This window comes from Chanos chanos, chromosome 9 (assembly GCF_902362185.1).
Source record: "Chanos chanos chromosome 9, fChaCha1.1, whole genome shotgun sequence".
In the NCBI taxonomy this organism is placed as follows: Eukaryota; Metazoa; Chordata; class Actinopteri; order Gonorynchiformes; family Chanidae; genus Chanos; species Chanos chanos.
This window is the reverse complement of record NC_044503.1, coordinates 12,368,883-12,513,061: the sequence shown is the minus strand read 5'-3', so window position 1 is coordinate 12,513,061 and position 144,179 is coordinate 12,368,883. Positions and strand designations below refer to the sequence as shown.

The 144,179-nt window shown below is 40.6% G+C and overlaps 2 protein-coding genes across 2 annotated transcripts; one reads left to right on the top strand and one right to left on the bottom strand.

The window, feature by feature from the left end:
- The first annotated feature begins 42,029 nt into the window (after positions 1-42,029).
- Positions 42,030-125,190, top strand: kcnd3 (potassium voltage-gated channel, Shal-related subfamily, member 3). Its single transcript, XM_030784693.1, has 6 exons — positions 42,030-43,132; positions 111,343-111,505; positions 119,993-120,094; positions 122,952-123,044; positions 124,416-124,663; positions 124,995-125,190. Exons 1-6 carry the CDS (start codon positions 42,030-42,032, stop codon positions 125,188-125,190), a joined length of 1,905 nt encoding a protein of 634 aa, XP_030640553.1.
- Positions 125,191-133,110: 7,920 nt separating this feature from the next.
- On the bottom strand, positions 133,111-141,638 carry ddx20 (DEAD (Asp-Glu-Ala-Asp) box polypeptide 20). Its single transcript, XM_030784886.1, has 11 exons — positions 141,443-141,638; positions 140,459-140,553; positions 139,857-140,025; positions 139,549-139,663; positions 138,155-138,297; positions 137,681-137,819; positions 137,236-137,294; positions 136,866-136,948; positions 136,528-136,633; positions 134,601-134,702; positions 133,111-134,343 (listed from the first exon to the last, which is right to left on the bottom strand). The coding sequence occupies exons 1-11, from the start codon at positions 141,636-141,638 to the stop codon at positions 133,199-133,201; spliced, it is 2,352 nt and encodes a 783-aa protein (XP_030640746.1). The 3' UTR covers positions 133,111-133,198.
- Positions 141,639-144,179: the final 2,541 nt, after the last annotated feature.

The following is a 144,179-nucleotide window of genomic DNA, read 5'->3' as shown; positions in this document are numbered from 1 at the left end:
CTTTCTGAAACGCTTAACATGAAAAAGCTTAACATGGCTTAATGTTCCAAACATGCAATCAGTTATCATTAAATTTCTCTCAGACATCTCTTGTCAGAAACACCTCCTCCTGTCAAAAAATGAGAACCGAAATCCCAGGAGTATGGTCGTTATCTCATGTTAAGCGTTGTCCTCTCCATTGATGACTATTATAAGGAAAAAGCTTAACATGGCTAACCCCTAGCTTACTTCCTCCTGCATTAAACATATTTTCCTGATATTAGAGGATACAGGAAATCCTTATGCACTTAAATTTGAATTTCTAAAATGGGGGAGAGCTCATAACAAGAGATGTGTGAGAGCTATTTGGTGATCCTTGATTACAGGTTTGGTGTAATAAGCCACGTTAAGCTCTTTCCTTATAATGAGCGTCAATGGAGTGAAAACACTTAAATGTAGGCCTACGTTAACTTAGGCTAACTTAACCACCATATTCCTTGGATTTTTGTTTTGATTTTTTTTGAGAGGAGATTGTGTTTATGAAAAGAGACGTGTGAGAGAAATTTGGTCTTCTTTGATTGTACTTTTGGTTTATTAAGCCAGGTGGCCTTTTCCTTTTCCTATAATGGGCAGCAATGGAGAAGACAGCGCTTAATATTATGTCGGCCTAAGTACCACATTCCTTGGATTTTAGTTTTGCTTTTTTGACAGGAGAGGGTGTTCATGACATATGGTATGTCAGACAAATTTGGTGATCATTGCATGCCATTTTGGAACATTAAGCCACATTAAGCCTTTTCCTTACAATGGGTGTCAATGGAGAGGAAAACGCTTAATGTAAGATAATGTCCATACTCCTAGGATTTCGGTTTTGATTTTTTGACAGGTGGAGGTGTTTATGGCGATATGTCCGAGAGAAACTTGCTGATCATTGATCGCAGTTTTGCAACATTGAGTCACGTTAAGCCTTTTCACATTAAGCGTTTTAGAATGTCCATTTCCCCCGGCATCGAAATTAGGTACATGTAAATGTTAGGACACCCGATTCCTGGCCACACATCAATGTCCATGGACCACTGGCTCTTTGGTAAGTTGTAAGAATCACTGTCAAGTTCAAGTGCCTTTAATTTAAGCAGATAGTCATTTATTTGACTGGTTTCACAGTTTTCCTTACTAAAGGCAGCCATGTAGTAGCATCTTTTGCCACTCAGTTCGACTAAGGGGCCATGTCCCGGTGCGAAAGTGACATCAGTGCATACCCTCTATCATTAAAATCACCGGTTACACATCAAAACGCAGGGTTTTTTTTTAAATTACATATTTACTTTAATCCCATTCCTGTCAACTGTTTTCTGCACGAGAAGAATATATTAATATATATTAATTACAAATTGTTTCAAATAAATGTATTCATTTCCCTTCAATATCGGTGTTTCCATAATATTCATTAAAATGACACTACAAACAGCCTCACTACACTGTCAAGCATGAATATGAATATAACAAAACACAGCTTAGCTCTCTAAACATCTTTAAATTAAGACACAGTAGATAAAACTGATAATATATCATGAGAATCTTTTCAGTGGTCAGTGAAAAGATCACAGGAAACCAGAATGACACCAGAATGTCATTGACTGGTAGAGTCATTCTAAAGATGTTCTTGAGTTGCACTGTCCCAAAAATACCACAAAATGACAGACTGACTGAGTGACAACCCAGTGAGAAAGAGTCCAAAAGTCCCTTTGGCATAGCTGGGTCAGTTCCTCAATTACTGGCCGTTGCACATCATTGCACAACAAAATGATGAGGTGTCCTATTTTTGGAAAGAGAGGGGATGAGGGGGCACACACACACACACACACGCACGCACAAAATCAATGATCTGTTTTTCAAACTTCCCTGCCCATAATGGGTTCATGTTAACCTCTGTTATATCACTTCTCACCCTTCCTCTAAATCATTCTCCAAGCCCCTACTCTCTCGATACAAACTATCTGAGTGTCTGGGGGCAACTCTGTGATGAGGGTATCTCAAGGCTTTTTCCTCTCAATTTCTCCCACAAACTGTTCAATATATTTGTCTTACAGGAATGAATTGTCAATAAAAATGAACTGATGCATACCAATTCAAATCGCAGACTCTCGCACACCTGTTGCATGGTTTTGTGTGCATAGTGTAAGAGCTGTTTGAGAGCATTCTGGCGTCCTCATGAAAGAGGATGCATTCCATAAATCGAATGCCAAAACCTTCAAATAAGGCTAGAAATATGCAAATAATCTCTTCTTTGTGATATTTTTCCACCACAAGTAGTCTATATCTCTGAACAAATATCTGCAGATAGCAATTTCCCTGACATGTCTCTTCCCACACAAGAGCCTGTTAATGTGAGAAACAGTATGTTTGGTACATGCTGGATAGAACTGTTCTTAAATGGTTCTTGAATGCTCCCGGTAATCCACGCATGCAGAGTCACACTCCCACACATTCAGTCGCAGTATGGCAAGCAGGAGGCCACTCAAGCACATTGTTAAATGTTCCCTGACAAGCATTTGTGTGCAAACAGCGGCCACACTTCTCTCTGCTGCACCGCTGATAAGCTATGAACCAATGAGCTTTGAAGCAGCTTCTATGAACCCAGACGCACACTCTGATTGGCTAATCTGTGCCTGCTACTTTTGGTGTGTGGTATGCTAACTGGCACAAGCAGTCAGGTTTGAAATGAGATATTTGGGCAAAAAATTAGGTTGAAAAAAACAAAAACAGACTTCATAGTATACTCTTGCTGCTTCTATTCAGTTGCAACAGAAAAAAAGCCTATAGTGGAGTAATAAGTAATGGTTGTAAGAGACAAAGTTTATGTTTATGATCAGATTATTAGTTAGAACAGAATGTTGTAAAGCCTACGTTAGATTTATCCTGAATGAATACAAGTTTTGTAGCTTCATTACACCATATAACTATTGCCTTCAGGCAAGCTGGCATGAAACCAGCAATAAACATATATGCCAGAGAGTACATTGTAGACTTGTGTCTATTGGTGTATAGAGGTATATTTTCCCCTGAAAGGACAATCTCTTTTATGTTTGCCTTGAACAGCATTCCATTGGCAATTGCTTTTTAAGTGTACATTGTGTGTGTATTTGCTGTCAGTTTTGAAATATGTACTTATTCTGCTCAGGTATATTCCTTTGTGCCAAGCAGTATGAAAAGGTGAATGTCTCCTCTTAACACGTATGTTTTTTTTTTTTCTCTTTGCACATCGCAGAAAGAAAATGAAATCCACAATGGGCCCACACACTTGACTCTGTCAAGGTTTATTATGTGCGTTGTCTCGCTCTCTCTCTCTCTCTCTCTGTCTCACTGTATCAGGTCTGATCCTGTGAAAATACAGTTAGAACATTACATCAAAGTACAAACATAATTTTTTTCCTTGAAAAGACACTTCAAGAAAGTTTCTCAAACTAAACCATAATCAAAGCACTTCAAGTATTAAAGCTGAGACAAAGGTGACCAAAAAAGGTACAAACAAGTGTAAAAATACAGTACCCCCCCCCCCCCACACACACACACCACCAAAAAAAAATTAGTGAAGCTTTACTTCAAATGTACTATTTAAAAAAAAAATCCATGAAGTTCTTTTCCATAAGGAATTCATGCAGAGCCTCATTATGTAGGGAAAGTTGTACAGACATCAGCAAGTCCACTGTATGCAAATGTCTCCTGTATTCACTGTATTTTTTAAGCCTGGTGTGCTCAGCGATACAGTCTGTGTGGGTGTGTTTTGCCTCCTGAGGTTACAGTACATTCTGAGTACCTTCCCTATATGAGTGCAGGTCAGTCAGTCTCCAGCTTCAGTGAGGGCTCAGATGTAAAGAGACACTGAGGGGATGAGAGAGAGAGAGAGAGAGAGAGAGATTCCCAGTGTATCGCGTAGGACTCAAGTTGTTTGGTGACTTACGCTCCCAGCATCACGGTTACATTTCATCAGTGATGGCAGTCAGCCAGTTTTGATAAATGTCCCGAAAACCCTGAAGTGAGCAAGTGAAAGAGGCGAAAGCTTAAATATTGGAGATGGCGGAATACTGCATTATTCATGAGCTAGGAACCCCTGAAGACTGCAAGGGGTTGAGGAGAAAAGGGAAGGGGCGGAGGTTTCAGGGAAGGTTATTACTAATTCATGACTCCTCTGTAACAGTCTATTTTTCTTTCCTCAACATACTTTGTCAACGTACTTTCGGTGCTTCATGTGCTGTCATTCAAATACACAAAAGGTTTGCGTAGCAAAAGATTTGTTGCTGTATTTGTTGTGTTGACACGTGTGTGTGTGTACAGGTATGTGTGTTTGTATGTGTGTTTGTATGTGTGTTGTATTGTGTGTGTGTGTGTGTGTGTGTGTGTGTGTGTGTGTGTGTGTGTGTGTGTGTGTGCAGGTATGTGTGTGTGAGTGTGTGTGTGTGTATGTTGTGTATGCACTCATTTCATTTAAGTGAGCATGAAGTGAGTGGGGTGAAATTGAATTTCTCCTTCTTTCACTTGCTCATTCTGTTGCAGGCAACACACCACCGACAGTACCATCAACAGAACAAGTCCACATCACCCAGGCACCCTTAAAAACCTATGTAAATTGACTACAACTCCGCATGTGTGATGCTAGTCTAAGAAAAAAATTGTGCCTGTTTCTTTCTTTTTCTTTTTTTGTTCATTCAGAGCTGCAACGTAATCAAACTGTTTTTATTTTCAGCACGGTCAGATGTGATGAAACCCTGTGCTACACTCTGTTATACAGTCTTGTCTAATAATATTTGGACGGTCTCATCCAAAGTTAGACTTTATCAAGTCCTTCAACAGAGTGAACTGCGTTGGGAATTTGTACGTCGTCGTCGGCTTGTTGACGAAAGACAGACATTTCATCTCGGGCTAAATCTGTCACTCGCTCGTCATTGGTGATGCAAAAGTTGATGAGCAGTGTGTGTGAATACAGGGGGAAGTTGACAGCGGTGACTCTGTGCACGGCTGTCAAACGCTCTAGCTTAAAATAGCCCCACTGATTAGGCCCTGGAGATCTTTTGCATGTTCATGAATATTAATGAGACCCTCGTTCATGTCCCAGCATTCCAAACAGCGCCAGGCGGTAGACTGGCAAAGCCACGGCCTGAGCCGACTGAAAGAGACTGACAGCCGCTACTCACCCACAGATCCCCCAGCTGATGTTAGCTGTTAGCTTGCCTGTCAAAAACACCTCTCTCTCTCTCTCTCTCTCTGTCACTCTCTCTCACTCTCTCTTTCCCCCTCACTCTCTCCTTGTACCGCTTTTTCGTCTCACAGTCTGATTGGTGATAACGATTTCATTCCCTAAAGTACTCAACACATGTCACTCAAACTGAATATCAATGAGACTGTGTACAATCAAAATTTAGTTTCATTCCAAGCCTGCTTGCATGTGAGACTCTTCATTCACCAATTATGTTTGATGTGTTATGTTGGTTAGTCTGTTTGTTTTTTTTCAATAGGCCATGGACAGGTGGGAAATACTGATCTCAGTTTCCGTTATGAAATTGGACATTTGGATAAGGCTATTCAATGCCAATGGGATACTGTCCATCCTTACCCAATGACATAAGAACTTTGATAAGGGAGACTTAAAAGATTCATTAAGTGATTAAAAAAGAAATGTTTCTTAGGAAAGGTCAAGAACACAGAGGGGGGGAAAAAAACTACACTTTTGTAATCAGGACCTTGAAGTCCTCTACTGAAAGTGTAATTAGCATAGTTTGATTAATAGGTACACTACAGCAAGAGTGCATTGATTAACCACACCCCAGCAATACCAACAAAAGAAAGATCCAAGTCGTTTAGCTCTGTGAGCAAAAGCGTTTTGTGTGTGTGACAAATCTTCGTCTTGTTTTCTGGGTTCTCATGAGTGTCATGTCAATTCCTCTGCCCCATATGCTATCCCTCTTTTCCATTATTTTCCATGATATACTATCATTTTCCAGTTTAACGAACAGGAGTCATGCTGTTCCATATGTGCCTGGCCATTACTGTCTTTTTCATTCGCACCTATCATGACCAAATTAATTTAAAAAAAAAAAAAAAAGGAAAGAAAAGAAAAAAAGAAAACATGCATGCAGAAATGATTTCTTTACATCTGACCATAGACAAAAAATAAATAAAATAAAATAAACAAAAATCTCAATCTCTTCATTGTAGTCTCTGCTGTCTGACACAACACTGCCTTGCCTGTCTTTACAAGGAAGCTCTCCGTTATCATCAATGGCACGATAAGATCGAATGTACATCCTTAATTAAAGGAGATGCAAAGGAGAGAGCTCTATTGATGGCAGACGATGGGGGTTTTGAGAGAGAGCTCATTGTTTCTGCATGATAATGTCACTGAGAGACTGGGCTTGATGCCAAGCCAACTAGCAAGAGAGGGATCTCATTCATTTGTACCATTGACAGCTTCAGTTAGAGTCTCATCACGTCTCTGAAAAGAACATTAGCGAAGATGAAAGCATTGGTATTGACAGCTGTTTTCTATCTTCGATCTGAGCGGTCTAACAGAGATGCTTTAAGGTAACAGTACAAAAATAGTTTTTTATCATTATCATAAGACAATCCGAGTTGGGGAATATATGGCTGTAAGAATTGAACAGCATCTGTCAAAGTTAAAATAAATAAATAAAAATATATGGATTTCATCCACTAGCCTGCCAGTATTGTACAGAAATGCATGAGGATACCTAAGGTACATTAAAGATGTATGTGTTCTCTGGTACATTGGAACATTTGGAGATATAAAAAAAAAGAACGAATTTTACAAGTATCACATTCGAGCTTGCTCTCAGAGCAGGCGGCCTGTTGTTACTTTGCAGTGTTGTCAATCAAACGCTGTTGCCGTGCGACCTGAAGCGCTGTGCTTCATCTTGAGAGGCAATCAAAACTTAAACAGCAAATAATCAAAAAGCATCACCACCCCTGTGCCGAGTGGCTCGCAGCTGGCCTTGTCAGAGGTCTGCAGGACAGAAAGACTGTGTGGTGAACTCAGAGATAATCATCTTTCCTCTGCCCACTTGTAGGGTGAACAGAGAGCAATAGCAGAAAACACAGAAGCTCAGAAGATGCCTTGTACCAGTTCCATTGTAAACAACATCAGGAAGCATCTGCCTCTCACACAGAGAGGTTTCTCATTAATGTTTGATATGTTTTATCCCACAGGTAAAAAGTACATTTCTGTTTTCAGGTCTGGCCACAGGCACTGCCGTGCCATCGTTGGCTATATATATATATATATATATATATATATATATATATATATATATATATATATATATGTTTTTAAAAACAATGTACTTTACATTTCAAGTTACAGACTCAGGTGGTTTTTATATAACTTTTGTATAACTCCTTCCTTTCTTCCTTCCTTCCTTTCTTTCCTTCTCTGTTTCTTCTTTTTGGAATAAGTAATATATTTTTTTTTTATCTTTTCATACATAAACATACAGTCAGGATAGCTCTGTGTAGATCATTGTGAGCAAGACCAAAAACTGAGCTCCACAGACTGACGGGGCTTCAGCCTTTTTGATGAGCATAAAAAAGATGCATGAGATTGCACCGCAAAACTCTATGGCTAGAGGGTCGGGGTGGATAATGTCCCTCATATCCTCATTCTTTACTGAATGACTTTACAGCACTTTTCAGTGCAATCACAGGCGTTTTGCATTTTAAACGCGCGCCAAAGGTTTGCCCTTCCCATTTCGACCTGAATAAATGCCCTTTTGATAAAGTGCCCTATCTGAGTTTGCAACAGGCATGCTCTTTTCACATGGAAATGAGGGCGAGGAGAGATTTGTTCCTTCCCGGGCCTTGGAACGAAGAGGGTGAACTCAGCCAAACCTTTCAGAAAATCGTAGCCTTTTCCTATACACACACCCAAACCCACAGCCAGCTGCAGGCCCATAGACTCACCAAATAGCATTTAATTAATGTCAGCGGGTAATTAAAAAACAGCATATGGAGTGGGTCCCTTACCCTGACAGAGCTGTTTATACATGGAGGACTCTTGAAGAACAGTAATGCGTCTGATAAAAGGCTGAAAACAGTGAGGAAGCAAGCACATGACAATAGGCCATTATGACTATTAATGATGTAGTCTGTTCAACAGAGATGCTGTTCTCTGGGATCCGAGAGGCTTCATGATTGGCGTGTTGTCTGGAAGAAACTCTCCTTTCTCTTGTGATTGGCGTCGAGGGTGCTCTGATGTATATGCAACATTTGGCTGGATTTCTCGGGCAAACTTTTCCATAGTGGACAAAAACTGAACATGGGAAAGAAAGTAAAACTTGCTACACTGATGCATGCAAGCTAATACACGCAGACACCAGCACCCAGGAAGAGGCTTATTTTGAATCTCCTCTGGCTTCTGACATTTCATTTAGGAATAGGAAGAATAAGGACTGGCAGACAGAAGACTACATCTCTATCTGAAATCATGCCTAGGCAGTCAGACAGACTTATGGATACCAGGCACTGATGCATGTCATGTGTTCATGCCATTAGTGTCAATGGTGCATTTGCCTGGAAATTCAACCTTCATTTGAATTTAACTCATGAATATAATCCTACCTTAGAATATATTAACCAAGGTGAATGTAAATGAAGGAAATATGCATGAAAACCTTGCCTATGACCTGTAAAGACTTCATGAAATTAGTTGCCAAATATATATCGATTATCCAACCCCTAAGAGGACTGCTTATAAGATCATTATGTCAAACTTAATGTCTCTAAAGATGAAATAAATTAAAGTTACCACTGCAAAGTTCTTGAATTATACTGATTTATTCATGCATTTTTGTTTTTAAAAGCCTCATACAAGTAACTCATGTGACATGTTCAGTCTTGTAAGCGTTTAAACCTTACAGAAAAGTTTTTGCCCACCCTTCTTTGCACTAGAAATTTCTATAGTTTATTTTAGTTTCAATCATCTGATCCATAATATGCAAATTATGTTTCTTTCTTCTCAGGAAAAAAAAAAGCTACATTAATTAGTTTTAGATTCAGTGAAATCCAGTCTGTTAATAGGCAAGCTGAAAAGCATTTAGACCAAGACTGCCACAAAGAGGAATGACACAGGGCAACAGTTCCTTTAATTATTGCTCTTTCCCTAGCTGCACAGTCCAAGCAATGCCTGAGGGAACACTGACTTGTGAAGCTAACCAGTGATTTAGAGAAGCAGACGGGTTGGGGGGGGGGGGGGGGGGGGGGATTATAAAAATATGCAATGTGCTTTGGTCTCGATTATAGATACGGTTTTCATTCTCATTCACTTACACAGGGTATTCAAACTATAGAAACTGTGTGTATTTTTTCACAGAGTGCTAACAGAAAAGAGTGGCAGCCATATGTAACACATTCCACGCTACTGTTCTTATCGAATTGACTGAAAAATGTATCTCCTTCCTTGAATGAGCAGTACAATGCTTCACTCAAGATTGCGGTGGAGACAAATAACGTTGACTCCCAATGTACTCTGCCTGTTCTTGACCTGGAAACGAAATGAAAAAGGTCTGAATAACTTTGTGATGTATATGTATATCCCTTTTGAAATGCAGAGACGGAAGAATTAGATCATCAAGGATCACATATTTCTTGCTTGCCTTATTCTGGCATGAAAGCTCACTCTGGAGAATAAAGGAAAGAAAAAAAAAACTTGAAATACACTGAATATGTAAGGGACAAATGAGGGTAGGGTATGGTGAGTGACTTCATCTACACTCACCTGACTCTGATTTCCAGTCCTGTGTATTTCATTACCAGTGTAAAATTAGTACTAATACTAGCATGGTTGCTCTCTGTAACACCAATGGAAAGCCATGTATATATACACACACACATACACACCCACACACACACACACACACACACACACACACACGTACATTAATATATATATATATCTGTATGTGTGTGTGTGTGTGTGTGTGTGTGTGTGTGTGTATGTATGTATAGTACATATATAGTGAAGGGGAAGGAGATGCCATCAATGCCACCAATCACTTAAGATGGTTTGAGAATCCCAAAATATGTTAAGGGGTTATGCTGACCTTGTGTTAGTGTATTGCATCAAACCTTTTTCCCTTGACTCTTGAAAATCCACACAACTGAACGATATTTTCCAGGAATTGTCTCTCATCCACCTCTACCAGCCAAGGCAGAGAGAGAAAAAATGTAAAACGAATGATCAAGCGCAAAACTTTTTCAAAGCATTTTCAGTGAAATTTACCACCGTTTGGATCACCTCGAGTGCCTGCCACATATTCTCAGTTTGCTGTTTTTGCTTATATACCAATATGTACCGAATTCTTTGCAGTATCTTAGCAACTGTGTAAACTTTTGTTCAGCAGTTTTGGTTTGTGTGAGGGTGAATATGATATAAAATACATTTATACAAATTCATATCTTGTATTATCTTTATTTTATGAAGAACGCATCAAAGCATATTATAAAACATAAATATTTGCAAATATTTTGCCTTCTTTGACCTTACTGCATATATGGATGAATCTGGCAAGACCTGCAACATCAACCTTTTGTTGTATAAACCTAAATAATGCAGAACTTTAGACTGCGGGTTTAAATTTTTTGATTTTCTGAGGTTCTCATTATGCTACAATGGACCCCTGAAGGACAAACTTATATATGTCAGGTTGGAAAAATCTGTCAGCAAGGTTAAAAGATGCCAGGTCAAATAAATGTAAGTTCAAGCAGGTTATAGGTCATTGTTTTAACGTAGATTTCTTCACCAGTCTACAGTGTGAATAAGATTAAATGAACAAAGTGTCCATATGTCATGTGAGCTGATTGTTTCAGCTCAGATTAAAATGGCCATGATTTATACATTGGATGAATATGGGTCACTTACAACTATAGTCACTTACTATATTTTCCAAATAATCATGCTTCAGTCTTACACATTCACTCTACACATTTTTAAGATCTAAAGTATTTGTGTGTGTGTGTGTGTGTGTGTGTGTGTGTGTGTGTCTGTCTGTGGGCATGTGCACGTGAATCTGTGTGTGTGTGTGTGTGTGTGTGTTTTCATTTCAGTCTCTTCCTCTGGCAGTGTCTTCACAGCTCTTCAGTAAACACAAAACTGTCTTAGATCTCTTGTTTTTGGTTCTCTTCCAACACTTTTCAACTTTCACAAGAGCTTAGAAATAACATCTTAATCCATGCTGAAAAGGGTGTTGCAACAAAAAACTGTAATTTTCCATCTGCACCACACTTCCATCTTATCACAGTGTCATTTTAATTTATTTATTTTCTGTTTCATCAAACTAAAGATAGGTAAGCAGATTTATAGGTCAATGTGAAAACCCACCTGAAGAGATCCACATGTTGTCTTTTCGGAGTGGTTTCCCGCCCTTACCTGACGTTACGGGGCCAATAAAGTGCCTCTGAGATTGGCTTGTTGTGACAGATATGCCTCTCACTTTTCTGATGTTCCACCACAGGAAAGAATGAGAGACTGTAATGGAAAAGTCATGTTTTCTTCCTCTCCTTCTCGGCTGGTGTCTCAACAATCTCCATGGAGAGCACATTTTCAGAATGGAGAGAGAGCAAGAGACAGGGAGCGAGAGAGAGAAAGAGAGAGAGAGAGAGAAAGACAGGGAGAGGTGTGTGGAGGGGGGATGGAATCCGCCCACTCACTCTCTACATTAAGGTCTGTTTACATGTATCTTCAGGCTAAATGCATTTAAATATTGAAGTCTATTTGCAGCACAGGCTAATTGCTTTTAAATGCTGTAGTCAGCTCTGTCCCACATACAGTGTACAATGAGAAAACTGTTACATCTTTCGTAGAGTTGGACTGATGAATCTTTGATGATGTTTGTCTTTTATTTATGAGTAGCTGCAGAAGAGCAAAAGGCCAACTTTGGAGGAATAAGTATTAACAAAATTTAACAGACAGAGCATGATGCTGTCTAGTAACTTCCAACTTTAATTCTAAATTTGAATATGTTCCTTAGAGACTAATGGTGACAAACTTTTGAACATTAGGCACTGTCTTCCAAACAGATCTTAATCATGCAAGATTAAGACTACCATCAATAAAAACATTTGTATCACAACCGTTATCTCTGTTCTGAAATCCCATTTTAAAGTTAGAATGGGTGAATAGTTCGTTTTTTTCTTTCTTTCTTTCTTTCTTTTAAACTGCAGCTATTGCAAGATTGCTAAGGTTGTGTTTATCAGTTAGAAGGGGTGAAATCAAACTTTTCTTTAAAAGGAGAAATCTTAATTTCAAAGATGGCTTGGTCTGATTGGTCTGGCTTGGTTAATCAGATTGAATCACTGATTGAATTCTTAATAGGTAAAAGTGATTTGACCATTCTCATCTAATGGTCCATAACCAGACTACTGTTATTCTCAGCATCCTATTTCTAACCTCATACCCTGATATCAAGGCCTTATCTCAGTTATTTATTCACATTAGGCTGGATACCTTTTATCCGTGTTGCAGCATATGGTGGTATTTCAATTAGTTATTAAGTCCTGCTGGAGATGACCACTCCAGCACAGCCCTATTCTACTATTTTGGCTGTGAATACTGTGTTTAAAAAGGAGATGATCAACAAAGGGCAAGACTAAAACATGAGTCACCCATTTTATTCATTAGTTCATTACTCTGTTGTTATTATAGATGCAAAATTGTTTAATTATAAGGCGGTGTGAAATGTGATTGTTAATGGGCTTGGTTTCTGTGAAACAACAGTGTCATTTGCAATCTCTTATTCAAATGAAAATGATCGGTGTTGTGTTTGTGTGGCCAATTTGCTAGGACAGTGATGCCCTCATCCTCCACCAACAGTGGCAGAGGATCAGTCACTCAGCAGATGTAAAATATTGCGTAGATGAAAGCAGACAATGTAGCACTAATCATGACGAATCTCTGTAAATATTTAATGGTATTAATGGGGGATCATTTACAATCAGGAGAAAGTTATATTGAGTGCCTATAAAAGGCACATTTTTCAATAAAGAAAAATGTTAGCATTAATTCCAAGTCATTTGCCGAAATGCTGTTCTTATTTGTCAAAACGATAAAGGAAAATCTGAGGTCACAGCAATCAAATGGTAGCTAGACCTTTCATGTACCCACAGGAATTTTCTGGGGAAAAAAAAATTAAAAAAAAAAAAAAAAAAAGAATAGACACTGTTGTACTCCATCATTATGTAGCACCATGAGGCCAAAATAATATTGCGCTTTAGCCCTATAATGGTACTCTGCCACTGGAATATGGATTCAAAAATTGGAACTGTATTATTCTGTGTTGCCTTGGTGCCAGTACGATGGGTCCTTATGAACTGTCATGTTCTAAATGTTGCGTAGACTGACAAATCATGGGAATTAAATTATGCTCACTAAGAGGTTAGGATTCTATGGCAACGCTAACTCACTACCATTAATCAGTCCAGTGGTGTATGTGACAGTAGTGTGTCACCCAGTAAACCATAGTGCTCTCTCATCCCAAATTGCAATTCGTTTGGTCATTTTACCATCCAGGATCTTGCCTCTCCTTTCAGAATTCCATAGTATTCCAATCTGGTTGTTGTTAATAGTTCAAGTTCAAGGAAAAGCAAGGGCTATAGAAAGCCTCTGGATTTAAAGCTCTTACAGCTAATTCTACCCATGGCTGTAATTTGGTCTTTGAATTTCTGCATTACTTACTCCCTAACTTGTTTTTCCTAGGTGATATGTAGAGAAACCACAGCCATACAATGGTATTAGTTCTCAGAGTCCTGAAAGACCCGTCCGTGGCTACAGGTTCAAGTTGTTTTGGCTTTAGGTGAAAAATGTACCGTTCCTTTTTTTTATTTTTTATTTTTTTACAGAAAGTCACTGAAAGTGAAGGGGGATGATAATAAAAGAATTACATTAAAAAACAACAACAACAACCAAAAAAACATAAACAAACATGTACAGCCTCGCTATTCCTCCTGGGGTAAAAAAAAAATCATAATAATCAAGTTGAAAATACATCACATAGCAAGAAGCATCAAAGTCAAATGCAGAAAAAAAACAACTACAAGGACAGAAGATGAATACTTTAACGTAATCTTTCAACTACTCAGCTCCACTAGTCAGTAAGTTAATCTATAGAAAAAAGGGCGGTAGTGGCAGCCCTAGCAGCCGTTACGTAGTGACATTGAAGAAAAACATTTCTTATAATGAACTGAAGCATTTTAGAAGTCAAAAAGGTAAATTCATGAAAAAAAAAACAAAAAAACGATGCGTCAGTTCAAAATACTGCTGTCGACACATTTTCATTGTCGACGTCATCGATTACCTCGCAGCCCTATAAGGAACATAAACATGATTAGGATAAGCAACATAGATGAACATAAAGTAGACAGTAGAGCTTGAGATGTCTGTCAGGACAAATGCAGCCAATACTGAACTAGCTTGAACATTTCTAGAAACTCTGTGTGGGAGCTCATGCATTGCACGCTCTATGTCCTGCAGCCAGCTACAACTCGCAGGGTGCCAGATTCAACTTTCCAGAAAGATACTCAATAAAAAATTCAAATAACTTCCAATTTCAAAATAAACAAAAAAATATTAAAACATTGTAATTGAACAAAAATATGTTACAGGCCTTAGTTTTGGGACTTAAACATTATATAGACAAACTGTGAACAAAATCTGAGATGGTGCTGCAACCACCCTCCTGGATTCTGGCTGATTTGACATGGAATGACCCATGTATATTTTGCTTAGTATTATAGTTTGTGGTCTTATCTGGTTAAACATAAATGGTCTGTATTTGTGATGTCAGACTTCAGTCATCAAGCTTGCAGACAATGAGATCACAAGCACTGTCATGGGGATTTACACGATCCACGGAGATGAGAATTCTACAGAGCCTGACGATGTAGGGATTGTGATCGAGGGCATCAAGGTTACGAAAAACCTCGGCAGTGTCATCTTGGGCTTCATCATGCTCTTCGGGCTCATTTACGCCCTTGATCTAAGCTTTCCTGCCAACCTTATGTACACCCTTGAGTTAGTCCAGAAGATCATAACAGACTTGGATGGAAACAAGCTCAATGCAAAGATCCAGCAGCTGAAAATCAAGACGTTTGGATGACAGGTGCACAGAGACTCTTGGGATACTTGGACTGAGTAAAACACACACACACACACAACACAGCATCACTACATAACCATCAATCGCCAAAGGACAATTTCATCTGTACCCCAACTTTTTTCAGCATTTAGACCGATTTCCCTCACCGTACCTCACTAAAACACACATGCACCAGTTCATCACAACGATGTTAATGAGAAATCGTCGCTAAGCAGAGACATTTTTCGGCACTTAGAGTTCCCTCAGTGTACCTCAGTAAAACAAATCCACACACACTCACGCATACATCATCACCACATTGCTCAAGGACGATTTCACATGCATAGACATAGTACATGATGTTGAGGCCTCTTCTTTTGTGTTTGTAGCTTCTTTGCTCTGACATGTTAAAAATGTTACTGTTGAAGCTACAGTTATGAGGGGTTAGGAGTTATGTATCTTTGGAGTTCTGAGTTCCGTCTGGTTCTGACTTTTTCTAAGTGATAATTTCTTGCAGAGACTTTATGGGCACTTCCAGTAGAATGAGTTCCCTCAGTGTGCCCCAGTAAAACACACACATTGCATGGTAAAATCCTGACTGTTTAAACTGTGCTAACTGAACACTTTTGAATTTAAAATGGAAACCCCTAGTTTTAGCCTATAAAGTGTGCTCTTGTTTTGTTTTTTTTGTTTGTTTTTTTTTAATAAAGGTGTGATTCGGGAACAAGTTCATACTTTTATTTCGATTTATAGTACCATTTTATTTGTCTTTTATGGCTATTATTACCTAATATTGAGTAATTCATTATTTGAAGCTGTTGAAGCCCGGCCAGGTAATTAGCCTAAACAAGGTCTGCTTCAGATGCAATGCAGAAAATTAGGATTATGACAACCAGGATGCGACAATACAATAGCAAGAGTTTTCTCTAGTCATTACAATATTAATAATTTATTGATTATATTTTTCCTACACATGAAATACACATGTGCAGGGTGAGATATGGTGAAAAAGGGTTAATAACAGTATAACAATTAGGAATTACTTGTTCAAGACAGGTATAGCAGAGAACGGGAGAGTTCGCTCTGTAGGTTAGTTTTAATCCTCAGTTTGTGATACAAATAAAGACTCACCCCCTGATTTACTGAGGCAGACACAAACCACGTAGATTTAAAAATAATTTTTATATTTGCGCCTAAATTAAAACAAGCTGTGTGATTAAAAAAGCTGTTTTTTCTTTAATAAATCATGCACAAGGAGCTATTATAATATTTAGAATAAACCCATCCTTCATTCGCTCTCTGACTGACACTCCTTAAAATACATATTCATCAGTTCTACGGTTAAACTTGATCCCCAGGGAAATCCACGCAAATAAGTAATAAATAAGAACTAAGTAATAAATATATTTTTCTACATTATAGCAGAAACACTGGAATTATAATGTGTATGCGCGACAGGGTGTGCCCCTGCGGTTGTTGTTGACCGGGTGGCGGGGGGGGATCACGATGCTGGGCTCAACATCACGATAAGTGTCACCATTGGCCCAACCCTTTCATATATTACTTTGGACAAACACAAATCAATTGTAACCATGTTTAATCAAAATACTTTAGACAAACTAAATTACATTATTTTACATGGATATACTTTGTTTGACTTCGGGCTACGCATAGTTATTTGATGGAAATCCTCCCCTATGTTTAATTGTGTTCACCCAATGGATTTTGTTTTTTTTGTTTTTTTTGTTTACACTTCAATTGAGATACCATCAAGGCCAGGTGTTTTTCCCCGCCGAAAGGACATAATTGATTGGTAAAGCTCATTTTCTGTAATTAGGCCTTCATATAACTCTTTCTGTTCATCAGATATTTTAACATAATTTAACATAAAAAAATAATTTACAAGTGACTTCATTTAAGGTTACGGATGAGGACTTAAAAGACAACATCTCTGTAAAATATTTCTCTATTTCATTCAAAATATCAGCTGGTGCAGTGATAATTTTTGAATCGTTCTCATCTAACTTTTGTATATTTTTCTTTGCACTATTCCTCTGTTGAAGGTTTAAAAAGAATTTATTGCATTTTTCCCCTTTCTCAATCCATTTTGTTTTATTTTTATAATACATAATACTTGATCTGTCATATATTAGTTCAAATTCACTTTGTTTCTGATCCAGTTTGTCAAACACATCCTGAGTTGCCTCTGAGCTGTCCACAAGTGATGTAAGCATTTCAATCTCTTTTTTAATTTTGTAGTTTGTTTAACCTGAGATGTTTTTGTCTTTGTGAGGCAATCTGAATTGAATGTCCTCTAAAAGCGCACTTAAAAATGTCTCAAACAGTAAGAGGGTCTAATGATCCTATGTTATGTAAGAAAAAATCTGTGATAAATTCCACTGTTCTTCCCACAAATATCTGGTCTTCCAGTTATTTTTGGTTGAATTTCCAATACCCACGATCCCAGGGACATTCAGTCATTTCTACATGGAGTGATACAAGCTGATGATCAGATCTTATTTTGTCTTCAATTAAAAACATTTTATTACTTTGAATTTCAAAGAAAAATAAATAAGGAAATAATCTATACAACTTGCCTGGTTTTCTCCATGTATACCTGTGTGATTTTGGGGTTTTGTAACCCCCAAAAGTCAATCAGATCCATTGCCTCCATTATAGACGTAATAGCAGCATGCAGGTGGTAACTTACCAAGTTACTTCCTTTACAACCAGTTAAAGTATTCTGAATTATATTATAGTCTCCAACTATTATATAATAATTATGTGTAAATACTGCAGCCCTTATATTATTATAAATTAACTCAAAGAAGTTTGGATCATCATTATTTGGGCCATATAAGTTGATCAAACAGACTTGCTTGTCTTCAATAGTTGTATTTAAAATGATCTTCCTTGAGAATCTATTTCTGAAGTTTGTACAGTGATTTTGAAATTATTTTTAAACAAGATCTTGACTCCCCTTGAGTTTCTTAAACCATAGGAAAACAATATTGGACCACCCCATACCTCCTTCCAAACATCTGAAGGTGCTGAGTGTATTTCTTGCAAACAGATAACAGTGTAGTCTTTATTTTTTAACCAGGTAAATAGATGTTGTCTATTTTTTCTTAATCTGCTAGGCCATTACACGTATAGTTTGCAAAACGAACTTCCTCACTTCCCATTATTTAGAGGCCAAGTTTAAAATTTGTAATATATGTATTCACATCAAATCTAATGTATGTAAGTCAAATCTTACAATGTACACATTGGGAAGGAGATGGTAGAAATAAAATGCTGCCTTGAAATGCAAGCAGTTGTCCCCCACAGCCCTCCCATATCAGCCAGAAATACACATTGCTCCTCAAGCCAAGCCACCCATCCTTCCCACAACACTGGCCCCCAAGCCCAACCCCCCTTTTTCTTTGAAGAGAGATGAATGGAAAAATAAAACAAGAGACAAAACAACAAAAACATAACAAAGCAAAAACAGCAACAACCAAAGAACAGAAAGAGTCTGTCAACACTCCCCTGTAAATCCTCAACACTACTTTCTCCTCCCACTAATAAAACTAGACCCAAAAGTAATGGGCTTATCGGAAGTCTAGTGCATGAATTCAACCTATTAGGCTAGGGGGTATTCCAAGTGCATGGTTTAGTGATTAACCCGGAGTTAACTCAGAGTAAGTAGTAAAACTTCTAATAGAAGAGCCCGGTGGCTTTGTTTTGCTAGAACGAAGCCATAGGGCTCTTCTATTGGGAGGTTTACTACTAACACAGAGTTAACCTAGCCGGGTTAGTCAGTAAACCACGTACTTGGAATACCCCATACTATAATCTTAAGGCCTAAACCTATGCCACTTAAATGTTGAGCTTAGCCTAGTTATCTTCAAACCAGGAAAAAGAGTAATCAGGTTATTCCTCACATACCAGGCAGTCTATCACACCTCATCTCACTGAAGTTAAAAAAAGTAGGGGCTTCCATTCACAGCCATGACATCACTTTTGAGTCCCTGTATAGCGGATTGTTGATGTATAATTTGTCCACAATCAAACGCACTTTGTTGTTTTGCGCCCTGTTGTTCTTCATTATTGGGTAGAGAATTCGTCTTCTCTCCATGATTTCACAGGGGAATTGCTTGTACATCGAAAACCGTGTACCTTTTCGCTCTCTTCTGTGTTCCAATACGTCCGTCTTTGATTTGAAGTTGAGTAATCTCACATCAACAGGCCTGCCGGGTTTTTCAGGATCTTATGCAGCCCTGTGCTTGTTCAGTTATGCTTCAGCCGCTTGCTCCTCGGACATTTTTAGCTCTTTTTTCATAAATTGTTTCACATGGTTCTCAGTCACTGTGTAATTTCCTCCTTCCTCCATTATTCCCATGATTATGATGTTATTTCTCATACCTCGACATTTCAAATCAAATACTTCCGCTTTACCTCGTTTTGTAAGGTACTCATTGTTTTAAGGATTGCGTTTTCCTCCTTTAAGTCTTCCGTTAACTTGTGAAGTCGACAGCCGACTTAAGTTCCGCTATATCTTTTATCATGTCGCGCAAGAGATCTAGTTTCTTCAGCTATTATATTTGTTCGTGCGTGGCTTCTAGCATTGCGCGATCAGTTTTTGTTATCGCGGTGGTCATCTCAATTTCTGGTTCACTTGCACTTGGCAGCTGTTCTCTAGATCGCTCATGATCTGGTTTGGCAGACATATCGAAATAGTATTTGTCAATAAAGGACTTAAGGTTCTCTATTTCGTTAGCCAGGGTGCTTTTAAAATTCCGTATTGCAGGGGGTTTAATCTGTATTTAAATCAATTTCCATGGGAAGCGTTTGAGAGCTGCGCTGCGCTAGTCACTCCGCACATTCCGCCATGTTGTAGACGTTTTCCCCCTTTCCCCTTTCCCCTTTTCTACCATTTCTTTTCAACTTCCTGGGTTTTTAATGTGCTAAGCCCCCAGCTCCAAGCATATTCCTGATCCTACCTTGCTGTTAAGACAAAATGCAGAAACACCTTTTCATATGAAAGCCTATGAAGGCATGCTATAGGAAAGTCCATTTCTTGGTCAATGCAATCGTTGCAAAGAAGACACACATGACAGCTGAATATGACTCTTGTATGAAACTGAATGTTAAGTGGAATAATTTCCTTTGATGTCTTCTCTGTTCAGATAATCACATCATATTCAAGAAACTACTTTCATTCTCAAATATACCAGTGCCTTCAGAAACATTTATTCTAATATCTCCCTTTTTTCTATGATCTTTTGTACATGAAGATTTAATGTGTTTCAAAACACACTGTGTTCTGCTTGAATTTAAGTAAAACCTTCTGTAATTTTTAATTTGCATAAGTGGTGTTTGAGGATTGCTTTAGGATGTGGCTTCTCATTTGAATTCACATCTATCACAAATGCACACCAACAGTTTTTGTATACAGAGTCACCATGCCTTTGAAGAAATGAATGCTAGTCATCAAAGAGAAACATAAAACTATATCTAGCAAAGCTTAGCCTTCCATTCCTTAGAATAACAAAGTAAAAGGAACTCATTGAAAATGCCAATATTGACTGTAAGAAACATATTTAAACTATAAATGAAAACTGCATATACTTAAGCCAAACGTTACACAAGCATGTTGAAATTTTGTCGTATTTATGCAGGACAGGTAGTGTGCATACTGCGGTTCCATGTGTATTAGTGGAGTAATCTTTAAATATTTTATTTTGTTTGTGTTTTTAATTTATTTATCTTGTATTGCTCCTGAGGCTATGAGCCTTGGTTTTCAACCTGGACCTGACAGAATCCTTTGGTCTCTTGTTCTCTGCTGTGTGAGCAAAGGAAGATATGCAGTGAACTGGAAGCGCATTGACGTCCATGAGAATCGTCATACTGCCACACAGCAAATTCACTGGTGGTAGAACTAACTGTGAGAGTTTAGCCCCTGGGACAAAATAAACACTCTCAGAGTTAATTTAGCTCTATCAGCCGTGCTAAGCAGCACCGAAGTAGAAGTATTTTGTTTCTGGTGTTGCAGAAATTATCTTAATGGAAAAAAATATCAGTCTAAATCATGTTGCTGCTTTAAGCTCATCGATCATCAATGCTAATCTCCTTAGACTAACAGAAACACGCATTCCTGTTCTAATGACAGGCCATGTAAATCCAAGGTATTGGAATTAATTCCACAGAGGTTTCAGTGTATTCAACAGCCGTACATGGGAGCAGGGAGGTCAATACACATATGCATACCATATCTCCATGAGGAGAGTTCTCTGCATGTTAATGACTGTGGCCTTATGATTTAAGAAATCTGTCTCACCATATGGACCTCCTGCACACTTACACCCTCTAATTGAACACACAGCTGCCAGGACACAGATCACATTGATCATAAAACACAGGTAAACTATTCCTCTCTCTTTCTCTCCCTCTTTGTATGTGTGTGTGTGTGTGTGTGTGTGTGTAGAATACACAGCACACATTTTTCCCAAGTTAGTTTCTACCCCTTAGGGGCCTGCCACTTTGGTCTAATTCCTCTTCTTTAGGCATCTCACAGAGAGAATGCAGTTTGTGGAGCCACAGTGCTGAGCCTGGCAAGAGACCCCCCACTCGACATGTGCGTCCAAAACATGCCTGTGACGCAGAGCCTGTTCCCTCCTCTGGCCTACGGGAAATATACTGAAGTTCCATCTGAAAGGTCATGGCTTCCAGCAGCCCTGAGGGCTCCCAGCTAATTAACATAACCTCACTGGAGACAGTCCCGATTGGGTGAATGCAGTGTGTGTGTGTGTGTGTGTGTGTCTGTGTGTGTGTGTGTGTGCGTGTTTGCGGCAGGAGAGTTTTCAGATTCTATAAATGCATTTATTTGCCCTTTGAATAGTCAAATAGGCAAAAATTACACATATGCATAATTTATAATAATAGCAAGTGACAAAGAGTGAGAGGCTGCTGGGATAATTAGGATAATACAATTAAATTACCATTGTCCATCCCTGCAGGAATATTTTGAGACTCTGAGAGCAAAAGCATGAAAGACTCACAGTATATCCAATCAGAGGAGACAGATGTTCATTGTTAACCAATTTTGTTTTGCTTCCATTAAAAAAGAATGTTACCCAAAATTCATTTATTTTTTTCTACTGAATCCATTAAAAATGTACAGCCTCCAAACAAAACCTTATTCCTTGTCCAGAGTAGAGATGGTTTTTCTCTTTTCTCTAGAGCTGCTAGATGGACCTCAGAATTTTCAAAAAATTCCTTCTAAAGTGCTGAGTTTCGCTCGGGTCCCTGAAGAGATGTGCAACTCTGTTCTCTGGAAGACAAGGATATACCATCTGTGGCACAAGTGCTGAAATCCCTTACAACCTGTCCTCAAATCTCCAACAGTTTCTAATTTTCACACCAACCTATACACTTGGAAGAAAACACCACTAAAGTTTTCTTGTCATCACAGTTTCTTTCCAATAAAACAGCACGGCTCTGGGTCTTTGAACAGCAGCATTAAATCTTCTCCTTTTGTTCTCACAGACTCTGCTGAAAAGAAGCAGTGCTAATCAAAGACTTATAATAGAAGTAACCCATCAGAGAACAACTATGAGCTATGAACAACAAAACATAAAGTATCTTTATAGGACCATCAGCTCCTGCTAAAACACTTCTGGTTTCTGACAACCCCTCCTCCCACCCCCTACCCGCCCACCTTCAAGATATGAATTTTAATGCAAAAATGTTGCATTAATGATAAAAACAACTTTAATACAGAAACAATAATGAATGTCTTAAAAGGGTACCAAATATGAAAAGTAGTTCTCTGCAGGATGAAATATTTATGCAAAGAGCATGAATAGCCATGTATACCATTTCAAAATGTGTTTTAATAATAGCATAAGTTGATACTGAAGTTTGGGTGCGAACCAGCTATAACTGTAATAACTGTTATTAAAAACCAGATGTTTTGCTTCAGAATGACCAGGGGGCTTTTAATGGCAAATTTGTCTGTGTTTGCATTAAGAATGCAAACTATTCCACTGATTAGCTCTTTGGTCACAAACCCTACCTGAAATTATTTATAGCCTTAATATGATCCCTCTGCAATTAATCCAATTAATTATAAAATCATGCCTCTGGTTCGCCAAGTCAACAATGCCATTCTTGAAATAATTAACATGACAAGAAACCATGCACAGGGACAGCAAGGATGTTTCTGATGGGTTTCTCAAGAACGATCAACATTTAACATGAGCATCTAATTAAAACTTAAATTGAGCAGCTCCTTGGAGACATTTAAAATTGCTATACAGTTAAAAAAGATTATGAACCTGGAATGAGTTCTCAGGAGGAGTGGGCTATTCAAATTTGCTGAACAATTTGGTCAGCAAACAATGTATGGTTTCATTTTGTTGTTGCCATGGTGAAAACATGCCTCAGATGTTCAGTATCAATTTGCAATGAGAAACTAAAAACCTGTTTTCTTTTTAATTGTAATAATTTGACTACAATGAATGATGCTATGATGAATAAAGATGATATGGGGATACCTTGAGGCACACAGATATGCAGCATAATTCACAGGGAGTGTCTTTACAATAACGTCCATTCATTAAATATGGGTCCCCGTTTTGAATGTGACAGGATTTGAATAAATTATGAATCTTTCAGAATGAAGAAATGGGGGAGGACAGATGGAGATGGATGTGGCTGTACCTCACACAACATTTCAAAATTTGTCAGCTTCTGCATTTTTACAAACGAATCCACAGCTTTCCAAAGATTCTGCAGCTTTCCAAATCGGTCTGTCTCTCACTGATTATTTTTTACCACATATGGTCTCCCACTTGACAATGAATCATCTTTAGTGCCATTAAGACAAATCTACAGCTCCAATACCAAGAGCCTGTGTGTCATAGAGAAAAAGTGGTAGTTATACATTTCAAACCTGGCAAAAGAATTCAGCTCAAACACGTTTGCAATGCGAGTACATTGATCACATTAGAAGGAACACACTGTGAACTCAATTGAAAGTACGCACTGTCGAGTAAATGTGTTAGTTGTGCACATTAAAATTCATTAGACCACTGTGGTTGTGGTATGAAAATCAGTGGGTTGGTTTTCCAGACAGAGACAGAGGTTGGTTCAGCACTTTCGACGGAGAATGCTGATTACCAGTGAAATTTAGCCAGTAGATAGGCTTAATCTGTGATCAATAAACTGTCCGGAAGGGTTAATGCCAAATAAAAGCAGATTTCCAGATAGGACATACATATACAAAAAATTAGTTGTGAATGATTTAGCACTTTGGATAGCGTTTTAATGCATCTTCAGAACCAGAGATTTGTTTCTGGTTTATACATAAAACCAATGAAAAAAAAAAAATACCCACAGCAATATGATGAGTCCTGTCACTTTCTTGAACGTTCACATCTTTGTTCATCAGATATCTTCATCACAGTGCAAATGAAAAGATTTGAGAGATCAGTTTTGGCCGGTGCTTTAACCAAAAGCAAATGAGCGCTGAACATCCTCTGATGCCCAGTAACGTCTGCGTAAAGCTGAAATGTGAAATAGAGGGTCCAGTCTCTAAAACACTACTTCATTACCAAACCGGTGCCTACAGTGTCACACTCCTTCTCATTAATGATTTCATCAGTATGCTTACAAATGGTTTTGAAAATGGGTTTCACTCAAGGGTCAATAATTCATTTATACTGTGGTGGAGCATGCTCCGACTGTTGGATTAGACCTATGAACTACTGTGGGTGATTGCCTGAGCTGTGATCCTGAAAACGTTCTTTTCATTAGAAGCAATAGTGTGGGGAATTATGAGCCCACATTTGTCGACTCTCTGTTTATTGTTTCATTCGTATCCAAGAGAGTAAGATTCAGTTTTATTAAGGGGGTCGGGAAGCTCAACCTTAGAAGTGCCCAGTTAAGGCACTTCAGCTTTGGTCAGCGCTATAGTGATTGCTTAGAATCCTCAGAGTCTTTCTATCATCAACACAACAAACTCATACTTCATGGACTGCTTGACTGTTATGTTCAATGAAACCATCAAATGTGCTTAGGTGCTCAATAAAAAAGCAAAGAATTCAACCAACTCTTAAAGATGAGGCGTCTAAGTACATTTGATGCAGACTACCTGAGCAGAGGTATCTTTCCTGAGAATGGAACACACTATAAAAATGTGTAGCCTTTAATCTAACAAGATTTTTGAAGCTTTTAATGAAAAGACTTATTTTCAAGTCCCTGAACCAGAGGCAAGCATGTTTTTAATGTGAGCCACTGGCTTGATTTTTTTCTTGGTAGACTACGTGACATGATAAATGTGCTGTCAGAGATGCTGAAATGTGTGTAAGTGCTGCTCAACCATGGTGTTTCTCTCAGTTGGATGAACCCTTTCCTCCTCCAGCTTTGTTTCCTGAGGCAATTCTATTGAAGTTACAGCTCTCCATATTGTATCTTACCCCTCCCTCTCTCGGCATTCAGTGTGGGGAGTGAGGCACCTCAGCCCATGAATAAGCAATCACACTCCAGCCAACCAGCCAGTAGGCTCACACAGGTGGCCATCATCCCCCAGCAATCCAGGCCAGACCTCCAGAGGAGAGCCTTGCATCTATCATTCCTCATGACTTCACAGCAGAGAGAGACAGAGAGACAAAGAGACAGCAAAGGGAGAGAGAGAGAGAGAGAGAGAGAGAGAGAAGGGGGATTGGGAGACTATCAGAAAGCATTAAATCGTTGACAGGTGAGAACATTATGTATCTGGCCTAGTGTTGAGCCATAGAGACAGGGGGGGTGGGGAGGGGGGCATCAGCTTTAGAGCTTTAGAAGCAACCTGCGGGTCTGGCGTAGGGTGAAGAGATGTCCATTCCTTTGAAAAGTTATGGAAATGCTTTGATGCAAAGGTGCATTGGCATTCATTTGGAGGGATTCAGTTACAGAACCATGGAGCGTCTCTGTGGTGTCCCTAGGATGCAGTGGAGTTCCATGGGGACATTAATGCAAAGAATGCAGCTCTCCCTTCCCTACACTATTTCATTGGAGTTGTTTTCATATTCGTTGCCACTAACCAGGGACAGGTTGCCTCAGGCAAAATCAGTGCTCATTGACTAACTGTCGCCCAGTTGACAGACTGAAAGAAATTGTCCTGCCCCGCAAACTGCCAAAGGGTCTGTCATTTCTTCTTGCTTTGGGCCTAACCTATCCATTCTGGCACAAGTCTCCAAGACAATGTCTTAGAAGATTAGAAAGTGAGGGACATAAAGAAAAAAAGAGTTCTCTGTTAAAAAAAAAAAATGAGGGGAAAAAAGAAAGAAAAAATAGCATCCCTCTAAGATGATACAAAGGATAAAGGAGTGACTGTCTTAATATCATTTACTGCTGAAATATCTTTTTTTTTTTTTTTTTTTTAAACTAAGTTTAGAAAGTAAGACAAAATGGGAGGAAACCCGGCAGGTGATGTCACTGGGACTAATTTTACACCCTCAGTTTTTTTATAATTTCAGATGCAAGATGTTTTACGATTAATCGAATTGATTTTTTTTTATTTTTTTTATGCTCAATGAACAGTCTGTCTAATCAGATAACATGTTGACTATATCATTGACTGTTTTCATATTGACTTTATTGGATAAATTTGAAGACAAGCTTATGAGCAATACACCATTTCTGAAAGTTCAGATGACTTCTTTTATCTTCTTAAGTGTATCAGATGGACCTTCATTCTACAGTGACACCAACCAAACACTGCTGTCAAAGGCTACTTGGCTCCCATTTGGGAGCATATTTCTTGTAATCATTGAACTCTAAACCATGCCATGTGTAACCTCACACATAAGTGGCATTAACAAAGCTGTGTGCAGTATTCTGAGCCGTAATGAACGGTTGCCTGGTTACAGGAAAAGATCCACGCTCTCCTCCTGCCTTTCTTTACCCCAGTGCTGTCCTCCCAGAGTTTGGATATCTGAGGCATAAGCACAGATTGTGTCCCAGTAAAGTGGTAATCATTACCTCCCCGCATCTCCCTTATTCACGAGCATGTCCGACATGTCCAGGCCCATTGCCAGCATCAGGGGAGGCTGCCTAAGTGGGAGTCTGGAAGCCAGTGGAAGTTAGCCAAGGCTGCACTATGAAAGGCACCCTCACGGAGAGCCTTGAATTGAATTTTGTGTCCACAGTGTCATTTTTACATATTGAGCGCCAGTGTGATAGTGATGATGCACCTGAACAAAAAAAAGAAAAGAAAAGAAAAGAAAAAACCTCAGTTGAATGAAGAACAAGGACGCGCGGTGTTATGGCTGTGATGCACCATTCTCACATAGCACCCCTGAAGCTCTGCCAGTATTCATCTCCACTAGCCAGCTCAAGGACATAGATGTGGGTTGAAAAATCGGGGGGTTACTTTGGGTTACTTTTAAACAGAATTATGATTCAAAGACCTGGATATGACTGCAGATTCTCAGCTTCAAGGTAAACTTTGAACGAACTTCCTCTGTTTAGCGATTTCTTTGCTGTCTTTGTTTGAAGTTCATCTATGCATTTCCTCTGGAGTTAAGGTACCACTGGTGAATGGTGACAGGTTTTAGACTATCGATGTGAAAATAAAAGTGAATGTTCTGCAGAAACTGCCATTTCAGGAAAACTTTGGATAAAGTTGATAGATGCAGGCAATCCTTGCAAATGTTCAAGGAGGGCTAAACACGAGTGAGTGAGTGAGTGAGTGAGTTTACAGGTGATGTTCGCATTGCAAAAAACACATGAGGTCTAAAAGGTTAAGCCAAGTATACGCTACAAGAACACATGAATAGAGTCAACATCTCAGTTTCAGTGTTTCTGTAATTGTTTTAAAATCCTTCGATATGAAAGGCTAGTTTAAAGTCAGGCTCGCTCGGTTCTTCTTATTCTCCATGTTATTGATGCTATAACATGGGAATGCTGTGAGCATGCGTCCATTACTCCCTCCCTAAACCAGTATGCACAGATGCTGCAAACCTGTAGCCTCCCTATTACACAGCCAGTGGCCTATCATCCAGCACCATCTCTAGCTGTAACACAAATGTAGTGATTTAAAAAGGACGTAATCAGCCTAAATTTACACACATATGAGTCAGACCTGGGATCAGCTCTTCAGTCATTAGATCAGACTCGTTAGCTTGAAGCCAAAGCATTATTTCATAATCATAACTAACAAAACCCCAGGGTCATTAAAACGTCATTAATGTACAATAATTAATTCACAGCAACCTGTGAAGTGTGAGATGTGCAGGGATCTACAACGTGTTTCGTCTTTAAGACTGCAACACTAAAACAGTAATTCTCATGTGCAGGAGAAGCTTACTGTTGCCAAGCGTGCAGTATATAAGTAATAAATTGGGTACATTTTTAGTATTGCACATCACAAGCTGTGAAAGAACGACCCTGAAAAAAAAAAAAGCAAAATTGTAGAATTTCCATCAGAATCAGAGATGTTTACTGTTTATTCGAATGCAATATTGTATTGGTTTAAGTGTTGTGGTCAGTAAAAAAAAAAAAACCAAAAACATATGAAGGCACTTGCATAAAGTGTAAATGAACATGTTAATGTACAAACATAAAAAGAGGCAAAGACATAAGGACGTAAAGCAGCATGAAGCTGTGTGCCCACATTCGTGTTTGTGCAAAAGACTGTTAAAAAACGCAGTGTCCAGACACATAGTCCCCAAGAGCTCTCCCCTTTGGGCTGTCAGGACCTGGAGCCTCGTTTGGTTTGACATGAGCTGGGCTGGATTTTGCATTTCTCAGCAACATTCCTCTGTGCCCCCAAAGCTGCCAAGACTCGCAGAATGCCTCATCTTACAGCAAACATGCTCCTCCATGCCCAGTCTACACACCAAAACAGCCTCAGAGAAATCAATTACGGTGAAAACAAGGGGTAGCGATCCGGACATGAGCAGAATATCGATTTTGCAAAAAAAAAAAAAAAAAAAAAAAAAAAACAAAGAAAAAAAGAAATAAGGAGAATGGGATAAAATGGTTAAAACCTAATGAATGTATATTTTTGGCTCATGGAGACAAGTCTGAATGATTTGTTTATTATCTAGCTTTACTGGGGGTGTTAACAGTGGAGACCTCATTTTCCAATGTTTAACAAGCTGTGCAAAAGTTCATTTGTCTTTAGAAACCACAAACTAATGTTCAATCTCTGTGCATACCAGTGCAATCACAGCTGTAGCTGAGGGGTTATTTCACTAAATAGAGGTTGCCACTTTGAGCAACATTCTTTGCCATAATAGCACTTTGATTCAGCTATCAAACCTTTCTGCAATCATTGTAAGCTATCTTTAAAATATTGCACTATTCACATGTGATCGCCTGGGACTGAGATGACAAATAGCGTATGATGGACAGACTAATAATTAAAGCACTCAATTAATGACATGCCAGATTCTTAAATGAAAAGTTAACATGTTTAAACCAAGAGAAACTTACATTATTTCAGCATATCCCAGGGACTGCTGTCATGATGTTAACATTGATGTAAAAATTCTTGGCCCATCTGTCTGTTGCTGTTCACAAAAAGGGACGCATACTTGAATCAGTAAAAGGCCATCACAAATTAAGAGGAATTTTGAAGACATGGTCGCCCAAATTGTCTAATTGTTGTATTTGTAGCGACACCCTCAAATAGAAATTGTAAGGCGTTTCAAACAACTCTACTTATAATCATCAAACCATTCTACTAAAAGTCCTTGTTAGACTAGTAGATGTTCTTTATTGAGTTTTTATCCTGACCCTATGCCGTGTGGGTTGTGGACACAGTGACATATCTTAATCTGTAGAATAATAACTTAGGACAGAGGCATATGAATCATGTCAGCGTGCACACGTTGACGATCAATAACTTCATATCACCAAGGCTGGTTACACCTGCCAGGCGAGAGGTGCTTTCTCTGAAATATCTGACAAGAGGACAGCTTTGACATGCTAATCATGTTGCTTTCAAAACAAGGATAAGTTGTTCTGTTCTGGGGGTGGGGGGGGGGGGTTTGTTTGCTTTTTTATTTGTTTGTTTGTTTGTTTAATTCTGGGCTCTGAAACACTTACTTGGGTTTGTGTTTGAGCAGCACATAAATCCATTAAAGGTAAATAAGAAAATGCAGTAAACACAGTACATGCAACAAATAGTACAAGTGTCTAGCTCAATATTTGTTTACATCCTGAATTGTTTTGTTTTACTGCTACTAATAAAACCTTGCACTAGTGATAACGTGTGTATAAAACAGTGTCGGTACTGTTCAGACTTTAAGTAATAACACACCAGAGGCTATGTTTTTAAAAAGAGTCATGACATACATCTTGTGTCAGTGTAATGTCTTTCAATGATCGCATACTGGAGCCTCCAGCAAAAACTCAGAGTTCATACTCTGAGTCCAAACTAAAACATATTAGAAAATATATTCATGACTGCCTAGTTCTGACAAGATATATGTATTCTAGCTTGACTCTTTACCTGACAACAAATAGCAGATTTCATCATGTTTGATAAATTATAGTTGTTCCCTGATCCTTTAAATTGTCCTAAATGTATTATTGATAAGTGGAGTTGTGTGATGCTTTCCTTTGTTCCTTTCCCTCAGGCAGAATTCAAAGTTCATTCATAATCAAAAATCAGACAACGTATTACTCACATTTTGCTTTACAATGTTTTGCTGATTGCAACATGATGACAGTGAAAACCCTTTTTTGTTTTTGTCAGCTTTTGTTTGTTTGTTTGTTTGTTTGTTTTGTAAAATTGTGACTGAGTGGAGCGCCAAAGTACATGTCTTTCATTTACATAACAGTTCTGTATAGCAGGACCCAGTTTCTGTGTAAGTTCTGTGGAAATTTTGTAAGTCTGTTATGAAAATGAAAATGAAAATTTCTCCCTCTGATATGCAAGTGTTTGTCTTTCACACAAATTAATCCAAGACATGTATCAGTTACTCTCTACATCTCCTTCCCCTCACGTAATAGATTTTTTTTTATCGTAGCAAAAGTGAAATTGATCTGAGAAAGGGAATGCATTTCTCACACTGAGAGGTTGTGCCAGACTTTGTGTCTGTAATTAGGTTTCCCAAAATAACAACTTTTCTGCCCTTGGCTAGGTAGACTCTACTAATTGCTTACCATTCAACATGAGGTAAAGTAACTAGCCCAGAGTCACTGTGCGGGAACCAGAGAGAGGAGTCTATTTTTGCTTCAAAGACTGATGAAATCAAGACAGAGGTCAAGGGTAGGAAAAATTAACAGGTACAGACTTCAGTTTTTAACCTTTTTCCCAATTTGAAATGGCCAAATAAAGATGTTAGTTAATCTTCTTTGCAGTATATGACAGCCACTTTAAACCAGGAGAGCACAGACTACCATACTCTTCCACCAGTTCATGTTATGCCCACATTCAAATTTTTTGCACAAAGGGCTTTGTAATTTTGCTCTTGTTTTGTACTTTTTGCTCTTTGATTGTCAAGTGATATAACAGGTTTGGAGGAAAAGTTTGACTGAATTTGTTCCAGTCAGTCTGAAATGTTTTAGCCACCTGATTGACAGACAGCCATACAGCAGTGAATCACCAGGGGGCCAAGCCATCTCGCTTCAAAATGTCTTTTTTTTTTTTCCTTTTTTTCTGTTGATATCTGATTGCATAACAAATCAGCACCTGTTTCCACCATAAAAGCAATGCCACACTGATGGTCTGTTAAAATTTTAAACAAGTCTAAATCAAGTCTTGTCATGACTTACTCAAATGATTTATTTCAGAAAAAAAAAAAAAAATCCGCTAAATGTTCAAGGCTCTGGTACAAACCTGGCGGGGCAGCATTGCATTTAATTATACAGGTATGCGCCGCATAACAATGTTTCGCTAAAAAAAAAAGAAAGAAAAAAACAGGAGGTATTTCAACGCCATCAGTTGGGTTTGCTACAGAAAAGTTTCTTCTCTAGGCTACTCAAAGACTTCGGATCCCAGAAAAGCAACCACATCCATGGGCTACACCCAGTAGTAGAAAGCACAGATCATCATGAAACCGAAACCTCATCACAAGGGTCAAGCATGTCTGCATATATCACGGTAAACGCCCGTGAATGGTGTCAACCCGTGGCACTAATTATCACGGCATCACAAGGCTAGGAAATGGTGGAGAGGACTCGTGTTACGTCAGTATAATGAGCTGAGGATAACCAAGAGTTTCACACGGACAGTGTGTCTTTTTTACAACACAGGCAAAAGCATTCTCTTGAGTACAAATGTAACCCGGTTAAAACTATTATTATTCAACACACTGCAGTGTAGGGACATCAGCATTATAAGAGTAAGGGCATTCTGCACTTTAAAGACATGTATTTGTCCAAGGTGAACTGAACTCATGTTATGATGATCTTAGAGACTATGGAAGATCAATACCTTGCAGAGACTAACTGCAAACAACCTGACACTGTATGAACAGGAAAAAAACAAACAGCTCTAATTTTGTATGTTACTCTTGACAGCAATTTCAACTCCAGCTCCAGTAGAATATCGTTGCCTTGATCCGTGCCGACCCAAAATTTGCTTCTGCCCCCTTCACAGCAACCACAAGAGCACCTAGACATGTGATAGCACACGCTTTCCAGCACTTGCTATAATTGGGTCACTCCAACCTGGCGAGCCCCTCCTCCATTTCATCTATGAGGTGACTGCCAGGTCTTTCTGAGAGCTGAAATGCAGGCACACTCAATGTCCCCTGAGTGAACGCACTGGACATGTTTTTTTTTCTCTATGTTCTGTCTAAATAGGTGCATCTGCATAGCAATTGATACTTAAAACATGCACACACTTCATCACCATTAGCATTCAATGTTAATTTTTCACAGTATTGATGTGCAACAGCTACTCTCTGCCCAAAGGCCTCATGGGAATTTGATAGATGATGCTTAATGGCAACTGACAAAGCTCTGTAAGAATCGTTTGAATAATATTTTTCGCATTGTTCATCGGGAGTGACTGCAGCTACATCATAATTACCTAGATGTCCTCTTCCCACACACAAGGGAATAAAGGTTCGTCAGACTGGTGTGGCTAATTAATATGTATGCAGAAGAGTGATGGACTAAAAATGGTCCATGTAAAGAGTGATGGGATGATGAAAATCAAAACCATCCCTGCCCATGCATGAAAAGAGGAATGGATTTGGTTGATGTAAGTCGCAGCATTCGCCGATTCATTGTCTTTGAAAAGTACTATGAGTTTGAATGGGTGCTGCCATGGCAACCACATAAGCCAGTGCCGCCGCCCCCCCCACCCCCCTCCCTCCCTGCCTGTGGTTGAAGCCATTTACAATGTATCAACTTCTTCTCGGATTGCGAAGACACTTTGATCGTTGCCTTGACGTTTATGTGTGAACGCTAGCCTGAGGATCACACTTTTTTTTAAAAATTTTTGTCATGTAAGGAGACTTCAAAGTCAGAAGTTTCATTGTTGTATTACTGACCCCTGTGACAGAAGTGTGAATATGTCATGTATCATTTCTTGATGGGTTTTTTCCTCAAGCCAGCCTCTAGTCTATATGTATGTGTTTATTTTGCCTTGAGATATTCTGAAAACAGCCTCTTAGTGAGCTATTTCTGTTCTGGCATGTTCCTGTAGTCCTCTAGACATGAATGTCTCTACAGCTTCAGCTGTAGACAGGACATGGTCAAGCGAAGGTCAAATGAGAAACATGATCCACTTTTATACTCTGTCAAGAAACTAAATTTTTATTCAGTGCAGTATGAAGGTGAGGACTATCTCTGAATCACATTTTTGAAAAAAAGTCCTATTGAAAAAGCAGCTGTTTTATTTTATATTTCAAGAGCTAGATTAGCTGTAACACAAGTGTCACAAGCAACTGTGGAGTTAGAACAACAACACAGGCATTGGTGTGGTTAATCATTTAGTGCTTCGCAGTCCAATCATAGTTATGATACTGCAATAGATCATCTTAACGCCATATCAAAATGGCCTGATACACACAAGAAGTGCCTCACTGAAATAGTTTCTTTAAACTATATCAGAACTCCATGTACTGAAGCTTTTTTAATCTTTCAGTAGTAAGAATAGGATAGATTCTATCTTTTGTTGTCCTTAGCATTATAATGTTGACCTCACATTGCTAAGCAGATTTAATACGTCAGATCTATTTAGCTCCTGTAGCTGTCATGAAGATACGCATCTCTGACGACTAACATTGTCAAAGAGAGGGGCTTTGAAAAGTTGCTTTGTATTTCGTTAGTAGACTGGAAAAAAAAAGCTTCAAGATGGGTTAGGTGCTTTAAATTAGGCACCCTTTTAGAGTTAATTTCTCAGGTGGTCCCTCCTTCACAATACTCACATTGTGGATCTTCATGATCAAATCGAGGATAGCGTTTAATGGTTTTCTATATGGTAGTTTGTTTGAATGGAAAGTTCTCTGGTGGGTTGATTGAATCGAGTTCAGTGTTCAAGACCAGACATCTCAACCTCATCCCACTTTAATTTATGACCTGCATTTATACCCAAAACCACCTAAGAGAGGAACAAATACCTACAGCAATTAAAAAGCCGTCTGGGTTTTGAGATAGTTACTGTTGCATTGATTTCAATTAGTTTTTCTCTAATTGGTGAGTGAAATGGGGCTCAGTGAGCAATGGCAACGTTAGTAATCATCCATGCAGAGCTCAGATGCTGATTGAAAATGAGTCTAAAGGAAAGTGTGTAATTTTCCAAACGGTTCGTTTAATTGAGCAAATGCCACAGTAAAGTGTACCGTTGTGCGTGTCTATTCATGCCTAACCTCCGAGGACCAAATGTCACTGGGACAAGCAGACTGAAACCCAGAACTTCTTCATATTTTGGCTCAGTTTGAGCAAACAACTCCAGCAGTCCGTCCCGTATGAAGAACCTTCATTTGAAGCAAAACATATGGTCTTTTGATTGCACATATTCTTTGATTGGATACAAGGAGCAATTTCCATAAGAGGGTAACAGCTAAATCGTCCAAGTTGAAAGTTACTTGTTGAATTCTCAACAAAATCTCTCTTACACCCAAGAAAGAAGAAAAAATGTTCTTATCCAGATTGTGGTAAGCTTGCAAAGAAAATCAAATCTATAGTAAATTAAACTGATTGATTTGCAGCTTGTCAAGTGCATAACCTCATATGGCCAGGGTTATTTCAGTTCAACTTTTCGCCATAGTGACTGAACCGGATTTTCCATGTACATTATAGGTTTAGAGAACACCAGTGTAGTGTTTACAAAGGAGGTCATAAGGTGCCAGGTTCCGTCACTCTATTGCCTTATAGAGTAAGATATGCCTGCGGACTCCCTCAATGCATTTAGACACTGAAATGAGAAGGAGAACATCTGTTACTAGTCATGCCACTTTGGAAAATGCAGAACTCAAGTATTCACCCATTAGCACTGGCTACTCTCTCCTATCATGAATGCCTCAGTGAAGCTGAAAAGTTCAGTCTTCATGCTATCAGCGATATTTGCACTTCTTTTATGGCATTTTCCTGGACATGGGTAGAAGGTAAAAGATTTGTCTTTTTTAAATGTTGATACACTCATTAGAAGTCAAACTGACCTTGAGTTCTCTTAGAAAGCTGTACGGGCAACCTACACATGGATGATCCCTTGTTTGTTCTTATCCTCTAAAGAAATTTAAATTAATTATTTTGTGTGTGTGTCTGTCACCAAACAAATTATGATAGAAAGAAAATAATGGTTTGTGCATCGGTCAAGAAAATTTCATGGGTCTATTTTCATACAATTGCATCAATATTTAAAAAAAATTATCAATCAAGATTACTCAGTAGTTCATCACAACTGAGAGTCATATGCCTAATAGACTTGAAATGGGCTTGATCCTGTCACAAAACTCTGTTTTAGGTGCACTTGTTGACCAGCTGACAGATAAGCTATTGGTCGTTATGACAGCCCCTCTTTGGCATGGGAACTTGACGCTGTTATTTGTGACAGATTGTTTCAGTGAGAGGAATGAGGGTTACCTGAAGCATTCGTTTTGGCTAATTTTGCATGATAATGAGGTTTCTTAAGATGGTTACACTTGCAGTCTGCACATGAGTTGTTAGGTTCATTTTGGCAACTGTCACTTGGATTGGACCCAAAAACATTTATCAAGACTTTTTGCATACCTGTAAGAAGGCTAACAGATAAGCACTGCTGTAGGCTGCCTAAATACATTTGTGCTTATTTGTATGCAAACCTGTCATTCAACATGTGTGCGTTTTGTTGATATTTAGAGTCACTAATCGACTAGTTGAGTATGTTAAGTCCTAGAACAAAGGTTAAGACAAAGTGGCCAGTATCGTGTGTTCCAGTTTCAGAAAGAGTTGCTAGTGTGTACATATGTGTAAGCTATACTTTGTTGCTTTGAAATTCAAACCCTCGTTGGGGGAGAGATGACCAAGCGGACAAATCAGGATCACTTCGCTCACTTTCGCTGAGTGTCCGTTATCCAATCCGCAGTCCAACATTTTCATATTTGGTGTGTTGATACAGAGGCTCCTATTCCACAGTCCCCATTGTGTTAGCTTTTCCAGTTAAGCGATTAGTCTTATCAAAAGCGTTAAATAAAGGTACAACAGACTTCCATTTCCTCATAGGCAGAAGTAAACATCTTCATAAAATGAAGCAACAAATATTAAAATTCATTATGGTGATCAATTGTAAATATATTGCTGACACTCGTAAATTCTGTAAGACAGAGTAGGTGAGGATGAGGCCGATTTATGTGTCAGTTATGTCTGTAAACGATGAAGAGAAGTCTTAATGAAAATGAATGGGTCATGTATACTTGATACTGTGCATAGTATAAGTATGCAGGTACTTTTGTCATAAGTGCATCCTTTACAGTTGTCAGCCACTGTATCTTTGCTAAAAGAATGTAAGGGAGAGTGTGCAGATGTTCCTCCAACCTTCAGTAAAACTCTGTCTTCAGATAGTTATTGGACTCATTTGTGTTAAACTTTTTGAAGTACCCTCAGTGTACATACCAGGGAGCACACTTCATTCCTTATTTTACAGACATTCATACGTTCAAGATATTAGGCCATGAGACCTGTATATCGTGGTAAATCATAACCGTAGTTCATATATGCCTAGAAAACCATGTACGCCATCTCAGTGGGATACACTTATAAGTGGTTATGCAGAAACATATTGACAAATCAACAACACTTTGATATCAACAGAATTATTGTCTTTGAAGCATGACTGGTTTTATATAGTTTCAAAACGCTCCAGGCTACAGAGATAAGGTTCCACAATGCTTTCAATACAGTAACCTTTAGTACACCACAGTCACTGCATCAAACCATTTCCCTGTTGATCTAATTTATTCATTTTGTTTACAAGTATAGATTGCTTTGACATGTCTCTCTACTGAGGATTACATATGCACGCTTCGAAAATCAACTAGTCAAGCATGTACTCTTATGATATTCATACAACGTAAGATGATAAATGATTCACAGTTTTAGATCTTTGTGGAATTACATTTATTCATTTTTTCTTCAGTGTAGGTTGGAAAAAAAACAGCATGCCCAAGCATTTGAGTTTGTCCCCTTGGTCTGGAGAGAACTCATTACCGTTTCATTACTGTCGAGTTTTGTCTGCTATGTACAAAAATCATAATGCCTCAGTACCACAAAAGCCTGAAGACACTGCTCACAATGCCCCTCCAAATTACTTCATCCCTCCGATTCTCAGAGAATACTTTCTTTCTCTGAACCTCAGAGAGTAATAATATGGGGCCATTTGTAAAAGCATCAAAAATCCCATTTATTTTTAAACTTTAAAGGATTTTTCATTCCTCTCTTGGAATTGAGATCTTTGAAAAATAATGGGTTTAAATTATCAATGATGTCTGTGTGAAAGGAAGAAAGATAGAAAGAAAGAAAGAAAGAAAGAAAGAAAGAAAGAAAGAAAGAAAGAAAGAAAGAAAGAAAGAGTCTTACAAGCCTCAGTAAATCAGAGAGTCAAAGAACATTGGATTAAATGGGTTTAACCTTTCATCAGAACATCATACACTAAAATATAGAGCACTGCTTTTTCAAGAATGCTGAGCTGCTAAAAATGCATCTTTAAAATCACATTTGATCCAGTCTGTTAAACACACATACTACAATGAGGGATGGGTTTCGAAGAATGAGGGCCTTATTATGCTCAGGTTGGCTATGCAATTAACCATAGTACAGGACTTTTCTCTGGCCACACTCACCCACTTCCCCACATCTTGTCTGACGTGGTCCATGTTCAGTCTGAAAGTCACGACTGTGCTTGTGGTTGCATTTGGATCTGCCTGAAGAAAAAAGGAGGCTTGCTTGCTTTTTGACTACCGTTAACATAGATTCCAGGTGAGATTAATATAAATATTAATATATATATGTGTGTGTGTGTGTGTGTGTGTGTGTGTGTGTGTGTGTGTATGTATATGTATATGTATATGTATATGTATATGTATATATAAACAAAGATAGATAGACAGACCCAGCTGAGTCTGGAGCAGCACCAGAGCCATATTTTTTTTTTTTTATCATTATTAGCAAAATAAGAACTGAAGGAATGTCTCTTAAAGGATTGGTGTGACATTCCTTCAGTGGACATCCTGCCACTTGTAGGATGTACAGTAAGGCATACTGAGGCTGTGCTGCTGGCTCATGGTAGCCCAACGCCCAATTATGTTTGCTCATGGTTAGCTATTTGCTCTTAAAAAGTAGTTCCAAAGTCTTGCTTTTGGTGTGTAGAATGTGGTCATATGATAGGGCTTATTCATATTCTACAGGACAAAGCAACAGGCAGAGGCTTCTGATTCCCAGTTGAATTAATTAAGGCCTCATTTTGCTTAGTGGAGCTGGGAATATGTTGGTATACACATGGGATGCTCTTTGCACCAAACAACATATTATCATAGCTAGCCACAAATGGTTGATTTCCTGACCAATTAAATACAGTGACACGGGGAGCTATGGGTTTTAAACAAGCTTGATGGACAGAATGTAAATGATTTACACCTGCATGATCTGAATGACACAAACATTTTTGGGAGACTTCCAAAATTCAGATTAACGTCATAGACATATTAATGTCTAGTAATGTGTATCTGATTGTTTTAAACATGATACTGCATTCATGTTGTTTGCAAACATGTTTGTGCTTAAACACTGGTTTTAAGCAGTACCAGAATCTTTATTTAGATCTTTGCTGTTAATGTATCATTTCATAATCCATTTAACTTCAAAACATATTTGCATCTCTATAATACAATATCCATATAATCTAATGTTCATTTCATCTGGATAATACAAATACAGAGAAGCACATCTTGAGGCTCATATGCAGTTTCTAATGCTGTTAAAACATATCCCACACAGAAATTACTGTATGTTCACCAACAATGTTTCAGCTAAATTACATAATAAGCTTCAGACCATGATTCATGAATAAAACAAAGCATGCAAATCCTCGTATACTAATTACTCTTGAGGCGTTTCCTGGTTAATAGTCTTCTGCATGATAAGTATGTGGAGTGTGACACAATCAATACATTTTTGGATTGTTTCCTGCCAGTTTCAAATCCCCACTTGTTAAAACCATTAATACATAAGTACAAGGAAAGTCGTATCAAAAAATGAAATACAGAAATTGCAGTGTAAACTGAGACTACTTATCAAACACCATGTTCAGCATATAGACAGCCTGTTCACATTTAGCTATGATTACATTGTCTGTGCAGTGTACTTCCTCTGTCGTTCTGCGCTGGTTAAAATGATTCTCAGTCCGTGGTGGCTGGGGTCATTTGCATTCCTCGTAGAAAATACTGATTCAAAAAAAAAAAAAAAAAAAAAGGATTCCTATTGACGATCGGGTCCTTAAACTCTGCAGAGGTCCTTTAATCACACTTTTTTAGTAGAATACAGAATACAAATATTATGCGCAATATAATTCTAGTCGTAGCAATAATGACAATATAGGCTAATACAGATAATCTGTAGGCTACATAATTGTCATTTATTTTGCGCCAGTCAACAACATTAATATCAGTCAGTAATAAATAACACCATCTGAAAATCATTAAACTCATAAAAATAGGGTTTCTTTCTTTCTTTTAATCTACTTAATGAAAAAACGATGTTGATGCAAACAAAGTGACTGAAATAGCCGCAAATAACGATATATTTCCAGAAACGTCTTACGCATTGACTGTTCTCCTGGGGCTTTTAAGTGAGTGGACAGTGCCTCGGTGCGTCTCGCGCTCCCCAAGCTTCAATAGCGGTGCTTCGCGTACAAAAAGAGAGCGCGCGAGAGCAGGCTGCTTTAGGAACGAGTAAGAAACGGAGGGAGGGTAGAAGAGGAGGGATTGTGCAGAGAGAGAGAGAGAGAGAGAGAGAGAGAGAGAGAGAGAGAGAGAGAGAGAGAGAGAGAGAGAGCTCCTACTTCTGTCCATCATTCGAGCATCCTGCGGGAAGGCACTAAAAGAGCTCGGTCTGCTGAGGTACAATCTCTAACCGTCGAGACGAGAGAAACAGCTACAGTTGAAAATGTATATACGCAATATGTGATAACAGAGGAAGAATGAAAAAGTGAAATAGAATTGTTTCGATGCCTTCATTTTCTCCCTGGATGATTTTTGGGAACGTTTCCGTTAGTTTATTTTTTCCCCTTGTCTATATTCCAACTTCATGTCTGGATTCGTTTTTGTAAAACACCTGCAATAACGGAACAACAGCTTTTTGAAATACTTATTCTAAGGTAAACAGCATTAATGCAGCTCGCAGTCAGTTTTTACATAGGTAAGTGAAATACCAATGAACTCTTCTTTTCTAACTCCAAAACATGAATTCGAAAGAGCAGGTTTACTGTTAGAAAGAACAGCTGTACAGTCTACAGTGAATGGATATGAGTGTGAGTTAATTATCGATCATTGACCAGTGCTTTAAATAGAATGCACTATATCTTTCATTTTATCTGATTTATTGTGCTAGTCTGTGATAATATATAGCAAAGTTGGGCTCGTAAGTGAAAAAGAAAAAGGTAACGTAATATTTGTTCAGCTGGTCAAATCATGTCTTTCATTGTCCCAAACCATGAAACATTTTGTAAGCACTGTCTGTTACCATTTAAAATCATTTTAACAAATAAATCATGTATCACGTAGTCCTCATGACATTTCTTAACTAGTATAGATCAACAGGTATTCGAATGACTCAAGTACGTTTGGCTGTACTAGGGGGAAATAGACGTGTTACACACGAACTGTAACACAGTGCGTAACGCCGACGAAATCATTTTAATGAAACCGTCTATGTACAGTAGAATTTTTGCTGTGCGGCATGTCGTTTTTATTAAATAATTATATGGCAACTATGATACATTTAATGTAGTTTTGAAAAGGTGATTGTTTAGCTCATGCCAATTTCTGAATAATAATAATAATAAGAGGTTTCTTTTAATAATTTTCAGTTGTATCCTCAGACTAGTGGACTTAACTTGTAGCCTACATAATGAATGTAGCCAGCTCCCTGCGCCCAAAGTTCCCTACAGTCAAATATCTTATTGTGACCAAAATATCTGCAATCATTAAAAACTTTCTCGACGCTGTTATTATCTTATACATTGACTTTCATTGTGAAGTTTCTGATTTATTTTGTTTTATGCTGAATTACAGAATGCTCAGACCTAATACTTCTTACAGTAATATTGCTGTGACCCCAATTTCTCAAAAATAGGTGGTGCCTTTGTTTATTTTTTTGTCTCACTTATCTTGTCCCATTCTCTCTCTATCTCTCTCTCTCTGTCTCTCTGTAGATGGTGAATGATCTGAAGGCAAACTGGTTGTGAAGGTACTTGACTTGTTCCCCTCGCCCCAAGCTGGAGTCACCATGGCGGCGGGAGTAGCAGCTTGGCTCCCATTTGCCCGGGCAGCAGCCATTGGCTGGATGCCCGTGGCAAACTTGCCTATGCCTGTTGCCCCCACCGAGAAGAATAAGAGGCAGGACGAGCTGATCATCCTTAATGTGAGTGGCCGGCGATTTCAGACCTGGAGGACCACCCTGGACCGCTACCCTGACACCCTTCTGGGAAGCTCCGAGAAGGAGTTCTTTTTCAACGAGGAGACCAGAGAGTATTTCTTCGACCGCGACCCAGACGTGTTCCGGAGCATTCTGAACTTCTACAGGACGGGCAAGCTCCACTACCCGCGCTATGAGTGTATCTCGGCCTACGACGAGGAACTGGCCTTCTTTGGCATCATACCGGAGATCATCAGTGACTGCTGTTATGAAGAGTACAAGGACCGCAAGCGGGAGAATGCGGAGAGGCTGATGGACGACATGGAAGACAATAAAGACAGCAAGCTGCCCAACATGACCTTCCGCGAGACCATGTGGCGAGCTTTCGAGAACCCCCACACCAGCACCATGGCCCTGGTGTTCTACTACGTCACCGGTTTCTTCATTGCTGTCTCCGTAATCACCAACGTGGTGGAGACAGTGCCGTGCGGCTCCACGCCCAACCAGAAGGACATGCCATGCGGCGAACGCTACACGGTGGCTTTCTTCTGCATGGACACAGCCTGCGTCATGATCTTTACCGTGGAGTACCTCATGCGCCTGTTTGCAGCGCCCAGTCGATACCGCTTCATGCGTTCAGTAATGAGCATCATTGACGTGGTGGCCATTCTGCCCTATTACATCGGCCTGGTCATGACCAACAATGAGGACGTGAGCGGTGCCTTCGTCACGCTGAGGGTCTTCCGCGTCTTTCGCATCTTCAAGTTCTCGCGTCACTCACAGGGCCTGCGCATCCTGGGCTACACGTTGAAGAGTTGCGCCTCGGAGCTCGGCTTCCTCCTCTTTTCCCTAACCATGGCCATCATCATCTTCGCCACGGTCATGTTCTACGCTGAGAAAGGCTCCACCTCCAGCAAGTTCACCAGCATCCCGGCCTCCTTCTGGTACACCATTGTCACAATGACCACTCTGGGGTAAGCTCGTCCTTCTGTTGGCCTCTTCTATGCTGTATCTCCCCTGGATGGCCCTTGACTGAGAATCACTGCTGAGTGCCTTCTTTTATGGAGCTGATTCCTCTGACAGCACTGTGTTACAGCTTTACTGATATATAGTGTTTTATATATAGCGAGAGAGAGAGAGAGAGAGAGAGAGAGAGAGAGATCATTGTATTTTTAAATGCAATGATATATATACATAGACATATATTCTTCACTTATTTTTAAACGTACTGTTTAATCTTTCACATTCATAGGCAGTAAGGGCGCTGTACTGTCACAGGTGTGTGTATATGACCCAAAAATAATAATTATTCTTGCTAAATTTAGCCCCAGACAAGGTAACCCCATTCTGCAGTGGCTTTTTGTTCAACTTGTTGCTACAGGGATGACTTTATTTATGGTCTATTGATAGCAAATTCATATTTAACAGAGACTCAAACAAGTCAAGGGCCGTGTTTGTACATTTCTTACACACTCTGATAAGGAATTGCAGCCTGCATTCAATTGCTGTTATTGTTTATGGTTCTCAATTTCCTGTTTTACATCCTAAGACCCAGTGAGACACCTCCTTATATCAATTAATTGTGATGATTTGTTTTACAAGAGAGGGTTCGATTCTGTATGTGAGTTCGTCTGAGACATTGACAAATTATCGCTTCCTGTGAAATGCCAAAGCTATAAAAACCATAACTGGGTCATTAGCTCTGTGGGTTGGGTGTCTGATCCGACAGTCAGTGCTTATTTGATTGGTTACCCTGTCAAGATTTGCCATCCAATAAAAGTACACACTAATAGCTTAGAGTAATAGATATTTGAAGGACAGATGCTTTTTTTTTTCAAGCGCTGTAGCACAGTCCCCTTTGCATTGAATAGTTAGGGTATCTTCATCGGCTATCTTTTTGCGCCTCTCTCTCTTTTCTCATTTTACATTTATACTGGAAGATTGCAGTCATGGTATTTTCTTGCCAGGTTCTACGTGCCGTTTCTCACATGTAAACTAGTCCACGATGGCTGGTGCGATCCGAGCTTTGCCTCTCCTGTTGCTGCCTAAAGAGTAGAAGGTGTGTGTGTGTGTGTGTGTGTGTGTGCGGCCTGCTTGTGCTATAGTTGTGGCCCAGGCGAGCTGCTCCTCATCAATAAACCAGTGAGCAGAAGTGGGTGTCAGCTTGACTAATGATGTGCCTCACTACATCTGCTGACTAATGTAAACCTCTATGACATTGCCAGTATTGTTTAAGCCATGGCGACAGACAGGCTTATTATGGGCATGGCCGCGGCTTCCCGGGCCCTTTTCCTGGACCTTCGGCTGTGTTTAGAGACGCGAGGGGGCTACCGAGGCCACACCAGAGGGCCGTCTGTGCTTGCCCCTTAAAATTACCGATGTGCCCAGAAAAAGAGGGTTTAGTCCAGTATCATTGTTCTTCCGCGCAACATGTTATTGTTTGCGTGGTGTCAGATGACAGGGATCTGCCCGCTTGAAACAACGTTATTGCGTTACAAGCGTAAACAGTAAACTCGTCTTCGTCGAGAGCGAGGATTATAGGGCTGCATAGCCATTCATGTACGACACAATAGCTATGAAAAAAACTGTCTGTAAGGATTTATGTGATAGATTCTCTGCAGTTAAAAGAAACCAGAGGTTTTGCGATTGTAAGATTATGAAGTGGTTTTATTTTCACTGTCCCCTCTCTCTCTCTCTCTCTCTCTCTCTCTCTCTCTCTCTCTTTTTCCAAGGGTAGCACGGCAAGTGCTCTACTCCCTTGGCAGGGCACTGCGTTTTCCTTTCTGCAGCAAGCACAAGTTTAGATCTATTTTCTTTCAGCCATATCATTTGCACTCCCATGTTTAATTTACTGCTCACTTGTTGGGCGTCTTGCCTCTGTGTTTTGTCTCAGCCTGACAGCATGTTCACAGGTAATATAAAATAGACTTGGAGAGCTCTTAAAATGTAGAGAGAGAGACAGAGACAGACAGACAGACAGACAGACAGAGAGAGAGACAGAGAGAGAGAAAGAAAGAGAGAGAGACTGTGACCTCTATGACATCCTAATGCTTTGAAACACAACATTGTTTGTTGTTTATTGCACCTCACTGTATTATCAGTCTAAGAATAAGCCACGCACAGAGCGCATTCATTTCATCTTCACAACAGAACATATAATAATGGATGAATAGATACTGTAAGACCTTTTCCCAAAATGTTTACAATGGATTTGCTATGACAATAACATGTTGTGAAACAATGCTTTATCTTTAATGAATTCACCCCTGGGGCTACCAAATAACGATTTCAGTGCAGTTATGGCTTTTTTCTTTCTTTCTCCCTCTATATAAATCTGAGACAAGCCATGTAGTCTGTGCAAGGGCATCTGTCAAAGTCATTCAGCCTCATATAGCTTTTTGTATATTGTCATATAAATGCCATTTACACAGCTTGATATGTAAGGGATTTCCTCTACATTTTGGGGGTCATTAGTGAAATTGATTTTTGCCCTATGAAGGACGGATTTTTTGTTGTTGCTCTTGTATCCCATATTCTAGTAAATCCTCTGCTGGGAATGGAGGGATGTGGTTAAGCAGGCTTGTTATGGGGGCCAGCGAGGTCTTGTAATAAGCTTTACCTTTTGGCCATACACATATTTTCCATGACCTTTTAAGAAAAATATGTCTGGACCAGTGAGCGTTGATATACAACACAAGACATTTTTAAAAACAGAGTTAGAAGGCAACAGCTGAGCTATTTCTGTTGTGTAGCTAATACAAATTTTAATTCAACATGTGAAAGAGTGTCCAGTAAAGGAAACAAACAGAAAGGAGCAGGGCTTTGAGAAGAGTATGTAATCAACATCTTGAAATTAACGTGTTTTTCCTACCCATCACAGTGATTGTCAGTGGTTGTCAAATTGTGAGGCCTACTGATAACAGATTTCAAAATCTGTGCACACCATTATTGCATGGCAGAATATAAGACATGAAACTCAGAAGAAATCCAGTCACAAGCGTCTGCCAGCTGCTGTCTGTCAGTTGCTATAATGCGCCAATCAGAGACAGACCCACCCCCTTTTCAATTTCAATCCGCACTGAAACAAGGGCACCCATTATGTTTGGTTGGTGCACACTACAACAGAATATTGACCAGAACATATTAATTCGCTTTTGCTGTCACAGATGTGAAAGAGAGCTAAGAATACAGAGTAGAAAGCTCCTTTTGTGATCCATCCATTTGTCCCCCTTATTTTCAGCGCCTTCGTCTTTTGCTCAATTGCATGTGAAAATAAGGGATCAATGCTAATTAGAAGGTATTGACAGCGAGGCTGGGAGGAGCGTCTTTCAACAGCGAAAACTGTCACGTGCACACCTGGCATCTTGGATTGATTAAGGTGTGTGTGTCTGTGTGTGTGTGTGTGTGTGTGTGTGTGTGTATGTGAGATAGTATTGATTGAGTGTGCCTGGCTTCCAGATTCACGTGATTCTGACACACTCGTGTCACTCATGGGGAGCCCTGGGACCCCGGGAAGCCCTCTGACACATACAAAAGGGATGACTTAAGGTCACAAAGGCTGACTTAACATCATCTAGATGCAAGAGCATATGCTGGTAAAAAGAAGCCCAGTCAGCTGGTTTCCCTTCTTTTTGTGCTGTTCCCTTTTCTTTTTTGTGCCATTTTTGTGTCAAACCTTGAATTGTGCTCAGATGGAAGTCTGGATAGACACAGAAAGGCATACTAGAATGTGCAGTATACAGATGTGGTGACTACAGATAAAATGCTTTTGAACCATCAAGAGAATAGAGGACAGAGTAGAAATAGAATAGAGTTGTACTGCTGTGTAGAAGACTTGCAGATGCTGGTCACCTTTGCTCCAGCGTGAATCACTGTGTGGACTGTATGGTTGTAACTTCTGCATGAACTTTCATTAAGCCACATCATTCTGTGTTCCCTCTGAATGAACCTTCAGTCTTATTTCATCTGCAAAATGCCATCCCCATCTCCCCACCTCTCCCTACCTCCATTCAGTGCATCTGTGCATCTATGACATGTGCTGCTTACACACAACAATGAGACCTTATCTAACCCCTGCTCTCTCTCTCTCTCTGTCTCTCTCTCTCTCTCTCACTCTCTCTTTGTTGTCAGTCTCTTACGCTCCACTTTCTGACCATGTTTTGTTCTTTTTTCTCTCTCTTTCTCTCCCTTTGTTGTTTTTTCTACCTTTTTTTTTTTTACTTGTCCTCACTCAAATCATTCCTCCCTTGTACTTCTGTCTGTTTCTCTCCCTCTCTCTCTCTCTCTCTCTCTCTCTCTCTCTCCCTTTCTCTCCCTCAATTGTTTGTCTCTGTGGTCATTGTTAGGTTTCAGCTGTAGTGGTAATGCGCAGTGCTGGCCATGATTCCTGTCACACAGGGCATGTGAAAGAAGGCTGTGACAGGGTGCAGACTTCACTGCTGCTTCCAAACCAAAGCAAACAGCCCGACCTTGCTGCCCTCTCACTTCACTGCTCTCGGCAAAAGAAGGCAGGACCAGCATATGAGGGGTGAGAGGGGAAAGAGTGAAGATTAAAAACATACTGAAGCCCCCCCTCTCTCTCTCTGTCTCTGTGTCTCTCTTTCTCTCTCTCTTGCGTTCTGTCTCTTTCTATCTCTCTCTCTCCCAGCTACCCTTTGGCAGACTGAGAGCTCTTTGTTTTTTCAAACTTGATATTGACTTTCATAGGTTTCACCTCTGCACTGACTCCCTGTCTTCTCACTCTCTCTTCTTTTTCTTTGTTTTCTGATCTTTTTTATTATTATTTTTATTATTATTGATTATTTACCTTTCTCTTCCATGGTAGACTGTGCATCAAGTCATTAAACAGTGGTGCTACATGAAGTATGGCATGGCATCCCATTTGGCCGTGTGGCTGTCTTTGTGGACTGCATTGTGATGCAGTATACCCTAACACAGCCTTGCTCATCTGAAATGCCTGATTACTGAGCTCTCTGTCAGTTCACTTCCGTGAGTTTATACTGGAGCAGGTAAATTAGACAGCTCAGTTACACAGAGTGACTGCATACTTTAGAGAGTGATTGGTGCCCACAGGGTAACTCTCATTACCTTAATATAAGGTGACATAAATCAACTCCTGTGTTACTCCCCACCACCAAATCTGCCCATATTAATGCCCCCCTCCCATGAGCTTCATCTTAACATCATGTGTAGAATCAGTACTATATCATGCATTTGCTCAACAGTATAACGTGCCGAATTACCAGTGACCTCTTCTGTGTCTGTCACTCATAAGGCAGCCACTTCATTGAGGGGACTTCAGCTAGTAGATGCCTTTCTCAGTTCACGCAAAGCCAGCTGCTGGGTCTTTTTACAATGAAGAGCTGCGTAGTATCGTCAACTGCATCACACTTTTAGCTCCACTCATACAATGGTACTTTCATAGGTTTCTGGCTGTCAGTGACCAATGACAGGCAAGAGACAGAAGGACCTTGCTGACAAACCCACCTGAGGGAATTGTTTTTGACTGGGAATGGCCAGTTGTCTCTCCTCTGATCCCCAGCCAAAGTCGGCAACGGGGGCAGAGCAAGGATTTGAACCGTGAATCTCAGATGTACAATGTGCTCCTGCACTGTGTAACACTGCCTTAACTGGATGTATCTCTCACAGGCCATATTCAGCGGGGGTTTTTTTTTTCTTTTTTTTTAAGTGGAACTGGGCACTCAGCGTTTTCTGTTTTCTTTCTTTTTTTTTTTTTTTAAGGTTAATGCACACTTTTGCTTCGCACTGTTTGGTATGCATATTGTTTTGTTCTTTCATTCCGATGTGTATGTATGTACACATGATTAAATGCCCTGCTCACAGCACACTGCACACACAACTTTTGTTTGAGGTTCACAGACCTCTAATTATTATGTTGTGCAGTGTGGGTTTTCATAGAGTGTGTGCATTAGATTTACTTCATGGTATGAATAAATTACTAGCAGCTTATAAATTGCACGGATTTTATAGGCTGTTTTCAGGGTCAACTATGTACACATATATGTTCGCGTTAAATGGACAACCTTCAGAGAAGAGGGCTTGCAATTACTTTTAATGTTTCACCCAGTTTTACTACAAAGGGGCACTTGTCTCTGCAGCCTTGGGAAGCTGTTGTGTTTGCTGTGCTGTTCATTATTCTGATACTGTTTTGCATTCTGTGAGCTTGACCTACCTCAAACTAGTATTACAGAGACATTAGAATATTTTGATTGACAGCCATGGGGCATACATGAAAGTACACTGAATACATTGGATTTTATCGAAAACATCAGTTGTCACACACGAAATACAGTATTTTCAAACAGGACTCCTTTTTTTCTTTTTGGAAAACTCTCTGTCCTCCTCTCTCTCTCTCTCTCTCTCTTTCTCTTTCTCTCTCTCTCTCTCTCTCTTGCCAATATTGAGAGCAGTTTTGGTTATGCTGGTCCAATGTGCAGTGGAATGGAGTGGTACTGCGCAGTGCTCCTCGCTGAAGCACAGCTGACGACGCTTTGCCTGCAGCACGATGACGTGCGAGCCGTGCCACTTAATCACTGACGTAGGCCTACAACGCACCTTGAAACTGAAGAGGTTATTATCTCTGTCCAAGGCGTTTAAGCTGTATTGCCCTTCGGGAGCGGGCTGACTCCCTCAAGTCAGGGCTGAGATGCAGTCGACTGCAGAAACATAATTGTAATGCATTGTGCTGTGCGATAAATCCACTCCTTCACTTATCACGCCAATCCTCCTCGGACCTCTCAATTTCAAGTGTTTAGCAGCGTGAAAGCAGATTTGATTTTAAGAGGACAATAACTGTTGTCTGTTTAGCTCTCTTCTTGTAATTCTGGTCGCGTGAATGTGCGTGCAAATGCACGAAAATACTCAAGTGTGTTTTTTCTTCTAGGATTTGAGATTAATATGTATCACACAATGTGTTTTCATTGGCATAAAGCGCTCATTATCAAAGCATTAAAATGCTAAGCTAATTGTTTGTTTTCTCACATAGATAAATAAATACTTGGAAGTTTATACTGAATCTGGGTTTAATTTTCCTTCTGAGAATGCAGAAAAGATGACTTGAACTGATCTTCTTTGACCTTGTGTCTTTTCATCACAGAGTTCCAAACATAAAAAAATCTCCTTTTGTCTCTCTCTCTCTCTGCCGCTCTCTCCCCCTCCCTGATTGAGTTCATTTTCTCTCCCACTGTCTATCCAGGTCTCTCTCTCTCTCTCTCTCTCTCTTTATCTCACACACATACATTCTCTCCCTCAGCCTCTTTCTCTCCTCCCTTCTAGCACTCCATTTCCTCGCACTCCCACTCTCCGTCCACCCCCCTTGTTTCCTCAAACTGTTTTAAGCACGCATCAGACTGGTAACTCTCTAATTTATAGACTGTGGTCTTTGCTGATTATCCTTGGGGGACAAAAGGCATAGCACTGCCAGGGTGAATCTGCCATGGATTAATGCTTGGCAGATTCTTACTCTTTTTTTTGTCTTTTACTCTGAAAGCAAGTAGGGGTTAGAGGATTATTTTCAACTGACTGGGGCCCTCCAGTCTCATATCTGTCTGATGTTAACTCTTATGGACTCCTGAACATTACCGCATGGTGTATCTTTTGAAAAAAAAAGTCAGCAATATTAATTTTCTCCACTGGTGAGTGTCGGCGGTAGTTCCGAGATCTTGTTGTAAAAGTATGAAAAGGAGCGTCCAGGACTTGTAACAAAATGCAAATGTCCTGACTGGATAATAGTGTCTTTTTTTTTCCCCTATGATCACTATCATGAGAGCTATGTATTCTCATTATTCATTAGAATTGCACATTCCCAGTCAGATTCTTCACAGATTGGTGCACTGGACTGAATTAATTACCCTCATCGGGCATTGGATTCAAAGGATCAAAAAGATTAACTCGGAATACCTTGTGGAACAATCTTTATGTAATCCAGAGATCCAGACATCCAATTATATACTGTAGATCCATGGGTTAATATTCTGAAGGCACATAATGTATAAAAAATCCATATAGAAAAAGAGATCATGGTACAAATAAGATGCCCTTAGTGATAGCTCGTGGCGGGGATTATTTATGCTAAATCAGGATTAATCCTCTCTCTCTCTCTCTCTCTCTCTCTCTCTCTCTCTCTCTCTCTCTCTCTCTCTCTCTCTCTCTCTCTCTCTCTTCCTCATTCGCTTGCACTCTCTCTTTCTCCTTTTCGCTTGCATCTTAAAGATCTCTTTCCCTTAGCGTTAGTGATCGGTAATTTGAATACGTTTGGGGTCAAGTACCCTAATTAGACATTTCCTTTCCCTCTCACTGTTCTCAGACTTTCACCTTATTCATTAGCAGTGCTTACAGAGAGAGAGTTCTGGAATATTGTTGGTGACATTTTGAAAACAAGTGAAGCTTTTAATGTTGTACAGTAGCTACATATTTAAATTGTAGCAATATTTTACTATTGTACTGATATATTGCACTAAGCATATATTGCACTATATAGTGCACTAAACTGTCTGTAACACTGTTAAAGAGACAAGTAGTTCTTTCAGGCGAGGTTTTGTTTCATTAGAATAGTATGGCTGTTCTCCTGTCCTCCTCTCTCATGTGGTCTTAAATGAATGCAGTCATGAGCCATTGACCAGCTTGTCATTTTAACTGCAGATAATTCATACACCACCATCCCTTTTCCTTTACAAATGGTCATTGTACTCTCTGGCTGGACCAAATTCCTATTGCATGTGTTTATTCACTGTTGTGTACTTATTTATCCACATTTAGAAGCATCTGATGAATTGCATAAACCATAAACTCTACACAGCAGCTGTATGAGGTGCATTCAAAGCCATGTGTGTTCTGTAACAAGTTCCATTTGTTATCAATAGTCTTTGCCGTTGCCTTCAGCTTCATATCTGACACATCGTGAATCAAGATGTATCATTCACACACTGTCGTATGCTTCATAATTTACTCCTGCGGTTTTGACGTGTTTTGTGGAGTGTTTGAGGTGCAGGTTTTCTTTATCTGCACTTAATGTAGGCCTACAGTGGGTCCCAATCCTATTACTGTGTCACTGAAAAATGCTCTGCCCCTCAAATTGTGCCTATATTACCTCCTCACATATTATTACAGGATATTATCTTGAGACCCTCGAGTAAACATAATTTGAACATAGGGCAGAATGATTTGAACCAAGTCGTAGTTTATTTCATGTGGTTGTAGGTACTGTAGATGTTTACCTCAGGGGCATTAGTCAATCATAGCAACCTAGCAATTAATTAATCAACAGCCCTGCGTGGCACTCTGACTGGAAGCTGTTTACAGCTCTGGTGAATTTAATTTCATACAGGCTGTCTCTCCAGCGAGAAACCACTCCCTCCCTTCTTTTCTTAAAACAAGGATACAGCACAGGAGCCTGGAATGAAGGTGATGTATATCAGTATTATTTGATTTTCCCTCTTTCCTTAAAAACACACACACACATATACAACAGTAACCTGTAAAGGGTGATAATGACTGCGATATTTGTTTGGCTGGATTCAGTGAGTTAGTGTGGATGACATGCATGCCGGTAACAGCACAGAAATGACGTTTTAGAGTAGAGTCATATTTTTCTTTCTTTTTGTTCACGGGTAATTACTAAATATCACTTAGAGAGGAACACTGGACCTCAGCTGACACAGAGGGCGCGACGTTGTTTTGACCAAGTAAGCCAAAAGCTATGCCTGTTTTTTATCATTAATTCTTCCTTTTATTTGGAGATCTTTCAGGATATATTAGCAGACATTTCCATGAATGAACAGTGATGATATGAGGTTACATGATATGAGCTAGTACTGTTACCTTACCTAAGTTCAGCTAGGGGATCAATATTGCCATTTTTATTATGCACACAGTGGCCAATTCTATTTAAAGGGATGTTATCAGGAGAAAAATATAACAGTCTTGCTTTGTAAACAACCACACTGGCTCAATCTGTAATTCTGTTTATTCTCAGTATGATAGCAAATCAACAGGCTCGACATGTTGGTTTAGATTGATGGGAGGACATTAAAGGATAAGAGATTCATACTATGTGCTGTGGGCAATCAGCTCTCATCTCTTGTGAGTCAAAAAAAATCCAATGAGAATTTAATTAAGTCTGAAAATGCTGATGTCAATCACATTCAGCACTCTGTCTCTCTCTTTTCCTGTCTCACTCTCTCTCTCATATACACACTCACCCATCCCACTCTCTCTCTTCTTTTTCTTTCACTCTCTCTCTCATTGCTTTTTGATTCCACTGAGGATCATATTTCGGTCTGTTTGTAGTCAGCATTTGAAAACAAAACAGTAATGCATCATTCACTTCGGTGAAAGCTAATGAATCATCTCGGGGCTTTGAGCATTTTAGGACGGGGGTTCATGTTTACTGTTTATTATCTTCAGAAAGGTCACGATTGCTGTTCTAACTAACGCACTTCATTAGCCATCTCTGAAAGACATGAGAGCAGAGAAACACTAGACAAAGATTGACATCTTTTACACAAGGTCACTTTAGCCCTACTCGCCACCTGAATCTCTCACTACTCCGCTGATACGCAGAGAGGGTTCTGCCAAAAAATGACTGACTTATAGAATGTTCGGTGTTTATGTTTTTCACCATCATGAGATCTGGAAGTGCAGGAGATGGAATAAAATGGAACTCCGTCTCCTTTCAGCATCCCTGTGGAGCCCATAAGTACTCCTCCTTTGAAAGATAATGGCCCTCTGCCTGCAGTATACTGAAGCATATGATGCAGAGTATTGCCAGGGAACAGCGTTATACAAGGATGCAGGATTCAGCTGGCTCAGGAGTAGTAAAAGATGGGTTTACGAGAGCAAAAAACATATATCTATATGTGTGTGTGTGTGTGTGTATATATATATATATGTGTGTGTGTGTGTGTGTGTGTGTGTATATATATATATATATGTGTGTGTGTGTGCGTGTGTGTGTGTGTGTGTGTGTATGTGTGTGTGTACATATATACATATATGTAGTCTTAAAAATAGGTTTACTTTAAAATTCATAAACACGATGAGCTCGGTGTGTTGAGTATATACTGATACGCGTGTTCAGTTTGTTTTACCTCAGACTGCTATTGCTGCTTGTAGTGGTCACCTTCTATTACTGTGTCATGAATTAGCCATGACACTTGAACCCCTCTTGCGGGCTCTGACCGCTCCTGTGGTCATCTGTATGAGGGCTCCTGTAAACACCTGTTTGAGAGCACTACACAGTGTTGTGTCCCCAGGAGGCTAGTTGATGTTCAGCGTGTTTGACCAGTTATTCCCAGACGCTCCGCGGGACCTGCCAGCCCACCTTGAGAGAGAGAGAGAGAGAGAGAGAGAGAGAGAGAGAGATGTGTAAAAAGGGTGCAAAATCGTAATAACTTTGGTAAGAAGGCACTGAAGGACTGTTAAGAATGAAGGCACATGATGGATTGAGAAAAAAGAGAGACAAATAAAAAGAAAGTGCAGTGAACAGATGACAGGCTTTGTTGGGTGTAATGACATGGCGAGGAGGGAAACCAAAGTAACAGAGAAGAAGTCTGTGACCACATTTAAAATACCAGAATACAAGCTCAAATTTTCACCGCAAAAACGCGGGATCGTCACGTTCGACAACCATAAGATTCACAGCAGGGGAGAGGAAGGTGGGGAGAGTGGGGGGGGGGGGGTCTCCAGATTTGGAGCTGGCCTTACAAGCCATGCTGTTGCTATGCTTGTGGCCAGCCAAATGCATCTTTTAACGGACAGATGGCTCCTCTGTTCATAAGTGCAAGTCCAAGCCTTGTCGCACTTCTCTCTGCCCACAGCCCTCAGAAAACAGAACTCAACAGTCAAGAGCGTTTATTACAGCGTAATGAAAACAATGCTTTTCTGACCAGACACGACCCTAAAAAAAACCCTCCCCTGTATGATTTATTTGACGGCGGTATAATTCAATTTCTGCGTTACGCCCCTCTGACCGCTAGCAATAAAGGCCCAGATAAAGATGTACTTGAAAGCTTTGTGAAGATAAGCCTGACCTTCTTTCCATTTTCATACATTTATTATTCATACAGAGTGCAGGGATCTAGGAAGCTAAAGAGGGTCAGTCTCTGTCGCCACTTGCTTTTTCTGTTTTATAACACAAGCCGAGGAAAGCTCTGGACTGCTTTTGCAATTTTCATGCCTTTTATAATGCTGTTGATGCACTGAGTCTTTTGAGAGGATGTGGGCAGTTCTCTCTCCCTTTTCTCTTTCACAGGGACTCTAAATTTAGCTTCTCTCGGTGTCTTTTGGTTAAATCGTCTAATGAGGATCATTACTGCACGTTTTCTCATATGTCATTGGGTTCATCAAAACATCTTTCATTCCATACATTAGGACTAAACAGTTTGAACATTGATTAAATACTATAGACGCAATAGCTAGAGAAATAGCACACAATAAATCAAGCAGTCAGGATGTTGCTAATTACATGCTGATCACTTAAACCCCACCCATCTCGACAGTCAAGAAGGGAATGAGTATTGGCACACAGACGACATCACAGCTGGTCTAAAAATACGCACAATCCTCACCCTCCTCCCTCCACCCCCCCCCCTTTCAACACATAGTACACGCAGTCACACAGACAGACACATGGAGACATGCAAATGCATGCACATTCTCTATTCACACACGTACACACACACACAAGATATGTCTGCATAATGTCTGGGTTGAAAATAATAAATCGTGCCTTTTTTAGTGTTTTCTATTTTTGTCTTCAGGGTTCGTGTTACTGTAGCAACGCAGAGGCGTAAATGAGAGATACTTGTTGAGAAAGGTATGTCGTTAACATGTGCTGAGTGAGATATTCCCACGACACTCCGGAACGGCGGTGTGAAAATTTACAAAGCTTCTATTCAATTTGCATGGAGCACTAATTCTAAATTTGCACCTCTCCATCACACGTTTGCTCCCTCCCTCTCTCTCTCTCTCTCTCTCTCTCTCTCTCTCTCTCGCTTTCTCTTTCATTCTCACACACTCTCATTTGCTCTCCCTTCTCTCTGTAATCCTGGCCCAGCTGTCTGTGTTTAATTAGAGAGGGACTACGATAACGTCACCGATGTTAGGGGAGTGGGACGAGTGGAATGGAAGCTGAAAGACACCTTAGTTAAGAGGACTACACTTCAATACAAGCATCTTGATAGCTTCCATTAGCTTTGGCAGAGCCCGGACCGTAGCTCAAGGAGCCCCGGCTCGGTCCATTCCTGTCTCGCCGTAAACTAGCGACAGCCAGGAGAGTTCTCCCTGCATGTCCCAGAGAGCTCAGGGAGTCAAATGTTTCTACTGTAACAACTACAGAAAGCCCCACACAGTGAGAGTGATTAATCTTAGGCACCTCCTGAGACACCTGTTGGTTGGTGTGACTTTGATTTCTGGTTGGATAAAGCCAGCCTCTGTCGCCGTATTGCGTCACTGAGGCAGGCTGCGGACGGAGAGTGTCCCATTGTACAAAGGGGGCTTCTGTGGATGTATTCGCCCCTGTAATGAAACGACGTCCTTGAGATGCTGTCTCTGTGGAAAATGGCAATTGTGCCAAGAGTTCTCGGTTTAGCTAATAGTAATATTGGCTTGCCATCTGAATGGCTAAAAACATGTTATTATTATTATTATTATTATTATTATTATTATTATTATTATTTTATCCCAGGTTGACAAGGCAGGCCTAGTGTTACTACATTCACATATTTAACAGTTTTGATTTGTTGTCATCTCATAATCTGTACACACTCAACTGAAACACAAGGCATTTGGTAACATACTGCAGTGACCGCGAGCATCAAACCCCAGTTCACAAATGTTTATTCAGTTCTGAATGTTTAGCTGCAGTATTCATCTGGACACTCTGATCTGAATCTACGGTCGTAATACTCCTCAGTCGTACAGCTATTTTTTTTTCTTCTTTTTGTATCCCTCCATCTTTCTCTTTTTTCAGTTGTGCTCCCACAAAGATTATGGTCAAGAGTAGTGAATAGTTTTGTGATGTCAGAATGGAGATCTATCACCTTCACAAAATCAATAAGCTCTTTTCTCTTCATGTGTTGCATGTCTTGTGCGCTTATGCCCATGTGTCAGAACACTTTACTCGGGGAAGAGGCATGAGAGTGTAAGCATGAGGTGATAAGTGCCTTAGATGAGTTCTTGTTAGTGTATCGGTGAAGGGGTCAGTGGAAGGCCCCTTAAAAATAGATCACTATGACTGTGCGTACCTGACCATGCATCTTCAGACGACCTGACAGAACCAAGGTCAGCTTCACACCAGGACACAAGGGACAGAGCTGGGCCTGTTGGCATACATTTCCCCAATCTTCATTCAGAGGTCCTCTGTTCCTCAGACACTCTGTTTGTCAGAAGAGTAGGCTTTTTGTCATTGCCATGGACACCCAACGTTTTCCACGTTCGACCGATGGCCTTTAAGAGCACTTTTGCACTCTCAGGTGTTTGTGCCGTTGGTCGTTAGGGCTGCTGAGTAAATCCAGTGGGAGCTTGAATGAAGAAGATATATTGACGTGATAAGGTGAGATACTGGAATCTGGGACGCCGAAGTACTTTTCCAACAAAACAGAACTGGCAACAGAATTCGAGTTCTCTTTTATGACTGTAACAGCATCTCTGCACCTCAGATAGAGTCCTCAAAGGCTCTGAAGTGATTAATGAAAGGTAATGTTGGATTTTCACCTCAGTAGCTCACAACTGGCCCGTAAGGTGATGATCCAGCCCTGAGAGACTGTCAAAATTCATGTTCATGTCAGCAAACGAGAATGAGACTCCTCATTCTCTCTCCTTCTCATCTCTCGTGATTGGCTTTCCCACTCCCTTAATAGACATATGGCATTATAAACAGACATCATTGGCGGTTTCTCCTCTCCTCTGATGAAGGCAAATAAACGCACATAAGCTATGAAACAGATTTTTCTTTGAGGGCATTGACACTGATTATTTGGCTGGGCCTTTGGAAGACTGTGCGCCTTTGCAGAACAAACAATGCACAGACCTCCCTGGCAAAAAGCGAGCGCTGACACTCAGCAAACAGTGGCCGTCCTCCGCTGTCACCACCTGTACCCTCCTTGAATAACTCATCAGTAATAAAGACAGTCCCTGTTGACGTTACTGTCACTGCAGGCTGTACTTTCTCTGAGGTGGGGGGGGCGCCCTGAGGGGGCCCTCCCCAGTAAATAAAGGAATCAGCGAGACTGCTTTGGCTTTGAATGACTACACAAAAGCCTAAGGGTGTCCAACCTATCAGTGTCACCACGGGCCGTCTACAGTATTACATCACCGCGCCTAAACGTATATCAACCATGTCGTCTTCCTGAATTATACATCGCCCTTCTGCCCATCCCGATGAGAGAAGCAGCGAAAAGAAATGGCCACGGATAACTCTATAATTCATCATTATTATTGTGCCGGTGTCAGAATGATAAAAGCCAAATCTTAGGATGCCTCTACATCCCATGAAATATGCACAGGCCTGACGATTGAGCACGGTGACCATTGTTCGCTCTCATACAACAGAGTACGTTATGTACAGCGGAGGAAAAAAAAGCACTCAACAGTCGCCTATATGATTGTCTTATACTCCATTAAATTTTCATACCACTTATCATCCATTATGAATATGTTTTGGGTTTTTTTTTTTTACCTTAGATAAAAATAGGAATGAAAAACCCTAATGAGTTTAAATTAAAAGGCATAAACAAACATGCATTTGCTTTCTGTGACTTACTAAGGCAAATTGAAGGTATGGATGGAGAGAGAGAGAGAGAGAGAGAGGGAGAGAGAGCAATACATGATAGAGCAATAGTAAAGAGTTCAAATGAGTAGGTTTTAGATTGATATGGTTAATTAAGACAAGTCTAATTGAATGGTGTCATTAGCTGTATGGATTCTTGCATGGATGGAAAGAGGGGAAAACGCTAATTGCATGGTGAAGTAATTGATTTGGATGAAACAATAACACAGCAAACAAAAGAGGATGTGTTTGTTGTTTGCTTTCATCTGACTTCTTACTGATTGTAGAGCAAGAGACGGAATCACTCTTTCTTACAAATTTACATTGCATTTCCTATTTAAAATCCTGGATAGGTTCACCTCAGGCGCATTGATCTCTGCTGAACCCTATTTTTTGGAGAATGCCCCCTGCCTGGATTCTAATACATTTTTAAGCAACATCCAAGGGTGACACAGAGAAGTCATCAATATTCTCTCTCAGTTTAGAGGAGGTGCTTTTAGTTAGATTTGAACACAGAGTAGCATTAGCTAGTCAATAACAAATTGTACTGGGGATTGAGGTATTTTTCGCTCATGAGCAGACACATGGGACTTAGGTTAGTCGTCCATCTGAAGGACACGGTGACAGAAAAGGGGAGGAGTATTTGTGGAGCTGAAGCTCACGCTGTAGGTCTTCCTCACCAATAAACATCTAGCCTCTGTTAAAGTAGGAGCCTTTATTCAGTCCCCATCTCTCTGTCCTCGTGTGGGGCTTAACCTGAGGGTTGAAGGATTCTCCGTCCTTCAACCAACCATTCTTCTCTACCACCCCGACCTCTCCTGGAGCTCTTTAATCTGTCAGTCCATTCCTCAACCGCAGCACCACACCTCCCACACCTGCTCTTTTATTCTCTCAGATCAGCAACAACCTCAACAGACATCATCCTTCTGTTCAGCAATAGCCTTCACTCCATTAGGTAAAAAAAAAAAATTGTTGAAATCTCACGTGCTAAGCAGACAAGCTGTATAATCAGGGATTGGCCTTTGTGACAGCTGGCTGCACTCCCAAAGCTCAGGTGCCTCATATGGAGAAGAAAAGGAAGAATTTGATTGGCTGTTGGATTTCACAGTGGAAATGATTCAAAGGAACCAATAGAAGGTTTTGCCGTGGTATGGCTTCAGGCTGCCCGCAGATGGAATCTGTAGGATTGATGAGTTCCAAATCTGACCTTTCACCCCCTCCTGAGAGTTTGTCCTGAGGGGGACAGAACTATTTTTGGCATCAGAGGAGACTTTTTTCCATCTAAATGACATCCTGAGAAGACAGTGGGATCTGCTGGACGACCCCATGGGTTGAAAGAGGGAGGAAGACTTGAGGAAGGGGGCGTTCTCCCCTCACCTAAGCACATACAGTATATAAAAAAAAATCTTATATTCTCTTTCACAAAAGAAACAGATAATGCACCACAGCCAAGGTCTAATAAAAAGCTGCATATCCCCAGTGAGTTTAGTATTACCACTGTCTTAATATCATCTAATGAACGTCAGTGAGGTACATATTGCCCTACTCAGTGGGATAATATTTAATAAAGTTCTGGGACACAGTTAGTGTTAACCGTTCGCTAAAAATCTATAATACTCCTCCGATGGGAAGCAATTCAGTACTGATCCACAGCCTTGACCATGTTGCCACCTTGTCCTGTGCCTGGTCATCAGTCTTTGGTGGCACATAAATACTTTTATTTTTATCATTCGTTCTTCTTGGCCGGGCATCGCTATGTGCCGTACAGCTAGGTGCTACGCAGACCCACGTTGTTTGCTTTATATCAGCTCTCCCTTTGGCAGCGTTTGAATCTTATCCTTACTAAATCTCTCGGCCTTGAGTGTTGGCAGGACATATCCTGAGCGTTAGGATGGTTTCGCCCAACAGCTGCTTTAGAGATGGAGATCAGAGTGAGCGTTAAAGCTGCCCTCAGGGGGCAGGATTTTTCACCCTCTTCTCGTACACACTGCTCTGCTTTACTGAGCTCTACGCCGAGAACGAAAACAAATGCAGATGAGGTTAATTGCATGTTGTGACCACTGATCCCTGCAGTACTACAGAGTGCAGAGGCTGAATCGACAGCCGTCTGCCTGATGGGGAGAGAGAGAGAGAGAGAGAGAGAGAGAGAGAGAGAGATCTAATCCCAGTGGTAGGAGGCAGTATTGTGCAATGACCTTTCGGTGCATTCTTTCCCTCTGTCTCTTCTCTACTCTAACTCACCGTACTCTCTGCCTTTCTCTCTCTCTTCATTCACATGGTTAACTACCACTAGCTCCCTCAAACATCAAACCTATACACATAGTTCAGTGGTCCCCTGTGGCCAGATCTCTGTTAGGATGACAGAGGTGAAGTGGTAACCCACTCTACTACAGAGAGCATGTCTTTTCTCTAACATTTTACCATACCATGTACCATCTACTTTTACTAAAATCTCCCGTTCTTTTGAAGCAAATATTCTTTAACCATTTGTGTTAAACTACAGCAAGCCCCATCTGCTCTCGATTCATCGCGGGACCGACTCTTGTCGTCTTACAGCGGAAAACAGTCTCCATTTTTGTACCGTAGTCCTACAACTGACAGACACTGAGCCCATAACAAGACAAGGCCGTTACTGCTCGGGTATTCATGAGATTGATCTGCGGTAGCCCGCTGCGACTGGACGTAATGAGGCAGGACTGCAGATAGGTAGGTCTGTGAGACATGGTTAGCTCTTGTTTGTCTGTCAGGCTTGGTAGAGAAATCCATTCATTTCAATGGCTTGCATGAACAGATTCTGTCACGTTTGAGTCATGTGCTGTTTCGTCCCTGGCGATGAATCAAGGCTTGATTGTCGTCAGGACCGTGCAATGACGCTTTTTTTTTTTTTTTTTTGCCATCATGTCGTTTTTTTTGTGTTACTCCTTAGCTTTGCTGCTAAATAAAAGAACCTCATTTGTATGCCCCTAAACTTGGATTTTTCAATTTCCCTGTTCCATGCATCATTTATGGGAAGTCATCTAACTTGGCTTTGTCAAAGGGATTATTAACGGGCTAAACTCACTAATGCAAAATCTCATTGGGCATGTCAGGAATGCAAAACATGTATAGGTGATGGCTTCCATTTAGGCTCTGTCCTTTCTTGATTTACACCTAACATTTGTGTGTAGTAACGTGTGGTTGTCTGTGTGTGTGCGTGTGTGTGTGTGTGTGTGTGTGTGTGTGTGTGTGTGTGCGTGCACGCGCACATTCATGTGTGCACATATGTGTGTGTATGTGTATGTGCATGTGCATGTGTGTGTATGTCTGTGTATGCTTGTGTGTGTGGACTTACAAAGTCAAAGGTAATACTTTGCAATCAGCAACCTGTTGGTGATATTTTTAGACTGATTGCATCTTAAGAGGAGCAAGCAGGTGTGAGGTGCAAGAGAAAGAGATGGACGTGGAGAGAGACATGGAAAGAAAGAGAGAGAAAGGGAGAGAGAGAGAGAAAGAGAGAGAGAGAGAGATGGTGAGGGTGGTGAGAAACAGAGTGTAGGGGAGGGAGGTAGAGTGAGGAAAATGAACAGAGAGAGTGAGAAGGGGAGAGAGAGAGAGATTGTGTGTGGTTTTGAATTCACACCCACCTCCTGTTTCCCAGTGGAGGGCTGCAAGGATCTGTCCAAGGTTCCTTGATCCGAAATTAGATTGCTGTGAACTCACAGTGGGTTCCACCGCACGGCAGTTATGCATCAACAGTTTCCTCTCTTCCCGCGCAGCGAGAAAAGAACAGCCTGTATTTGAAAAGAAACTCTTTCAACATCAATATATCTCCTTTTTCTGATGAGTCTTGGACACATATTTATACATCTCTTATCATTTCAAGCGATAGGAGACTCTTGGCCTATACATTTGGGGTTTTTCTTTTTCAACAACCAGCACCACAGATTGTATTTGGCAAGTAAAAACACTGACAGATGGGCAACAGACCTTTGGTCAGATTGTGCGACCAGTACCACAGACTAAACAGCACGTGTAGCGGCAAGTTCCTGCTAGGAGTGGTAATGGGGTCAGGTTTAGCTGTATGTCACACATTGGCATAAGAACATGTACGGAGCAGTCTCGGTGGCACAAACACAGCTGAGAGAGAACTGATCATTTTCCAATGTGCCTCCAGGACCCAGTGACGTCATCAACCTATTTATGGGATCCTCTATTAGGGTCTCAGGTGATTACTCATAGTAGAGGCTGGACAGAGAGAGGTTCTTGCACAACGTAGCCCAGCAAAATCTCGAAGCTGTTGCAGACTTTACGATTATCAGAAACCTTACGTGTACTAATGGAGCTCACAAGGGACTGACACAGAATATTCTGCGTAGAATTGTGTCACAAATGTCTGTTAAGCATCTCATAAAGCCACTGTTTTAAAGATTCAGAGCAGCACGCATGCACATTTTGAACATGACAAGTAGCGTGTTTGCTTGCGTTGGGCGGCAGTGAGTACATTATGCTTGAATAAAATATGGTGCATATGCCTCAGCGACATTATTACCGCCCCGTGTGTTTATTTACAGCCTAAAACATAGCCCTGGGAGACAGTGATAAGTCATTCCTTTCAGTGCTGCACACTGTAAACAGCTATTTATGCCCTGTGTCAAGCATGATGTAAAAACTTCTAGTTGTCACTCTGATGAAAATATCGGGGCCCTTTTCACTTCTGGGCAAAACATGAGCAAAGAGAAGGAAGGAGAGAGAGAAAGGGGGGAAAAAAGAGTTCGAGAAACAAAGGACAAGGGAACAATCTTGCACTAAGAATTATGGGATGTTCATTTTTGTGATCTGGAGCAATCCGTCAACACAAACAGATTTTCTGATTTGATTATTAGAGCACTTGGTAAATAATGGTTATTATCCTGCCTGGCAGCCACCTAGCCTTCTCCTGCCTGTTTGGTATTCATGCACTACGTAATAATGGATATGACAAATTAGAGCGGCTGAGCAGGCTGCCTTTTTTCAGATCCGATGCATTCGGCCAGACCCTACAATCACTCAGTCTCTCATATGGAGCTGTCACTGTGTGATAAATTAACTTGTTGCCACGGCAATCACACTGTCACAACCAGAGAGTGGTAGTGACAAATTTTGATATTTATTTTCCTCATTTGCACCTTGGACTGTGAAGTCTCTGTGTTCCAGTGAGGTTTAATGAGCTGTGCTCCTCGACATTAGAAAATTGGCCAGCTGTCCTCACACTTTTAAGTTGGCATGATGGCTTGGACTTTTTCCTCTCTCTTTTTTTTTTTTTTTTGTTTTTCTTTTTGTTTTGTTTTTTTTTTGTAGCGCACGCGCGTGTGTGTGTGTGTGTGTGTGTGTGTGTGTGTGTGTGTGTGTGTGTGATTCAGCAGAGTGAGCATGTGCATTAAGACTGATTAGTCTAATTAATCTTCAAGTGCAATTACCCCTCTTTATTTCTGGTTTCACATCAAGTACCCAATTACTCTCAAATAAGAGAATAGCATTTATGCATTAAGACCGTGGGGCCTCTGTAGTGTCTATTGCTTTGATGTCCATGCTTTGCTGGGCTAGCTTCAGTGGACATTTGGCAGAAAGCAAGCCATTTGAACCTGTGATTAGGTAAGCTTTCAGTAGTTTTCAGACTTTTAAATCAGGATGATGTGAAATGCAGAGACCTTGATGTTTCTATTGATTTGAAATAATGATACCAGAAGCATTTAATCTGGCTATTGACTACTTTGAATTGGAATTAATCCACTAAGAATCTAGTCTGTCACTAAGAGTTGCCCTATGGGCCAGATGATGGTTGAATATCTAGGTATATATTAGGGGACTTTAGTCAAGTACAGGAAATTTGAATGAAGGCAAATGGTTCATAACTCACAAATTTAGCATTACAAGTATGTTCAGCATGCTCTTTAATAAGGACCCCTGATAAAGATCTCCCCCTAAGTACGATTGCCCTCTTTCTCTCCAGTTTCACATCAAGTACTTCATTAAACACACATAAGAGATTAGCATTTTGGCATTGCCACTGTGGATCCTCTGTGGCGTCCACTGCTTTGATATGTAAGACATCATCAGAGAGTGCTCAGTTACTATAAGAAGGCTCCATGGTAATCTAGAGCTGCCAAACCCCTCTCTGTAACACTGCCCCCAGGTTATTGGTCGTTTCAGCTGTGCCATACAGAGGATGCAAAGCACTGCACACCGTTTTACTGCAAACAGATGAGCAGCAAATGCAGTGTATGTAGTAATACATGGTATAAGCTGATTTTGTAAACTTTGACCCAACAACTGGATCTTCAGCTAACCAACACTTAAGTGTCAGGCTTATCCATCATTAGCTGTGACTTTAAATATGGTCCACTTCAAACCAGCCACTACAAACAGAAAATAAAACATGCAAAATATTGATCGAAAGATCTGGAGACCTCAGGATAGTGGTGTTTCATATGAGTAATAATGCAATGTTTTCTTGAACAAACCTTGATAAATAGCTTTAGTTCCCTCCACATCACTGCTACATGAGTCTTTAATCACTAATTCAATAAATTACGCATTGCACAAAACTCAGCATTTTCTGCAGTGAGGTGGTTCACACCTGAGAAAAGAACTTCGCACCTAGGGTGGCATTTACAAAACATTTAACCCACTGAGAGACTGTTGAAGCAGTATGAAAGAGAAATGTTCGGAAGATTGACACACTGGGGAGAGAGCTGTTTGAGTACAGATCAGTAGCCACGATTTTACTGTCATTAAAGAGTCATTTATCATCATATTGTAGTCTTTAGTGTAACTCAAGAAATCAGCAGAATGGTTTTTTTTTTCCTTTAGCAGACAGTACACTCTGGTTTGATTAATGTACTTGAGGTCCACAATGATAGCTTTCTTTTGCTTGCTTTTTTTTTTTTTGTAGGTAAATGCAATTTTGTCATAATTTTTATAAACTGAGACTATAATTTTTTTTTTTTTACAAACTGCCAGAGAGCTTGTACACACACATGTACATCACATGAATCATATCTTTTTCCTTCCATGTTTACCATCTTCAGCCAGACACCGTGGAAGAATAATTACCTGCCTTGTTTGGCAATTAATTAAACCAAGAGCTTTGATTGGTGATAGCTGTAAACTTCTGAAAGTATGTAGGAGTTTCTTTTTCTGTTTCATGGCTATTTTGCTCTTTCACATTTCACCCTACTCTTGTCCATCATGTGCACCAAATCTATCTGTTTTCATTTTCTCTTTGATGTGCTGTCCAGTCGCTGTAAAATAGCTGCCAAAGGATAAAATCCTTGAGGCATTTTGAGGAGATGTGTGGAATTCCAGCATTGTGTCTTTGATTAGCAGAGCTATCCATGTTTGTGCTATAAATAAACAAATTCTCAGTATGCTTAGAAGTAAACTTCAACCTTGCTGCGCATTGTTTTACACTGCAAGTTCGACAGTGTCGCCTTCAGCATCCACCATCAGATATCTAAAGATATATATGGGTCATGTCATTTTTTCTTTGTCTATGCAAAATTAATCATGTGGCTAGAGATCAGTGAAGTTGCAGTGATTACACTTTTTCTTTTTTATATGCCAGCATTGTTGGCATGTGCAAAAATCTTGCTTTTCGACACCATATGAACCACAGTAGTTCTACTTGACTTCAGGCTGATGGATGACTGTAGGTGTTTGCAGTGGCCTATTCACATCCAGTGTTTTGTCTCTCTCAAATGCTCCCTCCTTAGAGGAGCCCTCTGACCACAAATGCTGAATCTAAGAGGGGTCCCTGCCCAGGTGGCTATGTCTGCATGTAATTACCAGAACCAAGAGCTTGTCTCTATCTATTTTTAATGAAGGATGAGACAGTGCTGCCTCCATTAATAGAGAATTAGAGAGCTCATCAACCAGGCACATGAAACGTCCTGTTCCAGCACTCTTGATACCATGTTCTACTGGAAATCGCTAATGACTCTGAACTGCCTCTGAAAGAAACACTGGAGTTTCAAAACGTCGCCATCATTTTAGAGGGTGTCAGGCTCTCACAATGGCATGACTGAAACATCAGTGTTTATTCTCATCAATTAACTTTGCAGAATTTTTTGTCGGGGGGGGGGGGGGGGGGGGGCATAGAAAATGGCTCCTCCAAACTGCTGTGATCTCCATGGAGAAATTCATGGCCCGCCTGCACTATTGTGTGGGAAGCCATTGGGTAGGTGGCAGCTGCCGTGATTGGATGAGCTCGCAATGCCCAAAGGAGGCCATGCTCAGAAAACCAAACTCCCACATGGAAACAGATCCATGGCTGGATTTTATGGCAGCTGAAAATCAAAAAGAGGAAGGCAGATGGTAGGGGGGAAAAAAAGAGCTCTTCATATATGAGTACTGACTAAGAGCTATGAACATCAAAACACTGTCATTCTTTGCAGTGGGAAAAATAGACCACCTTTATGTAAGAGCAGTCCCAATAGTGTTGAAGAACAAGAGGAGCTCATATGGTTTACGCAGTGTTGTTCTCATGGTTCTCATTAAATTCCATATTTCTCTACAGACATACAGTATACTGCAAATGCTAAGAGACATTTGTAGTGTGTGCTCTCCACTCTGCTGTGAAGTTCAGGTTCAGAGACGGACACAACAAGCAGCCAGTTCCTCTATCATCAGACGTGCAGTGGGGGGGTACAAAGAGAAAGGCCTCTCCCTCGATTGACTGTTATTGCAGGCTGATGTCTGAGTAAGAGTCTGAATGGGAAGGACTGGCGCCGTGCCGACACGCCCCTCATCCTTGTCAACCGTCCCTTGTGTGGTATATTTAGGGGTGGTCCCAATTTATTATCGTATTATTGAATCATGTTTCTTCTTATAGACGGTAATGAAAAATAAATGGTCTCTCTGAGCATATCCATCAAAGCCGAGCAGCTAAGACAGTAATGGCAGAGATCCAATCTCTGTGAAAGGGCTAATGTGTACAAGCCAACACTCGCAAGCACTCGCCCCCATCTGTTTTACAGGCATCTTTATGTGGATTAGAAGGTGTTCTTTTCTGTCACACTCAAAATGCTCTGTCCTCTTCACTCAAACGAATGATTCGTCACCTCCAGCTCTTTACTCTTCCTTCAGCATTAAACAGAACACCACGACGTAACTTCCAGAGCACTAAATGTAAGAAAACTCTGTTACAACAGAACCTGGCTTTAACTCGCATGCCTGAGAATAACTGTGCTGTACCTTGAAGATTTGTGGTCCTTCAAAGTCCCCATTAAGGTCTAAGTTAATTAAGAACTAATTCAAGGATTCTATCACAACTTTTCATGGTAGGACTCTTATCTGTCACGGGCACCTTGTTTGTGCCTGTTAATAGATAATAAATAAGAGGATAACATAAGGTCCTGTTGTCCACCACGCTGAAGTTCCATGTTGTTTGTGGTCTTGTAAAGGCTAACAAGGAAATCCTGACCCTTCTCACCTCAATTTCACCTCCACATGACAATGACAAACATCCCGAGTTTGGTCTGACTGTATGAGAGCAGAAATGGCAATGAAAATGCCTAAATCTGTTTAGCTGATTATATGGAGAAGAGAGTAAAAGGCCACATACACTCCATGTGCATTACATGCTACTTCCTACCTCCTGCTGTTACCCTGTCTCTGAGTGAAAATTCATTATTTTCCTCCCCAGCAGTTTAACCATGCAACCCCACACTTTGATTTTCACTGTCTGTTTACTCCTCCAAATGTTAACTAGAAAGTACTGGCCTTTCACCTCAATTTTGTTTCCGAATGACAGTGACAAACTCTACATGTCAAAGTCACGTACACCGAGAAACCAAGAGATTACGCCTTATTGCTTCATCTGTTGTCCAAGCAAGTGCAAATAGTTCTCCAGTGTTTTTAACGGCAATTCTATACTGCATACTTTTGCCGCTGACCTTCTCTTGTCTGTTTGTGTTCATTTTCACCCTCAGGTTTAGAGTCCCAGGTTGGTCCCAGGAGCTTGATAAGCTTCTCTAATGCATCTCTCTCATAAATTCTTCCCAAATACAGGCTTCAGCTTGCCTCTAGAGAGAACACTAAGACTTGTACTTCTTGTGAGAAAAATTTTGCTGAGTCATTTTTACCAAAAAAAGAAAAAGAAAGACTTTATATTAGATTATATGAGCTACGATTTATAACTCTTTCTCAAGCAAATGTTTTCTAGATTTTTTCAGCATCAATATTTCAGTTTCAGCATCACCAGTATATTATTAAGTTTTTAGAGCTTAAGAATTCTAAATTCTGAGAATTTTAGAATGTAACAATTTAAGTTTAGTGTGTTTTGATGTATTTTGGTTTTGTTTGGACTGAACTGATTTTGCATGCATTTTATGGCCATGTATTTTCACCCTGTCTGGTTAAGCTTCTTTTCATATTAACCTTGATTTCTTGCCAGGGTTTGCATGCACATGAAAGATTTTGTTTGGAGGCTTTTTTTTTTTTAATTCCAGCATAGGGCCTCCTTGGGTCAAAGGAACACAAGCAAACACTCATGAAAATCATGCACGCACTCACTTTCACACTGGCACATTCACACACAGATACAAACAAGCATAAACACACACTCTTTCACATGATTTATCGCTGTCCATTTCCAAATATGGAATGTCCACTCCCGAAAGCTCTCACTTGGGTCATGGGTCACAAAAATGGATTGTTTGGTGATTGCTGATGTCACGATGCCCTCTGTGGATTTAAAGGTCTCACTGTGTTGTCTTTCTCCATCTATTCTTAAGCTCCATCAGGCCCAGCCCCATGGGCTCCTTTGCCTGCAGACATTAGTCGGATGCTCTGAATCTTTGCCAGGCCAATCCTGTGGTACAGTTTTGCATGTTTGGATGCCGTAAAGCCTCCCTGGAGAAATTGATTTACTGTTGAGCCCAGCGTGCATCAACAGATATCATACACGAGTTCATAGAGGTGGATAATGCAGTGCTCTCAAGTCTGAACAAATTATTCAGTCACTGGACAGCAGAGCTGCCGTTTTGACTGCCACACCTACATATTACACGGAAAGCAGTGAAAATACCTTCAAATTCTTCATTCCCAACAGACAGAGTTTGACTTTCTGAACTGATTTTTAGTGTCTTTTTTTCCCTTTGTTTTCATCCATCACCAGTACAATGTTTAGCCAATGTGAGTGGCAAATGTTCATTCACAATTTTATGATAATACTGGACAGTTCAGATAACTTTCATTAGAGACATGTCACAAGCGGTCTTGATTCTTTTTTTTGTATCTGTCGTGATGTGTTGTATCCTGATGTGTCAATCCTATGCCAGACTGAGTGGCTTTAATTGCAATCGCCTAATCCAAAAATAGCACACGTGGTCTCGGCTGGGGAATTGGCATTTTCCTCCATGCTCCACTGACTTACTTCTGAGCGCTCCACCGCGCCGGCTGCTCTTTTTACTATGACGCCAAAATCAGTCAGCGAGAGAAAAAATATAAAATCCTCATCTCTGTAACTGTGACGGGACATCACAGCACTTCACAGCTGGAGCCAGCAAGAACTCATTAAGTTAAGAACTGATACGAACAGAGGAAAGGATGGTAGCTCTATATTAAACTCCAACATAGTTCAATGTTACACTATGAATTCCACGGTATATAAGGATGGGATAATCAGAAAAATGGAGTACAGCGGATTAGCTCCTCTCATTTTGTTTCCCGAGCACTGGAAATGTGACGTCCAAAGGCCTTCAGATGTTAGTAAAATTGAGTGTGTATGGAGTGAAACGGGTGAAGGACTGCCACAGAGACAGAGAACTGCAGAGCAACCATATTTTAAATATCGCATAACCAACAGTGAGACGGTATTACGACTAGGTCATGTTGCCGCTGATTGCTGATTGTTGCTGTCGTGCCGACAAGATCACTATCACACGCTCCGTTTTAATGCTGATGGATGTGTCATGTCCCTGTGGTGGTCTGAGCTCAGATGACTGAGAATGGTAAAGTCGATAGAGAAATCAGTGGCATCACGCCGCTCCATGACAGTCCACTGCCTGATGAAGCATTATTTGTTTGTCTGGAGGTTATTGAAATTCAAAACTCCTGTAAACGTGTTTAAGATGTGTTGTTTTCAGTATCAGCTTTCTTACACCCTTAGTGTGTTCAAATGGCCAATGTATACGCCATGAGCAATTAATTAGACAGTAGTAATGGGAGAGATCAGTGTTCAATTCAACACAACACAGTTAGGTTTCCTTTTTAAAAGCATGCCCAGTGATAATTATGCTTGTTGTGTGGAAGCACGTCACTGGTGCAGCACATCCTTTTGTAGCATAACCCTCCCAAGTACCACCTGAAACGTGCAGTCGATTGGTTTAGTGGCTTAAATTGCATGCTAGGCACTGCGATTACTGCTAACACACGAGGTCTCGTGTAGCCCCCAAGAGCTTAGCCAAGTTAAGTCGGCCTCTGTTTATTCCCTGTCTCCAGAAAGCTTTCAATTTCCTCCTCATGTCTCTTCAAACACCTCAGAAATATACAATAGAAGCGACATCTCCCCACCTTGCATTGCGTAGGTACACATAAGAAAGCTGAAATCACATTGCAGTTTATTGTTTAGGTTGGTAGTTGGGAGATATATATATATATATATATATTTAAAAAAAAGAAAACATAAGAGTGATTTATTATCCAAGTGGTAAAAGTTTAATTGGATTGCATCATTATGTGTCCATCAAGCAGCACTGTAAGAATGTGCTACATAAGCCAATTACTCCTGTGCTAATTCTTCATTGACACTCAATTTGTGCGTAAACAAGAAACGAAGTGTCCTCTTTTCAGTGTTTACTTGGCATCTCTTGTCTCAGAGATCTACAGACTCTCTTCAGTACAAGCTATTCTCATACACTGCTTAATGTTGGTCTGTCTGAAGAATTACTCACTGAACGGTTTTGGAAGGTAATTATAGCATTTTTCAGAAGTCGCTCAAATTGTCATAGCACATACATACTTCTTGAAGTGGATTTGAAATCTCAGGGTAAGTCAAGGCTTTCAAAATGGTAGTTGCTCTTCCTCCCATGAAAGTAGCATTAAGGATTTACAGTAAAGGAGGCACTTTTTAAATAATTTTGCTATTTTTACCTAAACATCATTCCATCAGTTGCAGTCTTTCTGTATCAACATTGTCTGACCTAACATAAACACAAAGACTATGTTTGTAGTCTATGTGTAGAGCTATAATCATCATCTCACGTCAGAAAATGATATATCATATATTTATATATGATTATATATGTAAATAAATTATACACTAACCTGTAACCTAATGCGCTCTGAATCTCACAGCAGAATCTCAGATATTGCACAGCGTTATCTAAAATGGTAAGACTTTATTGGTTATATTAGAGCCAGTAGAGAGTTGGCTTGCTGAAGACTAAACGTTGAGAATATGTTGTTTAGAGGGTGGTCCTAAACTTCAAATGATGGAAATGTATGGGCGTGCTGTGGTGTGTACTGACTTTGTTTCACCGTCAGGATATCTGAAGCATGTTTTGCCGCTCCGTGGCTAAATGCCCAAGTTTACATGCTCCACAGATCCACGCAGTCTCCCAGCTGCATTGTGTGCAGATCATATAATCCTTCACCCAGTTTGCACGGGGTTAGAAAACAAATCTTTGTTTCACGTCAGGTCAAGACAAGAGAAATGTAGTTAGTTGTTCCACTGGCTTTCGCACGCTGTTAATTCTCGCTGTTTTCTCTGAATTGCGTTCCCAGACGCTGTAATCTGTGTGCGTGCTCTACCCTGCCACATTCCCTATTCTTATCAAAGCTTTGGCAAATATTTTAAGGGATTATTGAGCATCCATGCTTATCGTCATCCCCACGTGATCCAGCTAAGGTCTTATTACGCGGCTGTCTAATTAAAAAAAAAAAAAAAAAAAAAAGGAGCACGATGCGAGCTGCGGATTAACCAAATCCTCGCTCCCCAGAAGAACCGAACAGAGCCAAGGGCACTGCAGAAGAAACTGAATTTATGTGTGTCTGTATGTAAGTGTGTGCGTGTGTGTGTGTGTGTGTGAGTGTGTGTGTATGTGTGTGCTGTGTGTGTGTGTGCGTGTGCATGCGTGTGTGTGTGTGTGTGTGTTTAATTCCTCACTTATCCCCAGGATAAGAAGCGGTAAAGCCATTTTTCCTTGCTCAGTTTTGGGAGGATACCCAGATGCCTGGTCATTTAGAGAGAGTGAAAAAAGAAAAAGAATAACCGGGCTATAAGCTAGCAGCTCTGAGAAACACAGGACACAGACCTGACCAGTGTTTTTACCTTGCTGTGAAATTTCACAAACAAGCAACAATTCTCTTCTTTATAATTCCAAATATTAATTGCCTCTTATTGTTCAAGCCAAGTGGCACATTGAATGTTTTTCTTTTTCCTTCCTTTTTCTGCCGACTTATTTACCATGTGTAAATTGATATCAAGTGAGACATAAAAGCCCACCAGCAAACTGAACAGCTGTGAAGCAGTAAGATGGCGAATCCAGGGAACTCTTCACAGGACTTTGGTTGCCTTGGGCTGCGTCCCCTCAAGTGTTTCCTGTAAACAGGTGACTTGAGATTCACAGGAGCTCCTGGCACTCATGGGTAATGGAATCAACTCACTGGTTAATGAGGAGAGGCGGAGCAAGCTGATCGCGTTTGGATTGATTTTTGTCACAGTAGAGGTGGAGGAGAAGAACAGTGAGAGTAACGAAGCGGTCAGCGCCGGGGAGGGATCTTCCATTAAGATTCAGAAAAGCTGTGTGCAGTGCAGGGACTGGCAGTGCAGTATGTTGAACTTTCACTCACTTGTGTTGTGGTCCTTTCGGTGTAATATTATACATTAATGTTGTAACTGTAGGGACAATCATATGGAGTGTTCACGCTTGATGAATCAGAGAAGCCATGTGTTAAGTTAGCGTTAAGCTTAAAAATAATTTGAAATGTCAGACATCATATTCACTCCATAATAAAACTTGACAGTTGAGATATCAGAACATCTCTAAAATAGACACATTTTGAAGAGCTGACACCCCGTTCTCTGATAAATATGAACTTGCTATGAACTTGCTAGTGCTGCAGCTTGCACTACAGGTTATGAGCAGTTGTCAAATTTAAAGATACTCAAACTTTAGAGGTAAATAAATAACTAAACACATACATACATACATAAAACCGAAACAAAAAAGGCTCTCTCTCTCCCCTCTTTTCCCAATCGATTCAGTGTCCTTCCCTGTGTCATATTTCTACCTGTCATTCACGTGGTTCTCATAGGCTCTGCATCCTTATCGTTCAATGTACCCTGTTTGGCAGTGGAACAGAGAGAGAGAGAGAGAAAGAGAGAGAGCACTAGAGAGAGATCTGTTTGACTGCTGCAGTAGACTGATGGCTCATTTCAGTGCTGGTGAATGCAGGCCTGGTGTGGGGGGAGACAGACAGCCCCCAGACCGAGTTGCCATCCTCTTTGAGAGCAATGGGATATTAAAGGGCTCCATGTTCAAATCAATTTCTTGCCATAGTTAGCGGCATTTCTGTCCCTCTCTCTCCCTCTCTCTCTCTCTCTCTCTCTCTTTCTTTCTCTCTCTCTCTCTCACTGCTGCACTGCTCTCCTTTCTCCCCTTCTCCAACATAATGTTATTACATCGTTCTCCAAATCTGATTGCTCGCTCATCCCTCATGTCCTAGCAACAGGCGTTCCCATAGTAACTTTGCTTGGGATGAATGGTGTCTATAGAAGGGAGATGCGCAAAGGCTGAATTAGATCAGAATGTTCCACTCTCTCTAACTATTCAAATAAACTCAATTATATTTTCTTTCAACTAAAAGAATACATTTATACAAAAGCTATTCCCACTTAGAGGTTCCCTTTTATGATAGCTTATCAAATGGTAAAACATTATGGAATAATGAAATTATGAAGTTGGAGTAGAATGTCCCATACGTACACATCAAGTTAATGCAAGAAATTATCTCAGCTTTGATGAGACACATCAATAATACAGTGAAAACTGGGCCTTGATTGTATATAGGTCTTCCCTTTCAAGCATGAAGCGAATCTCATTATCAGTTCCAAACTTTTTTTTTTTTTTTAAAACATGTGCTAAGTTTTAAAAACAGAACATTGTTTTAGTAACACCCCAACTGCCCATAAACATATCTGTTTTGATTGGTCTTTGCGCTGAGACAAAAAAAAAAAAAGTTTGGAGCTCTTCACACCAGGTCTAACAGTCTGCTGGCAAGAGATGAAGCAAACAGAACGTCAAAGTGAGAGCCTTAATCGCAGAAAGCCTAAATGAAGCGGGAACAGGCCCGGCACAATAATGAAAGTGTGCCACTCTCAGGCAGTCCACTAGTCCCTTGAGGCTCTCACAGGGAGGGATTGGGGGGGGGGGGGGGTGTATGGAGGGAGTTTTGTTTCTTTACCTTTACAATCGATCTGGGCTAAGGCACCTGGCACAATACTAATCAGTAGGGTAATCACGATCAATGAGGGGAGTCCGTGTGAAGCCACATATTGACTGGAGGTCCTAGCGTGATCACAAGTCCCTGAGCGCGACTTCAATGTAAACCCACCATCAAATGTCAAGCCCTGCGCTTATTTTTAGCCCTCCCAATTAAAGCCCCGCTCTCAGCTGCCTTTGGATACCGAGTGTAGGGTGAATTGGTGCTCTTTTGCACTAACAGATATTGAGCTTTCTCTCTGATTTCTTGAGGCTCTCTCCAAAAGCTATTTTTCTCCAAAAGCTGTTTTTCCTCCACTATGTGCATTTGCGACGTCTGTCTCTGTTTGTTTTGTTATACTGCTTTAGCTTCAAACTGCAGAAAGTAATTAATGTATTTACACTAATGAGATTATTAAAGCATGTTGTTCTGCCGGTGAGTATGAGTGATAGCTCTCTCTTTGAATGACATTCAGTAAATGAAGACCTTGTCCTGCTTTGGAGATAATTACTTTTGTAAGCATATTCAACGGGTGAGTGAGATTACTATGTGTCTGTTTCCCCAGCTGTAGTTTCGCTCTAGCTGATATGTCATATGTGTAATGTGGAAAAAATCAGCTGCTTCACTAGGTATAGAAGACTGTTGATTAATCTTTAATTTAATCACACTCCTCTCTCTCTCTCCTCTGTCTCCCTGTCTCTTTCACCCCCAGTCTCACCTTTTACCTCTCTCTCCCTCTCTCTCTCTCTGTTTCTCTCTCTCTCTCTCTGTCACATACTCTTTCATTCTCAAACCACTCCCAAGTAAGAACGGTGTGACTGTCAGATGACTCTCTTTGGATGGTTGCTATGGAGACTCCAGATGCACCACAGGGGGGTCTCCCTCACTTTCCCTGTCAAAGATTCCATTTTTACCCTTCCCTCTCGATACGCCCCTCCTGCAGGCTCATCTGTTCATTATGCACACGTTGGTATCTTTCTCTGTTTTTGTTTTCATTCTAGGGTGCTGCGTGACATCTAGATTTTGTGAGAATTTTATAATGAGGATCCAAAATGCATTTTTTTCCACAGATACCAAACCATGCAGCCTCTCGACCTAAAATAGTTGTATGTCCTGCAGCTCATCAATCTGTGGAGTAGTGTTCTCTACCATGAGGACTGGAGTCTTACATTGAAATGTTGATTCATGACACACACCGAAGAAGTAACCGGCAGGTTCTCCACCTTTTGCCAGCCATAGGCTTTCTGTATGGAATGCACTCCTGAAATATATGAAGCCTTTTTGGAGAGGCATTAACCGTGGTGCTGTCTGAGATGTAATCAGTGGTCCACATCAGTGGTGTTCCATAAGGAATATTTGTAACTTTTCACAGAAAAAATGAGAACTTTTCTAACTTATAAAAAACATCAAGTCTGTGAATACATCCAATGGGTATCAGTATCATCTTAGCAGACTTTGAAAAGAAGAAAATTCAAAGGTTTTGTGAAATTCTTTACTCTCAGTGTGTGGAGGGTTTATTGAGCTTGTCTCTTTGTGAAGTCTGGAGGTGTGAATCAATACATGTTCAGATTTTGATAAAATATACGATTGCTCCTACCGTATTTTAGCAGGGATCCTGCTTTGGGAATCGGCGGTCTCAAACCAACTGTTACTGAATGTTATGCGAGATGGCGGACATCAGTGATGGAGTGCTTGATGACAGTGTTTACTGACAAAAGTTTCAAGGAGGGTGATTCATCACAGAAGACCCAGCTGTCATGGAAAATTCCCAAGACATAAAGAAGATTCCTTTAAACATTGTGTCAGGAATGATTGAAGCAAATCCCGTTACCTCAGTACTTTAGAGGATTTTACTTGTGGTTTCTTAGACTGTTTGGCAAATGTTGTGGGTGATGTGAGAATCTCAAGAACATGGGACAAAATGTTGTCCCTGGTATATTCACATGGAATGTTCTTAATGTTCTGGGAAGCCCTCCAGACCTTGACGCCGTCAGCTTGGCAGCAACAAGATCCAGACCAGAGATCTTGACCACCGTGAATTCTGACCTGTCAGACTGTTCGCTGTGTGAGCACGTGAAATACAGATGTTTACTTGGTGATGTTTTTCTGTTTTTGTGCCAATAGTGATGTACGCTGTTGCACTATGAAATAAGCTTGTTACGAGATTAGACTGGATTCATTTGTTCATTTCTCCTTTGACAGATGCTCAGTCACATTCTGTCCAGTACTGCTGTGTTCATAACAAGCTAGGCAACCGTACCAGTTCTCATACATATTTTCACAAAGCCTGAACCAATTTAATGTACTATTTCACCACCCTACTTCCTCCTCAAAATACTTGTTTAACAAAAAGGTCGAAAATAACTAATAGTGCGAGCTGTCGCTAGAAAGCAAGAGATTGGATTAAGAGGAGGAAAAAGGAATGAGATCAGACATTTGTCTGAGTGCCTGTGGAAGAGACTGAGGCTCAGGGGAAGATAAAGACAAATGACCGAATGTTTTTCACCGGGGTTCTATCTGTGTTCCACCCTGCAGAGAGGAGGTCACTGAGTCGTTCTGCAACACATGCTGTGGCTCTGTGTGACCACTCATTAGTACATTCTGTCCCAGCTGAGCCAGGATCAGTTACACACTCAAACACAAGAATAAAACACAAACAACAACAACAACAAAAAAAGAAAAGGAAAAAAAAGTCAGTGTTAACACAGCTCAGTCCGTGTTCATTGGCACTGAACTGAAATTCTCCATTCGACGCTCCCTCAATGAGTAACGATAAATGAGGGGAGGAGATGAAGACGGACCTTACACTGAATGAAACAATAGACCGCTTGACTTCTCAGCTCAAGAAAAGCATATTACGTAACTATCATGTCTCTCCATTGTACAAATACCCATGCTCAACTTGCATTGTAATCCCATTGGATTCCTTGACTCAATATGAACATAATATGTTAAAAACCTAAATACAATGACACTGTTTTGTCCCTGGTTGTTTTGAGTTTAATTCTTGTGGCCAGATGGACAGTTGACAGTCAGTTCAATGCTATAAATTTATTGGATGTTCGCGAACAGGATAATCTCTGTATTCACACAGAGGGTACAGCACAGCATTCTCAGCTTTAATCTGAGCTTTACACTCACCTTCAACTAATCTCTTCAATGTCCAATAACAAACCGAGAAGAGAAGTTCTGAGAAGAAAATGAAGAGGAGTGCAGCTTCGGTGCAGTGTGATCGTTTTAAGCCACGCTAACCAGTGTCCTTAGCCCATGCATCATCAGCACAATGTACTGTAACCACAGCTTCAGAACAAGGCTCATTATAAGCAAAGTCTGCCCTCGGCACTCCTTTGATCTCCCTCTTAATTTTCTCAGATGACATCAACTTTTTTTTTTTTTTTTTTTTTCCAAAAAAAATGTATACTTTTTCCTCATCCAAATACATCAGATGGCTTGTGGGATTTGGAAGGTAGTCACGTGTAGGCAGGTCTATTTATACAGCTTCTATTCTGTGCCCCTACTCTCCTCTGCATGGAAGGAGGAGGGGGGGGGGGGTTACATGTAAATGAAGGAGAATGGGCTATAAATAGCCAACCAATAGGCCAAGCACCATAGCAAACCTGTATGATTGCTCTACTGAGAGAGCAGATGAAAAAAAGAGGTGACCTGCCATTTCTGTTTGCTTCCCCACCCTTTCTCCATTCACTGCGATAAGGTCAGCTGTTAAAGGGGACCTGGCATTGAACTGCCTCACAGATGCCTCCTTAAGCTTCTGGAATATGCGCGGCAGTGATTCGGTTTGTGTACAAATGAAAGCTCTCAGGAAATGCGCTTGGAATTTGCAACACAATCATACCTCTGAAAATGAAATGCTACCCTGATGGAGAGAATGACAAATATTGCAATTAGCGCGGTCTACGGGAGCCGTGGGCATTACACTGTGTGTCTGCCTAATATAGGCTGAAAGAGAGGAAGGTATGAGGCGACTTAGGAAATGAGGAGTTCTCAAATTCTATTATCACGCAGTTCTGCATAAAGACAGGTCATTAATGCCTTTTCTGCACCCTGGTACAGCTTCAGAAGACATCTGCAAGGCATAGAGTGAATGCCCCACTGTGTTCAGGGAGGGAGGGGAGAGGCAATGTGTTGGCTCTGTGGTTTCTCAACACCAGCATTTCCCTGAACGCTGATTTTTTTTTTTTTTTTTTTTTTGGTAGTACAAAAGCTTTCTTTTTTTCATATGCTGGAGACGTGGAACAGGTATTAGCTTTTGAGCCCTGCTTTTCACGCTCTGCACAAAACAAGTACGTCAGAACACGGCTTGGGTCACGTCCAAGCAAATCGAGAAGAAGCAGTTTAGAAGGAGTTTAGCGACAAATCAAAGCAAACACAGCCATGTTCGCTCCCACAGAAATAATCTCCATCTGAGATGATTTTAAACACCTTATTAATGTAATGGGTGGCTTATGCTCTGTTAATCTGGTGGCAAACATCCGTGCTGCTCCACCCAGGGTAGCTGTTTTAAAGTATTTTCATTTGTTGTCACTGGAATTATTGGGAAATTCAACAGAATGTGATCAAGCTGACGAGCTTATATAACTCCCCTGGAGCTAAAATAGAGCATTTACGATTTGTGAAAGCTGGGTGTTTTCCAGCTGCAATTCTGCTATAAAACCTTTACAGAATGTGACGTGATTCTTCAATTTCACGTAATAACAATCAGGCTAGCCCTGACACTTAGTCGCGCTAAAATCTAAAATTCAAAACACCATTCAAAACAACTTGCCACTGTAGCATACGGTTTTACTGTGAGCTGTAGTAATTAAAAAATCCACACAGACATTGCACCACGCATTGGTAAAGAACACATGCTGCTAAGGAAATACTAGGAAGAGTGAATATATGAACTGTAAAAAAAAAAGACTGATCTGCCCATTAATGACACTAAAACTACCTGGACAAAGTAAATGAGAGTGTGAACTGCTCCATGCCAAATAGTAGTCTTATAATCTGTGCCCAGTTTGACCAGGCTGGGCATTTTACAGTCAGCTTATCTGACAAGAAAAAGCCATCTTAGTCTTTGAGGTGAAATTGTAGATAGTGTCACTATACTGAAATATAAAGTGCCCGTTACTGGGCCGGTGTTGAAATAATGTGCCATCACTGCAGTTTTCCTATATGTGTTCCTCTCCTCTCAGGACCTCTCCTCTCTTTTACTTTAAGTTATTTCCATATAGACGTGAAACTCATTTATATTTATAGTGAGCGTGACATCAGCTCCTGACTGTAATTTTCATGGGCTTCCACAAGGCTCTGAAACTTGAGATCTGCTCTCCCATTAGAACCTTGGTGAAGTGTATGTGCTTTCCTGAAATGACTGCTCGATAAACTGGAATCAGAGCAGAAATCCACAATTTACAAAATGGCCGGTGCTTATGTAGTACCCACCACGTGTCGGCAAGAGGTTTGGTTGAGAAAGGGAACCCGCAGCCAACCAGCTCTCAGTATTATGGTATGGCGCAGTAGTCTGGTGTAGTCTGCTATAGGCCTTTATTGTCAGAGTTGTGCTGTGTTGAAATGGAGTGTTATGGTCTAATGTAGGCCATGCAGTGTGGTGTGATGTACTGCATGCAGAATGGTGCAGCCTGTCTGTTGGAGGAATACTGTAATGTAAAGTGAGAGGACTAGAATCGTGAAGATACATTTTCTCTGCTGTTCAGAGAGCTCTAGTGTGTTAACTATAAAGAAGAGTGGCATTATTTTTGGCCAAATTTTCGTTTAACTTTCACCATAAAAAGGCTTGGTGTGGCATCTTAGGAGTACAACTACACTAAGAGTAAAAACTAGCCTAATTTAGTTCTACTCTGTCAGTTATTAGAAGTGTTAGCTAAGATGATACAGTATGATATATGACTTACTTTTCAGTGACTGGGTTGTCAGGCTAGAATTTTTATATGAAAAAAAGAATCTATTTGGACTTTATTTATTTGGAGCTAAACATCTGTGTCACATTTGACCAGATTCTTGTCACTAACAGTAAAAAAAAAAAAGAGAAAGAGCAGTAAGAGAGAATTATCAGACCGCTTCAGATTGGCTTTGATAAGATAAAAAAGATTGAAATCTCAATTCCTCACACTAATTAAATCTCTTTTCTCTTTTCCTTCCATGCCTGTCATCCGGAAACTTTCCTGTGACTCTAGGTAAGTGCTTTGCTCAACCATCTCAGTCACCTGTATTGTTTATCATCAGAGAATGAGATGTGTGCCTGGCACCAACTATTTTTCTGTTTGTTTGTTTGTTTGTTTGTTATTTGTTTTTTTTTACACTTTGTTTATTTGTTTAACAATGCTGCTCTGTTAAGCGTATTAACATAAGCATCACGCCATCAACAGAGCCTTTAAAGAAAAAAAAAAGCAGAGCTGTGATTTGATGTGGGCAGAGACCTCTTCTCCAAAGCACCCTGCAGCGTTTAGCATATGTCTGTCTTATATAATCACATTGCCTTTCAGTCATGAGCGTGATAAACTGTACCTGGTTTCTCAGAAAGACAAACTAACTCGTACGACACATGAACACGAAGGTCCAGATGTGTTTTGAGTGCAGGACATGGAGGAAGCTCATACCACTCTGACACCACAAAACTGTTTTTTTTCTTTTCTTCATTAAGCGTCGTCTGTCTTTAGTTCCACTCCAAATTACAGTATCTTTTCTTTTCTGTGTCTCTTTTCTTTTTGCATGTTCATCTTGCAGGGTACACAAAATCTCCTTGTCTCCTCTCTCTACAAAATCTTCCGCCCTTCCCGTCTGTCTAACAGGCATTTTGACAGGCTTTCCGACAGAGACGTCTTACTCTGTCCCTCCCTTTTGCGTAGGCTCTCAGTGATCACATATAGATTTGTGTTCCCATCGTCCCCAGGTCTCTGAACCGGGATCTCCCAGGCTACCGGAGCCCTCCTGGAGGCCAAAACCCCAGGGGCACAGTGGCCAGCTCCTTATTCAGCTCTTAGAGAAAAGCTTCCAGAGATTGATCTGTTTCTCAGAGCAACTTTCTCTCTCTCTCTCTCTCTCTCTCTCTCTCTTGCTCTCTCTCTCTCCCTCTCTTTCTGAGCACATCACTGCTTGATGTTGAAATGGGAAATAAAGTGAAAATGAATCGATTGTTCAGCCTTCAGAATACCCCACCCCCACCCCCATCTCCTTCTTCTCTGAGGAAGTCAGAGTAGATTCTCACATAATGCTACATTACATAATACATCAACCAGTGGTTTGTTTTGTTTTGTTATTTTTGCTTGTGTGCAGTGCCATGTATCACGGAGACACACAGTTCCTAATTGGGTTCAGAGCAGGAGCCGAAGCAAGCCGTGGCGCTCTGCACTGTTCAAACTCTCTGTGCCGTTGCATAATTCATTCCCACGTTGTTTAAAACACCAGAGCTGCTACACTTTATATTTTTTCTTGTTAATTACAATGGAATAAGTATTAATGAGCTCAACTGGCTAGGAACGGATGCAGCGTTTATTTAACTGGTCACCAGACACTGGCTACTGTCTGAGCATAAATCTGAGATGTGCATAAGTGGAGCGGAAAAAGAACAGGAAAAAAAAAACAAGTCTGTGATGTCTGCTAACCATCAAAATGCTTTGTGAAATGAACTTTGATGAAAAGGAAAAAAAAATACTCATAGTCAGTCATTTTTTTGGATCTAGCATTGTTTGGCAGGATTCATTGGCATCGATAATAAAGAGTGTTGATTGTTTGGGGTTATATATATTGATAATGAACTCAGATAGTCATTAAAAAAAACACACGCACACATAAGGTGTGAGTTAAAACTGAAGAGAAAAAAGTGGTAATGCATACAGCCCCTGAATAATACATGGTTTGGAATAAAATCAATGCTCTCCACATTTCTTATTCTCTCACTTTCTCTGACAGCATATGCACACGCACACACGCACACGCACACATACAGGGCTCAGACTGTTTAATGCATAGCCCTTGACAAAATAAAGGGCTGACTTGTACAGTGATGGGAGGAATGATGCGGCTGCCCAGGCATGTGTGTCTCAGATGTCTGTCCGTCAGCCTGAATTCACACATCTTCTGCCCTTTCACACAGAGAAGCAGTCCTCCAAGGACAGATGCTCCAAACTAACGCCAGCATCTCCTCACTCTTCAGCTGCTCCCCATGTATTAAGAGATTAAAGAGATGTACATCCCAGTGGTTTGCCGCTGAGACCGACACCTTTAAAAGATAAAAAAAAGGGGGGGGGACGTTTTATGGCTGTTCTTTTTTCACATAATCAAAATCTGACCCAATACAATAGAGTAACTGCGATGCGGTAATGCAGTGGACTGGGAACTTTTTTGTTGTTGTTGTTTTTTTAACTGTCAATGCCACAGGCTTTCTCTTTCTCTCTCTCCCTCTTCTTCCTTCCCCCATGTTTCCCTCTCTCTTCGTTTCTGTCTGAGAGTGTGTGTGGGGTATTGGACCTGATGAAAAGATGCATTATTGATTATGTAGCTTGTACCAGAAGAGTCTGTAGGCCAGAGGTGAATTTGTGCTTTATGAAGTATCATGTGAGGCCATGTGTGTGGATGACTGGTCACTGTGGTACCTTTACAGTATCATTGTCTCTTTACAGTGACATTCAGGAAGCGACTTTTGCTTCACAAAATCAATGATAGATAGGAACTTAAAGTAAGAATTACACTGAAAACTTTATTATAAATTGTGAAGTTGCTACTCTCAGATTACAAATGCTATTCATTATAGCGGCTGTCATAAGCTCCATTAGCAGGACAAATTCTGGAGTGGTGTTGTCTGCAGGACTTAATTAATGTTAGTATCACCAAATCAAACAGTTCTGCTTCAAGTAACAGTGCATTTAAGAGTAAACTAAAAGCTAGCGTGACAGTTTAAAAGCAAGTACTACAAAAGTTCTAGGCTTTCATCCTTTGGTTGATTGCTTGGCATGAGAAAAAAAAATTATGGTTGATCCATCAAAACAGATCATAAAAGCATTACCCAGTACATTCGAGCATATATTCCTTAAAATAGTGATTCAGCACTCAACTACAAAGCTTTAAAAAAGAAGAATTAAAAAGTGTAGGTGTCGAATCGCAAACCTGTTTTTTTTTGAGACAGATAGCAACCTCTGCTTTGATACTGATACTGTCTATAGAAACATCTGAGTACATGTCTGACATGGTCTATATGGCAATAATCAAGAAAACGCTGGACATCTCAAGCTACATGCAGGTTACGATAACAAGACAATTATGAAACCTGATCAGCTGGTATCTGAACCAGTAACAAAGAGAATTTTTCTCACAGTGGGCTCTCCACACTTTGATTTTTCAGAGATAGGTCCATTAGATTGAATTCTCTTTTATGTGAGTCATTTAATATTCTTTTTCAAGAATACAGGACCGTTCTCCATTGTCTTATAATTTGTCAGATGAGGGCAGTTAAAATATATTTTAAAAAATATTGAAATCATTTGAAGATGATGATAGCTGTCTCTGTGCTGTCTGTACATTTGAATGTTTTTTTTTAACCACAAGATTAATCAAGAGGATCTTTTTTTTTTCTTTTCCTGGCATAATTTTTACCAAGACATCACACAAAATCATGGAATCATTCTTTGCATAATATCATCAGAATTAGTCCTATTTTTAGAAACACACTGAGCCACTGGTCATGAACTGAGCAGGTTCTGTCGCTGTAGGCCTCAACCCTCACAGTGCGCCAGGAGAAAAAAGCAATCATCGCGGGGCATTAACCTTAAAGCAGATTGAACTGCATCACCCATAAGCCCTGCCTGGCTAAGAGAAAGGTCAGACAGAAGACTTGAAAGGATGGAAAAAGGGGTCAATCCTTAAAAGGCAGACAAGGAAAGGAGCCAGACAGACAGATGGGTGGGTAGTGTCCACAGTCACCCCCCTCAGAGTTCCCAGCAGGCTCCAGCTTTGGGCCAGTCCCATCACAACCAGCATGGTCTGGACCAGCGGAGGATGAAAGACAGGGGCTTCATGTCTTTACTGCTCCAGGTCGAGTGCTCAAAGTGTGGGTGCCAGTCTTTGATCTGAGACTAGGCCCGGGTTTAGAGAGGGCTTGCTTTTCCAGGAACCGTAAAAGGTAGTTATTGATGTTACTTATAGACAGAGAGAGAAAGCAGTTTGTACAGTTAGTCTGTGGTTTTAGATTGTTCTTTGTTCAGGGTAAAAGGTGTGTCTATAAGTTGTTCTGTGTTGTGACTTCTGTTTCATACACATTCTTTTCACATTTGCTACTGGCTCGTCCACCACGACCTCTTAGTGTTGGTTTCCTCTCATCTTGGTCTGTGCTCTTCGCCCCTCATCTCATCCTTTCCCTCTTCACTTTCTTCTCTTGTCTTTCGCCCAAGCCTTTGATGCTCTTCCTTAGCCAGAGAGATCATCAAGTGGATTCTTCAAGAGGGTCAAAGGTTCACAGATGTAGCACTTGTACACATAAATTCACACTCAAGCACACAAACGCACACACAAACACACACACACACACACACACACACATCTGTAGAAGAATCTCTGAAGTTGAAGGTTTCCAAGGTTGTCTTTGATGAATTCTCTAGGTTGGCGTTTTTCTGTTGATTTTATTTTATTTTTTCTCTATCAGATCATGCAACTGTTCAAAAAGACTTTTTTTTTTAATTGAAACCTCTGATACCAAGGCGTAGCTTGAAAACTTCTTTTTGCCCGAGCATTCTGTCTACACAAAGAATTCTAGATTTTACAGAAGCAGAAAACAACCACAGCCATTCTTTTGGACTAGAAAATGCATGTTCTGCTCCAAAGAGAATTTCAGCTTGTTTTGAATAATTTAAATAGTTTAGTGTTCTTTTGCGTTTAAGCAAACATTGGTACATAACATCAGACAGCCGTTGTATTTAACATAGAAGCCTTATGGCATATGAACTCAAGCAGTGTATCAGAGAGAGAGAGAAAAAAAAAACAATTTCAGTTAAGTTGATGTTCTGTACTGCGGCAGTACAACAGCCTGGCTCCTAATATATTCAAGTGTGCATGTTTCTGAATTAAGTAGAGGGATTATAATACACAACTGGATGGTATTCGATACAATACAAAATATGAAATGAAATGATTAAGGGATGCGGCGAATACACACAGTGAATTAGCGATTACGTGAGTTGATTGACCTGATGTGTCTGACCGATTGATATCTAATTGTAATGACCATCAAATGAGAAACATGATGAAAGATGACCCCGTTTGACCCTGCAGTCCTCATTTGCTCCTCTCCTGACGAGATTTACTCTTTAACTTCATGCCAAAGCCTCCTCACTGTAGTCTTGCTTACTCTGACCCCCCTTTCCACTGAATTAGATGGCACATCTTGGCTAAATGTCAGATGTAATCTGTTCCGAGAGGGAGAAAATCACTTTACATAAATATAGCTTTCACCGAATGATGCCCAGTACTCACCAGGGGAGAACATCTGTTTACCAAGAGTGGAAGAGAAAAAAAAATTGAACGAGCAAATGATGTTTGTTTTAAAGCTTAAAAATCAAGCAAAAAGCATTATAAGCAGATGTTAATATTTATGACTGAGAATTACCAGGCCTGTGCCTCCCAGTTTCGCCACAGGGTACCTAGAGGCCTAATCCATGTTTAATAGCATTAAAAAGGGAACATCCCCATCATTAAGGATGACACTGAGTCTCACATACATCACTGTTATTACAAGACATACCCCCCCCCCACCCTCCTCAAAAAAGAAGAAGATTTACCTTGAACAGGCACTGTTATCTAAAAGGACTTATACCTCATCTGACACTAGGGTTAGATGGTATTATTAAAGGACCAGAAATGGAGATTGTTTGAAAATCAGCCTATTTTTTTTGGCTCCAGAATCCTGCTCCATACACTCCTGCGTAAGTTACGGATATTTTGCAATGTTCTAGCGTGGACTGGAAAACGTCCCTTCATCTCATCTCATGTTCAATGTGAAGATATTATGTAAAAATCTAACAGCTGCAGCATGTTGTTCACCTGCTGCATGTTATCAATATATTCATGTTATTTTCAGTTGACCTTTTCTCTATTTTTTGTTTCTTATGGTTTTTGGTCCTAGCTCTTTAAGACTTAGACAAATGGTATGGATTTCTTTTTTTTTTTTTTTTTTTTTTTTTTTTTTTACAAAAAGCAATATATGAAAGCAATAAAAGCACGGTGGCGGGGAAATAGGAGTGTTATTTACAGCTGCAGGTATCGACCCTCTGTTTCTGTTTAGAGTGCCTGGGTTCGATCCTCCCTCAGACATGGTGTAGCTGTTGGAACTGTTATTTAACACTTCCCGCACAGCTCCACCCAAAACACTCATTTCACAGCTTTTCCCACCGATGTGCTTCTCCACCGACCATATCTCTCTCTCTCTCTCTCTCTCTCTCTCTCTCACACACACACACACACACACACACACATACACGCGCACACAATCCCTCTTTTTATTATTTCTTTTCTTGTCAATTTCATTCTTTTCTCTCATATCTTTCTGGTGTATACAAACACACACTGATTACAGTAATTGCAGCATGCTTTCTTCCCTTATCTGCCTCCCCTTTCCTCTCTTAATATGTAGCATTTAAAACGATCTCCGATATAATCTCTCGGGGAGGCTCTAAATCACGGTAGAAAAAAAAAACACCACTCATCCATAAAGCTTGATTTCTTACCCAGAAATACATAGCTCAAATGCAGCATATTGCCCAGTGAATGGAAGAAGCTCGGAGTCTTACCAACCTTTAGGCTGCAACATTTCACCCCCATTAACACTGCTCCTCAGAGCATGAAAAGTTCACATTTATGTGGTCTCATGGCTGGAGGGCATGGGAGGGAAAACAGTGGAATTACGTAAGACCTGCCTCAGGTAGCGCCACGCCTTGCAGTCCACGGGTCTGTAGAGACCACTCGGGCGGAAAAACAGCACGGAGGTTTGAATCCAACCTTCCTCTCCCTCTCTATTTAATTAATGTCATACTAATTAATCGACTCTCAGAGCTCCCCTCACTGCGCCACTAAGGCCTCAGTAGAGACCAGAGCTCGTTCAGGTTTAAAAAACTGAACACTGTAACACAGTGTCCTGGTCACAATTACATCATTTAACTGTACACACATTTTCTTCGGCATGCTTCATCACGTAGTCTTTCAAAGTGAGGAACTTAGGTTTTGGTCAACCTAAGAAAATCTTCCTCCTTATAGCTTTTGTTTTCTGTCTAACCCTCAGGGCAAACTGAATCCATAAAGTGCTCTTAATTTGAGTTTGGCCTCACTGCAGCAGAATTTCCCAGCCTCGTTCCTTTGGAGTTTCTGCTCCATTGAGTCCCATTTTGGAGGAGGTTTTATGTCCGTTTTTTTTTTTTTTTCCTGTTCCTTTAACGAGAACCAGCCATGTTGGTTCCCTTGAATATACTTAGTTAAATCATGCGGAACTAAATGATGGAGTCCCATCCACTCCTCCTTGTATTCTGGCCCTTGCACCAAGCAGCCTGGAGAAGCTGTCCTTGTTTGTTCCTTCCATCCGAGGATAGGTAAACGAGGGTGTTTTTCCTTTTCCATGGCAAGCTGATCATCTGTATAACTGCTTTTTGACACAATGAGTTCTATTTTTCTGTTCATTTGCAACATCTAATGTATTTATTGTTTAATCACACGTTCTGTCTTACAGCTTACGGATGCTGTGTTTTTACGTACACCGGACTCACACAGTTCCCCTAATCTTGTTCATTATTGGCATAACAGCAGATATATAATTTTTATTGTGTGACAGTCATAGCGTGACAGACAACATATATTGTGGACATAAAGCCGTAGAATCCTGACACTTGACTACGACGAGCAGCCATACTCGACTCATGGACGTCCATTTTTACAACCATCGGTGATTTCTCACAGCAGACGCGTTCTCGTCGCTCTGAACAAACAGGCAAAAGGCAGATTTATCTGCCATGTGATTTGGACCTTTATCCAATGAGGAGGCATTGAGAAGGACCAGATTAAGACCCTTAGGATTTGGAATGGGTTGAAGTGTTTGTCAAGCGATGACTAAGCTAAATCAACGCTGCTCAGACGGTCACGGGCGCCGTAGGGCAGCGCTGGAGACAGGTTCTCTAGCCTTACATTGCTTACGGCTGTCAACACCTCAGGCACACTGATATATGAAGTGAAGAAAGCCTCATTTGAACTATGCCCACATCACTTTGTCTGTTAGACTCTGAGAGCCAAACGGGCACATGGTCGACAATAGTTATGCCCTCCCTGCTCTAAAATCGCTACCTCTCTTTACATTTTAGTTTATGGTGCACTAGAGTTCGGTTTCCTAAGACATAAACCTCCATGTAACCCTTTTTTTGCACTATGAATTGTGCTTTAGCTCTCAAATGGCTGACAGACTGTTTATGGATACCATTTTTGCCCTGCTCAGCCTCATTTTAAAAAACAGACACAGTCAAATAAGAGTAGATTGCGTGGTATTTGTGGCTTGAGTGGGTTTCTCTTTTTTTTTTCTTTTTTAGTTCGGCAGTGAAACCGAATGTCAAACACTTAATATTTACCTGTCTTCTCTAGAAGCTTGTGAAGCAAACTCATGCAATTCAGCTTCCATTTTACCCTCCCTTTAAGTGAGTCAAGAGCACAGATTCTAAGGTATCCGGCTTAGCTGCCACACAAGTGTATCGGAAAGTGAACTCGGAGCTTTGATGTCACAGTCCCAGTGCAGCACCAAACGTTGGAGGAGGAAAAAAAAAATAACAAAAGCTTAAATTGATTCGCTGCACCCTGCACTTTTTTGCCGATGAGCAGAAATCCTTCCTGATTACTATTCCAAAGAGCGAGAGCGAGAGCGAGAGAGAGAGGAGGAGGAGGAGGCCTGTGGCAGGCAGGAAGAGAGACAGGGAGTTTAGCTGGTGACACCTGCCTGAGCACACACCTAATGGTTTCAACTCTGTCTCCTAACCCCAGAAAAGGTTGTCAGTGTTTGATATAAGAGACACATGAGAGGCACATGGACTATGGGTTGATGGTGTTCGCTTAGCGTCAGGGCCTGTTGGGTTTCTGACTGCGCCAGCGAGGTGAAATGTTTTGACAGGACGATCGGCTTTGGCTCGGTTCGGTGGAAGGAATGTGGGGAGTTGACAAGTGCTTTAATTGCAGCCAAGCAAGCTCTCTTCCAAACAAACCGCAGTGTGGGTTTAAATCTCTCGGGGACCAGTCGCAGAGCACAGAGCGTTGATTCATTAATAATTTTCCTAGCTCGGCTTTCTCAGAAACACTATCAGTACGAGAGCGTTTAACTGGTGAGGTAACATGGAATTATGGGTTTGAAAGCTATTGCACTTGTAGGGCAAAACAAAGAGCAGTGTGGAACAGCAGTTCCATGGAATTTAGGCTTAGTCTACATACAAAGGGCAAGACAGTAACGTTCTGTTTTTTCAGTTCAACAAGCTTTCGCCAGGTCATAATCTCTCGTGTCTGAGTCGTTGTGCCGTTGGACAAAAAGCAGACGAGTTTTAGATTGGAGTTCCTGATTGAGGTGGACTGAGCACTGATGCTCATTAACTGCTGTTATTGGCTGTGTCACAGTGTTTGTGCGTCTTATCTATGAAGTGCCCGACATCAGCGCTGGATCTCTCCTATCTGACACTTCCTTCAGGAGCTGCCAAGACGCTTACAGGAACCATCGAGGATGACCATCATCACCCCCCCCCTTTCTTTGTCTCTCCCTCTCTCTCTCCTTCTTTCACTTACTCTCTCTCGCTCTGTTAATCTCCTTCTTTCACTCTCTTTCTGTCTGTCTTTCTCTCTCTCTGTCTGTGTGTCTCTCTCTCTCTCTCTGTCTGTCTGTCTGTCTGTCTCTCTCTCTCTCTCTCTCTCTCTGTCTTGTTTTCTCTCTTTCACTCTATCTCACTCACTCTACTCCCTGGCATCCCCCATATCTACCCGAGTATCATCAGCATTATCAGTTGTCCAGACCTGAGGCACAATTAGTGGCTCCTAGACACACAGGACAGTCATGGGCTCTGATTGATGACATCAGTTGGCTCAGTATACACATGGGCAGGGAAGAACTCCATAACTCCAAATGAAGAATTTGTATTGTAGAGCGTAAATAGGCAAAGCTTTCGTCATTGACTTTTTCATTTAACTATTTTTTTTAAGGGAATGTAATTCTGTGCTAACAGACACATGCACACACACACACGCAGAGAGAGGGAGAGAGAGAGAAACACATACCATTTAGAATTCAAAACCACCGCAGAGATAATTGCAAACTGTTTTACGCAGTCTCTGGATCCACCTGGTTAAAACCCTTTAGAGCCCTAATTAGCTTTGTTGTTTCAAGGGGGTTAACACATGCTATTTAATATCACTGAAGGCACGGAATATCTTTCATGCGCTATCTAAAGCTGATGCTTCCGCTTGCATTTGAGAGACACATGTAAAGAATTCAGCATCTCCTCACACCCTTACACAGACAAATTAGGTGTGTCAGTGAGGTTCCAGTGAGTTTCAGGTGGACTCTACTTCTTCTGCCCACACAGAGATGCTTTCCATCAGGCTAACTCACTGCCATCCTGGTGCTACCCAAACTCCCTCTAGGTGAAGAGGCCCTTTGTTGCATTATTAAAAGCCAGCTGTCTCTTGTCTGTCCCAGCTCCCTGATGCGCCTGTAGTGCTCCAGTCGGGCACAGTTTGGGGCACAAATGAGAGCACACAGCTGGGGAAGGCGGAGTGGCAGGGGATGCTTGGCACACCAGTTGTGCTGGCGGCTGTGCCGGGTGCCTGGCTGTGCTTATGGAGTGCCTTGGTGAGTGCCATGACTCACAGGTGCCATTTGTGAGTCAGGGTATGAATACTTAGGTCCTCTGTGCTTGAAGTATGCCACATTTGCATGTGAGAGGACAGCGGACTGAAGACTGAATACAAGTGGGTCTGTGTTAGGGAAAAAGAGGGAGGCAGTAGGCAATTTGTAGGGGGGGTGAGGGGGGATGCCATCCCCCTTGTTAGCAAAATGATCAAAATGCATCCCCCTTGTTTACCTGCCATCCCCCTATATACTCTATAGAGTAGTGTCAGTGACCATTGGGCCATCTCTCCTGTGAAAAGATAACAAATCACTTACTGCAGGGAGAGAATTTTAGACGTTTAGAAGTGAAATCATTTGAGAAGACTGGATGACATGCTTGAAACTTTTTTTTTTTTTCTTCTGGGAAGAAGGTGCTGGAAGGGACAAAATCGGGATCAGAATCACCAGCCTCCTGTTGGGTGTTACGCACGCCACCCCACACACATGCTTGGGTTCTGATGAGCTCCAGTAAGCCAATGAATACAGGGACAGTGATTGGATGATTAGATGGCACAATAGATGGATCTTCTGCTGAATGACACAGAAAGAGAATTATGGACTGGGGTCAAGAAAAATCAGCGATTACATATGAAAAGTTCAAGATTAAGTGTTCATAGGAGGACACTGCACACTGAAGAAACCTGAGGAAAGTATGACAAGTCAGACACACCCTCTTTCTTTCTCTCCCTCTCTCTCTCACTCCTTCTCACACACACACCCTCTCTTTCCCCCCAGTAAATTAGGAGTCTTTCTTTGTTCAGAGGCCCTGGGTACATCTAATTTGTTTCATCTTTATTTTACATTACAAACAAATTTCTTCTAAGGCCCTGAGGAGCCCCTATAACCCTAAGGACATCTGTAATTAACAAGTTTCAGAAAGCTTTATGAGGATAATGAAAGATTACAAAGAAACCATGCAGTATGACACACTCACTCTCCCCTACACTGACACACAGAGTTGAGCAAGACCAACCAACAGTGCTCTGGATGAAAATAGAAAAAAAAAAAAAGATGTTGTTTAAGTCACGGACCTGCAAGATTACAGCCAGAAAGAAAACAGAGAGATTTGCCATGATGGGAAGCTGGAAGCAAAGTTGGAGAGAGAGCTACGTGTGGATCGATAAGGGCCCTACACCAAGAAGCCATTAAGTTACATCTGTTGGCCCTCTGGACTTGAGCCAGATGGGAAGCACAGCCAACAGGGGGACGTGTTTAATTTAGTGCTGCTCTTAAAGGGTCATTGCTGGGCAGGTTCATATAAGCTATCAGAACAGAGGTTAACACAGCCCCTTTAAATGGGTAATGCGCTTGTTAAAAGGCTATCAGAGAAGACATGGAAAGATGAAGGAATTAGCATGGCATCCATTAACTTTAAGATGATTAACGTACAGGTTACAATCATGAGCTCAGTCAGTCTAACACTTTTTTTTTTTTTTTTTGACAGTTTCAGAGGAGTTAATGCTACATGGGGTCAAACACTATAGACCTCCCAGGGGGCATAATTAGATCTAGACAAAGAGTTGTATGGACCAAGGCTGGGTGAGATGTTGTCGCGTGTCTGACTGTCTTCATAGAAAGCTGAGCATTCGTTTTATGGCAGCTAAATAGACTGTATACATGGCTCTCATTGTCTAATAAGCATGTAACCATGACATCTGATCTGAAAGAAACTGTTTCAGTCTGTTAACATTGCTACCTGAACCTGAGTTTCATATTCATAAGGAATATCTGTAATAAGAGGGCCAGTCCTCTTGTGTTGCTCTTCCCCACCTAATTAAGCCAAGCTCATTAATGGCAAACGGCTTCTCAGTCATAGGAGGAGCCATCAGCATTTAGATAGAGATCTAACCCACAAATGAGTAACATTTAAATGTTGCTCTTGTGCCAGAGACCCCTTCTGTTTGACGGGAGCGTTAGCAATGCATGTGTTTGGAGTCAGTTCCAAGTCATTAGCATCACTCCCGTCACCTCTCTATGTCTTTGGTGCTTCCAGAGAAAGCTCATTAAAGCATCTGAAACCTCAAGCGTTGATACTTACTATCTATCATGCTGGCATTGGGGAACATACACACACACACACACGCACGCACACACACACGCACACGCACGCACGCACACACGCATGCACACACACATGCACATACGTGCACACACAAACACACACACGTGCACACACACACACACACGCTGGAGAAACAAATATCTTTAATGTGTTCCCTCTTTTTAAAAGATAAGCCATCTCTGTCTTCAGCAACATGCTTGCTTCCTCCTCTATTTATCACCATGGCAACTAATTGTCTTGTTAGGGATTAGCATTTTCTATGACTCTCCGCCTTTTCCACTCTCCCCATTTCAACCTTGGCGTTAACGTGTCAGGGTTTTTTTGTTTTTTTTCATTTTGCAAGGTGATGGAATGTTCCCGGATGAATGCTGAGGACTTTTATTCTTTTCAAGATGCAGATGCTCCTTTTTTTCTTAAACCCGATAACAAGAATGTTTCTCTTTGAGAAGTGATTCGGTACATTTTCAAAGCTCCGCTTCAAACAGATGCTGAATTCCTGCTTGTAAGCATAATGACACAGGCAGGTTTGGGGCATGAAAAATCACATACTTTTCAGAACTCAAAAGTGTAGTCAAGTCTTGTCAATCAGAAGTCTTCCAACACTGTCAGCTGGACTTGACACATTATGAGTGTAAGCTGAGGCTGTCTAGACACAACAGTGAGGAGATCAATGGCTGAATAGACCAGCGGTGCCAGGGCAACTCATCTGTGCTCAGAATTTTGATTCAGTTGGGGATTTTTTTCACTGGCAGAGCCAACAGATCTTCCTTTTCTGATTTCCGAATTGAGTTCAGGCTAACAGGTAACTAACAGCTCTATGGAACAAACTGTGGACATCCACAGCTAAAAAATTCATGAAGGTGCAGCATCCAAACAAGCGTGCATTGATTGGCTATTTGCATGGCATAGCCGGCTATCAGGAAGTTGTCATAACAAATTAGATGTCAGTTTAAGACTGCTGAAATGCAATTTTAAAGACAACAGCGGATGACTAAGTCTTTTTTTTCCCTTCTTCTTTGTATATTTAATTGAGGTATAGCTTTAGCAGTAACCCAGTCTGTGTTGATTAGGATCAGTGTCAGTCCATGGTATCATTAAAACCCAATCGGGCAACCCGATCCATAGCTGAGGACTCTGTGCATGTCCATAGTATTCATCCCTATTGGCTGGCAAACAGGGTCAAAGATCAATTAGCCACGCACGATCAGCACATGATTCGTTCATTAACCCACATCTCCATTCTGATTTAAAGGGAAATGGGTGTCGCCTCATATTGCTTTCCAATCCGTCTTCTCAGGACGCACAACACGACATCTCTCTGTATAGCGTTACAGTTAGCCAATCGCAAGCAGACATGTAACGGATCTCACTGTTAAAGAGCAGTTGTCTCAGATCAGAGGATGTCCTAATTTAGCTTGGAGAAAAGCGTGTCAGTAAAGAAGTAACACATGTTGCTGCTTTTTGAACATAAAGGCCATGCTGAGTAACGCATTGTTTCATTGTATTTGTCTCCATGCCTGTTTTTCTGCTGTGAACCTAATAGATTTTATACCATGCTAAGACCAAAAAGAAATACCTTAGAAAGACCCTGTAAGTTCCTGAAGTTCACAATCAGTCTGAGCTGAGAGGTTTCTAGATAATGTGTCAAAGTTCTTAAAAAAACAAACAAAAAAACAGCACATTCAGAGGAAAAAAAAAAAAACATGACAAGCTTCAGTGAGGTTTACCGAGAAAAGAGTAATTCATGTGTTCGTGAAGTCTTATCTGAGGTGTCATGTTTCTTGCATGTCTCCTGCTACATGACTATGCAAATCACCAGTGTCAGAGTATCCTTTGTAAGGCCAACTCGCCATTTACACCAAACTCAAGGTCAGGTTCACTGGACTGGCTGGGCTTGGGTTGCACAAGTTCACTGAGTTCTCCTAAGGACCGCGTTATATATCATTTCCGCAAAGTTCCATGCAAATAAATCTGTCGTTATGATTTTCTGTCTTCCCTACATCAGTCTCTGTACATAACTCTGATCATTCTCTGTCTGACTCTCCAGAAGAAGTTCTGTTAAACACTTGCAAAGGGAAGTGTTTCCATGCAAGAAGAAAAGGAAACTCTGATAGAAACATGACTCCCCTGACCTGAGTTAATCTACTTCATCCTTGAATGTCCTATCATATTGGTAAAATACCATTAGTTTAATAACACAGCTTGAAGAAAAAAAAAAGCAATCAGTCACATTACTGATTCAGCCTTGTCAAAGCAAAATGTTTTCATCCTTGTTCACCAAGCAAGCTTCATCCCTGGTGCAAGAGACAAGACTGAATGTCATCCACAGTGCTTTAGTACATTCTGTTTCATCTCTCTCACGCTTAAGGTATGCCCACCATGGACAGAGGTGCCCAGTTTATTTTGGAACCGTCATGGATTTTAGAATGTTCTTCTCTCAGAACATTCTAAATCTTCTCAGTCGTGCCTCTAGGTTCATTGGTTAAAGGGCATAGGTCAGTAAGCACCTGAGGGATGCCCATGTCCTCTTTGACTGTCGTGTCATGTGACACATTCAGCCACCTCAGCTCTGACTCGACTCAAGAAGTAGGGCAATAGCACTTACCAGCTAAAGAATGAGAGAGAAGAAAAAAAAAAAAAAACCATGCGATCTCAGGAGTCTTACTGTACCAATGGCCTAGTTTCCTCTGCAACCTACTTAGAAACTTCAAAAAGGGACTAGACGTTACCATTCAGATTGTAGCGGGTGGTTCATTCATGTACATTTATGCCTGAAACCACACAGAATGTCCTACAAACTAAAACACACCTGAATTAAAAAGCAGACTTTCTTTGTTGTTGTTTTTGTTAAAACGTATTGCCAGAAGGAGATTGAAATGCTTTGAATTCTGCTTTTTGGTCCTGCGCATCTGTAAGATAATTACATGAGTTTTATATTTATTCATTATATACTCCCATATAGTTAGCATATGTATTCAGCGTAAATAAGCAGATTTGTTTGTGATACATTCAGATCAAAACACACTTTTATCCTATCTCCAATGTTTTGTTTTGTTTCTTTGTTTCTTTGTTTTTTGTTTGTTTTTTTAACTCACGTGTGCTTACTGTGGAGAGATGAGGTATAATTTTGTTTGATGTCATTTCTTAGTTGCAGGTGTATGCTTTAGCTTTCAATTGCTTGCCACCAAGCACTTTCTTTGGGTATCTGACTGACGGCGAGAAAGGCTACTGCTGAGAATAATAATGACTGCAGAGAAGCACTCAGTTTGTTTATGTCTTTTTAGCGCTTGTATAGCAACTTAGTGGTGTCTTTTTAACTCTACACTTCCTTAGAAAACATGCCCATTTTTAGGACCATTTTTATGGACAATTTGTGTAATTTTGATTTCTTAATATGAAAAAGCTGATTGTACTCAGTGCAGCAGGTTTGTAAAGAAGCTAGGGGCACTTCAGACACATAACAAGTACTAAAACTGTTGAAATAACAGATCTGTGATCACCCAGAAATTAGTAGCATTGCGTTTCAGCTGTTTTTTAATTGTATCCAAATACTTACCCATTTGTTGCTTTGTCTCTCAAACAGTAGATGAGAGTCCTCCCTTGTATTTGATTTTGGACTCCTGAAGGACTCTAACACCTCGATTTTAAAGAGGAAACAGTCATAGAATCCTAAGTGTGGTGATAAACTGGAAGAGCTTCGGTGAAATCAGAGTATGTACTCTGAACTTTGAGGTTTCTGTGAGTGGTGCCAGTTTCCAGTCGATAACTGTCATATGGGATTTGCCATTAGATGAATTTCACACTCAGCGAACCTGTCTCGGGCGTTAATTTCACCATTTAGCATGAAGGGAAAATTGCGCCTGCCGCCGTGCTTTGAATAGGTCACGTTGACTGCGTTGGCGGCGGATGTGTGAGGAGTAAGAGGAAGGAATATTACAGCGGAGGTGAAGTCCTTCTCAAGTGGAGGGACCACACATGTAAAAAAGCACAACAAACATGACTCCTCCTGCAGCAGGAGTGGGCTACATAGTTTGAATTATGGGTGACTTATGTTGTATAACAGTGTTAATCACAGAGACATAATCTGAGGAGGAAATTAGAGTGCTCTCAGAACTGCCTGTCAACCTGTTACCTCCCTGGGAATCACACTCCTACAAAGAGCGACGTAATGCCCTTGATAACATAACGTTAATGTAACTTCTCGTAATGCTAGCAATATCACTCTCGCCATTGCTGTATAGTTGGGCCATTACACATCCACGTGAGCATCGTCAAAGGAAACGCAACCGCCAAGTATCGGCCTTCGATTTCAGAAGGATTTGGAACAGCAGACGAGTTTTAAAAGATGCAGAGGAAAAAGTGGGGATTTGAAAATAAGGTTTGAGTTTTACTCTCCTGTTGAGCTTTTTGACCTGGGAAGCTTGGAGCTTTGCCCGTCAATCAGACAGCTGTGTGTGAAAATCAGAAGTCGCTGACTGATGTGGATGCGCCAATCAGTTACAGTTCAATGTGACCTTTGAGCATAAAATTTCATTTATTCCTTCGCTAAAATGCAATTTTCATTATCAGTGCCACCCATCGTCTAAAAACATATTAATTTTATCATTTTGTAAGTACTAGTGAAGTATCTTAGTCTTTTATTTTCTCAGCTGGACTAGAACACAGGTCTTGCGGTTCATTTTCAGTGATGATACAGACAGGTCAGGTTTGTCTCAGTAAATGGACTTGGAAGCCTATCGGTACTCTGTGTCTGTTGGTCACTTCCATTGTGTTCTGTCTGACCTGTCGGCCCCTGTAAGACCGCGGTTCAGGCTCCTGACAGGCCTGCAGACAGCTGGGAGATAACACCAGGCGTACACACAGAGGTTTGGAAATGGTGGAGGCAAAAACTTCCAGAAAGAAAACAAACAGTCGACTGACCTTCAAGAAAATCACTGACATCCTTGAGGGGCTGTGAAGAACTCAAACTTACTGAGTGACAGCTACAAAAGACCTTACTATTGTTTATTGTGCCTCTCTGTCCCACTGCCTTAAAGAAGTGCATACTTTCTTTTAGGTGAGGTTAGAAACTGTATATGTGTATCTGTGTGTGTGTGTGTCTGTGTGCATGGATATGGATGTGGATGACTTTGCTGCACTCAAAACAGCAGCTTCCAGTCAAAATGGTAAAAAGCAAACTTCAAACAGGCAGACTCACACAGTCCTCCCATTTAAGTTCCCATGTGGCTGTATCAAAGGAGAGAGTCTTCCAGCCTCTCTTTTACTTGTTCTTAGATTGATATGCACAGCAACAAGACCCTTGGCTCAGACCAGTCAGTGTGGATAGAATCATAATGTTTGTTTTACCACGTCTCTTTGCCTTTAGCCCACCTCTCCTTGGGTACCCCCTCACTATCGTTACTGTTAATATCTGCATTCAGCCTACTTCAGTACCGTGCTTTCTAAGGATACATGAGTCACATCTTTTCAGCTCAATACAGATATTTATATATCTGGGTTTTTTTGTTTTTTGGGGGTTTTTTTTTATACAAGTTTGAACCGAGAGTTTAACATCACATCAAACCCAGACATCATCCAGACATCAGATCAAGCCCAACGTGGATTAGGAATTCGCTGAGTTTTCTAAACGAAGCTTGTTGGATTTATTTCATACAGGCAGGGAAGAAACACTCTTAGTCGTGTCATTGTGATGAAGTGGACGGTTTAAATTGCTCTTACTGCAACAAGTATCACCAAAGCACTTTTCTCTCAAAACCATGAAGTCTCTCAGATTCTGAGATTTCCTTTACTTTGGATTATATTGTACTAAAAACTAAAGTATAACTGCATGAATAATTTGTGTTATTTATTTGTCAGATAGGACACAGTCAATGTGGTGATGTGTTATTGTCCCCTCTCCCTAGAAAAATTTGTATTATTTTTCTTTCCCTTTTTCTTTTTTTTTCCTTTTTTTTATCAAAATCATGTGACAATCCAACACCAGTGGTATATCTTAGACAAATGTACATTTTTAGAGTAATCTGTATTTTTTTTTGTTTGTTTGGTCACAATGTAACATAATGAGCTATCCACTTGGCTACCACTGGGAGCTCTGACATACAGTCTTTCTCTCTTCTACTGAACATCTATCTGATATCCGCTGAATCCCAGCACTTGACCTTTCCCTGCCAATGTCTCCCACGAAACCCACATAAATTCTGCCTCTCTATTCCATTAACAACCCAAACTCATCTTCAAGTGGTTGAACCGCCTTTCCCACATCTAATGCTGCACCTCACACCTATTACAGTGCATATGATGTCATCCCCCTGTCATTGCCACAGCATCCAGAGAGAGAGGAGGAAATGTCTTAATGGACCAGGACTTCTGTTTTCTCAATTAGCCATAGATGAGCATAGCACAGTAGACCCATGGGAAGAACCATGTCCTAGATACTAATTCATGTTTTTCTTGTGTTATACCACACACACACACACACACACACACACACACACTCGCACACATACACTAATTGTGTTCCGGAGAATATGAGGGAGAGGAGAGGTGCTGGAGTCATAAAGCTGATGAACAAGTGTTTGGGAAATGGAATACTATGGAAACTCAATGAAATCCCTGGACGTTGCACTTCGCACAGCACAACAGTGGTCTAATGGCATATACCCTCTCTGCTTTGAATGCTTTATGATTCTAACGACCTTTTAGGATCTGACGATGATTGGGGCTAGATTCAATCAGTCCCCCATTGTGATTCCTTTTCATTTTAATATCGGCAGAGAAAACGCTGTGCTTCAAGAAAATGTTTTTGTTTTTTTTGGAATTTCAAATGTAGCATGTGCTGCATTTGATTCTGCTTTTTTTACTTCTCATACACGGATGTGCATTCAACCAATCTCTCTCTGTCTCTGTCTATCTGTCTGTCTGTCTCTCTCTCTCTCTCTCTCCCTGTCTCTCTCTCCCTTTTGGCTCTGTAATGACAGTTACAAACCAATGTTGTGTGAAGGATTCTACCCACTGCACTGACTGCAATATGTCAAAACAAATGAAAAAAATGAAATGCCATCATTCATTCTGCTCGGCATCAGAACTCAGACTGGAATGACTAATGTAATGACCTTTCCCTGCTAGATTAATTCTCCTCCCCTCTTCATTCACATTTTGGCTCATAACTACACATCAGAACAAAATATAAAGGAATGTCTCATTTCTGACAGAACTCCTTACAAGCGTTTGATGTTGTTTAGATATATTACAATACCTGTGTTAGATTTACTGACATTCTGGTACTGCAAGTGCATTCTGAATTCGCTTTGGTATGAAATAAACCTAAACCTAACAGAGGATATTTTACAGTTGATAATCTATCTACTTTAAGTACAAATAAATAGCACAGTAATATTATTTACTTAATATTCTTAGTTTTGCCTAGGTAAAGATACACAAGCAGTCTCACTAGGGGCATTGTACATTTTCTTATATTTATATTTTCACATACAGACTGACATTAATTATTCTACTTGCTGTCAAATGTTTTTTTTGTTTTGTTTTGTTTTTTGGTTTTTTTTCTATGTACACTTTTTCATTTCCTATCCTCTGCACATTATTTTCTGTTTGTCATTCTTTTGTTTATCTAGCTTTCAGCAGTGAGATTTTTTTTTTTAGTGTGGGTGGGTAGTTTTTGTTTGTTTGTTTGTTTTGTTTCTGGGTTTTGTTTTTTGTTTTTCTTTTTTAATGCAGAGATGAAGTGAGAGGTGTTAAGACTGTAGGAATTCATAATACAGATTCTTCTTTTCAGGCAGATGATGGGCAGCACTTGTTTTGCAGGCATTTTGCATTTTTCTAAGAGCGGTATGAGATAATCCTATTGCCACAACATGAAAAATCTTCTTTTTTTATCTGCTTTTTTAAATTGACTAATTCCACAGGGGTTAAACCTGCGGTTTCTTTATTTATGGAAAATGCCAGAACGTATGTGCATTTATATATACAAATCCTTGTTTCTAAATATAACTGTGGACGATTCAGTTAAATGCTCTTGATATAAATTTATTCCAGATACTCAGAACATGATGCAGCCTCAGATATAATTACCTTTGGCCTTGATGAGAGATTCCTTTGAGGGTTTTTTCACATTTGTACATTTAATTTCAGTTTAACTGTCAAGAAAAACCTCACCATGTTTATAGCTCTAAAATGATTAGGCTTAAGATTGTATTGTAAAATTGTCTACTTGTGGGATTAACTGGATAAGTGTCTTATTCTTGGTGACCTGTGTCTGCGTGAAGATTCTTTTCTCAAACTTTAAGATAAATTCCATAACTTGTTTCAATTAAAAGTTGTTTTATTGGTCTTAGCAACTTTGCAGATGCATCAGTGCATCAGTACACAGACATGGATGAAAGATGGGTGTAAAAAAGAAAAAAATAATAACTGACAAAATTTGATGTACACATTTTTTCAGGATGCCAACAGTATATTTATTAATGGCCGCTGCTGATGGTTTTTCACACTTTGAAGTCCAGCGCTGGCTCTTTCAAATGTCACAATATGCTGTAATTAAAGGACAAGTCTGAATGGCCTGTAGTGACAGGGGAAAATAATCATGCTTCAGCTTCCTTACAGTGTCAAACAGGACAGGAAATTGCCACTAACAAGGTACTGAATACTCTGTGTGTATGCGTGTGTGCGTGTGTGTGTGTGTGCGTGTGTGTGTGTGTGTTGAGACCACAATCTTAGCTGCAGCACATCCATTTTAAACACCATTTCAGGAGTAGCCAGTCCAGCACATTCAATACATACCTGCTTGTAATAACAGTACCGACTCAAGTCTACGGTCGGTTACCTCTACTGGACTGGAAGCCCTGAAAGGATGATGAGGTAGTCATTACAGATTCAGTGGGAAGCAATTTCATGGTTGTGCAGAAAGAAGCAAATCTACAGCTATAGGTGAAAAGTATGATTGAAAAGTGCTTATATTTATGGATGTACAGGAAGCACTAATCCTAAATAAATCTGAAAGGACATGTCACTGGGATTACATGTATTGTCATTACAAAATTCCTGACAACACACTGTACTAAAGTTCACCATTTTAATCCTTTTCTCACTTCTACAGTGTATTAAAAATCTTTTTTTTTTTTTTTATGATTATTCTCTTTAAATCCTCTATGGATTTTACATACAATTAAAATCTAAATCTCAAGTTATTATTTAGCAGAATACAATATTATTTATTGTTATAAAACAATATGTTTTTGAGACGCGGAATTTCGACCTTTTGAAATTGCAGGCTTATTTCTGTAGCATATTTGAAGAATTCAGAGGTTCTGTATTTTTTTTTAGGGAGCTGCTGAGCCTGAGGAGTGGCATTCTGACTGAGCCAAGAGCTTGAGGATAAATCATTTCTCAAATTACTCAAATCTGAAACTCAAGTTCATCGCTCATTTACATTCAGTTCTCATAGTTTCACTCCAACAAGTTGGAAGATTTAAGCAACCTTTTTTTTTTTCGTACCATCACATATATCAAGTGTTAAAGCAAATTAAGTAGTATTTTCATTTACTTTCATCCTGATGTACCAGAAAACTTTGCTACTACTTTTTATAATGGTTTCATAGTCAAGTTGGCTATTTATTTATTAGCAAACTTATCTTAACAACATCTATTAAGACTATTTAAAATGTAGTTGTCTCTTCATTGTTCATTTTGATAGCACTTATGTCTAAATGGAAGCATTTTTCAAGTAAGGCACCGGTCAGAATCTTGTAAATGTCAGTTTTTTTGTCATAATATTTTCCGTGCATGTGTGTGTATCTGTTGCTGGAGCCCTGCTGTTTAAGCACAGATGGATTTCAGACAGGCATCCGTGTGAGTCCGGCTGGCAAGGGCCCTAGACAAACACAGCCTCTCTCCATCCGTACGGACGTCCTGCCGTCCAGAGCAGCGCTGACATTTGCTGAGCCAATTGCAGCGTGATTTGTTTTCCTTGGAGAGCGTTCAGTCACGTGTCACGCGGGAGTAATCCTGCCTTCAGTAAAATGTCAGATATTGAGATAGGAGTCAAAGGCAGGCAGCAGAGGACCAAGCTTCATATGTTCATGCATGATGTCATAGAGCATGTGTGTGGGTCACTTTTTAGCGGTAGCTACAGTTAATGGTAACACATGACTTAAGTATAGAGCAATTATAGTTTATTTGTGAACTCTCCCTCTTTATTGCTTCCAGAGACAAGAACCCAGTAAGGACAACAAAAAATGTAGACAGACTAGAACTCTTGGAGGACTCTAAGGCAAGTGGTGCTTTGAAAAAGCACAAGGGAACTTGCAGTTCCATATTAAAAATGCATGCTAAATTGCGTTTGACTTGCTTTTGACCACATCATATTAAGAGCATTGATGACAGTCACTAGAAATCACTGAAGTGAATGAGAAATACCTCTTCTCTCAGTCCTCTCTCTCACTCTCTCTCACTCATTCTCAGTCTGTCTGTCTGTGTCTCTCTCTCTTTTTTTTTTTTTGTCCATACACATTTTGCCGTTACTGATCTCATTCGCAGTTCAGCCAGATTGTGCGGAACTGTCCGTGGTGCTGACTGGATTTCTCCTCGTTTGCTTCACTCACTGTGCCTGTCTGCACTCTTAAAGACAAGAAGCAATGACAAATGACACCCCCTACCATAGGTGACAGGTTCAAACACACCCTAATATACCCCTGCCCAAATCACTCTGCCACGCACTGCCCCACTACTTTCCACTTCCCCCAAAAAAATCAGCATCCCAAGATCTCCTCTGTGGTCTCTCTCAATGCTTCTCACATCCCCCTCATGTTCCGCAGTCTAAAAAACCCTAGGACCTGCTGTACGCTCTGGAGATTAAAGGAACTCTAGGTGCCACCTACAATTTCTCGGTATGCGTTCTCGAGCTGTAGCTCTCACAGTGCTGTTTTTGTTTTTTCTCTCTCCCCCATTTGTCCTCTCTCTCTCTTTCTCTCTCTCTCTCTCTCTCTCTCTCTCTCTCTCTCCCTTTCACTCTCTCTCTCTGGGACTTGATTGCTTCCTATGGTTCTCTCCGAGGCTTGCGATTTGGACCAAACTGTGGCACTCCAGAGTGTTTGTGCCAAGAAGTGTGGAATTGAAACAAATTAGTTGAACGTGAGTTGCGACTTGGTCCCTCAATGGACCACATCCTTTTTTTGTTTTGTTTTGTTTTTTTCGCTCACTAAGAGGTCTTGAACAGACCCATGTTTTTTTGTATGGAGTGAGGAAGCAATCATAAAGCGGCAATTATCTTTTAGGGTTTTTCATTCTCTCAGCCTGGTCGTAGAGAACTGGCTTTCTACTGTGAGTCAATGACATCACACACAGTTTGCTTTTTAATTTGCACCGCTCTGCTCTCCAGTGAATCGCTCTGGGTGATATTCAACTGTTTCCCTCTCTGTTTTATTTATGCTGTGGTTCTGGAGACAGTATTGAGTGAAAGCTTCTATTCTCAGAATTTGTATTTTTTTATATGTTTATGATTCTAGATTTCTATCATTCAGGTTTTTATATAAATGAAGCTTTTTCAGTTTACTTACCACGTTGTCGCCAGACATAAAACAGACACTGTATGTATAAAAAACAAATGAAATGTTTGTCCAATCCAAATGTTTTGAATGGTTCTGTGCTATTTCTCTATGGATGAGTTCAAGCAATACTGAGGACAGTCTTGCATGCTTCTATGTGGCAAATATATTCACTCACGCAGTCCATTGACATTGACCACCTGTTTATTTCAGACCATGACTTAGCAAAGGACTGCATGTCACAGAGTCTAATTGTGGCCTTCCTCTTTCCTTCTTGATAGGTTAACATTTAAAGTGTAGCATAGGAGAGATGGTCACCGCAGTCATCAGACTGGTCTCAACAGTCATTCATCTTCCACGGACCAGACGCCATCTCCTTCTGCTTCGTGTCTTAATCTCTGACACTGTCACAAAAGTCTGGCACCGCGCTAACACAACTCAAATCCCCATTAATCTCAGTCTTCAATAAATGAGGAGGAGAAAACGGTTCAGCTCATCCATCATCTCTGCTTTAATAATAATAATAAAAAAAAAACTGCCTTGAACCAGCCGTGACCTTTTCAACTCACTCAGAGTCGTTGGCCAGCCTAGTGCTACTGCTGGATGTGGCTGTGTTTTGGTGAAAGATTTAGGACAGCTGAGATGGCCTGTCTGGGAGAGGGGACAGGTGTGTGTGTGCGTATGCGTGTGTGTGTGCGTGTGTGTGTGCGTGTGTGTGTGTGTGCGTGCGTGTGCGTGCGTGTGCGTGTGTGTGTGTGTGTGTGTCTTTGGCGGCAGACCTAGTGGGTTGACTAATGATGCCACTCGGGAGTCCTGGCACCACCTCTCTGGAATCAGACGAGACAAATCATGCTCCCTCTCTCTCTCTCTCTCTCTCTCTCTCTCTCACGACATTTGTCTTTTCTTCATCCATCTTCGTGTTTTTCTGCTCATGTTTTCTGTGAGTGGGGTAAGCAGGTGACCAGGATTTGCATGGTTCATATGAATCAGAGAACACATGCAAACTCCATAGATAGGAGATACTGATACTTTGCTTCTTCTCCCCGGCTGTTTCCTTTGTGTCACACACACACACACACACTAATTATCATACCTTCTCTGTGTAATATCAGTCTGCTCTCTTTTATGGCATGGTTCTGTAATTGCTTTTGGATCACAGTGTTTGGCAAAGTTGTTTGTAGCCAGCTACCTTTAGGTGAGGAGAGAAGTCATTATCATGTCTAGAAATGCTATTTTGAATCTCATCATCAACAATGATTGCACAAATTGTACAAGACATTCTTTTCTGTGCTAGCTGTAATTGGACATAACATTTGAATCACAATTTTACATAGGCTATTTTGTCTGTTTGACACATCATACTGTGAAGAGACATTGTCCTATTAGTGCTAAAATGATCATTTTTGATGTGGTCACACAAAAAAAGACCATAAGAGTTAGGTGCATATATTGTAGCCAGTTGGAAAATTACTTATTTGTTTTGCATTCATTGTTTGTTCGTGGGGGGTTTTTTTTGTGGCCTTTACATTCTTCTTTATTTCATGCCTGTTTCTTTCTCAATCATTTACTTTCTCTGTCTGTCTGTGATTTTAACAGACTATGGCTGTGGCAGTTCATTTCATTTTAAGATGAAAATCAAACCATGGCTTGTTAAACAGATTTCAGCTAAGTTGGTGCAACAATTGCCACAGCACTGCTAGAAAAGATTCAAAAGAGTGTAAAATTAGGACAGGAAGACAGACTGAATGTGTTTAGTATATAGTCTGTGTCATTCCCAAATTCCCAAGTAGGCCTGTATTTATAGCTAGAGACAGAGGTATGTCTCTCAATGCAATAAGACAATGCAAATCCTCATCATTTTTTTCCTCGAAAGCCTCCTCGGGTTATTTGGTAAGCGCTGATGAAATCTGCGATCCTGAAATATGTCATCTCTATGTGCAGTGTCTTCACTCACCTGTTTCTCATTCAGTGGAGTCACATCAAGAGATGTCACAAAAGAACCCAAGCACCCAGCATTCAAAACAACACACGCCTGCAGTTATCTCACAGCTTCTGTTGTTATCACTTCATTACTAGGCCTGTAGGCCAGATTAGCCACTATCTCTAGAGGGAGACCGAGAAAGGCCATTTGTATCTGCGGCCTATTTATATGTGTGACTGACATTTGAACCTCATTTCTCTACATCCACTACCACTTTGAACTTACACAGCAGTCAGGCCAGTACGCCTCACTGATCATCAAACTGACCTCCTACACCGGGCTGAAATACCACATGCATTTCACCACTGCTGTCTGCGATAAGAGCCTAACGTTAGGCCAAACTCCTCATTACCAGGTTGCCTTTTGACTCAGAATTAGCTTACAGAATGGCTAGAGCTAGAGGCGGGAAAGAGAAGGGAGAGAGAGAGAGAGAGAGAGGGAGGGAGACGGTGCAGCGGCGGTTGGCCGTCATTTACTTCATTGATCCAGGCGTGCGCGTGGTGAGTAAGCCTAAGCTTAATGAGTGTTCGTATTCACACCTCCTTTGATGGGGTTTCACGTTTAACGGCGCAAACTGCAAATGTCTGGCCTCTTGTTAGCAAAACCGTGTCACACAGCCACAAGTGCATATCACAAGAGAACGTTTCAACTAAAGGAGAATGTAAAAAGCATCGTGGCACTGTTGAAGAAATGTATCATTCAAATAAGCATGTCAGTTACTTCTATACGATAGGGCTTGTTTTAAAAATTAAAAACAGAGATGAGAGATTGTTTTGAAGCATTAGATTAGGAGAGCAATACCTTAAAGCTGTCATGGTCCCAATTATATTTGTGCAAATTCATAAGCTTTAATGAAAAGTCAGGAGAAGGCTAGCTATATGTGTGTGTGTGTGTGTGTGTGTGTGTGTGTGTGTGTGTGTGTGTGTCACATGACCCTGGTTTTTATCGGAAGCTTGCTCTCATCCTGAGAGTGTGGATGGGCTGTGTGAGAGTGAGAAGCCATTAAAACTGCGTGGACCTCTGAGCGTGCTCTTCGCTTGCTTAGCTCTGATTTATTCAGTCTGGGGGGCTTTTGATGGCTTCATATTGCTCAACGTTCAGCCCACCCAGCCGTCTTATAATGCCTCAAATGCACAAGAGTTCCACGCACCCTTCCTGCCAAAGCTTTCCTGTCTGCTTCACCACTCTCCGGTTCACCCCTGGCCTCATAACCTCAGAGAGGCGTCACCACAACCAGGATAGCACTGTTTGATTCATTTTGGTACATTTCACTATCGTCTCAAAGCAGCTTTGTTTAATAAAAATACATCCTGAGAATGGAAAAAGGAGGAAATGAACACAGGGTTAATTCAGCTGGGTTTAGAGTAGAGCACATGGAAACGCATCGATCAGAGCGTTTGGTTGGAGTTAAAGCGGTTCTGCTCGGAGGTGAGGGAAAGAACATAACGTCACTGATGAGCCACGATTGTAACATGTTCCAAATTGATTTGCGATTTATTAAACATCCCCTTGGACGGTTCCCCAAGGAAATGAACCCTTTGAATCTAAGCAACACTGTCCCCCTCACTCATTCACACATCAATGCTCATCCGCCACTAATTATTTATGAGTCCTTATTTTACACGAGCATTATATTTTATCACTTCTTTCACTTCCAACAAATTAATTTAATAAAGGCCTGGAATTAACTGTGATGTTTCGTGTATAAAAACCATTGATTCAGTGATGTTGCCTCGAGAAACAAAACAATCAATGGTAATTATGTGACAAGGAATGAATTTTAAAAACATGCTCTATCAAACAACCTAATGTAGATGTTGTGAAAGCATGGTTCCATAATGAAGCTATCTCTATGTCAGGAAAGAAACTGACCACAGTGTTTTACTTAATGGTGAAAAGCAGTTATAAAAGCCAAGGCCAGGATCTTGTATAATGTGTCTTTTATGTGACATCTGTGTGTTTGTTCAGAAATAACGCTATCAACCACCAAGTTCAAATTACCACCATATAACATTTTAAATAGACATTTGGTCCGCCATTGTCTTATCTTCCACTGAGTCTTTGAAATGTCTTTATTCGTCCCTCTTTTATTCAGAGCGTGCCACTCCCAAAAGGGGGAAAGGCTGAATCTAATATGCCCGTTGTAATTGTGTTGTCTATCTTGGAAACAGTGAAGAGATTGCATTGTAGACCCAGAATATTCTAATTTAGGCAGACTAAATTACTTTTTTTTTTTTTCCAATTGGCAGTCTCCCACTTTCATTTTGGGGTTCTCATTTATGCACCCCTAAAGGTTAATGTTATCTGTGTCACCGGAATGAAGGAGAAAAAAAAAAGTTATCACACTTTTATAATGCTAGACTAGCTTAGACATATGAGGTTTGTTGATCTACACCTGGTAGGGAAAGGAAGAAAGTTTTAGTTTTTGTGAGTCATATCTGCGAAGAGTGAAAATGAAATGTTGTGAAAACCAATAAATCCTTGGAACTATTGGACTATTGAATGCTTACCGGGATTTCAGTGGTCAGTAAAATGATAAGTGTCTGGTCAGCTGCATTTTATCTCCAAATTTATAGGAACATTTATTTGGAACAATGGAATGCTGATATATGGACTGAAAGCTGGATTGATAACTTAGCATCCTTGGCTAGATTACAAACCATAACACAGAATGGTCTAGAGTAAAATCTAATTCTTAAGAACAACTGCTCAAACACATGCCTCTACATTTACATTTACATTTATTCATTTAGTAGATGCTCTTGTCCAAAAAGTTCAAGTTCAAGTTCAAGTTTATTTAGAGCCCAATATCACTGTTTACAGTCTCAAAGGGCTTTACAGGCCACAACAGTCAAATCAAAATATGACTTCCAAGACAGACTACTCACCAAGCAAATAGCCATTATGAAGACGACTGTACCATACGTGCCAGCACTAAGCTCAGGTTTCATAACACCAGCATGTCCATAGTGGTGACAGGTCATTTGCCACCTCAGATCTTAACATCATCTTTCTGAGAATGTGGGAGAGAAATCTCAGTATGGCCAAATGAGACACCATACTGAACAATATCTACTCAAACAGGGCTTTTGATAAACATAATGCTCAACAGTACTTTATCAGCTAGCATTTCTCTTTTTTCAGTACTGAGCAGGGTTTTCTATCACTTGTCTTACCTGTTCTTATCATCCTACTGATTTTTTTTCTTCCAAATGTGATTAGTATTTGTATGGGGGAAACATCACAATGATCACCAAGCCAGGATGGTGTTACAAAGCATCGCCACTGTGATCTGCTAACACTTTGAGTGAACAATGCTAACTGCATGAGCGCTTAACATGAAGGTAACTGTGGCAACAGGTCCCCTTGGAAACAAACAAGCTTGTTGAAGACGGAAGCCAAACAATTTGCCTCATTTCAATCTCTCCCTCTCTTTTTCTCTCTCCTACAGTTACGGGGACATGGTTCCTAAGACCATTGCGGGGAAGATATTTGGATCCATCTGTTCTCTTAGCGGGGTGCTGGTAATCGCCTTGCCTGTTCCTGTCATCGTTTCCAACTTTAGCCGCATCTATCACCAAAACCAAAGAGCAGACAAGCGGCGGGCGCAGAAGGTACAGGTGAACACAGTTTGTTTCTTCTCTCTCTCTCGCCACAACGTTTGGGCCGCGTCCATTGAGTGTGGCGAGGTCCAGACGACACCGGAAACATGCACAGCCAGGTCACATCTCTCCAGGTGGAGTTCTCCGAGCTTGTGAGTTGGTTTACAATGGCAAAGCCCTCAGGTGGTTCTCCGTGAGTGATGGGCTGTGTTTCTGTAGAATCTCTTAAGTTTCTTCTTATTCCTTGAGGCTGAACAAATACCAGGTCTTTTGGGGAGGTACAGAACACCACACAGCCAATAAAAAAACATGAAAAAATTCTCTGAGTGTCAAGTCAATTTAGATATTAACAGTGACACATTTGTTTAAGCTGCCATTAGCTCTTTCCACTTTGCTAAATCATGTGGTAATGAGGTTTGGGTGGTAGATTTGATTAACAGGACCTCCCTCAAGCCCAGAGAACAGCCTTGAATTGCAATGAATCCTCTTTCTTTTTTTTTTTTTTTTAATCCACCAAGTTAGACTTTTTGTTGGAAATATCTGTCATAGTATCTATCTCAGCTGAAACCCTTTCTAAAGCAAATTCGGGGTTAGTATGCAGAGGAAATGCCTTCTGTTGGATACTGACAGAGAGTACACTATGTCCTGCATACAGTTTGTTTAGAGCGGGGACTGCATGGGTCAACTGCACTACAACTGTCCTCTTTAAAGCTCCCAGCCTGGGAATTAACCGGAGAAAAAACCATCCGTTTTAATGACATTTCACACAACACCACAGTGGTACTGAGGTAAATGTCATTTTAAGCTGTTCATTCATTTCAGTTATAACCCAATGCGATGCTTCAGCATCAGTACAATATCTGAGCTGCAGTTTAGTTTACGTTCTTATAAGGTTTAATGAAGTGACCTGAGCCCCATTTTTTTAAAGCTTTTTGTTTTTCATTCGTTGAATGATAGAGAAACGTGTAATCTTAGTTTGACTGTGTGAGCGTTCACTGCCCTGTCCTTTCTTTAACAAAAAAAAAGTTAGGAAGGGAGTAGAAAAGGGAGTAGAATTAACTGTGAATAAAACTCCTCCCTGGCAGAATGGAGAGATGGCTTATCAGTCCTCTAATAGCCCATTGGTTCTGAGCATAGTCTCTGAGAACTGTGTCTGTAGGGGGACATGCCCTCCAACGATCCAATTCTCCATCTCTCTCAAGTGTTTGTTATTGCTTAATTAATTTTCATCTAATTGCCTGTAAAATCACTATGGCTCTGTCTTCGCCACTCATGTCTCAACCAGCCACAGTGACTAATGACAAGTCAATTTTACTGTAGATTAGTTTGATTATGAAAGACCACATCATAACCAGTTCTTTATTTCTCCTATCATCTTTGAGGGCCATTAAAGCAAGACAGAGGCGTATATGTACATGCAGTTACATTGTCGTGCTGAAGTCCATTATATGTTACTGATTTTATTTAAGCTTCTGCTCTTTTGTGTACGGATGTAGATATTCAGTCTCCATGATTATCCAGTCATAGAATAAGCTCTTGTTTCTATTTTTGTTTTTGTTTTTGTTTTTGTTTTCTACTTGTGTGTTTTTCATTGATTTCTCTTTGTTTCTCAGCGTAAAGACAGCTTGAGCCAAGCTGTAAGTGAAAGCTGTATCAACGTATATGGCAGTGTACGCATTGCCTGAAGGATATTTGCTGCTATTTATTTACTCATGGGTGTGAGTTATTGTATGTTAATGCGTATGGATTTTCAAAGAGAATTCATGATCGGGCAACTGTGTTTACGCAAGCCAAATGTGCCAATTGCATCAGCTAGCATGCACACACGCACATAAAAAAAAAAAAAAAAGTGCTTTGTGATTCTGGATGACAAATCATGCCCCAACATGTGGTGCAATGTTCCACATTCTTACACTAACACTTCAGTTAGTCCGTCCCTTCGTTTCATTGTACCCCCAATAACACTTATGCTTTGACATTCCTCATCAGCAGGTCTCACTGAACCATTTCATGAACCTCAACCAAGTGAAGAATTGCAATTGCGCCATAATCACCTTTAAACTCAGGGGAGCACCGCCTGAAAAGACCGGGGCCTGATTGCTCCCATCCATTTGGCTTCAATGTCATGCTGCTTTATGGAAATGCGTTTTCAGTCTGTCTCTATGAGTCTGAGTTTTCTCTCTCGGTTTTAACTAATGTTGTCCTAGCTCCCTGGACCATAAACTGCTAAGACCCGTTGGAGTTAACCTTTAACTGAGGAACAGATGTGCTTACTGTGTCCGGAGCAGGTGAGAGAGAGAAAGAGAGGGAGAGATACAGAGCCAAGGGGGGTGTTTGTCCTAATGGCACTGTCTTTCCACAAATAGCCACCCCAGATGCGGCCAGAGAAAAGAAAATAGGTGGTGTTTGTTTGCACCTGCTGTCAGTTTAGGGATGACCTTGTACTCTCACACCTGCCTACCAGGAAGCAAAGAAATAATAACAAAAGTGGTCATTCATTAAAGAAAAACAAAGGAAGAGTAAAAAAACAGCTCTCACTGTAATTATTCCAAATAATTATAACTGACCAAAAAAAAAAAACATTATACAGCAAAACAAATTCATCACTGATTCGTTCGTCATGACCAAAGCTTGTGTTCTGTTTAAAAGGCAACTATTATTACATGACTTGAAGTGACCGAAGCTCGCAGTTGTTTTAATGATAACTCACTGAGTGAGAAATACCCTGATTACTGGCTTTGCTGTGCACTCGTTCCAAGCGAGAATGGTGGCCAGTCTATCTGAAACAGTGGTAATTAATTGCTTTCACGACACACAGCACGCAGTCTTTGGCTGTGAAAAGCTGTAATGAGTGGGCATTCTGGGGGGGGGGGGGGGGGGGGGGGGGGGCGTAGCAGGGCATTGGGTTTGTACTTGGCTCTTTTAACAACTAGAGACCTATAAGATAGCCTTGACAATCCAAAAAACAGCAGGGAGCTAGCACTGGGTTTGACTGGTAGACCACAGCATTGGATATTCACAGTCATCTAAAAAACAAGTGCGAGTCAAGCCCAAGCACCGCGCCCCCGTGCCAGAATAAGGGCATATATCTCAGAGAACATCCTTGTGCGTGTGGAGCTTTGATGTGGGTGTCACCTTAACGAAATTTTGATCAAAGGGAGAAGTCCTTTTAAGATCAACTGCGTTTATATTCCACCCACTTGAATGATCTCTCGGTGAGACTTGGATAGCTACGATAACTGCCGCAACGCCACTTGACATTCCCTCTCAGACTTTCTCAAACTCTTTTAATGGTGAGACATGCTTTTTTGCATTAACTTGGCACTAAGGAACCTGTAAGTCCAGACAGTTGCTTATAAAATCAGAGAGCGCTTTGACAGCTTTTCATAATCCAAAATCCTTGATGTAGTCATCATCGTTATCGCATATTCATCCGACTAATCTCACTTGAACTGCTTGCTGCCCCCTCATTTTCAGGCAGCCCTCCAAAAAAAAAAAAAAAAAACGAGCTTCACAGGTCAGCTTCACTCGCGCTTTATTCGTTTTCCCAACCAGAATACAGGGAGGTTAGACATGTCATCTCATGCGGTGATGAGAACGAGTTGCAAACGGACGCGTCTCAAATCAGCCCCTTGCTGTCCCCCTCTCTTCATCATCCATCTTCATTTAACGCTAACAGTTAGCTGCTCTGGGCTCCCATTACAATTAAGGAGCCATCTGGGGCAGGGTGGAACGACAGTACTGACATATCCTTCATTCTCCTTATACAAGAAAAAAAAACCTTCTAAAACATATGTCTTACCACCATACGGGAGAACAATGTTGCCCCACTCATGGATGACATGCACTCCTCCCTGTCCTTTCTGGATAAGCCTCATCCACTAATGGTCAGTAAAACCAAAGCTATCTGCCATCTCCTTCAGCAGAAATGTCCTTGTTGTCTGGTTTCACCAAAAAAAGAAAAAAAAGTGGGATAGAAATTTTAGGCAGTTCTGTTACATTCAGCATGAGGACAGGCTTCTAAATGACCACTGGAGCCTTCATAAAAACAACATTTACCCGACAATCTAAGCTTTGGTTAATAATCGGATTTAGTATGGTTTTATTATCTCTCATTTCCAAGTTCTCAGCTTTTCTCAGTTTTCATCAATACATTTCATGCATGCTCAAGCATCCACTAATTTAAAAGGTTTTACCAATTTAATAAATCATCAGTACCAAACAAAGCTAAATCAATGTGTTAGAGTCAACAGCAGAACTCAGGGGCAGTTTTACTCCGTTTCACTGACAGAGCTGGCTGCACCATGAGTTAATCAAATAGCCAACCTCACCGATTTTAAGAGGGCCTGGGCCTCTCTTACAACGACGACTTGATTCAAGTAGATCTTTTTCGATGACTTTGCTTGCTCTTAAATCACTTTCTGACACACCTCAGTGACTCTTGTCATCAGATACTTTCTGATTTCTCTACTTTTCATTTTCAAATCTGCACTTTGATAATCATGTCTGAGCTGTAGAGATTGGATGCACTGGAGCTTAAGAAAGGCAACTAACTCATTTTTACCCTGTATCAAGAACTTTGCAGTCGGTTTAGGCGAGGTCCAAAAACATTCACATAAAAACGTTTCCCTGATTTACTCTACTTTTGCATCCTTTTCTTGCCTTAGACATTGCTCAGTGTGTAAGGCAAAAAAAGAACAAAAGTTTTTAAGCCGAGGCAATAAAATTAAATGTATTGTTCTTTAATTTTGCATTCATTATCAAATGCATCTGATACCTGTGCACATAGGGAAAAAATACAAAAGAATTGGGTTTCCTTTGTAAATATAGCCTATTCTGCAAGCAGGCAATTACCAGTGAATTACTGTTTACATTGAAAGAACCATGTATTGCAGTGTACTCTATAGCTGCAAATAAGGACTGTTAACCTCGACCAATATACGTAGTCCTTTTTCAGACATCTTATTATTTCAGCTCAGTATGACTCTATAATTATCCAACATATTCAAATACTTGTAAATAGCAATTCATCGACATTATGCAACAGTGTGTAGCCACAATAAAGGTACGCTTGTCTCATTTAAGAAAAATACATCTTTTAGATCATATTTTGGTTAAGCCATGTCACACTTACATTTCAGTAAATAGCTCCCATGTGTCTTTAAATGTGCGACTGTATGAATAATAGAGTCCCTCTAGAATACTTTTTGTCCTGGTTAGTTTTTACAGTGGACCTTTGTCTCAATGTGCTAATGTGATGGCAGATTCATAGATTTAAGGCTACATTACAGTCTTTGATCTTTGCTGCATTGCTGAATTTGTCATAATGATTAAGGTCTATCGTTTATAGTGGCCATCTGCTTTTTCATGTTTGTGGCTGAACCACTAAAATAATGTTTTTTTGTCAAGAGGTTCTTTTTTTTTCCAGTGGCAGAAAATTGTTGCTATTTGTTGAGAATCAAATGGTCTCAGTGGTTCCAAATTGATTCCATTACATGACGGCAATCTCCTGTGAAAAGAGCTACATAAGCACTTCCCACACCTCCAGGGAATTCATGTGTGTGTGTGTGTGTGTGTGAGAGAGAGAGAGAGAGAGAGAGTGTATATATGTGTGTGTGTTTTTAACTGTGTTCTCTCATGCATGCTTTTTTCTGTATACACATGAACGTACACTCAAGATATACACACCAGATATTAATGAATGTCAGTATTGCTTTACTCTCTCAAAGAGATAGCCGACAAAATCAAGACAATTCATTCTGTTTCGGTGGCGGAAGAAAAAAAAAACAACATACACATATACCACACAAATGGCTTGAGAAGTGTGGCTTTGGATCCCATCTGTTCTAAAAAAAAATCTATTTAATAACTTCAGGAGTGGATTCAATTTTGTAGGATATGTCTTCACAGCTCTTCCATTATGGGCGCACGGGCTTGGCAACCTTTTAGAGCAGAGGATTCAGCGTAAAACCTCACCTTCTTGCTTGGCTACTCTCCAGACCCAGGGTTATTGAACTAGCTCAGCTCCTGAGGGGAGAACAGGTTATCAGGGGTACCATGGGGACCCCCATATTGCTGCGGAGGCAGAGGTTAGGGAGATCAGAATATGGAGGGGGGAGAGGGAGGTAAAAGGAAAAGGAGGAAGGGGAGGAAGAGAAAGGCTGCAAGAGAGCCGTTGGAAGACTAGGAGAGAAGGGAATGCAGATGAGGAGAGACTGTGAAAAAGAAGACCAGTAAAAGATGTCTTTAAGATGAGAGAGAAGAGTATATGAAGGGAGGGATGTATTGACACATCATTGTATCCTACGTGGAGAGACCTCTGTTTTCTCTCCCATATTTCTTAATAGCTGTTGGCCAGTCTGTTTGCTTGAAGAATCATAATAAAACCTAGACACACACTCTCTCTCTCTCTCTCTCTCTCTCTCTCTCTCTCTCTATGTCAATTTTTGCCGACCTGGCCTATGGCTTGGCACTAGACGCTGGTTTCACACTCAGACATATGAAAGACAAGCAAATGAGCATGTATTACTTGTTCTAATTCAGGATGCAGTTGAAGTGCACAACACACAACCCGGTAATTGCTGCCCAACAGTAATTAAATGCAACAGAATCTAATCACTCTCTTGTATTTGCTTTCTCTTGTATTTACTCTTTCTATGCCTCCCCCCTTTCATTTCCTTTTGCTCTTAAACTCTGGTAGACCCCCTTAAAAAAAAAACCTTTGCTCTATGAGGCAGCTACACTATGTTAATGTTCAGCCTTATGGAATCAATGCATATTTGAGCACTTAATTTGTCGCATGTTACTTTGCTGATTCGCACAGGAGAAGGCTTTGAAGTAGCACTAGTTGTGCACGCTGTAGATAAGCCCTTTCTGTGTGAAATGCAAAGCCACACACAGCTAACATACATTAGCAACCCAGCAGGCAAACTCCGACAAGACTCTTGACTGACGGCTGGACTCTGTTGTGTTGGAAGCAATAAAAGAGCGCAAATCAAGGGTGATTTGATTTCCAATTTAAATTAGGTTCTCCGTCATGTAACATAACGAGAAAAAAAAACAGATTCGGGGGCTGACTTTATTGTAAAATAAAGACTGCAAGCAGATTTAGATTCCAGGAGCATTTCTTTAAAAAAAAAAAAAAAAAAAAGTAACTATCCAATATGGGGGTACGCAAGCCCAATGCAAGAGCGTGTCTGCAGGAATTTGAAGGCTATTTGAAAGCTGAATGTTGCAGAACCACGCATGCCTAGAGGGGTTGGAGGGCAATCAAACAAAGTAGCACTAACTTAAAACCATTAAATTTATTCAGCTTATTGTATATCACTGTTCGTTCCCATCCAGTGGTCAACACTGCCTCATTTACATAAGCATATGCTTACAGTCCTAAGGAGCGAGACACAGCAAAACCAAATTAAGCTCTGACAAGAACGCGGAGCAGACAAGTAATGGTCTGCAGCGGGCAGGCGGGAGAAAGCCCTTCTCTGGCTGGGCAAGCGAAGGGAAGGGGGCTGATTGTGTTGGTGTTACAGGAGATGGTGTGTGACAGGCAACTTGTTGGGAGTGAAGGAGCCTTTCAGGAGCTGGAACAATACACAGACATTTCTCATCATGCCCACCACATTATGTGCGGAACAGAAGAATCGTCCCCAAACACCAGCGCTGTCTCTCTTTTGTCTGTCCCTTTTCTCTCTCTTTTTGGCTGGTGACCAGATCCCTACTTCTCCTGCTCTTCTGCTGATTGTGAGTGATGAATGCGGGGAGACGGGATAACAACGAGGCTGGGAATGAGAGACATAATTCTTGATGTTACGTGAAATGGCATTTGTTTATTTTAATAAATGGGGTGCACATTTTGGGGGACGCCTCTGAAGAGACTTCGTGTGACTGTGATTCTGAATGGTTCGAGATAGTTGAAGGCATCTATATTCCAGTTTTTAAAGAGTTCTAAAGAGCTGTCCTCACATGTATATCTTTTGAACTCTTTCTCATAAAGCAGCTTAGTCCAATATCTGTCTGATATTTTTGTTAAGTAGATTAGTATTTCAGATATTTAAAACCAATGCTCTGGCAAAGGTGAAGACTTTCAAATCAAAATACATTTCTATTTCTAATTGCGTTTATATGTTCCACTTTTTGAGTTCTGACAACGTCATATCTGGATAACAGACTAATCTCAATTTGATAAATGCCCTAAGCAGAACCTTCCTGGTGGTATTATTTTTCTTATGGCGCATTGAATACAGAATTTTTTCTTTTATGTTTGTTTGTGTTTCATGCAGTTTCAAGCTAAATATATACAAAGAAATATCTTTTGGAAAGATCTTTGTAAAGAAGGATCTTTTGGAAATAAAAAACCTGTCCAGGCCTTTTCCCGCTTCTCATTGGGCAACGAAACGCTTGCATCAAATGGATGATTCCGTTTCCATTTCCTGTGTTTGTCAAGTCGGGTGCTGGCAACGTGCAGACTGACTGAGTCATGACTTCTTGTCTCTGCAGAAAGCCAGGCTGGCCAGGATGAGGATATCCAAGACAGGCAGCTCCAATGCCTTCCTGCGCAGCAAGCGCAACGGGCTCCTCAACGAAGCCTTGGAGCTCACGGTGAGCACTCCCCAACCTTTTTTATTTCTCTCAGATGCAAACATCTCAGAAATATCACCAAGGCCCTGAACATGTACGAAAAACCCACTGCACTACTCTCGATGCAAAACACTCAGACATCAAAGCAGAGCTGTTATCATCAGACTAAAAGCAAAGACACGTGCGCACACACAGACGAACACACACACACACACAAACTCGCACAGACACAAACCAGTACCATCTTCACAGATGCACAGACTCAATTTACAATTATCTACTTACTATGGAATTGCATTTTCCCATTTTCCCAAGCGTTTCGGTTCTCTCGCTCGCTCTATCTATCGACCAACACTGCTGGTCCTTCTGAAAGGGCTTGCTGTTTCACTGATAGCTTCCAGCCTGGCGACTCTCCTTGTGAACGATTACTATGTTATACGTTGCTCAGCCCATGTTTGAATGCAGAACACACAAAAAAAACATTGCATTGGTTTTTTGTCATCGATATCGCAGTTTATCTTTTTGCCCCCCCCCCCCCCCCCCCCCCCCCCCGCCCCCCCCTTTAGCTTTTACGGTCCTGAGATATCCCACCATGTTATCATTCCCCTACCAGTCCAAATACTATCAGTGTCCCATCACATCCCAAATCCAATAGCTCTGAGTGGACCGTATCTGGCCAAAACATCTTAGTGGCGAGAGAGAGAGAGAGAGCCTTTGATGATGTCATCAGTAAAAGTATTGGAATAAAAGGTTTTGAACACTAACCAGCCTTTAATACATACTGAACTTCCAGGAAGAGGAGAGTCGAGATTGAGGGTATTGTCTAAATCAGATAGGTTCACCACATAGGAAAAGAAACATCGGCACCATTCTCCTGCACTCAGAACTAAGCCTTAGGCACTGGAGATTTTCATGATGTTCTTCTCATGCAAGAATGAATGAGTTTCCCTAAGACTCCAGGTTCATTTAAAAAAAAAAAACAACCACAAAACAATTTCTTTGCCATTAACAGTAAAAACAATGATGATAGAAAAGTAAATGGTTATGTAACAACAAGTAATAGTATTTTAAGCACTATTACATGGGAGATTTTTCTACAATTGAAAGATAAAAGACAAATTCCTTACACCAGTGCATCGTTCTGTGAAATGCACTGAGTATGGAAAGGGGCCAATTTTGAACAGCAAACATCGTTTCATACTGAAATAGACAAACTGCACTAAGTTATGTAGAATTATTCTTTTTTTTTTTTCCTTAGTGTAATTATGAATGCCCCTCTTGTCCTCTTTTCAGTAATGTATTAATAAAAGGGTAATGAAATCAGACGCAGGCTATTGTGTGTCTCCCCTTTATTTGAATTACAAAAACAATACTTCAAATTGGATTGGCTTTTTCTCTATCAGTCATGAAAAGCATGTTTTTTTCTCTTCCTCTCATCCTCTTTTTATCTTTCACTCACTCTCTTGGCATGCGTAGAATTGCAAGCCCTATATGAATGCCAGCGACACCTTAAAACAATGTTCTCAATGAAGAACCCAGCTGATGGGGTTAGGAAGCTGTGATCCAGCCCAAGGGCAGCGGAGTCACAGGCCGCCCCATAGATGAGTCTGTGTTTTCTGTCTGCAGAGGGTGTCCTTCACCTGAGTGACATAGTTAGAAATATCAACCTGCCAAAGACTGCCTCTCCCTCATTCATCCTTCTCCAAGGAGGATGTATGTGTGTGTGTGTGTGTGTGTGTGTGTGTGTGTGCGTGTGTGTGTGTGTGCGTGTGTGTGTGTGTGTGTGTGTGTGTGTGCGTGTGTGTGTGTGGGTGGGTGGGTGTGGGTGTGTGTCTGCGTCTGTCTATCTTTCTGTCCGTACGGATGGGAAGGTTAACACTCCAGGACGGATGTGCTACAGCTCTGCGGTGACTTTGCTTCACAAACCTTTTGTTTTACGAACCTACAGGCCAAATGAAGAATGATTATAGTCTCTTCAGTAGCACAGCAGCACTTTTAATAGCACACCAATGCACCTTAGTCAGCTCCTTTTCCACCGTAAGAGACAGAGCACGGTGACATGGAGCTGCTGTGTAATGTGTCCAGTACACCTGTACTGTAGGGACAAACCGGGAATAGCGCGGGAGGAAAAGCGCTTGGAGCGGAACGGGTGCTAGCCGAGCGCTTCTTTAAGATCCGTGTCCACACGCTGCTTTGTCTTGGTCACTTTTTTGCCGCCCCCCCCCCCCCACCCCCCCAACGAGCCTAGCGCGAGGCGAAGCGCTGCCCACACTCCTCGCTGACTCACCGGCTTTTATTTTAGTGCTCGCTTCATGCCAAGGTGCCGTGGAAACAACGCAGCGGGAAACGGGAGAAGACCTGCAGGCACAATCACATCTATTACAGTAACTTGTTGCTGTATAGAGCATCCAAACGACTGTATGTCCCTGCAAAGAGGCCACGCTTTCAGCTGTGAATGTCATTTAGTTGTCCAAATATGCCAGTAGTGTATTATTTTGTGTTATTTGTCGTGAAATTCTTTTTCGCATGAAAACAGTCTGTCCATCTCTGCTTGTGTTATGATGAGAAATGCTACTAAACGCTTCATGAAACATCAAGTGTTTCGTAAAAATGTACAACAGTGTAACTAGGGGGAAAAAAGTGCTGGAGGAGCCTTTAATGAACCTGATTATCTTTTTGTCTCCCCTCATATATTAAAACTGAAGCAACTTCCTTACAAGATGAAATTTTCAGAACAGGTACTGGCTCCACACACACTCATACACTACAGACATTTATGATTACTCGATCTAAGCTTTTGGTTCTAACCTATGATTTCATCTCTCTCTCTCTCTCCCCTTCTCCCTCTCTCTGTGAATGTATTTGTGTTTTCTTTCAGGGCTCGATGGAGGAGGAGCAGCAGCTCAATAAGACAACATCTCTAATAGAGAGCCAACACCACCACCTACTGCATTGCCTGGAGAAGACCACGGTCAGTGTGCCAACCTCACACCCACTGACTCGCTCAGTCCCACACAGCCCAGTTTACTGCAGCCTCAGACCAGCTGCGGCTCCGTCAAACTGCAGTGCACTTAAGGCTGAATGCAGAAGGCAAAACCTCTGGGAATTGCCCTTAGACATAGAACTGTGAATGGTCTTTCACATTCAGACAGAACAGAAATTTCATACAAGGCATGTTGGGATGTGCAACATTAGATATCTTTTTTTGAATATCTGTGCTGATTCATTGTGGCTAATAGATTAGTTTAATCATCACAAACTAAATACTGCTGACCTTTTTTCATAACCATTAGCATAACTGCCCCATTAAAGGGACGCTTGATTTATTTTCAGTTTTTACACAAAAACATGGTAAATTAGCCCCAAAATACAATGGGACAAAATAGCGTAAAACATCAACAACATTTTTCAGCTATTAGACATTGGTAAATCATCCTAGAATGGAATAGAATAGAATGGAATAGAATAGAATAGAATAGAATAGAATAGAATAGAATAGCAGCATTCTCACATTGAGGATATGGTTATGATGGATTTCTGTGCACGTAGACCGATGATGCAGCAAAGCGTAACACGAGTCACACAAGCCTGCAACAAGTCCGTCCGTCTCTGTCACAATCTCAGTCCTCCACGGCCAAAATGCCATCATTATCTGGAAGCATAAATTAAGCCATAAAATAACATCCCACCCTGACCGTAACGCAAACTCACTCTCCAATAAGACCCACGTAGTGAAGCGGACAGACAAAACCCAGGGCAGCAAACCACAGGTCCAACGACTTTCACCCCAAACATTCCCTTCTCAGAGAGCTTAAGGGACAGACAGCAGAGCTGTTTATATTTAGACTGAACGGTCATGACATGGGTGAAAAGGGGCACGGTTTGATGAATGATCCTAACTGCAGATTAAAACAGCATTAAGCTGCACTGTCCTGACGTGGTTGGTTGGCTGTCCTGCTGTAAACTCTACCTCAGTTGGTTCCTGTGCTCTTGATTTGCACAGTTAAACACCTCTGTTTAAAGGATATTTGAGTCAGTGGCAGTAAAACTGTAAGGAGAGGAGTGTTTATGTGGGGCCGTTTTGTTTGTAACTACACATGTAATTATGGCTGTTTTAAATGACTTTGTGTGTATGCTTTTGCTGAGTAATTATACTGAGTTAAATGGTTATAATGTGTCATAAAATACCCAGCTTAGTTTTTAAAGTTTTCAACATTTCAGCCTTTTATGTAGATTCAAGAGAACTAAATCAATGTTAAAAGCTAGATGCAGTTTATTAAATAAAATGAGATACAACCATCTCTCTCTCTCTCTCTTTCTTTGTTTCTCTCTTTCTTTTCAGAACCATGAGTTTGTGGATGAGCAGTTATATGAGCAGAGTTATCTGGAGAGCGCTCTCCAGAGTTACCCCTCCCGCAGTCCCTCCCTGTCCAGTCAGGATGGTCTGACGGGCACCTGCTGCTCACGCCGCTCCAAAAAGAGCAACCACCTTCCCAATGCCAGCGCGCCCGCTTCAACCCACCCACACAGCCTGCAGGAGCTCAGCGCCATCCACATCCAGTGTGGAGACCAGCCGCCCCTCAGCACCAGGTACTGAGCTGAGACTGTTTCCGTCCCATTATAACTTTCTTTAACTGAAAATTCAAACTAAGCATCTGGGTCACCTTATGAATGTCATCAGGATTCTCCTAACATGCTCTCCGTGTGAGGATCTACATCGTTTGAGTTTAGACTGGGTTTAGTGGCTTAGAAAGCATGTTGCAGTGCACGAGAGCCTAACATTCATTCCTCTCCTCCTCACTCCTCTCCTGTCGGCTCTGCTCCTCTCCTTTCCTATTTGTTTCTCTCCTCTTGTCTAATCCTCTCTGCTCCTCTCCTCTCTCCTCCTATCCTCTCCTCTCCTCTCTCCTCCTATCCTCAGTCGCTCCAGTCTCAACATGATGCCAGATGAGCCAGGGCGTCTCAACTGCAAGAGCGGCCAGATCACCACCGCAATAATCAGCATCCCCACACCTCCTGCCAACAGTCCAGAGGGGGACGGTCACCCGCCCCCAAGCCCCGCGGTCCAGCCTGGGACAGGCTCTGGCTCCAATGTGGTGAAGGTGTCAGCGCTGTAAGCCCCTCCGTAGGACACGTAAGGAGTAGCGAGCGACAGTGAGAGGCAGGAGGAGGAGCAGACAGGCAGGAGCACTCAGGAACTGAAAAATGTTGAGTAGCCCGCCATCTAGTGGGAGAAACACTGTACTGGACCAGACTCCCAAAAGTCAACCAGAACGGGAATTTTCTTACCTGTGGGTATGTGGTGAGAGTGTGTGAAAAAGAATGAGTTTGTGGGGTTTTTTTGCGAGTGTGAGAAATAGAGAGAGCGAGAGAGTGATAGCAGGAGAGCTGCTAAGCGCTGCGACAGTCTCCTGACAGACTGAACTAATAAGGATGTCAAGTGTCACTGTGTGCATCATGCACTTTTCTTTCTTTCTTTAATCTTTCTTTGACCTCACAGGTCGGGGATTTTTTTTAGCAGGATGATTTTAGTTGTCCATGGAAATTTGACATGCTGAACATTTAAAAAAACAAAACAAAACAAATATATGGATTTAGTTTGTTTGTTTGTCTGTTTGTTTGTTACATTGTTTCGTATGCTTGGTGAAAAGTTTGGTTCACTGACCGTATGTACATTTACAAACAGAGGTATCATAAAAAGAAAATATTCTCTTTTCTTCCCCAAGTATTCATTTATTTTGTTCTAGTGAAACTATTGAAAAGACAATAAAAATACATTGGGCAGGCGTGTCTCTGTGTGCATGTGCGTGTGTGTGTGTGTGTGTGTGTGTATGTGTGTGTGTATGCGTGTGAGAGAGAAAAAGAAAGTCAGAGAGGAAGAGAGAGTGGGTTTGTATGTCTTAGGGAACATCTCGTGGGGTTTTTATTTTTGTGGATGTGTGGATGTGGCTTTTTGAACATGTGAGGGAATTAAATGTAGTTTTGAACCTTTCCATACATGTCTACATTTGACTTGCTGACACTTGTGCTGGATTTCTAATCACATATCCATCTAAAATTCTCAGCTAGGAGCCTTTCACAGTATGTGCCTCTTTTCTGGGAAGGAGTTTATTCTCCCTGCTTTCCACATTAGTTTGGTCTCTTTGAAGAAACGCTCGCTTTTGCTTTTCTCCGTTCAAACAACATCTTTCTCAGAGTCCGTCATGTCGAGAGACTCGGAAGTTTTCTAATCACCATGAACAAAAAAAAAAAAAAAAGAGAGAATGAAATATGAGTGGAACAGTTAAACAAATCTGTCTATAAGCACAAGGCATTTGCTGAGAATTTGAGACCTGGATATGTATCAAGCTTTGGGTTATTTGTGAATATTGTTAATAGGATATTTTGTAATATCTTGGCCATATCTTTGGCAAAATCAGTGCAGCTGTCCCCCACCTTTCTCTCTTTCTCTCTCTCTCTCTCTCTATCTTTCTCTCTTTCTCTCTTTCTCTCTCTCTCTCCCTCTCTCTTTCTCTAACATTGCTCATTGTTGTCCAGTGCTAACCCATCCTCTTGTGTGAAGGGATATATGCTTTTGATAGTTGTTTTAGTCGTTTTTAGTCGTCAATGTTGATTTCTTTTCCAGCTCAGTGGGCATTTTTAAAAGAAACTGTTGGGTATGTGTACTCTTCGTGAATAGAACTTTTCGATGTTTGTACCTTTTTGTCGCCTTCAGTGTTCTTTGATTTACTCTAATACTCCTAGTCAAAAAAAATGGGTCTCTGAGGTACTAGGACTTGAGTTGTTTGTTACCATGGTGACAGCAGAGCGCCCCCCCCCCCCATATTAGTCACGTGATATCATGTCTCATGGATCAACCAATCATGTCTTGTGTTTACATAGCCATACATGGATTCTCTGTCCCATTCTGTCTGCTGCTTGACGTCTGCCATTCTGAGGAGAATGGCTTGGCCAATGCGGAGTGGGCTATGGTCATGTATTCTGCAAAGGAGAGACGTTACAGTGTTTACCTCTCCCTCTCCTCCATTTCCTTTCCTATCAGTGTCCCATGCCTCATCCTTCATGCACCTTCTGACAACAAGTAAACAGGATCCCACGTATAGATTTGTTCCATTTTGGGATACTTCTTTTTTTTTTTAAACATCAGTTCATTGTAGAGTTTACTTTTTGCCTAAGCAGAGACTTTTATCACAATCGCCCTCTACTCATGTACTATAGAGACACCAGCAAAAGAGAGGATGTGTGCACTCCTCAGGTGATTTGTAATCCAAAATTCTCTTTTTTTTCTGTGTTTGAATGCAATGAGACTTATATTTCTGATAATGTTTGTGGTTTAAATGTTAAGGTATATTAGCCTGTTGATGGTTTGTGTGCCACCGGAGAGGAAAGCTAGTATGTGGTCATTGGTGAAGCCCAAAGACTATGGTCTATGGATTATGGACTATGTGAAAGAAAAGCTCCATTTACAGTGATTTGCTCTTCAAATCCAGAATTAAGCATATTTGCTTTTCCTCAATGATCACTGAGAAACTGACAGTTATATTTATGTGAAAGAATATTTTGTCTAATTGAATTGAACTGAGTTCTTAACATGAATTGTGTCCATAGGTAAAGCACCAATTTGAACCTTCCAAATGAAAATGTGTGATATGTGAAACTTAATGAGGAAAAGTATCAAATTGGTGTGAAACCTTTCAGTTTGGAAATTGTTTTAGGGCATAAAGCAGAGCCTTCCTTTTTAAAATCCTTACTACACATACAGTATATCTGAATGTAAATTCCCAGTTGCCGATGTGATTCATAAAACATTTATTACAATGTGAAAATTGCGTTTTAACGGAAATTTGTGAGATGGACCATATTTATGACTGGCTATCACTGTTGTGTTAGTGTATATGTATGGATATACAATGCAAATGCAACCAGTTTGTGAGCTGATTGTTTACCTACAATAAGTATTAAGTCTTATAAATCAGGCCCCAAGATGTTTCTTTGCGGGCAGCCCATGTGGCCTAGGGAGGAGAGAAGCACACAGAGAAAGCACTAGAAAAAGGAATATCAGGGTATCAGCCCCAAAAATAATTGCTTTAAAAAAAAATTCTAGTTGAAAAATATGAATAAATAAAAACTGAGCGTTGTGACTAAAATAGTTTTTCAACCGCAGATCTCTCCCTCTTTCCTGTGCACATGATTTAGGGCATTCTGGGAGATCTTTACAGGCCACAGTATTACTTTGTTTTTCTTAGTAACTAAATGCTAATCAAATCTTAATACTCTGTGTTTAAACGACTAATCATTTCATTCAGTTTCTCTGACATTGAGAGGGGATCTCTTAAAAATGACCCTTGCATACGTCTAGTCAGAAGAAGAGGTTTGTCAGTTCCACGTTCTTTGTGTCCACCGGTGAATGCCGGAAAACATTTTCAGAGGTGGCTGTACCTCTGCTTCTTGAATATGTAACACGACATTGACTGTCAGAATGAATAAACCTCTAAAAAAAAACATGTAGATTGGAGATGAGAAAACTGGGCATCATCACATTGTACATTCATGGAGTGGGGAAGAGGGAGTGAGGAAGGTAGCTCCTCATGGCTGTTAGCACTGACAGTCGTGTAGAGTTGATGAAACAGTAGATATCCTTTTTCACAATGTATAGGCTCTGTGTACTCATTACAAATGATGAAAAGGAGATTTCGTGTCTGTCTGTACAACCCTGTAATCTTAGAGGTTTATTTTTTTCTCTGTCCCTCTTGTGTTTTTATCTATTTATCTGTCTTCCTTCCTTCCTTTCTTTCTTTCTTTCTTTTGTTCTTCCTTTCTCTCTCTCTCTCTCTTTCCCTTTCTTTCTCTCTCTTTCTCTTTCCCTTTCTTTCTCTCTCTTTCTCTTTCTCTTTCTCTCTCTCTCTCTCCTCGCTCAGTCTTTCTCTTTGCTTACATTCATTTGGAATTATCATGTCGTTCTGTTGACACTACTGCTGTGCATATTCTGTCAAATGTTGAATATTATTTATGACTTTGTCTTGTGTCACGACTGTGAAGCGCCTGATAAAAGATCTGTATCTGCCACAAAACATTCCTGCTTGTTTCATTTTTCAAATACTCGTCATCTCGGGAGCATGAGGTTTACAAAGTTAATACTAACAGTGGTCGGAAATTTGATTTCCATATCAGCTTTCATATACTCTTTGCAATAATTTCTGTTCATGTTTATATATTTATATTTATGTTAACAAAACCTCTAATTAACAAGAAAATCAAAATATTTTAGTAACCACTGCCTCCTTGTTCACCAAATGAAAATATACTTTGTATTGTATGTCATCTCTTTTGTGGACACATCCTGGAAATTATGCAAACATAAGCATTGTACATTATTAGCATAACTTTTAGCCATAAGGAGACCTGTCATCATGAGTTATAAAACCACAAAGGCTTGAATGATAAATGTATTTAAATTAATTACTCTGAACTATTAGAATAAATTAATAAATTTTCACTTTAATGCATCTAAAATGAAAACACGTCCAATTAAGTCCAATTAAATGTAAAAGTACTCCCGTAACCTCAACAGCTGATTAGCATCAAAATGCACAGGAATAATGTTATTTATTTAATGTAATTCATTTAATAAAGTGAAACATAAATTGCTTCAGTGAACCCAGCAGGAGCATGCTGGGGTTAAATGAAGACAAAACTAATTTAGTTGGACACTATCAAGACACTGTCAAGACACTTTGAGTCATTTTTGGGGGGGGGGGTTGTTTTTTGTTTTGTTTTTTACTTTAGATATGTATTTTACTGTTTTATCATTTGTTTTTCATAATGAGTTTTGAACATCATTTCATTCATCCAACTTCATCTTGTAACAACTACATAAAACACATTGACTGACATATATTAACAGTTCTCCATTTTTCACCAAAACATATATATTTCCAATACATAAATGGTCTGTTACATATCAGGATTTTTTTTTTTTTTGTATTTCTTACACATGTCAGCCTCAGTCCTTTCTCTTACCTTAAACCTTAGCTGTATTTGCAGATCAGAAACATTACTTACAACACACTTTTAATTGTGCAGCAGTTGAGGTAATGGTGTTGAATTTGAAATAAGGCCATTCTTCCATCTCTGAGTGAACGGAACCCAGTTGTCACTGAGATTTTAGGCAGGTGCGTGCGGTGGAGAGGAGCTTCTGGAGCTGACAGCGGAACTGGCGGTTTAGGAGGGTGTAGATGACTGGGTCCACAGCAGCAGGAATGGAGCTCACAACCATGGCTGAGGTTTCCAGCTCATGCAGAAGCCTGCTCTGATATTACAGACGGATAAAGGAAACACAAAGGCCAAGATTCAGACAACCACATTAGTTGCAGAAAGCATCCATATTACCAGATAACACCAAAATTCATATTGAGACAGAAGTGCATATAATTATAGTTATTACCTTATAAGACAGATAGATAGATAGATAGATAGATAGATAGATAGATAGATAGATAGATAGATAGATAGATAGATAGATAGATAGATAGATAGATAGATAGATGGTCTCGAAATATGTTGAAATCTTAATAAGGAGACAATAACATTTTCGTTCAAAATTTAGGCTATAAGAGCAATGTGGAAATGTGATTAATAAATGGTGTTTATTTGGGGGTTTTTTTTACCATTGTCAAAGATGTGTGACAGACAGAGACCGACAGTAAAATGTAAAGAGCAACACACAGGACGACAAAAGCAGAACATGAACTACTTCACACAAATTGGTTTGGAGACTTAGTCAGTGACACTTACAGTAGGCTGGCTGCAGTCCATAAATAAGTTCAGCATCAAAGTAACTATCAACGGCACCCAAAAAAGAATTACGGCGAAGATGATATAGCCAAAGCGCTTCGCCACTTTTCCTTCCAACCTCTTTTTCCCAATTTCTTTCGCAGTTGGAGTGAGGATACAGACGGCTCCAACAATTTTAGGTGTCGTATGAGGAGTTGTCAGGGAACATTTATCGATGCAAGAGCTGTACTCAGCAGTAGCTGTGTTTGTGCTGAGATCCTGGTCTGTGCCTGACTCCCCTACGCCTGACTTGGGTAGGTGTAAGGCACTTGTCCTTTGTGCTGAAACAGATGTGCTTTGCCAGCTAGAGACTTGCGCTGAAACAGAGGATTTGAACTGTATTCCTCTGTCACATATTTTATTGGTGTGTTGTCTCACAACTACAAAAATTCTCAAATAATGGATAGTGATCAAAATGAGAGAAAAACACCAAATCGGCACCAAAACAAACGCGCCAAAAGGGTCCGATGGAGAATCGGAAACACTTGTTGTAAGTATGTTTCGACAGGTCATGTAGGAATGAGACTCTCTGCTCAGAGTTAGTGAAAGAATCGCAACAAAGAGTCCACAGACCCAGATAAGAGGTATCCAAACTCGTACACGGTTTTTTGCCCCCTCAGTCTTGAACGGGAAAGCTATGGCTTGGAAGCGCTCCACGCTGATGACAACCAAGGTCAATAACTGGGCGCAGCTGCAAAGAGAGTAAGTGAACTGCTGAAAGCTACAAAGAACAGAGCTTATCTCAACACGCTTCTCCCCCAAGAGTAAAGAACCCAAAAAGAATGGGGTGTCGAAAGAGCATTTTAGCAAATCGTTGGCTGCCAAGTTCACCAAGAGCGCATTGTTGGCGGTCTGCAAAGTTTTGTTTCTGAACACCACCCAGCAAACGAGTAGGTTTCCTAACAAGCCGACGACTAATATAAGACTGAGCAGCGAACAATTAAAAATAAGAAACTGAGTGATCGATGCACCGTTGCTTATGAATGTCGTGCCGTTTAAAGTCCATTTGTTTTCCATGGCATCCGTTTGGTTGAAACTTAAGTGTTACATTGCGCCGTAACTCTCTGTAAATTTAATGTCAATATTGTTGTGAAATGCACAGTTGCTTCGTGCTGCACACCTTCATGGTTCAGTTCTTGCGTCAAGAAGGAACAACCCATCCAGGCGACGTCAAATCTGCTTCTCTATATTGATTGTAAAACCGCACTAGTTGAGTGTGTGGACGGTCGATTGATCTCCTGCCACTTCTTCAGCTGTTTCATCGCCTCACCCACGGATATATTGTACACGACGCCGCTGGACAAACTATACTCGGTGGTGTTTCTGATTTGTTTAATTTTAGGAATAACTGCACTTCTCCTATGAGACTATGTTGAGTTTGATTGGTTAAAATACAGAGTGCAGTGCATACAATGCAGTATCAGAACCCAAGGCAAATCAGAGCCATGCCCTCCTTCGGGTTCGTCCTGTCCTGATGTTTAAAAAGGGACACTGAGAGCATCAGACGCTGATCATTGTGGTTATCTTTGCCTGATTAGATGAACACTTGTTGATTACAGGTAGTCGCCGCGTTAAAAGGAAAAGAATTTGACCGACGGGCTTTGATTGCCTCTCAGGACACAGTATATATAACGACAGTTTCAAAGTGATTTCGCATTCAGTAACGCGGTATTAATGGGTATAAAAGAACAAAATCAAAGTGAATCTGTTTCAAGTAACTGTCATCATCTTTTAGGACACTTTTATTGAGAAAACTTGTACAGAAAGAATACAATTACACCATATTTTGAAGATTACTGTATTTCTTTACATTATTGTTTCACAATAATTATGGACTGATCACATTTTCTATTCCTTTGTGTTTCAAAGCTTATGTCATGAGAGATGTCATCACTCTAGACGGATAAATCAATTTTATTAAAAACAGTTCATGTTCATGACTCTTCGCAAAAGTACAACATGGTCTGTAGACTGAATACTTCAAGCCATTGGGACATGAAGTAAGTCTTTAGCAGATGAGTCATTCAGCCTGCAAGGTATTAACTGACATGTCTATAGATACAAACAGTTACTACATAGAACCCAATTTCTGTTAGGGATTTTAGTGAACTCCAAAAAAAAAAAAAAAAAAAAAAAAAACAGACTTGATTGCCCATGAGTAAGGAGCTAGTATGGTTTAGGTCCAGCCCACCACCACCACCACCGTTTGTTGTTTTTCAGTCAAACACAAGTGCAGGTTACCTAGGAGACCAACTGAAATGACTAATATGTCATAAGTTTTCCCATATCCTGTTAGTGCTTCATTAACTCCATCATATAAACAGTGTTCATGCGATAGGCTGCCATCCAGCTATGGGCGGAGTGGTAATGTTGATACGCTGGAGACACAGAGCCATAGTAGTTCTGCCAGGCTCGGTAATATGCCCTCCAGTAATCCTGCACCTCCTCCTCCTCCTCCCCTGGCATATCATCCGAATCGTCTGTCGTCTTTCTCTGCCTCCCTCTGGAGGACCTGTCCGCTCTAGGCTTTTTCACTGAGCCTTTCTCCTCTGATTTCAAGGTTGACTGGCAGGTTTGTGAAGCTTTCCAGCGATGAGGGGTCTGACTGGCAGGTTTGATTGGACTCTGTCTAGACTTGCCATGCCTGGCTGCTGTGCCTGCTATGTTTTCAGGGTCAGTTTTGAAAACTGTCTGTTTTGGAGGGCCTGACAAAGAGTTGGACGTGGGGGTTTCTATTCTACTTTCCACCTGCATGTCAGACTCAGAGTCCGAGGAGGAAGAGGAACTGTCTGAGGTGAATCCAGAGGTAGGCGAGGGGCGAGAGGACATTTTGGACACTCCCTGAAGAGGAGGATGATCTCCGTCCAGCAAAATGTGAGACTCAGTGTGTCCATATTGTATAACCCTGTGTTCTTTTTCCTCGCCTTTTTTATGCTGCCCGTTGCAGGTGCCACTGTCTTCTCCATGACTCTGATACTGCCGAATGATCTCCACAGATCTACCAGGTCCATCTGTAATGAAGCTCTCAAAATCAGCCACGGCCTTCTCAAAGGACACTAGCTTACCCCCTCGGGGTTTGAATGAGGGTAGAGGGGGAATTTTGGGGAGGGCGTCCTGCATCTCTTTCCGTGTGAGGCTCCGGTTGGGCTCTGGGGATACTGTAACTCTCATTCTGGGCGAAGAGACCAAGGTATCAGAGACAGGGGTAGGTTTTTTTGTTTTGCCTGCTGCCCCACTGGGCTCCTGGTTCTTGGATGTACCAATGGGATCAGAAGGGGGTGTATCCGTAGAGGATTTGAGCACCTTTGGTTCAGACTTGGCCTTTTTCTTTTTGTCCAATCTGGGAACTTCAAGAAGCGCCAGTTGAGTCTTAGACGGAGGTTCAATGGTGACATTCCAGTCACTAGCTTCCTCCATAAGCCCTGATGGGATTGGGTCTGTGAACAGGGATTTAAAAAAAAAAAAAAAAAAAAGGTCAGGAGAGAGGAGGTCAAACTCTTTTACTCTTTCTGTTTTCCCAACATTTATTCAGACTCTCAAGAGGAACTCTAATCGCACAAAACAGGATGTGATGTTACCAGCTTTGAGGGATTTAAAGCTTAGACCAGCAAGAGGACAGCGAGAGAGAGAGAGAGAGAGAGAGAGGGAGAGGGAGAGAGGGGTCAAGTCTTCATCAATTGTTATGTTTCCCTACCTGGTAATTCCGTAAGATTTAGACTGCATTTCTGTGCGATGGCCCTCATTTTGTTCTCCTCCTCACCATAGCAACAGTAGGTCACGGCAATACCAAGAGTGCCTGGGACAAAAAGAGACACAGCGTTCTTTGAAGAGGCACAGACAAGCTGTAGAGAGTGGATAATTACAGATAAAAAAAACTCTGTGTCTCTACAGTACGTTTACAGAGGATTAAAAAAAAAAAAAAAAACAGGTCTACACAAGGAATAAGATCACAGGATTTACCTTATCTAACAATGACACATTTCTTAATTTTCCATTTTTATTTTGCGTTTTTCTAATCATTTTAGTTTAAGATTATGATTCTTATTAATCCTATTAAAGCTACAAATAGGTTTAATAAGAACACAAATATTAACAAATATTTTTCATGTCACTTTTAAGTACCTTAGTAAACAAATGCAAAATACCCAGAAGGAACATTACCGGAATAACAAATTTCCCCAATGGTATGCTTAAGTGTCGGCATAATGTTTTACCACATCAAAAAGACCCACACAGTGCCCTAAGATCCCACTGTTGATTAACCAAACTGTACAATCCTATCCCTGCGTCAAAGAACTGGCCATTAAACGTTACGCAAACACGACATAATAGCACCAGGCTGCTGCCCATTGCACAGGATATTACTAATTAATGCCTCAGCCACTCACAGAGTCAGCCTATGCCGAAACAAAAAGGGGCTTTGACAATAAGGGGCTCTCGTCCTTGTCAGTTGTCATGACAACGCTTTAGAAGCGATTCTAATTTCAGCCGTCATCAAAAGGGCTCTCCAGAGCAGCCTAACATCCTGTACAGTTTTTACACGAGTTCTCCCCCTATAGTGACGCTACGTCCACTTCATTAGAGCACAGGCCCGGCTCCTCAGTGCTGACTGCCTTCCTAATTAAGGAGTCTGTTAACCCTCAGACCCTCCCCTACTGCAATTTACCACACTTACAAGAGGCATGGCCATCTGCACGACCAAAATAAGCCCTGAATGTTTGACAAAGGGCAGACACACACACACACACACACACACAAACACACACACAGAGCCACAGAGAATGGCTGCCAGAGTTTTTTCTCCCCATGTAAATATCAATTATCAACTGAGCCAGATGCTAACTGTGAATAATTGGAAGGTCAATCCATATGACTGACGTACCACTTGCTGTTTCATTTTCGCGTCGTTAAAAGCTAGTGGCACAAACCGACAATATTTCTCCTGTGTCCACAGACAATTAGATAACTGAAAAGATGAGTTTGAATATCTTGAATATCTTTGTAGAGTTTCTAGAATTACTTCAATGTCAAACTAAAGTGATCAGGATAACTTCTACTAGATTGTTTTAATGTGGAGCCATTGGACAGACAAAATGATGTTCTCAGTATCATTTCTCCCCCATGTTCATTTAATAATTTTTGACTCGTAATCTATGTACAGCCTTATTGTGATCTCTGTTTATGGGGCAATGGGATCTGATTGATGCACTTAGTGTAAGTCGCTTTGGTTAAAAGCGTCTGCTAAATACCAAACTGTACCCAAAGCCACTCATGAGTATTCTTAATTCTGCTCAAGTAACTGGAGTGAAATAATATTTTCATTTGGGTTACAAAAAAGTTTTTACTCTTTACTTCACACCATAGACAGGAATGTGTTAATGTGACATGCAAAAATTGAAGGGATACTCGACCAAACTTTCAAATTTACATGATTTACATGATAAGAAACCTCCAATGCAGTAGATAAAAACATCACCAACTGAGTGTGGCTGGCTTTGGATCTCTGTTCAGTGACACAGACGGCCAGTCGATTTAGAGTACCATTGAACAGCATGAGAGATTTGAGGTGAAAAAGAATCTCAGTGATGCACATCCCTGACGTCATAGCAACAGTGACTCACCGAAGCGACCCGCACGGCCTATGCGATGCATGTAGGTCTCCCAGTCCTGGGGTACATCCAAATTAACAACCATATTCACCTTCTCTGCATCTATTCCTCTGGACGTCTGAAGGAGGAGTGTTGAAAGACCAAAAGACAGAGAGAGAGAGAGAGAGAGAAACCTTCTGAAAAATTCTTAAATATGGGTTATCGTTTAACACCCACCAGAACGTTGTACTTTAGCATAGAGTAAAGTGGCTCAGTATTCAAGAGACGTGAAAATGTATGCGTTGAGAAGCAGCAATATACTGGGCTTGGGAAGCATGCTGTGTGAGAGTCAGAGAGGACAGAAAACTCACCAGGTCAGTGGAGATGAGAACTCGACACTGATACTGCTTCAGTTTGGACATGGCCTCCAGCCGCTGGTCCTGACTCAGACTGCCTGCAGCACGCACACACACGCGCGCACAAACACACACAAACACACACACACACACACACACACAAACACGTATGGGTCCCTACTGGAATAATTCAGCTTAAACCCACACATTGCAGTGTAACATAAAATCGGATCCGAAAATAACTTAAACTTGGCTTTGGATGGAGTATGGGTTTTAAAACAAAAATAATCCTTAAGACAAATTCATGCACTCTCGTCTGTGTGCCCTGTTTGAGAGAGGGGTTGATTTTTGTTCACCAGATCACTTTAGCGACATGCACACTGACCTGAGATGCAGACAGATGGCAGGCCCTTGGAGGAGAGGATGTCTGCAAGGTGCTGAGCTCTGAAACCAAAAATAAGTTTAATAACTCAACGAGCACAAGACAAGATTGTCTCCACAAACCTTCGCAACATTCCAAGCCATTATATTTCACTCTCTCTCCAAAGCTCTTTTCCTCTGCGTCTCAGAGAACCCACTACAAGAAGAGTGAGGCATTCTACAAACCACAGTCAGCACAGATTTATTCAAACTCAAAGATAAAAGTAACAACGGCAACCAACAAAAGTCCAATACCCGTTCCTTTATAGTGGATTGAGACCAAAAATATATATGTCAAAAAAATACCCATTCAGTACTCATTGAGGAGCTGAGACTGAGCAGTGTGTGTGTGTGTGTGTGTGTGTGTGTGTGTGTGTGTGTGTGTGTGGGAGTCGCAGCAGTGAACTGACCTGCTGTGGAGGTTGGAGAAGACCAGGGCCTGATTGAAAGGGACTTTGCTAAAGAGCTCCAGGAGGTGAAGGGCCTTTTCCTCAAAGACTTTGTGAGGCAGAGGATTGGAGTGTACGAGTTTGTAATACTGCTTTAACCCTGAATAGACGAGAAAAGGCTCTGCTGATCCACTGACGAGGCTTATCAACTCAAAATCAAAAATTACTCCAAAAACCATGAAGGGCGAACACACATAACCCTTGACAAACAAGTTATACACAGCAGAATAATATCATATTGACCATCTCAATTCCTAAATTCCATAATTATTGTTGATTTGAGAACCAATGGAATATTTCATTCTTTAGATGTATTTAAAAAAAAAAGATTGTTTCAGAAACAATTCATTATTTAAAAAGGGAGAATAACTCCATATAAATCCTGGTGTTCAACATCATCATGTCCATCCAGCCCACTGAGATTTAGAGACCTACCAATCAGCCCAGGGTCAGTGGGGTTCAGTCGGACAAACGTGGGCTCCCTCATGTAACGCGTCAGGTGCTGGGCCAAGTATTCTGGGTAAGTGGCAGAGAGGGCCAGCATCTGTTTGTTCTCTGGCAGAGAGGAGAAGATCCAGCTGCATGGGATCAAAGCGAAAGAGAATGAGTGGAGAAATTCACTCTAGACAACAGATGAGTCACTGGCGGTGAAAAAAAAAAGGGGAAAAAAAAAAGTGTTGTAAAGTAAAGGATGACAAATCACCTTTTTCCTGTACTTGAATGGCTTTTTTAAGAGCTCATTCTTTCCACTCTAACCTGGGATGACGGTAGTTTGACTTACACCCAAGTATATTTTGAGAGGGGGGGGGGATATTTCTGCTTCACTGTTTCTCTTCACATGGTCTGCTGCCTCTGTATTTTCTCAGATACTTTCAAAAACAGCACTGTACAGTGTGCAAATCGATCAAATCTGTTAAGCATTTCTATATGCTAGCATAGATGTTTAAATATTAAATATTGATGTTTAAATATTGCTAATGCGGTAAATGACTAGTACAGTGCCAGAAAATGATCTTACTGAACATTTATTTTGCTCATTTTGGTGTGAGATCATCTTTTTATTCAGTCACATCCATTACAAACATTCTTAAGTCTACTCAAAGGAGTTTCTAAGAAAAATAATGATATGTTTGATTAAAAATAATGATATTTGGTTTTTGCCCTCTTTACTTCTCACCATACACAGGAATGTGTTAATGGTACATGCTAAAACTGAAGGACTCAACCAAACTTTCAAATGTACATGATTTTCAATAAACCTCTAATGCAGTGGATAATTCTGAAAGGCCCAGCTGTACATATTGTCTACTGAATGTGGCTGGCTTTATATCAGTATAATCTAGATAACCCATAACGAACACCAAAAAGATCAGCCAATTGATTTACAGTACCAACGAACAGCACATGGAAATCATTTACAAAATGACTGCGCAGTTTTCATAAGCAAGCCCAGCACCGGTGGCCCATTGAAAATACAGTGTTTCCTGAGTCTCACAGTGACAGGGCTCTCCATTTTTGGGGGTATATTTTCACTGCAACCGAATCACAGTATTTCACAAAGTCTCAGACGACTATTTGAACTGAAGCCACTTAAAAAAAAAAAGGGAGATGACAATGCAGAAAACTAAGATAACAACACATTAAAAATGCAGCCTCATTCTTCAAAACCATCAGAGTTGATATACTGCATAAGGGCTATGCGGAAACCCAAGGAAATATTGAGTACTGAATATTTGATTCCTTTCAAACTAAGATAGTTTCCCTGAAAATGGTTTTTCACTGAACTGCAAACAGCCATGATGAAAGGACTGCGTAATCAGGTGACTCACTTGACTTGATCCTGATAGCTGCCCTGTTCCAGGAGCTTGTCAGCCTCATCAAGGACAAAGAGACGGATACTAGACGTTACCAGGAGACCCATCTCAATCAGCTGCTTAATGCGTCCTTCAGTAAAGCATTAAAAGGTAAACAAAGTACACATAAAGTGTGTCAGTGATTAAGTAGGTGATTAAGCACTTTGAGTAATACACATGCTATGTGGTAAATCGTTAAATTAAAAAAAAAAAAAAGGCGAAAAGATTTTGGACTGTACTCAAGCACTTCACACGTAACCAAAGCAGACGCCTTTGGCACTAACCTGGCGATCCAACAGCGATGTGGCATTTCTTCAGGTTGATCTTGTCTTGGTTCACAGGTGTGCCCCCTATAAAGACATGGCACTGCAGGCCCTCTATGGCACAGCCAATGGCCATGATTACTGAGTGAATCTGCACGGCAATCTCTCTGGTGGGGGCCAGTACCAGAACCTTCAGAGGGAGGAGTTTAAAAAGTGATTAGCTTCTAAAGGAAGGGATTAGATTATCATCAAACTTTGTGTTTGTTGTCTCTGTGCATTTTTATAAGTGCGTGCTAAGCAATTCATTCGAGGGTTTTTATTCGTGTTTCGCCACACTTGAGTTTGTATTAAAAAGCCAAAATTTTGTTAGGAACTGCTTAGGTGGAGGTGTGAAAGTGTGCCCACCAAATGCACTGTTAAATGAATTAAAAAAATAAAAAACAAACAATACCTCTCCCTTGTTTTTGTTTTTTTTTACTAACACTTAAATAAAATTAGAGAGAGTTTGTCGCTTAAGGGGTATTATTCAAATTAATGTTTTACTGTGAGAAAATATTCCACAAAAATATCACCAAGATTTCACAAAAAGAACAAATAGGAAAAAAAGTGTCCCCTGGCTATACCTGGGTAGCTGTATTCTCAGAGACCAAAGACTCTAAGGCTATAGTGGCAAATACACAGGTCTTTCCAGTGCCAGATTTGGCTTGAACAATAAGGTCTGAAAAACAATAAGACAACAAGAGTGAATAAACATCATAAATTCTCAGTCTACTCATGGTCTGCTGGTTCTTACACAGAGGTGATGGCTCACAGGAAAACTAAATGTTTGTCTTGGTTTAATGATTCACAGTATTAACACTACTGTTAAATTACTTTCCACCGACATATGAGCTAGACAGATAACAACCAGCTCTTCTGTAATTACTACATGCTTACAAAACAGTCCTGTCCAATTCACAATGAAAGCATATTGGTTGAACATGTAATGACAAAGATTCTGTTGCTTAAAACAGTTTTTATGGATTTATCTAACAGTATAATGAAAAGAGGGTGACAGAGATCTATCAAACGGATCGTTTAATTAAAGTTTGTGTGGATAAAATTGATTCAGTTGTTGGGGGGTAAGGTTGCTAAGGAGCTAAATTATCTGGTGGGATTTATTTGCCTGTTTGACCGGTTGGAAGACTGGATTTGTTTCTACAGTTCAAACATTGGAAATTTCTAAACTATCCGTGTTTGCACTTGGTCAAACATACCACGGTAACTCAGCGCACATCACGCCGCATTACTTTTGTACTGACAAACGAGACAACTAGATTTCCGCGGGAGCTTGCACTGCGGTCTCATGTTTGATTGCAAACCTCTTCGTACCACAGTGCTATAACCCAGTGAAATGTGCTTTTCAGATGTCTAGAGTGTCAGCTTGGCATGTCCCATACTAATTGGCAGTACCTTTGTTCTTCTGCTACCTCCATGGCCATTCAATTTCATGTCAACCAACCCAGTTAATCAAACTCTGAGTAACAGAGTTTGATTAACGACTGATGTCAGGCTTAGAATCAGTTAGACAGTTTTTCTGCAATATCAGGTTGTGGTTATGTCGTTACCTAGTCCACATCTTCCAAGCGGAATGGCCTTTAGTTGTATTGGAGACGGTCTCTGAAACCCAGCCGCAGATAATCCATCGAGAACCGGGTTTGAAAGAAGTAGGGAACTAAATTCGACATCCTCGGATACAAGAACGTCATCTGTGCGTTTTCGCGTGGTAATTTCATGTGCAGCCTTTCTCATAGACGCTGCCATCTTCGAAACAAACCACCGCGTTGCTCTTCTTTGTTAGTCAAAACAACCCTGCCATGTTCTTAATCGGTACGAATTCTGCCCCTATTGGGCGGGCGTGTGACTGTAAGTTCACTTCTCCGTGCAGATCATCTAAATTTTCTGAAATGACCACTAGGTGGCAATATTCTCTGACAGTGAGTCCATAAAGAAAAATGAAATTACCCACTTTTTTTTCTGCTCCAGTGAATTATCGTGCCTCGCAATAAACGTCATTTCATCGACATTTATCTTCATTGTAACGAAAACTATACATTAAATACAAACTGAGTATTGTTTCTAGGTAAAAGAAAATCATATGAGAGACCGTTGCAATTTGTTTAATTTTACAAATTCCACCTGTTACATTTTGTTTATTCTGTTTAAGGTCCTCAATATATAATATATCTGCCCACACAGTTCTTGGGCAATCTGTTGGTGAGTTATCGTCAGCACAACAATCACAAATTTGATTTGAAAATTTACGCAACAAACTTAATTACAAGGCTTGTATAGCAGTTGACCATCATTTTCTGGTAGTTCACATGCACTTCATGCACTAAGCTATTTCTCACTCTCTTCGCAGCCTTTCGAGCAGGCTTTTGACACAGGGTGGAAAATGTAATCACGTTTACCCATTTAATGAGATACTGTTTCATCAGCAACATCAGGGTGGGGACAGAAACTCCAGAATGGGCAATACAGAAAATTCCATCTCCGTTTTCCAGTCCAACAGCATAAAGAACAGTTTGCCTAAGCAAATAATCTTATCAAGAGCTCTACACCATTACTCTTGGCTGTTTGTTTTTCGATTTATCACACATTTTTAAGTCACAACACTACGGTACACACATTAACACGTCTCACTGAAACTCCACAGTTTACTTACACAGCATGTAAAATTTCTCCACTGTATACAAGATCATTTCATTTTGGTTAAGGCATATGACATGTGGGTCTACATCACATAGCCTGATTGAACGCAACCCTGTGAAATTTTACTTACAAACTTTTAATAACTTATATGTAAAATGGTTGCGAGTATAAAAAAGATCATCAAGAAAATGTGGCTAATATGTAATCAAATTGTAACAGAAGATGTTTTGAGTGCAGTTTTAATATTTTAGGTGTTCCATTGTCTTCATGGTGTGCGCCTCAGCGAAGCATCTAGTTCTTTCCAGAGGATTCCTATTAATTAATTAAGGGCTTTAAGGCAGCGTATTGTCAGACCCAAAGAGTTTTGCTCTGGTTCTCTCCATTCAGATATCTATCTATCTATCTATCTATCTATCTATCTATCTATCTATCTATCTATCTATATGTATGTTTGTATGTATGTATGTATGTATGTATGTATGTATCTATCTATCTATCTATCTATCTATCTATCTATCTATCTATCTATCTATCTATCTATCTATCTATCTATCTATCTATCTATCTATCTATCTATCTATCTATCTGCCTGTCTGTCCATTAATTGGAATATTGTGGCCTCAAACTTCTTCTTCCTTCACTACGGGTGGATATAGCTGAAACTGTAGACTGTCATGTCAGAAGAAGAAGAAGAAGAAGACATCATAAAAAAGAGAATGAAGTCTTGTAAATGTCTGTAAATGTAATTTTTCAATTTTGAGCATCTAGACAGAGTATTAAACAAGGAAATGCAGGTAGTGCGACTACAGCGGTCTAAAAGACATTAGATTTTACCTGTGCTACTATTACTAACTGCAAACCAACATCATGCCACAAAATTAAGGAATTTTGTTGTTTATTTTCAAACTTGCAAGGAACAGTTTCCCTCCATTTAACGCCCAATCAGAACAGAGCTTTCACCTGAAGGTAAATCGATAACAATACATAGATAATGACTGTATAAGGACAATAGGGACTCTTCCATTCTCATGTATGAACTCCTGCTGAGGTGTCTCATTGATCAGCCATTGATGACTAGCTTAGAGAACTCCTTGTTTTGTGCATGTAGAGCCGTTAGTCAAATCTTGTTTAAGCAAGAAAACTCCCTTTTCTCTGTAAATAAAATAAATTACTGTAGCAGGGCTGTTGGGTTTCTCATAGGACAACAGTGAGGGAACGCGCAATATTTTCCGGGATTTCCAAGCAGGGAGGTCCTTAGAGACTGTCTTCACTTGTAAGGAGAGGTGTCATAGATATATTGTTAGAGGGCATGGGTGGAACAGAACAGTGCGTCTTTGTACAGCAACGATTTAGAAATTCTTCGCAATGAAACGCGCGGTGTGCCTGAATTACAACTAATTCTACGCGTGAATAAAAAAAACTTCCACAGAACGCGACTATTGACGGACCTGCAAACGACACGTTTTACTTTACCTTTACTTGATCTACTGTTTCTACACCCTGGCCTTATACTTAATATTAAAGGGGGAATTTTCGAGATTTCAGTGATGGAAACACTGCACAAATGCATGATCAGCATCCTGCCTTTGTTTAATGAAACAGGATTTTGAGGAATCTAAAAGTAGAAACCGCATACGGACTCAGTGCAGC

Bases quoted from the DNA above. Each gene is read 5' to 3' on its own strand.
- kcnd3 (XM_030784693.1), top strand. From the start codon at position 42,030: ATGGCGGCGGGAGTAGCAGCTTGGCTCCCATTTGCCCGGGCAGCAGCC. The intron at 120,095-122,951 runs GTGAGCACTCCC...GTTTTCTTTCAG, and splicing joins ACGAAGCCTTGGAGCTCACG to GGCTCGATGGAGGAGGAGCA. The intron at 123,045-124,415 runs GTCAGTGTGCCA...CTTTCTTTTCAG, and splicing joins ATTGCCTGGAGAAGACCACG to AACCATGAGTTTGTGGATGA.
- ddx20 (XM_030784886.1), bottom strand. From the start codon at position 141,638: ATGGCAGCGTCTATGAGAAAGGCTGCACATGAAATTACCACGCGAAAA. The intron at 136,949-137,235 runs GTCAGTGTGCAT...TGCGTGCTGCAG, and splicing joins GCCATCTGTCTGCATCTCAG to GCAGTCTGAGTCAGGACCAG. The intron at 136,634-136,865 runs GTGAGTTTTCTG...CTCCTCCTTCAG, and splicing joins TTCTCATCTCCACTGACCTG to ACGTCCAGAGGAATAGATGC.